Here is a 144,179-nt window from a genome sequence, read left to right as displayed (position 1 = left end):
GCGAGGCAGAATGGAGGGAGGAAGGAAGAACTGGTGAAGTGGGGTAACGTGAGACGGGACCTGCCTCCTGACCAACACGGGGTGCCCCAGCATAGTTGCTATCTGACAGGGCGTCAGGGATGGTGTGGGGAGGGGGACCTCAAGGCTGCCTTCCTTGGTAAGACCAACAAGAGGGAAGGGTAGAGAGGCCATGATACAGGTGCAAGAATGGATCCCCCTAAATGCTTGAACTTCCTGACACTCACCCACTTCAAAGCTCACCAAGACTTGTGCTTCCCTCTCCCTCAAGCTCCCAGAACCTGGCTATGACCTCAAACATTCTGTGAGGACCTCAGTGAGGTGCTGCGACCTTTATGCTATGATTTCACCCATGGTTCTGGTGTAGTAACTAGCAACAGAGGGCTCCAGGCTTCCAAAATTAGCCTTCATTGGTGGGGACAAATCCCAGGCAATGAGGGCAGCTATTCTCATCTCCCTTGAAACTGGCGGTGGCGCCCCATGTCCCCAGCTAGTGTCAGAGCCTTGGTGAGAATCTGCATTCCCAGAGTCCCACTGTAAGTCATTTTGCAGATGAGCTGACAGATGAAGTGGGAAACTGACACTCAGGCACAGCCTCCGAGGAAAACCCGTTGTAGATTGGAGCTTGCTACTCCTCACCTCAGAGGCACTGATCCCATCTCAGGACACGGCCTCCCTTCTCCCCCTCCTCAGACAGGGCTCAGAACACCCTGCAGAGGGAAGCTCAGATTAGAATCTTCAAATATGTGGGAGCTGGCCAGCTCTTGGCACATACAGGGTTGTGAGTTTACTAATGAGTCCCGAGGTTGAGTAGGGCTTGGGCGGGTGGGCAAAGTGCTAGGAGGCATATAGCAGGTGGGAGGTTATATGCTGGAACTCTCTGGTTGCAAAGAATAGAAATGATACTCAAACATAACTTAAGCACCCAAAAAGTAAACATATTGCTTCACATGCCAAAGAAGTCCATGAGTTTCAATGCTTCAGATATGAATACAGAGAGATGACATTGATATAGATATACATATAGAGACATAGATGATATAGATATACATATAAATATTGATATAGATATATAGACACAGATGCTCAATTTTTATCATCAGCTTTTTCCTCCCTTCCTCCATCCCTCACCTCTGATCTTACTTTATTTTCAGGTATACTATTTCTACATGGTAGGAAAATGGCACTCAGAAATTTCTGTTTCAATGGTCCTTTTAGAACTAGAGTCTCTCCTTCTCAGGGTCCATGTTGATTCCTCTAACCCAACATGGCTTAGAATAAGCTGCAGAGTCAAAGGGCCCCCCTGCACCCCTCCTCTCTGCTGTGGGAGTGGTGGACACAGAACTCACATGCCCAACCTTGAATGTGGGTAAAACCCTGGGCCTTGCTACTGCGGGTTCAAGACCCCTTAATTGATCACATCGCTAGACTTAGATGGAGAGAGGAAGGGGAAGGTCCCAGAAGTAGAGGACATAACAGTCTTTTATCAGATGGGGAGGTGGCACCGAGGAGAGGACATGAGCCCAAGGCTCTGACGTGCACAAGGAGTTTGATTGCCCGATGTGCGGACTTGGACAAGTGCCTTTGTTTCCTCCCTATGCCCTCTCTTCATCCATTTCTCTCACTGACATCAAACAAAAAAAAAAAAACTTTTTATTTTAAGAAATTGTAGATTCATGTGCAGTTTTAAGAACAAAATAGAAAAAGATCATAGAGAGGAGCTTCAAGATGGCAGAGGAGTAAGATGCAGAGCTCACCTTCCGCCCCACAGATACATCAGAAATACATCTACACGTGGAACAGCTCCTACAGAACACCCACTGAACACTGGCAGAAAACCTCAGACCTCCCAAAAGGCAAGAAACTCCCCACGTACCTGGGTAGGGCAAAAGAAAAAAGAAAAAACAGAGACAAAGAATAGGGTCAGGATCTGCACCAGTGGGAGGGAGCCGTGAAGGAGGAAAGGTTTTCACACACTAGGAGCCCCTTCGCGGGCGGAGACTGCGGGTGGCAGAGGGGGGAAGCTTCGGAGCCACGGAGGAGAGCGCAGCCACAGGGGTGCGGAGGGCAAAGCGGAGAGGTTCCCGCACGGAGGATCAGTGCCGAGCAGCACTCACCAGCCCGAGAGGCTTGTCTGCTCACCCGCCGGGGCGGGCGGGGCTGGGAGCTGAGGCTCGGCTTCGGTCGGATCGCAGGGAGAGGACTGGGGTTGGCGGCGTGAACACAGCCTGAAGGGGTTGGCGCACCACAGCTAGCCGGGAGGGAGTCCGGGGAAAAGGTCTGCAGCTGCCGAAGAGGCAAGAGACTTTTTCTTACCTCTTTGTTTCCTGCTGCGCGAGGAGAGGGGATTCAGAGCGCCGCCTAAACGAGCTCCAGAGACAGGCACGAGCCGCGGTTATCAGCGCGGACCCCAGAGGCGGGCATGAGACGCTAAGGCTGCTGCTGCCGCCACCAAGAAGCCTGTGTGTGAGCATAGGTCACTCTCCACACCGCCCCTCCCGGGAGCCTGTGCAGCCCGCCACTGCCAGGGTCCCGGGATCCGGGGACAACATCCCCGGGAGAACGCACTGCGCGCCTCGAGCTGCTGCAACGTCACGACGCCTCTGCGCCGCAGGCTCGCCCCGCCTCCTCTGTACCCCTCCCTCCCCGCGGCCTGGGTGAGCCAGAGCCCCCGAAGCAGCTGCTCCTTTAACCCCGTCCTGTGTGAGCGAAGAACAGACGCCCTCAGGTGACCTACACGCAGAGGCGGGTCCAAATCCAAAGCTGAACCCTGGGAGCTGTGCGAACAAAGAAGAGAAAAGGAAATCTCTCCCAGCAGCCTCAGGAGCAGCGGATTAAATCTCCACAGTCAACTTGATGTACCCTGCATCTGTGGAAGACCTGAATAGACAACGAATCATCCCAAATCGAGAAGGTAGACTTTGGGAGCAATGATATATATATATTTTCCCTTTTTTCTCTTTTTGTGAGTGTGTATATGTATGCTTCTGTGTGTGATTTTGTCTGTATAGCTTTTTTTTTTTAACATCTTTATTGGAGTATAATTGCTTTACAATGTTGTGTTAGTTTCTGCTTTATAACAAAGTGAATCAGTTATACATATACATATGTTCCCATATCTCTTCCCTCTTGAGTCTCCCTCCGTCCCACCCTCCCTATCCCACCCCTCTAGGTGGTCACAAACCACCAAGCTTATCTCCCTGTGCTATGTGACTGCTTCCCACTAGCTTTCTATTTTACATTTGGTAGTGTATATATGTCCATGCCACTCTCTCACTTTGTTTTTATCATTTGTCCTAGGGTTCTGTCTGTCCGTTTTTTTTGTTTGTTTTTTTATTACTTAAAAAAATTTTTTTCTTAATAATTATTTTTTATTTTAATAACTTTATTTTATTTTACTTTATTTTATTTTATCTTCTTCTTTCTTTCTTTCTTTTTTTCCTCCCTTTTATTCTGAGCCGTGTGGAGGACAGGCTCTTGGTGCTCCAGCCAGGCGTCAGGGCTGAGCCTCTGAAGTGGCAGAGCCGAGTTCAGGACACTGGTCCACAAGACACCTCCCAGCTCCATGTAATATCAAACGGCGAAAATTTCCCAGAGATCTCCATCTCAACGCCAAGACCCAGCTCCACTTAACAACCAGCAAGCTACACTGCTGGACACACTATGCCAAACAACTAGCAAGACAGGAACACAACCCAACCCATTAGCACAGAGGCTGCCTAAAATCATAATAAGGCCACAGACACCCCAAAACCCACCACCAGACGTGGACCTGCCCACCAGAAAGACAAGATCCAGCCTCATCCACCAGAACACAGGCACTAGTCCCCTCCACCAGGAAGCCTACACAACCCACTGAACCAACCTTAGCCACTGGGGACAGACACCAAAAACAACAGGAACTATGAACCTGCAGCCTGTGAAAAAGAGACCCCAAACACAGAAAGTTAAGCAAAATGAGAGGACAGAGAAACACACAGCAGATGAAGGAGCAAGGCAAAAAACCCACCAGACCTAACAAATGAAGAGGAAATAGGCAGTCTACCTGAAAAAGAATTCAGAATAATGATAGTAAAGATGACCCAAAATCTTGGAAATAGAGTGGAGAAAATACAAGAAACGTTTAACAAGGACTGAGAAGAACTAAAGAGCAAACAAACAGTGATGAACAACACAATAAATGAAATTTAAAATTCTCTAGAAGGGATCAATAGCAGAATAACTGAGGCAGAAGAACGGATAAGTGACCTGGAAGACAAAATAGTGGAAATAACTACTGCAGAGCAGAATAAAGAAAAAAGAATGAAAACAATTGAGGACAGTCTCAGAGACCTCTGGGACAACATTAAGCACACCAACATTCGAATTATGGGGGTCCCAGAAGAAGAAGAGAAAAAGAAAGGGACTGAGAAAGTATTTGAAGAGATTATAGTTGAAAACTTCCCTAATACGGGAAAGGAAATAGTTAATCAAGTCCAGGAAGCATGGAGAGTCCCATACACGATAAATCCAAGGGGAAACACGCCAAGACACATATTAATCAAACTATCAAATATTAAATACAAAGAAAAAATATTAAAAGCAGCAAGGGAAAAACAACAAGTAACACATAAGGGAATCCCCATAAGGTTAACAGCTGATCTTTCAGCAGAAACTCTGCAGCCAGAAGGGAGTGGCAGGACATATTTAAAGTGATGAAAGAGAAAAACCTACAACCAAGATTACTCTACTCAGCAAGGATCTCATTCAGATTTGACGGAGAAATTAAAAGCTTTACAGACAAGCAAAAGCTAAGAGAATTCAGCACCACCAAACCAGTTTTACAACAAATGCTAAAGGAACTTCTCTAGGCAGGAAACCCAAGAGAAGGAAAAGACCTACAATAATAAACCCAAAACAATTAAGAAAATGGTAATAGGAACACACATATCGATAACTACCTTAAATGTAAATGGACTAAATGCTCCAATCAAAAGACATAGACTGGCTGAATGGATACAAAAACAAGACCCATATATATGCTGTCTACAAGAGACCCACTTCAGACCTAGGGACACATACAGACTGAAAGTGAGGGGATGGAAAAAGATAGTCCATGCAAATGGAAATCAAAAGAAAGCTGGAGTAGCAATTCTCATATCAGACAAAATAGACTTGAAAACAAAGACTATTACAAGAGACAAAGAAGGACCCTACATAATGATCAGGGATCAATCCAAGAAGAAGATATACCAATTGCAAATATTTATGCATCCAACATAGGAGCACCTCAATACATAAGGCAAATACTAACAGCCATAAATGGGGAAATCGACAGTGACACAGTCATAGTAGGGGACTTTAACACCCCACTTTCACCAATGGACAGATCATCCAAAATGAAAATAAATAAGGAAACACAAGCTTTAAATGATACATTAAACAAGATGGACTTAATTGATATTTATAGGACATTCCATCCAAAAGCAACAGAATACACATTCTTCTCAAGTGCTCATGGAACATTCTCCAGCATAGATCATATCTTGGGTCACAAATCAAGCCTTGGTAAATTTAAGAAAATTGAAATCATATCAAGTATCTTTTCCAACCACAATGCTATGAGACTAGATATCAATTACAGGAAAAAATCTGTAAGAACTACAAACACATGGAGGCTAAACAACACACTACTTAATAACCAAGAGATCACTGAAGAAATCAGAGGAAATCAAAAAATACCTAGAAACAAATGACAATGAAAACACAACGACTCAAAGCCTATGGGATGCAGTAAAAGCAGTTCTAAGAGGAAAGTTTATAGCTATGCAAACCTACCTTAAGAGACAAGAAACATCTCAAATAAACAAACTAACCTTACACCTAAAGCAATTAGAGAAAGAACAAAAAACCCCCAAAGTTAGCAGAAGGAAAGAAATCATAAAAATCAGATCAGAAATAAATGAAAAAGAAATGAAGGAAACAATAGCAAAGATCAATAAAACTAAAAGCTAGTTCTTTGAGAAGATAAACAAAATCGATAAACCATTAGCCAGACTTATCAAGAAAAAAAGGGAGAAGACTCAAATCAATAGAATTAGAAATGAAAAAGGAGAAGTAACAACTGACACTGCAGAAATACAAAGGATCATGAGAGACTACTACAAGCAACTATATGCCAACAAAATGGACAACCTGGAAGAAATGGACAAATTCTTAGAAATGCACAACCTTCCGAGACGGAACCAGGAAGAAATAGAAAATATGAACAGACCCATCACTAGCACTGAAAATGAAACTGTCATTAAAAATCTTCCAACAAACAAAAGCCCAGGACCAGATGGCTTCACAGGCAAATTCTATCAAACATTTAGAGAAGAGCTAACACCTATCCTTCTCAAACTCTTCCAAAATATAGCAGAGGGAGGAACACTCCCAAACTCATTCTACAAGGCCACCATCACTCTGATACCAAAACCAGACAAAGATGTCACAAAGAAAGAAAACTACAGGCCAATATCACTGATGAACATAGATGCAAAAATCCTCAACAAGGAGCTTCCCTGGTGGCGCAGTGGTTGAGAATCTGCCTGCCAATGCAGGGGACACGGGTTCGAGCCCTGGTCTGGGAAGATCCCACATGCCGCAGAGCAACTGGGCCCGTGAGCCACAACTACTGAGCCTGCGCGTCTGGAGCCTGTGCTCCACAACAAGAGAGGCCACGATAGTGAGAGGCCAGCGCACCACAATGAAGAGTGGCCCCCGCTTGCCGCAACTAGAGAAAGCCCTCGCACAGAAACGAAGACCTAACACAGCCAAAAAAAAACAAAAAACAAAAAATCCTCGACAAAATACTAGCAAACAGAATCCAACAGCACATTAAAAGGATCATACATTATGATCAAGTGGGGTTTATCCCAGGAATGCAAGGATTCTTCAGTATATACAAATCAATCAATGTGATACACCATATTAACAAACTGAAGGAGAAAAACCATATGATCATCTCAATAGATGCAGAGAAAGCTTTCGACAAAATTCAACACCCATTTATGATAAAAAACCCTCCAGAAAGTGGGCATAGAGGGAACTTTCCTCAACATAATAAAGACCATATATGACAAACCCACAGCCAACGTCATCCTCAATGGTGAAAAACTGAAACCATTTCCACTAAGATCAGGAACAAGACAAGGTTGCCCACTCTCACCACTATTATTCAACATAGTTTTGGAAGTTTTAGCCACAGCCATCAGAGAAGAAAAAGAAATAAAAGGAATCCAAATCGGAAAAGAAGAAGTAAAGCTGTCACTGTCTGCAGATGACATGATACTATACATAGAGAATCCTAAAGATGCTACCAGAAAACTACTAGAGCTAATCAATGAATTTGGTAAAGTAGCAGGATGCAAAATTAATGCACAGAAATCTCTTGCATTCCTATACACTAATGATGAAAAATCTGAAAGTGAAATTAAGAAAACACTCCCATTTACTATTGCAACAAAAAGAATAAAATATCTAGGAATAAACCTACCTAAGAAGACAAAAGACCTGTATGCAGAAAATTATAAGACACTGATGAAAGAAATTAAAGATGATACAAATAGATGGAGAGATATACCATGTTCTTGGATTGGAAGAATCAACATTGTGAAAATGACTCTACTACCCAAAGCAATCTAGAGATTCAATGCAATCCCTGTCAAACTACCACTGGCACTTTTCACAGAACTAGAACAAAAAATTTCACAATTTGTATGGAAACACAAAAGACTCCGAATAGCCAAAGCAATCTTGAGAAAGAAAAACGGAGCTGGAGGAATCAGGCTCCCTGACTTCAGACTATACTACAAAGCTACAGTAATCAAGACAGTATGGTACTGGCACAAAAACAGAAATATAGATCACTGGAACAGGATAGAAAGCCCAGAGATAAACCCACAAACATATGGTCAACTTATCTTTAATAAAGGAGGCAAGCATATACAGTGGAGAAAAGACAGCCTCTTCAATAAGTGGTGCTGGGAAAACTGGACAGCTACGTGTAAAAGAATGAAATTAGAACACTCCCTAACACCATACACAAAAATAAACTCAAAATGGATTAAAGACCTAAATGTAAGGCCAGACACTATCAAACTCTTAGAGGAAAACATAGGCAGAACACTCTATGACATAAATCACAGCAAGATCCTTTTTGACCCACCTCCTAAAGAAATGGAAATAAAAACAAAAATAAACTAATGGGACCTAATGAAACTTAAAAGCTTTTGCACAGCAAAGGAAACCATAAACAAGACCAAAAGACAACCCTCAGAATGGGAGAAAATATTTGCAAATGAAGCAACTGACAAAGGATCAATCTCCAAAATTTACAAGCAACTCATGCAGCTCAATTTCAGAAAAACAAACAATCCAATCCAAAAATAGGCAGAAGACCTAAATAGACATTTCTCCAAAGAAGATATACAGATTGCCAACAAACACATGAAAGAATGCTCAACATCATTAATCATTAGAGAAATGCAAATCAAAACTACAATGAGATATCATCTCACACTGGTCAGAATGGCCATCATCAAAACATCTACAAAAAATAAATGCTGGAGAGGGTGTGGAGAAAAGGGAACCCTCTTGCACTGTTGGTGGGAATGTAAATTGATACAGCCACTATGGAGAACAGTATGGAGGTTCCTTAAAAAACTAAAATTAGAACTACCATACGACCCAGCAATCCCACTACTGGGCATATACCCTGAGAAAACCATAATTCAAAAAGAGTCATGTACCAAAATGTTCATTGCAGCTCTATGTACAATAGCCAGGACATGGAAGCAACCTAAGTGTCCATCGACACATGAATGGATAAAGAAGGCGTGGCACATATATACAATGGAATATTACTCAGCCATAAAAATGAATGAAACTGAGTTATTTGTAGTTAGGTGGATGGACATAGAGACTGTCATACAGAGTGAAATAAGTCAGAAAGAGAAAAACGAATACCGTATGCTAACACATATATATGGAATCTAAAAAAAAAAAAAAAAGAAAATGGTCAGAAGAACCTAGGGGCAAGACGGCAATATAGATGCAGACCTACTAGAGAATGGACTTGAGGATACAGGGAGGGGGAAGGGTAAGCTGGGACAAAGTGAGAGAGTGGCATGGACATATATACACTACCAAATGTAAAATAGATCACTAGTGGGAAGCAACCGCATAGCACAGGGAGATCAGCTCGGTGCTCTGTGACCACCTAGAGGGGTGGGATAGGGAGGGTGGGAGGGAGGGAGATGCAAGAGGGAAGAGATATGGGGACATATGTATATGTATAACTGATTCACTTTGTTATAAAGCAGAAACTGACACACCATCGTAAAGCAATTATACTCTAATAAAGATGTTTAAAAAAAAAAGAAAAAGATCATAGATCTTTTTACCCAGTTTTCCCCAGTGGTAACATCTTGCATAAGTAGAATATAATATCAAAGCCAGGAAACTGACACTCATACAATCCACCAACCTAATTTAGATTTCACTCGTTTTACATGCACTCGTGTGTGTGTTTAGCTCTAAGCAAGTTTATCATGTGTGTAGATCTGTGTGACCACCACCACAGTCAAGATCCATTACCACAAGAATTCCTTGTGCTGTTCTTTCATAGCCAGAGCCACCGACCTCCCTCCCCTATTCTCTAATCCATGGCAACCTGGATTCTCCATTTCTATAATTTTGTCATTTCAAAAATGTTATTTAAATGGAATTTTACAGTTTGTAAACTGTGGGGACTGGCTTTTTTTTCCACTCTGCCTAATTCCCTTGAGATCCATCCAAGTTGTTACATGTATCAATAGCTTGTTCCTTTTTATTACTGACCAGTAATTCATAGTATGGGTGTTCCACAGTTTGTTTAACCAGTCACCCATTGAAGGACATTTGGATTACTTCCAATTATTGGTTATTATGAATAAAGCTGCTATGAACATTCATGTACAGGCTTCTGTGTGAATGTTAAGTCTTCATTTCTCTGGGACAAATGCCCAAGAGTGCAATTGCTGGATTGTATGGTAAGCACATGTTTAATGTCATAAGAAACTGCCATATTCTTTTTCGAGAGAGACTGTATCATTTTACATCCCCACCAGCAGTGAATGAGTGATCCAGGTCCTCTACATTCTCACCAGCATTTGGTGTTATCGCTATTTAAAAAGAAAAAAAAATTTAACCATCCTGATAGATACATAGCGGTATCTTGTCGTGGTGTTAATTTACATTTCCCTAACAGCTAATGATGTGAACGTGTTTTCACATGACCCTCACTGACTTTTACAGGATCAATCTTCAGAAAGTTTTCTCACTTGGTAAATGAAGATAATAATGACAATAATGATAGCACTTATCACACAGAGATGCTGTGAAACTTCTCAGGAAGCACCTGAAGAGTGATTGGCACATAAATATTCAAGAAATGTCAGCTGTTACTTTCCTGTAAGAGAGGGGTTAATAGTACAAGCTGCAGAGTCAAACAGAACCTTACTTTACTGTAGCTGAGAATCCTCTCCCTAAGTCTTACTTTATTGCTCTATAAAATGGGAAGAATAACGTTACTTACCTTACAGGGTTGCTGTGAAACTCAGATAAGACATGTAAGGCGCTTACTACAGTGCCTAACAAGTACTAAACTCTGCTTTCCCCTCAAGTATTCAGTTTATCAGAGGCCCCTATTAAGCCTTGTCTCCTTAACTGACTCTTCATGCCTCTCCCTTCATTGCTTTCCAGTCTACCAGGGTCTCTCTGCTGGGGCTGGGGTGGGGGAATACTGGATACAAACTCTCCCTCTGAGGATTATTATTCCACTGGGGCCCTCCACTGCTCCTGAAGAAACAACAGATTTGGCTGGGGAGCTGGGTGAGATCACATTTATCTAAGAAGCTTCCAAATGAAAACTAGCATTTGTACTTATTGCATTTCACCTCCAAATTTGATTACATTTCTCTTCTGCTGTAAATCTGCCTTTCCCTCTGCCAACTTATTATTAAAGCCAGGATGGAATTGGTGGAGCGATACGCAAAATTTCCATCTTGGCTTTGACATTCCAGGAAGTTACAAACCAATTACAGCTGCTGAGCCTCAGGCCCTGATGAATCACAGAGCACAGCAAGGGATGGAAGGGGCCAGAATGGGGACGTTGGGGAGACAGTGAGCTGGGAATCAAAGGTCAATTAAAATAAAATGGTCAATTTTAATTTGAATGTGTTGCTTATATTCACATCATTTTCCCATAAATGAGAAAGTAAATGAAGCTTTTTCATTTGTGTGGGTGTAGTGTGTATTTTTTGAGGGCAATGACGGGTTTTGAAATGGTTTCAGGGTCTCAAAGACTTGAAATTTTAAATGTCCCAGGGAGAAAAAAATCTGGTGACCTGCCCAAATGTCAGCAGCTACCTAACAAAGAGCCATCAGCCCAGGCCTTAGGGGTGTGTGGGTCTAACGTCATCAGTTCCAGCTTTGGGAATAAGCACCTCTGTGTTTGGGGCCTGGCTCCACTACTTAATAGCTGTAGGAGCTTAGCCAAAGCATGAGCAACTTCTCTGTGCCCCTATTTCCTCATCAGTAAAATGAAGATAACAGTGCCTACCCCTGCTGGTTATTTTAAATATTAAGATAAATAATGCACCCAAAGTGTCAAGCACATTGCCTGTCCAGGTGTTCAACGTTATTTCCTTTCTCCTTGATCGGTGGACCTGAAGCCAAACCAGATGACCTCAGACAACAACAGTTTTACTAGATCTTAATTTAGTGGTATTCGCCTTCCTGATGGGGACCTAAGTTTCAGGGCAGTTTTAATTTCCTTCACGTGGGCTTCCCAGAGGCAAATGGTTGGAGAGGTTCAGCACCGTGGACAGCGGAAGTGCTGCTTGCTAGATTATCACGGAGTTCGTTCACTGGCTGGCACTTTGGCTCAGGGTTCAAAGACTTGCTGTGAGCTGTACAGTTGACTCGGTGTTAGGCTGAAGTCTTGTGGCTTTGACTCTCATGAGTGGGGAACATTTGCTTCCAAGTTCGTATTTCTCTTCTCCAGTTCAGGTCAGGGATTCCTCCAGAAGGAATTCCCTGTCTTTTCTTTGGGGGCTGCTCTGTCTGCAGGCGTGGGTTGCTGGAAAGGGAAGGGTGAGACAAAGGTTACTTGGGAGGACTAGGAATGGGAACTACCCATGATAACCCAGGACAGTGTAGCTCGGGTGGAGAACTAAGAATTTTTTGAGAAGAGCCAAATTCATATGAATCTGAAGGATGAGGAAGAGAGACAAATGGGAGAATGCCTAGCAAATTCAATAGCCAGAAGAGTCAAGTCCACAGTAAAGCAAGGTGCAATGCATGGATCAAAGTGGTTCAAGAATAAGACCATGAATAGCTAGTGGGCACCAGAATGCCCTTACGAAGTGATGCATAGAATATGCAGGAGAAGGTATTCGTTTTTTTGTTTGTTTTTTGTTTGTTTGTTTTTTTAAAGATTGATTGATTGATTGATTGCTACGTTGGGTCTTCGTTTCTGTGCTAGGGCTTTCTCTAGTTGCGGCAAGCGGGGGCCACTCTTCATCGCGGTGCGCGGGCCTCTCACTGTCGTGGCCTCTCTTGTTGCGGAGCACAGGCTTCAGACGCACAGGCTTAGTAGTTGTGGCTCACAGGCCTAGTTGCTCCACGGCATGTGGGATCTTCCCAGACCAGGGCTCGAACCCGTGTCCCCTGCATTGGCAGGCAGATTCTCAACCACTGCACCACCAGGGAAGCCCAAGGTATTCGTTTTAAAGGAGCTAGGTCAGCCTGTTGGAACACCCACCAGGGAAACAGAGACCAGAAATGGAGCCAAGTCCAGACTGGTGGATGAGGAGCATGCAGTAGCAGTGATTTATTGTCTTTTTCCATCCCTCCATTGACCTTTCCCAGGACACTGAGAAAAATTCTAGCAAATGTGGTGGTGATGGGAATTGCGGGGGGTTTCCAAGAGGGAGGCAAGAAGCGTTTTTTTCCCCACTCCTTTCTCATATTCCTCATCATGCCACAAACCATTGCTTTGGATGAAGAAGACAGAGCAAAAATGTGTACCTAGGGAAAAGTCCCAAATTAAGTCACAGTATGTACATGGGGAGAGTTCAAGAGCAGCTCTAGCTGAGGAGGATGAGGTCATGGTGTTAGCCTGAGACTGAAGGGAGAAGAAGGCAGAAAACAATATCCACACATAACACACCTCTGCCTGGCAGCAATCAACACCTGTTAATTCATTTGCAAGGTTTGGTTCCTGAAAACACCTGCTCCTCTATTCCCCAAGCATCTGATGTTGTCCTTGAAACCAGAATGCCATGTTCCCAGGGAGAAGCAGAGACACCAACAAACACAGCTGGCAGAAGTCACCCAGCTGACCCTCGCTCCTCCTCCCAGCCCTGTACCTTTGCTGGTGAGACCAACCGACAAGATTCTCCCTCCCTCTGCCCACAGCTAAGACCCGCTCTGCAGGAACCCCTGGCATTCATGTTTGCCAAGGAATCCAGCCACCTTTTACCTGACCCATGCTCTGAGTGATCAGGTGAGGGCTCCAGGCCAACAGAAGGGAAATCAGAGGGGACCCCTCACCCCCCTCCTGGACCCCTGCCCAGGCCTCTCTGTCTTTGACTGTGCTGCTACCAGATCTGGTTTAGGTCATACTTGAAGAAGGTTTTCTCATTTCTCTCCGTATCAGTAGTTCTCAATGTGTGACCACACTTTGGGACCTGCAGCATCACCTGGGAGCTTATTTGAAATGCAAATTCTGCAGCTCCACCCCAGACCACAAAAACAAAAACTCTGGGAATGAGGTCCAGCAATCTGCTTGAGCAAGCCCTCCAGAGGATTCTGACGCACACTGAGAACCCTTGTCTACAGGAGTCACGAGAAGATGCCTCAAATTCCATGATGTGCAATTGTTTCACTGTTCACCCCAGTTGGTGAACTCCTGGATTAATTCCAATTTTTTCTTACAACAACAAAAAGTCTCTATCGGACATTCTCTCATATGCATCTTCATGGACCCATGCAAGTATTTCTGTAGGGTATATTCTTAAAATGGATTTACCAGGGCGAAGGATATACACACACTCAAACACTGATAGATATGCCAAATGGGCCTCTCAATGCACCAACTTGCATTCCCACCACAGAAAATGAAAGGGCATGTGTCCTCCACAGTCTTTCCAGCTTCAACTAAGTGTTCTCACTGTTTTCATTTTCTTTTCCAATCTGAGAGGTGAAAATGATACCTTGTTTTGATTTGCATTTCTTCAGGAGTGAAATTGAGCATCTTATGTTCATTAGCGATTTTAGCATAGTTCTTTTTTGGTTATCTCTATTTTCAGCAATCAACATGCATGACTTATATAATTAAAAAAAAAAAAAGAAAGAAAGAAAGAAAAAAATGCTGGCCCCCTCTTTTTCGCAAAGTGCTTTACAGTCCATGAAGGAGCCAGAGGGAAGTTTTATGGCTGAGTGTAGGGTGACCAACTGTGCAACGGTTTGCAGGGGTGAGAATGGGGGTTCCCAGGATACAGGACCCTTCGTGCTAAAACTGGGAAAGTCCCAAGCAAACCAGAGTGAGTTGGTCACCTAGTTGGGTGATTTGCTCAGGGCATTACAAAGCAAATCAGCAGCCAGCCTTAGGGGAGGCTCCCAGACCCCTGATCCCCAGTCTAGGGCTCCTCCTTCACCCCAGGCACCTCTCGTGGAGAAACAGAAATAGACATGGGTGTGCTGGGTGACAGGACTTGTCAATCTCACCCAACTAGACAGGAGACCCCTTTTGCTCATTTACCTCTTAAGCCCAGTGTGTATCACAGAGCCTGATGAAGAGTTGGTAGCTAGAGTTAGACTAAAGTCATCATCACAGGGTTGAGGAGGGAGAGACCCGACACCGCAGGACAGTCCCACCCTCGAATTTCGATCGCAGTTGATTTGGGGTTTGGAAGGCCTATTGTCTTCATTGTACTACACCGTTTTATATAAGGGACTTGAGTGTCTGCAGATTTTGTTATCCGTGGGGGCCCCTGGAACAAATCTCCCATGGATACCGAAGAATGACTGTGTCCTGATCACAGAAAATTCGAATCCATCCAATGACTTTACAAGGAAATGTAGTTGAAAGACCATGGGTGTTAGACAGATTTGAGTTCTAATCAGACAAGTCCAATCACTTACAAGCTACATAGCCTTGGAAAACTGCTCTGATCCTCAGTTTTCCCATCTCTAAAATGGAACAAATAATACCTACATCACAGCAGAATGGTTAAAACATGAGGAGGACATGAGGAAGAAAAGGCAAAGAGGGTAAATTATTCTTTCCCTCAAGGTGGGAAGAACCAGCACCGGGGCAGGCTGGCCCAGTTGCCACAAGAGAAGGAGTGGTATCTGCTTCAGGTCTAGGACTGAAATACAGTCCACACTTTCATCACTACTACACACTCCCTGGCACAGAGCTGAGTGTGCCCGGAGGAAGTCACGTTTCTTCCTAGAAGGAGCCCTCCCCTTCTAACTGTGCGGCCGTGGGGCTGTGTCTACCCAGAGGAGACAAATTTTGCAATTGCACACAAAGGCACCGTATAGGCTGGCAGAAGCCCTGGTCTGCAGCACCTCTGCTCTTCATGGTCCCTCCATTTCTCCCACCCAGAACATGGAGAATAGTTTCCTCTCCTACGGACCCCAGGGCTGGGTCAGGCTAACCCTGCCAGGTCATCTGAGGAGCAGTCTTTTGCTCATTATGAATCATAAATCATTTGCAAAAGAGGACGCTGCCTATTCGCTGGCATGAGGTCTCTGTGTGAACTACTATGTAGGCAGATGGCTGCCAATTAAGGAGGGACTGGCCATCGTAAATTAAGTAGGGCCTCCAATGGGGCTTTGTTCAGCGAGATTCCGGCTCTAAGTCCTGACACACCTTTATCCCAGCCTGGCCTCATGTATTTACAGACCCGACAGGAACCCAGCTATGGGTGCTGGGGGATGTCTTTGGGCAGGATACCAATCTTCCTGGCAGCCAGCCCCCGTTCAATTAAGAGAAGAAGAAAAGATGACTGCTAAATGTTCAGTTTACTTCCATCCCTACAAAGATCCAACCCAAGGGAGAGGGTAATCTAATATATTCTGAGTGATTTAAACTCATTTAAATAAAACAAAGAATTCTGCAGCAATGAGCTGCAGAGAAAACGGGGGTCTGATGACTCCACAGAACAAGCCAAAAATGTGGCTCAGAAAAGAGAGGAAACCCACAGAGGTAATCTAAAGTACGACTGCTCAACCACCTAGCTAACCAGCTAAATGGACAGGCAAACCAAGACCAGGAGATAAGCCTGCAACACCTTGAGAAACCAGGATGGATGGGCCCTAGTTCTGCTTTCAATGATAAACCCGAATGAATTATCCTGGACGAGGGAGCGCCGCTATCAATTAAACTGAAATTATATGCTGATAAAAGAGCTGTGTGATAATAAAAATTAAGCACATTCATTCGGATGCTACACACACGTCTCACACCCTCTGTTCAAGGCACAGGCTCCGCATCCGTCACATCCGCGTAGACACGGCACCTGCACTCCCTCTGATGCCATCAGATGCAAAACCCCTCTCCCTCAGCCTGCACAACACTCACCTGGAGACCACCTGGAGACTCACCTGGAGTCACCAGTGACTCCACACATAGATCCCCCCCACCCCAATATTCATGACCCACCCACCCCAGAGCCTCACATGTACCAGTGGCCAACTATCCATGCCTAACAAGATGACGGAGATTCTGCAGCTCTAGTGGTATCACTCCACTCCTCAGGAAGGTGCCACCCCCCTGTGGCCTTGTGCGGTCCCCAGCTCAGGTCATAGTGCTGCAAGCACAGCTCTGCCCTCCCGAAGGGGATAAGGTCCCTGTCAACCAGGGGCTCCACGCAGGGAGTCAGGGAAATGTAGTCTCTGGCTGGGAGCCATGTGCCTTCAGACTCACTGCAGGGGGGGTTGAAATCTTGTGGTTGTCACCCTCACATGTCACCCACGTGGCATTACAGACATTTGTGAACGATGAGTCCTTCCACATCTTGCAAGTTGGGTGGTTGTCATCCACCCAAACGACCTTCTCAAATACTTGCAATGTAGACAATCCAAAGAAGAGCTGGACAAGGCAGGGGAGTGTCGAGGGAGGGCAGCCTTCCTGAGTTCCAAAAAGCCTTACAGGGAGGCACTGGCTTTGGTGCGTTTCAAAGGTTCACTGAGTCCAGTTCTCAGTTTCTTAGGCTGAGTCCAGACTCTAACAGTGAACCCATTTCTCTGAGGTTGACTCGCCTAAAACTGAGGCTGGAACATGAGCTATAATTCCGAAGTATTCACTTACAATGAGAGATACAGTCGTTCACTCAAGCCTAGTGGCCTGTGCATTCTTTGCTATAGAGAAGGCTGCATGGGAAGCCAAATTATACTCAAAAGTTTGCCAATTAAAAATAAAGCTGAACAAGGACTTCCCTGGTGGTCCAGTGGTTAAGAATACGCCTTCCAACGCAGGGGACGCGGGTTCGATCCCTGGTTGGGGAACTAAGATTCCCACATGCCGCGGGGCAACTAAGGCCACGCACTCTGGAGCACACGCGCTGCAACTACTGAGCTCGCACGCTCTGGAACCCGCAAGCCACCGCTAGAGAAAAGCCTGCGCAAAGCAACTAGAGAGCCCCCACGCTCTGGAGCCTGTGCACCACAACTAAAGAAGCCCGCGTGCCACAACGAAAGATCCACATGCCACAACTAAGACCCAACGCAGCCAAATAATAATAAAATTAAATTTAAAAAAATTAAAGCTGAACAAAATCAGTATGGTTAACCTCACATGTGATGGCCATGATGAGTTCGGCCAGGACCCAGGGCCTCTGACTTCTCATTCAGCTGCTGGATGCCACCACAGGCTCTCAAGAGAAGGTATGCTCCAGGCAAAAGCACACTTTGCAGGAAGGGTTTTGTCCCAAATCTAAAGCTTTTGGCCCATTCCAGAGGCAGGCCAAAGTCCTCCTCCAATGCAAGCCAGTCTTCCTCCCAGGCCGTCCCCCTGTGTTTACTGCTTGATCTTGGGTCTTGCGGAAGATCCAGAGATGAGCCACTCAAGTCCCCCTTCAAGAGATGCACGCTGCCCAGCGGCAAGGAGTGTGACTGACTGACAGTCTCCATCAGGCGGCTCCTTCAGGGGCCTCAGGTCACGTTCCTCTTGGGCTGGCCCCTGGCCAGTGACTGAGCAAGGCAGTGGCACTATGGCCTGGCCATTTCTGTTCAATTCAGGACCCCTCTAATGGGCAACCTGTGCTCCAGAGCACTCCCTGGGCTGGCAGAGTAGTCTCACGGCTCCTCTGGCCCATCCTGCCTTCTCCCGTTTTCTTTACACAGATGTTACTCCTGACAAAAGGTTTTGCTTCTAAGTCCACTGCAGCATCTTGAGGAGCCCAACTTACAGCCATGCTCTAGATCAGAAGCCAGCAAATTATGGCCCGTGGCCCAATCCTGGCCTGTGGCCTGTTTTGTAGATAAAGTTTCATTGGCACACAGCCAAGCTTGTTTGTTTACTTGTTGTCTGTGGCTGATTTTGCACTGCAATGGCCAGGTTGAGCAGTTGCAACAGAGACCTACAAAGCCTAAAATATTTCATATCTGGTCCAGAAAAAATTTTGCCAAACTCTGCTCTAGATATTAGAGTTCTGAGGGCAACCAAAGACTAATGCAATGAAAAATTATGGTCTCTTCCCATGAGCCTGAGACACCCACTCTGTGCCTCATTTTATGTGTGTTTCTCCCTGGCTCACAACTGGTCTCAAACAAGACCCTAAAGTAGATAAGGAACTACAAGTCCAGAGTTCAGAGCCTGAAAGATATTGGAAGGTCAAGGGTAGGATCTGTGTCATCTCACCATGTTCAGAATGGCTCCTCCCACTGGCCACTACCTTCCTGACAAAGCTACAAAGCCATCCTGCCATGCCCAGTGTATGTCTGGCCTTAAAGGGACCTACAAGCTTTTGACCATGACTATGAAAATCAGGAGGCGAGGATGTGGGGTAATCTGTTATTGTTACCCAGCAAACCTCCACCACTTTGGGGAACTGTACTCTGATTTTCCTGGGGGAAACCACCCCTCTCCCACTCATAATCATGTGCTTTCTGTAGAGGCTAATCTCACCTCTGAGTTCAAGGATGAACATGTGACCTTAACCTGGCCAGTCCGAATGTTCCCCTCCTCTGGGCACAGTAACCGGATTAGGGGTGGGCACATAGGCCAAGCTGGGCTTTGACTAGAGCTATTAGGAGAAGCGGTTTCTCTATTACCATTGCTGAAAGGCTGATGCATAACCGTGGCACTTCCGGGAGCCATCCTGCCACCACTTAGGGAGAGCTTGTCTGAGAGTGATGCCAACACCTTAGGGGGGCAGAGTCAAGGGTGAGGGGGACGGATTCCTATGGGTGTCATTTTAGCACCTGGATTTAGCCATGCCTGAAGCTAGAGCCAGGCTTGGAGTTCTCAGTTACATAAGCCAACAGGTTCTGCATTTTGCTTAAACCAATTTGAGTGGGATTTTCTGTCACTTGCAACCCAAAAGACCTAACTTGTACTAGGACTACCTCCAGACCATATCCTCATGACACACTGGGTATTCCAGAAAGAAGACTGGAACTCCTAGAGAGGGGGAGGGAGATGTTGAAAGGATACAAGGAAGAGGTGACCTGGACTTGCACCTCTACAGCCCCAGAAGCCTGGGCAGGAGTCCCGGCTGCAGAGACTCAAATCTCAGCAATGGATGGTATCTTTATCTCAAAGCCCTCTGCGGTGATGGTGGTGCCCTTTGCAGGCATTTTTCCAGTTGCTGTGAAGCAGTTCCTTCATGAAACACTCTGAAGTTATTTCCAAATCCTCAAAGCTGGGTAACCAGGGGGATTATATTAGACATATTTATTCTATAACCCAGCTTCTCACAAGACATCCAGGAGTTTCTTTTTAAGCTGTCTCTCCTCCCTCCCAGGCAGAATTCTCATGTTGCTTCTCAGACACTAAAAATAAGATGAAAAAGCCCCTGTCGTTCAGGTCCAAACCAGCTTAACTGAAAGGCTCCTGCCCCCACCCAGCCAGCTGGTGGACATGCCCACCTTCCACAGCCTTCCTGTCTGTGCTAAATCCCCTTGTGGCTGACAGCCTTCGTCCACCATGGTCAAACAGACTTTTAGATCCGCAAGCCTGAGGAAACAGCTGAAATGCAACACAAAACTACACTATTTATATTTTCATTTCTATTAGACCTTTATAATGATTTCTTATTGAACTGAAGCTTAAATGGCTCAAGACTGATCGTAATAGAACATTTAATTGTTTGCTTGTCCAATTCTCTCAGCCCTAATTAAATATTGTTTTTCATTGAGCAGCTTACACAGTGATATTTTTTTCCTGTCACTGAAGAGAACATGGGGACCAAGGCAGAATTCAGATGAGCCCAGGCTCACTCCGTGCTCTCATCCTATTCATTTTTCGTCCAACAATGGGAAGCAGAGCCCTCTGGAGGGAGAATCGCAGAGTTCTCAGGAACAGCTTTCTGAGATGATCTCATGCTGGCCCTCAGAAATGACCAGGTGGTTAAAAGATGAGTTATAAGAACTCACGTTTTCCTTGTAGCATTTCCTGTAGAAGATACGGGTTCTTGGCGTTAAAATCTGGTGATGGAGCCATTGCTGGCACCTTTCTTTCTTTAAAGCCCCCTTCTCAGCAGCACTACCTTTAGTGTCACCAAAATCCAGCCACGTTTCATCACCTCCATGCCATCATCCAGGTCCAAGCCACCTTCACTTCTCACCCAGATTATTGTAGAAGCCCCTTAACTGGCCTCCTACATTTATCCCGGCCTCGCTACCATCTGTTCCCACCACAGCATCTGGAGACCTTCCATGGCCCCCTCCCCACGTCAGGACCCTCCAAAGGCTCCCAGCTCATGCAGAAGAAAGCCCAGGTTCTGACAATGGCCTCCAACCTGCTGTTCCTGTTGACCTTGTCTCCTAATTCTCTCCCCTTTGCTCATTCAGCTCCAGCCCCCCGACCTCCTTGCTATCTCCTTGAATGCCCTTCACGTGCTTCCTCCTCAGGGCTTTTCACTTGCCATTCCCTCTTCCTGGAATATGTCTCTCCCAGAAAGCTGCATGCTCACTCCCTCACTCCTTCATGCCTTCATCCAAATGTCACCTCTCAGTTGGGCCGGGGGGGTGGGGCGGGGCTCTAACCATCCCATTTAAAATTCCAACTACCACATACTCCCTATCCTGCATCTCGGTTTTATTTTTCTCCATAGATTTTACTACTGACATACCTTTTTAGTTCACCTATTTATTTTGTTTATTGTTTATCTGCCCTACTAGAATGTTAGCTCCAGGAGGACAAGGATTTTTCTCTGTTGGTTTCACTGCTGAATCCCCAGTGTCTAGAAAAATGCCTGGCACTAAGTAGGTGTGCAAATATTTTTTGAGTGAATGGAGTAAATGAATAAATGTAAACATATATAAATGGATGAATAGTCTGTCACTTGTCTCTGGCCACGAATTCCAATGGCCAGAGTCTACTCTAGGCCAGGAGCCTGGATGCATTTGCACTTTGCATCCTAGAATGCTGGGCGTTAAAGAAATCTTCCCATGGGAGATGGAGGTGCTAAGGGCATCATCCAGTGAGCATCTACAGAGCGAGGTCCAGAGCTCAGAATGAGCCTTAACCTTCCAGCCATAAGTGTTTATTTAATCCTGAGGTAAAATGGTGAAAGAGGAGGGAGCTTGAACCTGAGTTCATAAAGGGCCCTGGTTCATAGCATGAGAAGGGACAAGTTGACTCAAGGAGCTTCCCTGGAGGCAACAGAGGTGAGGACAACTGAGAGAATATGTAAGGCATTGCTGTGAATACCCATAGAGTTTGTGGGTGCTCTGGGAGCCTGGGGAATGATTTTGTCTGTTAGAGCACCAGGAGAATCCAGGAAATTTTTCTGGAGGGGAAGAGGGAAGGGAGGTGATATAGCCAGGACCATTCCCTTTGTACAGGATTCATAGGATCATGGGGTCATTCTCCAGGTGGCCCATCTCCAGGACCAAAATGATTCAGACACATCCTTCTCCAAAGGCTGTTGTAGAGGGTGTTCCACTTTATCCCCTATTCACCAGGCCCAGGGTCACAAACTTCTTATAAAAGAGTATTTTTTCATGAGACTTCACATTTGAGAAACTCATTCAGTTCAATCTAACATTTATTTATTCATCAAATGTTCAAGGTATGAACATTTTACATTTTGACAGTTATGTCAAACCTCTCACCAGAAATGTTGTATCAATTTATACTGTCCTTTTCTCGTACCTCACATTGAGTATCTATCATGTTTTCACCGCTTTGAGGGGAGTCAAACTTCCCAGAGACTTGTCTATTTGATTTATCTTTTCAAAGTTCTGGTTGTTGATTTGATTAATCAATTCCCTGACTTTTTGTTTTGTGATTAATGTAGGCTCTTATCTTTATTAATTTCTTCCTTTCACTATTTTACTATTTGTTTTCCAGCTTCTTATTTTGAATTCTTAATCCAATTATTCTCAATTTTTCAACATTTAAGCATATTTATTTTAGTAATAACAGCTTTAGATTATGGATTTTACTAAGAATAACTTTAGTCATATTCGCATATGTACTTTTATACAGTGGTGTCATCATCTTAAATGTCTAAATAGTCTGTCTTTTCAGTATTGATTTCCACTTTGACAGAAAAGCTATTTTTATTTTGCTTAATTTCCAGATGGCTATCATTTATCTTAATCTAGGCATACCCTTGCTATTCATGTGACCAGGAAATATAGTTTGCAAAATTTTAATTTGGAGATTTGTTGTGGATTTCTTTACCTGATACATACATCACATCAGTCAGGATAAATTAGGTTAAGCTGCAGTAACAAACAACTCCCGAGAAATATCAGTGGCTTAAATAATATGGGTAAGCCCAGAGTTCTCATCGCAGTCACTCAGGGACCCAAGCTCCGTTTTGACATATGCTTCCATGATCACAGAGACAGAGAAAAGAGCCTGGCTCTTGAAGCCACTTCTGTGACCATTTCATTGGCCAAAGAAAATTCAGATTCCTGAGTTCAACAGAGCACGGATGTCTTATCCTCTAAAGGGAGGAGCACTGAGTGCTCATGAATAAACATTTTACCATATGCATTCAACAGACACTTATAAAGGACTATGGGGATACCTCCTAGTATATATCAAAGATTGTTATAGACACTGAGATCCTGACAGGTAATTTTTAGTCGGCATCCTGCCTCCTTTTCTCATCCACTCTCCAGCCAGAGGTGGCCATGTGACCCAGATATAAATGGAAGTTGGTGAGGTTCCTGGGAAAGATTTTGCTTTTCTGATATTGGTGCTGCCCTGTCTTCTTCCTCCTTCTCTCTGTCTTGACTGCTAATGTGAGAAAGGCCAAGAGAATACCAGAAATATTTGCCTTGACATTGTTGAACATCTGAACCAATACCAGCAGCAGCCTACCTTCAGATTTCTCATATGAAGAAAAAAATAGACTCATGTTTGTACAAGCCACTGTGGTTGCGTTTCATGTTACCTGCATCTGAAAGAATTCAGCATATAAACAAGATAGACAATTTCCATCTTAAGTGAATGATAATCCTTTGGAAGTATTCTGTTGTAAGATAACAGAAATATATATATTTGTCTCTGACCCCTGGTTCCTGCACAGAGCTCCTAAAACCCCTGTAATTTTCTAAGTGATAAGAGCACTAGGAGCATCTTTTGTTCTAATATTTGGTATATGACCACAGTTCCTGACACAGAGCTCCTAAATCCCTTGGAATTTTCTAGATGATAGCAGTGTCTTTTGTTCTAATGAGGGGACTCTTGGTGGACTCATGGATGGAGGCTGGTCACCAGAAAGACCAAAACATAATTAGAAGCTTGAAATTTTCAGCCCCACCCACCCCCACCCCCATTCTCCAGAGAGGGGAGAGGGGCTGAATATGAAATATTAATAATTGATCATGCCTATGTGAGAAAGCCTCCATTAAAAATATCTAATAGTATAGGGTTTGGAGAACATCCAGGTTGGTGAACACATCCACGTACTAGGAGGGTGATGCACCCCACCTCCACAGGGACAGAAGCTTCTGTGTGGGAAGTGTTGCAAGTGTGGTAGTGGTAGTAGAGTGAGAGTTAAGGGCAAAAGACACAAGAGTGGTGAGTTTTTCCAATTCATCTGTAGACATCTGAAAACAATGCTAAATACACTTTCTAAATGCAAAAAAGGGACTTCCCTGGTGGTGCAGTGGTTAAGAATCTGCCTACCAATTCAGGAGACATGGGTTTGATCCCTGGTCCGGGAAGATCCCACATGCAGCAGAGCAACTAAGCCCATGCACCACAACTACTGAGCCCACACACTCTCAACTACTGAAGCCTGCACACCTAGAGCTCTGCAACAAAAGAAGCCAGAAGCCACCACAATGAGAAGCCTGTGCACCACAACAAAGAGTAGCCCCTGTTCGCCACAGCTAGAGAAAGCCCACGCACAGCAACGAAGACCCAATGCAGCCAAAAAATATTTTAAAATAAAATAAATTTTTTTAATTAAAAAATAAAATAAATGCAAAAAAGTTTATATGGTTCCAAATGTCACAAAATCTTTATCCTTAAAAATATACTGTGATTTTACCATTTATCTTGGGGGTTTGTCTGTCTGTTTGTTTGTTGTTTTGGGGGAGTTTGGGGTTTTGTTTTATTATTTTTCTTCTTCCTTTTCTTCAGTGCTGTTTGGTTTGCAGGGTATTGTTGCTCTGGCCCGGGCTTGGGCCTGAGCCTCTGAGGTGGGAGAGCCAAGTCCAGGACACTGGACCACCAGAGGACTCCCAGCCCCATGGAATATTAATCAGTGAGAGCTCTCCCAGAGGTCTCCATCTCAACACTAACACCCAGCTCCATCCAACGGCCAGCAAGCTCCAGTGCTGGACGCCTCAGGCCAAACAACTAGCAAGACAGGAACACAACCCACCCATTAGCAGACAGGCTGCCTAAAGTCATACTGAGCTCACAGACGTCCCAAAACATACCACCAGATGCGGCCTTGCCCATCAGAGGGACAAGATCCAGCTCCACCCTCCAGAACACAGGCACCAGTCCCCTCCACCAGGAAGCCTACACAAGCTACTGGACCAACCTCACTCACTGAGGACAGACAACAGAAGTAAGAGGAACTATGACCCTGCAGCCTGCAGAAAGGAGACCCCAAACACAGTAAGTTAAACAAAATGAGAAGATAGAAAAATATGCAGCAGATGAAGGAGCAAGGTAAAAACCAAAGACCAGACAAATGAAGAGGAGATGGGCAGTCTACATGAAAAAGAATTCAGAGTAATGATAGTAAAGATGATCCAAAATCTCAGAAATAGAATGGAGAAAATACAAGAAACATTTAACAAGGACCTAGAAGAACTAAAGAACAAACAAACAATGATGAACAACAAAATAACTGAAATTAAAAATACTCTAGAAGGAATCAATAGCAGAATAACTGAGGCAGAAGAATGGATAAGTGAGCTGGAAGATACAATGGTGGAAATAACTGCCATGGAGCAGAATAAAGAAAAAAGAATGAAAAGAATTGAGGACAGTCTCAGGGACCTCTGGGACAACATTAAACACACCAACATTCAAATTATAGGGGTCCCAGAAAAAAAAGAGAAAAAGAAAGGGTCTGAGAAAATATTTGAAGAGATTATAGTCAAAAACTTCCCAAACAAGGGAAAGGAAATAGTCAATCAAGTCCAGGAAGCACAGAGTCCAATACAGGATAAACCCAAGAAGAAACACAACGAGACACATATTAATCAAACTATCAAAAATTAAATATGAAGAAAAAATATTAAAAGCAGCAAGGGAAAACAACAAATAATATACAAGGGAATCCCCATAAGGTTATCAGCTGATTTTTCAGCAGAAACTCTGCAGGCCAGAAGGGAGTGGCATGATATATTTAAAGTGATGAAAGGGAAGAACCTACAAACAAGATTACTCTACCCAGCAAGGATCTCATTCAGATTTGACGGAGAATTCAAAAGCTTTACAGACAAGCAAAAGCTAAGAGAATTCAGCACCACAAATCCAGCTCTACAACAAATGCTAAAGGAATTTCTCTAAGTGGGCAACACAAGAGAAGAAAATGGCCTACAAAAACAAACCCAAAGGACTTCCCTGGTGGCACAGTGGTTAAGAATCCACCTGCCAATGCAGGGGACAGGGGTTCGAGCCCTGGTCCGGGAAGATCCCACATGCCGCGGAGCAACTAAGCCCGTGTGCCACAACCACTGAGCCTGCACTCTAGAGCCTGCAAGCCACAACTACTGAGCCTGTGCACCACAACTACTGAAGCCAGCGTGCCTAGAGGTGGTGCTCCGCAACAAGAGAAGCCACCACAATGAGAAGCCCATGCACCACAATGAAGAGTAGCCCCCGCTCACCACAACTAGAGAAAGCCCGTGAGCAGCAACAAAGACTCAATACAGCCATAAATAAATAAATAAATAAATAATAAATAAAGTTATTTAAAAAAAAACAAACTCAAAATAATTAAGAAAATAGTAATAGGAATATACATATCAATAATTACCTTAAATGTGAATGGATTAAATGTTCCAACTAAAAGACACAGATTGGCTGAATGGATACAAAAACAAGACCCGTATACATAATGTCTCCAAGAGACCCACTTCAGACCTAGGGACACATACAGACTGAAAGTGAGGGGATGTAAAAAGATATTCCATGAAAATGGAAATCAAAAGAAAGCTGGAGTAGCAATACTGATATCAGACAAAATAGACTTTAAAATAAAGACTATTACAAGAGACAAGGAAGGACACTACATAATGATCAAAGGATCAATCCTAGAAGATATAACAATTGTAAATATTTATGCACCCAACAGAGGAGCACAACAATACACAAGGCAAATGCTAACAGCCATAAAAGAGGAAATCGACAGTAACACAATAATAGTAGGGGATTTTAACACCCCACTTTCACCAATGGACAGATCATCCAAGCAGAAAATAAATAAGAAACACAAGTTTTAAATGACATATTAGACCTGATGGACTTAATTGATATTTATAAGACATTCCATCCAAAAACAGCAGAATACACTTTCTTCTCAAGTGCACACGGAACATTCTCCAGGATAGATCACATCTTGGGTCACAGATTAAGCCTTGGTAAATTTAAGAAAGCTGAAATCATATCAAGCATCTTTTCCAACCACAACACTATGAGACTAGATATCAATTACAGGGGAAAAAACTGTAAAAAATACAAACACATGGAGACTAAACAACACACTACTAAATAACCAAGAGATCACTGAAGAAATCAAAGAGGAAATCAAAAAATACCTAGAAACAAATGACAACGAAAACACGACAACCCAAAACCTATGGGATGCAGTAAAAACAGTTCTAAGAGGGAAGTTGATAGCAATACAATCTTACCTCAAGAAACAAGAAACATCTCAAACAACCTAACCTTACACCTAAAGCAATTAGAGAAAGAAGAACATAAACCCCCAAAGTTAGCAGAAGGAAAGAAATCATAAGGATCAGATCAGAAATAAATGAAAAAGAAATGAAGGAAACAATAGCAAAGATCAATAAAACTAAAAGCTGGTTCTTCGAGAAGATAAACAAAATTGATAAGCCATTAGCCAGACTCATCAGGAAAAAAAGGGAGAAGATTCAAATCAACAGAACTAGAAACAAAAAAGGAGAAGTAACAACTGACACTGCAGAAATACAAAGGATCATGAGAGACTACTACAAGCAACTATATGCCAATAAAATGGACAACCTGGAAGAAAGGGACAAATTCCAAGACTGAACCAGGAAGAAATAGAAAATATGAACAGACAAATCACAAGCACTGAAACTGAAACTGTGATTAAAAATCTTCCAGCAGGCATGGGAAAGGGAGAGTGGGAGGGAGACACAAGAGGGAGGAGATATGGGGATATGTGTATAGGTATAGAGGATTCACTTTGTTATAAAGCAGAAACTAACACACCATTGTAAAGCAATTATACTCCAATACAGATGTTTAAAAAAAAAATCTTCCAACAAACAAAAGCCCAGGGCCAGATGGCTTCACAGGTAAATTCTACCAAACATTTAGAGAAGAGCTAACACCTATCCTTCTCAAACTCTTCCAAAATATAGCAGAGGAAGGAACACTCCCAAACTCATTCTATGAGGCCACCATCACCCTGATACCAAAACCAGACAAAGATGTCACAAAAAAAGAAAATTACAGGCCAACATCACTGATGAACATAGATGCAAAAATCCTCAACAAAATACTAGTAAACAGAATCCAACAGCACATTAAAAGGATCATACACCATGATATAGTGGGCTTTATCCCAGGAATGCAAGGATTCTTCAATATACGCAAATCAATCAATGTGACACACCATATTAACAAACTGAAGGAAAAAACCATATGGTAATCTCAATAGATGCAGAAAAAGCTTTCAACAAAATTCAACATCCATTTATGATAAAAGCTCTCCAGAAAGTGGGCATAGAGGGAACCTACCTAAACATAATAAAGGCCATATATGACACCCACAGCCAACATCATTCTCAATGGTGAAAAACTGAAAGCATTTCCTCTAAGATCAGCAACAAGACAAGGTTGCCCACTCTCACCACTATTATTCAACATAGTTTTGGAAGTTTTAGCTATGGCAATCAGAGAAGAAAAAGAAATAAAAGGAATGCAAATTGGAAAAGAAGAAGTAAAACTGTCACTGTTTGCAAATGACATGATGCTATATGTAGAAAATCCTAAAGATGCCACCAGAAAACTACTAGAGCTAATCAATGAATTTGGTAAAGTAGCAGGATACAAGATTAATGCACAGATATCTCTTGCATTCCTATATACTAACAATGAAAGATCAGAATGAGAAATTAAGGAAACACTCCCATTTACCATTGCAACAAAAAGAATAAAATACCTAGGAATAAACATACCTAAGGAGGCAAAAGACCTGTATGCAGAAAACTATAAGACACTGAAGAAGGAAATCAAAGATGATACAAACAAATGAGAGATATACCATGTTCTTGGATTGGAAGAATCAATAATGTGAAAATGACTATACTACCCAAAGCAATCTACAGATTCAATGCAATCCCTATCAAATTGCCAATGGCATTCTTCACAGAATTAGAACAAAAAAATTTTACAATTTGTATGGAAACACAAAAGACCCCGAATAGCCAAAGCAATCTTGAGGAAGAAAAATGTAGTTGGAGGAACCAGGCTCCCTGACTTCAGACTATACTACAAAGCTACAGTAATCAAGACCATATGGTACTGACACAAAAACAGAAATATAGATTAATGCAACAGGATAGAAAGCCCAGAAATAAACCCATGCGCATATGGTCACCTTATCTTTGACAAAGGAGGCAAGGATATACAATGGAGAAAAGACAGCCTCTTCAATAAGTGGTGCTGGGAAAACTGGACAGCTACTTGTAAAAGAATGAAATTAGAACACTCCCTAACACCATACACAAAAATAAACTCAAAATGGATTAAAGACCTAAATGCAAGGCCAGACACTATAAAACTCTTAGAGGAAAACATAGGCAGAACACTCTATAACATAAATCACAGCAAGATTCTTTTTGACCCACCTACTAGAGTAATGGAAATAAAAACAAAAATAAACAAATGGGACCTAATGAAACTTAAAAGCTTTTGCACAGCAAAGGAAACCATAAACAAGATGAAAAGACAACCCTCAGAATGGGAGAAAATATTTGAAAACGAAGCAACTGACAAAGGATTAATCTCCAAAATATACAAGCAGCTCATGCAGCTCAATCTCCAAAAAACAAACAACCCAATACAAAAATGGGTGGAAGACCTAAACAGACATTTCTCCAAAGAAGACATACAGATGGCCAAGAGGCACATGAAAAGATACTCAACGTCACTAATCATTAGAGAAATGCAAATCAAAACCACAATGAGGTATCACCTCACACCGGTCAGAATGACCAACATCAAAATATCTAAAAGCATTAAATGCTGGACAAGATGCGGAGAAAAGGGAAGCCTCCTGCACTGTTGGTGGGAATGTAAATTGATACAGCTACTGTGGAGAACAGTATGGAGGTTCCTTAAAAAACTAAGAATAGAACTACCATATGACCCAGCAATCCCACTACTGGGCATTATACCCTGAGAAAACCATAATTCAAAAAGATACGTGTACCACAATGTTTGTTGCAGCACTATTTACAATAGCCAGGACATAGAAATAACCTAAATGTCCATTGACAGATGAATGGATAAAGAAAATGTGGCACATATATACAATGGAATATTACTCAGCCATAAAAAGGAACGAAATTGAGTTATTTGTAGTGAGGTGGATGGACCTAGAGTCTGTCATACAGAGTGAAGTAAGTCAGAAAGAGAAAAACAAATACCGTATGCTAACGCATATATATGGAATCTAGAAAAATGGTACTGATGAACCTAGTGGTAGGGCAGGAATAAAGATGCAGACGTTGAGAACGGACTTGAGGACACAGGGGATGAAGGGGAGGCTGGGATGTAGTGAGAGAGTAGCATTGACATATATACACTACCAAATGTAAAATAGCAGGAAGCTGCTGTATGGCACAGGGAGATCAGCTTGGTGCTTTGTGACCACCTAGAGGGGTGAGATAGGGAGGGTGGGAGGGAGGCTCAAGAGGGAGGGGATATGGGGATATCATATAGCTGATTCATTTTGAAGAGCAGAAACTAACACAACAATGTAAAGCAATTATACTCCAATAAAGATGTATGAAAAAAAAAAAAAGAGAACCAAAAAAAAAAAAAAGCCGTGAAATAAGATTTGCAAAACGTTGATGGTTGTTGTACAAAGAAACTATTTTTTCACAATAAAACATTTTTAATCAATTATAATAGGCTTAACAACCATACTAACAATTACTTACACAACTTCAGCTTTCACTGTTCTTTTTTTATTTTTATTTTATTATTTATTTATTTATTTATTTATTTTTGGCTGTGTTGGGTCTTCATTGCTGTGCACGGGCTTTCTCTAGTTGCGGCGAGCGGGGGCTACTCTTCATTGCAGTGTGTGGGCTTCTCATTGCGGTGGCTTCTCTTGTTGTGGAGCACGGGATCTAGGAGCGTGGTCTTCAGTAGTTGTGGCATCTGGTCTCAGTAGTTGTGGCATGCAGGCTTAGTATTTGTGGCACATGGGCTTAGTTGCTCCGTGGCATGTGGGATCTTCCAGACCAGGGATCAAACCTGTGTCCCCTGCATTGGCAGGCAGATTCTCAACCACTGTGCCACCAGGGAAGTCCCAGCTTTCACTGTTCTTATTTGCAATAACAGCTTTATTGAGATATAATTTACATATCATATAATTCACCTATTTAAAGTGTACAATTCAATAGATTTTGTCAATAGTATGTTCACAGAATCTGGCAACTATCACCACAGTCTATTTTAGAATATTTTCAGCACCCTAACAAGAAACACTGTACCCATTGGAAGTGCTCCCTATTTCACCCCAAAATGCCCCACTCCTCTCACCCCTCCTTCACTCCACTCCCATCCCCAGCCGTAGGCAATTACTAATCTATTTTCTGTCTCTATGGATTTGACTGTTCTGGACATTTCATATAAATGGAATGATACATTATGTGGTCTTTTATGACTAGCTTCTTCCACTTACCATGTTTTCACAGTTCATTCATGTTGTAGCATGTATCCTGAATCTTATTTCATTGTATGAATATACCATGTTTTTATTCATTCATTGGTAGATGGACATTTGAATTGTTTCCATTTTTTTTTGCTATTATGAATAATGTTGTGATGAATATTCCTATACAAGTTTTTGCTTGAAGACCTGTTTTTGATTATTCTGGATGTATACCTGGGAGTGGAATTGCCGGGTTGTATGTTAATTCAATGTTTAACTTTCTGAGAAACTTCCAAGCTGTTCCCCAAAGTGGCTGCTCTGTTTTGCATTCCTACCAACAGTGTATGAGGGTTCCAATTTCTCCACATCCTCTCCAACCCTGTTATTACCTGTCTTTTTTATTTTAGCCCTTGTAGGGAGTATAAAGTAAAATCTCATTGTGGGCTTGATTTGCATTTATTTGGCAGCTAATGATATTGACATCTTTTCATATATTTATTGGTCACATGTGTATCTTCTTTGGGGAACTATTTAAATTCTTTGCCCAGGACTTCCCTGGTGGTCCAGTGGTTAAGACTCCGTGCTTCCACTGCAGGGAGCATGGGTTCGATCCCTGGTCGAGGAACTAAGATCCCACATGCCACGTGGTGTGGCCAATAAATAAATAAATTCTCTGCCCACTTTTAAATTGGGTAGTCTTTGTATTGTTGAGTTTTAAGAGTTCTTTATATATATTAGTACAAATTTCTTATCGGAAATATGATTTGCAAAAATTATCTCCCATTCTATAGGTTGTCTTTTTGATAGTGTCCTTCAAAGCACAAAAGTTCTTAATTCTGGTGATGTCGATTATCTCTTTTTTTCCCTTCTGTTTGTGCTTTTGGTGTCAAGGTCACAAAGATTTACATCAACATTTTCTTCAAGAATTTAATAGTTTTATCATTTAATTTTAGTCTTTGATCCATTTTGAATCAATTTTTATACATGGTGTGAGATAGAAGTTCAACTTCATTCTTTTGCATGTAATATCCAGGTGTCCCATCACTATTTGTTGAGAAGACTATTCTTTCTCCCATTGGGTTTTCTTGACACCCTTGTTAAGAATCAATTGACTGTAAATATGAGGGTCTATTTCTGGATTTTCAATTCTATTCTGTTGACCTATATGTCTATCCCTATTGCAGTACCACACTCTCTTGACTACTACAGCTTTCTAATAGTAAGTTTTGAAATCAGGAAGTAAGAATCTTCCAACTTTTTCAAGATTTATTTTTGGCTATTCTGGGTCCCTTAAATTTCCATATGAATTTTAGCATCAGCTTGTCAATTTCTGCAACAAAGCCAGCTGTGGTTTTGATAGGGATTTCATTGTATCTGTAGGTCAATTTGGGAAGTATTGTCATCTTGACAATATTGTCTTCCAATCCATGAGTATGGGATGTCTTTCTATTTATTTAAATCTTCTTTAATTTCTTTCAATAATGTTTTGTAGTTTTAGTGTACAAGCCTTGTATCTCCTTTGTTAAGTTTATTCCTGAGTATTTTATTTTTTGATGCTATTGTAAATGGAATTGTTTTTTTAATTGCACTTCCAGATTGTTCATTACTAGTGTATAGAACAAGAATTAATTTTTGTGGATTGATCTCTCATCCTGTACACTTACTCAACTTATTAGTTCTAATTGTTTTTTAGTGGATTCCTTTAGAATTTTCTACATACAAGACCGTGTCATCTGCAAATAGAGATAATCTGAGTTCTTCCTTTCCAATCTGGATGCCTTTATTTCATTTTCTAGTCTAATTGCCCTGACTAGAACCTCCAGTATGATGTTGAATAGGAGTGATGAGAACAGACATCCTTCTTATTCCTGATCTTAGGGAGAAATACCCAGTCTTTTACCACTAAGTATGATGTTAGCTGTGGGTTTTTCATAGATGTTCTTTATCAGGTTGAGGAAGTTTGCTTCCATTCCTAGGTTGTTGAGTATTTTTTTTATAATGAAGGGGTGTTGAATAGTGTCAAATTCCTTTCTTTAGCTATTGAGATGATCATGTGGCTTTTGTCCTTTATTCTATTCATATTGTCTATTAAATTAATTGACTTTGGGATGTTAAACCAACCTTGCATTGCTGGGATAAATCCCATTTGGTCATGGTGTGTAATCCTTTTTATATATTGCTAGACTTGGTCTAGTTTTTGTTGAGGCTTTTTGCATTCATATTCATGAGATACTGGTCTGTACTTTCCTTTTCTTGTGAAGTCCTTATCTTGTTTGGGTATCAGGGTAATACTAGTCTCATAGAATGAGTTGCAAAGTGTTCCCTTTTCTTCAGTTTTTTGGAAGAGTTTAGTATCAATTCTTCTTTAAATATTTGGTAGAATTCACCAATGAAAACTTCTGGGCCTAGGCTTTTCTTGGTGGGTAATTTTGTTTTGTTTTACTAACTCAATGTCTTTACTTGTTAAAAGTCTATTCAGATGTTCTACTACTTCCTGAGTCAGTTTTGGTAGTTTACATCTTCCTAAGAATTTGTCCATTTTGTCTAAGTCATCTAATTTGTTGGCTACAGTGTTCATAGTATTCTCTTATAATCCTTTTTATTTCTGTGAGGTCAATAGTTATGTTGTAAGGAGAAAAAAAAAACTGCTTCTTCTCTCAGATCTCTACTACTATTCTCAGTATTTCATGGCTGACACCAAATGTGAGAGGGTTTTCCCCACACCAAGCAATTCTCCAATTTTCTGCAGACACCAACTAGATGCCCTACAATTCAATAGCTCTGACACTGTCTACTGGGGTTAGCACAGACCTCACAGGCAAAGGACTCAGTCCCACAAGACTGCACACACGCCCCCACTTCAAACACCAACTTCAAGTCCAGGTTGTTACCTGTGCTTCTGGCCGACTGGCTATAAATCATAGGTTCCCATGATCTCCTCTTCTGGTCTGATAATTTGCTAGAATGGCTCATAGAACTCAGGAAACAGTTTATTTACTAGATTACCAGTTTATTATTAAAGGATACAACTCAGGACAGCCATATGGAAGAGATGCATATGGCAAGCTATGTGGGAAGGGGCAAGGAGCTTCCATGCCCTCTCCAAGCAAGCCACCCTCCCAGAACCTCTGTGTTCACCAACTGGAAAGCTCTCCAAACTCTGTACTTTAAGGATTTTTATGCAGGCATGATTGATTAAATCATTGGCCATTGGTGATTAACTCAACCTCCAGCCTGTCCCCCTTCCTCCCTGGAAGTTGGGGGTGGAACTGAAAGTTTCAACCCTCTAATCAGGTGGTTGGTTCCCCTGGCAACCAATTCCCCTCTCCCCCAACCCTTAAGAGCTTTCCCAAAGTCACCTCATCAACATAAACTCAGGTGTGATTGAAAGGGGAGTGTTAGGACTAAGAAAAGACACTCCTTTCATCTTTATCACTCTTATCACTTAGGAAACTCCAAAGGTTTTAGGAACTCTGTGCCAAGAACCTGATGATGACCAAATACATATTTCTTATTATAAATCACAAATGTCCTCTTTTTCATTCTTGATTTTAGTAATTTGAGTCTCCTTTTTTCTTGATCTTTTCTTAACTAAAGATTTGTCAATTTTATTGACCTATTCAAAGCACCAACTTTTTGTTTTGTTGATTTTTCCCTATTTTTCTATGCTCTATTTTATTAATTTCTACTCTAAACTTTATTGTTTCCTTCTGCTTGCTTTGGGTTTAGTTTGTTCTTTTTCCCATTTCGTTTTTTTTGTTGTTGTTGTTTTTGGGCTGCACAGCATGTGGGATTTTAGCTCCCTGACCAGGGATCAAACTCACGCCCCCTCCATTGGAAGGGCAAAGACTTAACCACAGGACCGCCAGGGAAGTTCCATCTTTTTCCCATTTCTTAGCGTGGAAGGTCATGTTATTGATTTGAGATATTTCTCTCTCTCTTTTTTTTTTAATGTATGTGTTTACAGCTATATATTTTTCACTGTTTTAGCTGCTTCCCATAAGTTTTCGTATGTTGTATCTCCCTTTTAATTCATTTCAAAGTATTTTCTAACTCCCTGTGATTTTTTCTTTTACCCATTGGCTGTTTAGGAGTGTGTTGTTTAATTTCCACAGATTTGTGAATTCTCCAAATTTCTTTCTGTTGTTTTTACTCCATTGTAGTCAGAGAACATTCTTTGTATGATTTCAAGCCTATTAAATTTATTGTGGCTTGTTCTGTGGCATATCATATGACCTATCTTGGAGAATGTCCCATGTGTGAACTTGAGAAGAATGAGTATTCTGCTGGTGCTGGGTAGAGTGTTCTATAGGTGTTTGTTAAGTCTATTTCATTTATAGTGTTGAAGTCTCCTTGCTGATCTTCTGCTTAGTTCTATCCATCATTGAAAATGGGTTATTAAAGTCTCCAACTATTACTGTTGAGTTATCTATTTTTCCCTCAATTTTGTCTATTTCTCTTTTATGTATTTTGGGGGCACTGTTGTTAGGTGAATATATATAATTGTCATATCTTCTTGATGTATCAATCCTTTTATCATTAAAAAATGCCCCTCTCTTATCTGTTTTTTGTTTGAAAGTCTATTTTGTCTGGTATTAGTATAACCATTCAGCTTTCTTATGGTTGTTAGTTGCAGGCTATTTCTTTTACATCTTTTTACTTCCAAACTACTTGTATCTTTGAGTCTAAAGTGTATCTTCTGTAAATAGCAAATAGTTAGATCTTATTTTTAAATCCAGTCTGACAATCTCTGCCTTTCGATTAGATTGTTTAATTCATTCACATTTAATGTTATTATGTATATAGTTGGAACCACTGTTTGTTGAATACCAAGTCTTCCTTTTGTTCAGTACCTTATTTTGAATTTTTCCATTTTGCTGGAGAGCTGTTTCCAGTAAATTTCTTATGGCTATATGTTGATGGTATCTTTTCTGAGTTTTTGAACACCTAAAAATATTTGTCTTTTATTCTTATGCAAAAACAATAGTTTGAAAAGGTATAGAATTATGGGGTCACAATCATTTTTTCTCAGAACTCTGTAAACATTTTTGCCACTGCCTTCTAATACGCACTTTTGCAGGGGAACAATCTGATGCATCATTTTTTTTCCTGCCCTTTTTTTTTTTTTAATTTATTGTATTTTGGGCTGTGTGGGGTCCTCATTGCTGTGTGCAGGCTTTCTTTTTTAGTTGCAGTGAGCAGAGGCCACTCCTCTCTGTGGCGTGCGGGCCCCTCACTGCAGTGGCTTCTCTTTGTTGTGGAGCATGGGCTCTAGAGTGCAGGTTTCAGCAGTTGTGGCCCACGGGCTTAGTTGCTCTGCGGCATGTGGGATCCTCCCGGACCAGGGCTCTAACCCGTGTCCCCTGCACTGGCAGGCGGATTCTTAACCACTGCGCCACCAGGGAAGCCCTCCTGTCCTTTTTAATCATCACATTTTAACCTACCTAACTGACCTTAATATTTTTTTATACCTAGAATTTATAAAAATCCACAAAATATATCCATGTGCAGGCTCTTTTTTCCAGTTAATCCTGAGGATAAATCAGGAAACGCTTTTGACATAAAGATTTAAATATTCAGGTCAAGTAAATTTTCTTTTTTTCTTCAATTATTTCTTCTCCTCCATCTACTTCACTTTGTATTTCTGGAATTTCTTTTACATAAATATCAAATCATTTGATCTAGTTTGACATCATATTTTGTGGTTCAGGATTTTTGTTTCTTTGTCTTTTTAAACCAAGTTCTAGAGGGGTTTCTTAATAAAGCCTTTTAATTAATTTATTTGATTGTGCTATTCTATTTTTTTCAATCATGCTTTGTAGCTCCAAAAATTCCTTTTGCTTCTCTAATACCTTTTCATAGTATCCTGCTTTTACTTGTATCATTGCCATATCCTCCCAAGTCTCACTGCAGTAATATGGCTTCGCAACATGTCACTTGTTTTGAGTCCTCAGAGACTCGCTCTGATGAATTTCTTCATGTGTTTAGAGAGTTTTCTCGGAAATGAGGTGAAGATAGTTCAATGTCAGTAGCTGAGGGAGCTTCATTAATAATTCCTCACGTTGATGAATTGTGAGGCCAAAGGAGAAGGAAATTCTACATTAGAATGTCTGTTTATCTAATTGGCCTCATTTGCAGAAAGTTGAGATAAACATACCCCTCTGTTTATGGCATATGACCATCTTCAGGCTGTGAAAATCCTTCTTCCCTTATTTTATTTATGCATTTATATAGTTATTCCCCTCATCCTAGAATTCTGAGTGTGCCAAAGTTAGTGCCAAAGGAAGCATATATTATTTAGGGTACAGGCTATGCTGTTGAAACAAAGACCTAACAATGCGATACCTTAAATAAAAGGCTTTTATTTTCTCTCACACAATAGTCCAGAGCTGCTGGATTGCACTGCCCTCCTGACACGTGGCTTCCATTTCTGCTCCAGGTGTTATCATTTTCTGGCCAGCAAGAATGGGGAAAGACAGGAAGTGGAGGGAAACCTGCTTCCTTTTAAAAGATGTGATCTGGACACTGTACATACCACTTCCTCTTATACTCTCCCAGCCAGAAATTAGTCACATGGCCATACCTACCCTTAGGAGGCTGGGAAATGCAGCCTCTGGCAGCATAGAGAAGATGCAATAATGCAGGACAGTTATCAGTGTCTACTGCAGAGAACAAGGTCATCAACCCAGAGAAATAAATTCACTTCTCAACGCCTCTTAGCACTTGCTTAAGTGTCAACAGAATTTCATGGGCCAGAGCAGGAAACTGGATGGCCCCCCAGCCCCAAACCATAGTGAATGATCTACCCCAGAGTTTTTCTGAACGCCAGCCATTTTAGAGCCAACTTCACAATTTTTGCCACATTTATCATCTGCGTCCCATGCAAAATCATGTTGTAGCCTTTATACCTGAGGTGCACGCAGCTTCCCGATCTGTCATCATCACTCCTGCAGATGCTCCCGATTCCTTCAACATGTCCTCCCCTGGTTAACAAGGAATGTACTGCATCTGGGAACCACAAAAATACCCTGTCATCCAGGCCTCACCTTAGACCCATCAGATCAGAATATTAGGTGAGGGTCCTAGACTTCAGACAAATTTTAAAACTCCTCGGGGGATTCTTACGTGCAATGAGGGAAGAGATCCACTGCCTTAACATTTAGGAATAATCCTAAATTTCCACAAAGAGCAGGAAAGCTTTCTTCCTTTTTATTTCTTAAGAAGAGAGAGGGCTTCCCTGGTGGCGCAGTGGTTGAGAATCTGCCTGCCAATGCAGGGGACATGGGTTTGAGCCCTGGTCTGGGAAGATACCACATGCCGTGGAGCAACTAGGCCCGTGAGCCACAATTACTGAGCCTGCGCGTCTGGAGCCTGTGCTCCGCAACAAGAGAGGCCGCGATAGTGAGAAGCCCGCACACCGCGATGAAGAGTGGCCCCCACTTGCAGCAACTAGAGAAAGCCCTCGCACAGAAACGAAGACCCAACATAGCCATAAATAAATAAATAAAATTTTTTAAAAAAAGAGTAGATTTAAAAAAAAAAAAAGAAGAGAGAGCCTTCCTATATACAATGGACTATTACTCAGCCATAAAAAGAAACGAAATTGAGTTATTTGTAGTGAGGTGGATGGACCTAGAATCTGTCATACAGAGTGAAGTAAGTCAGAAAGAGAAAAACAAATACCATATGCTAACACATATTTATGGAATCTAAAAAAAAAATTTTTTTAAAGGTTCTGATGAACCTAGGGGCTAGGACAGGAATAAAGACGCAGACATAGAGAATGGACTTGAGGACACGGGGAGGGGGAAGGGTAAGCTGGGATGAAGTGAGAGAGTGGCATTGACATATATACACTACCAAATGTAAAATAGATAGCTAGTGGGAAGCAGCTGCATAGCACAGGGAGATCAGCTCAGTGCTTCGTGACCACCTAGAGGGGTGGGATAGGGAGGGTGGGAGGGAGACACAAGAGGGAGGGGATATGGGGATATATGTATACATATAGCTGATTCACTTTGTTATACAGCAGAAACTAACACAACATTGTAAAGCAATTATACTCCAATAAAGATGTTTTAAAAAAATAAAAATTATGGTATACCGCCCCCCCCAAAAAAAGAGAGTGCCTTGCTCAGCCCTGGCTTGGATGAGGGTGGTTCATCTTACAAACCTAACATCACATTTAGGCTCATCCTAGGGGGATAAGGGAGCCAAGGGGGATTTTTTTTTTTCAGTGGCTCAGGCAGACAGAAGAGGATGTATATTTTCCCATGGCCATTCAGCAGGTCAACAAGCTCCTAACTCCCTCCCCAAAGCTCCAGCCACACGACCTTTCAACATGGCCCAAGCCTAGGTCACTGAGCTCCAAGGCCTTTCCTCATCCACCCCCCTGGATGAAGATCAGGGAAATCCAATTAACACCAAGCACCAGACATTTTTCTAAGTACTTTACATATGTGACATTGAGGCATAAAAATGTTAAACAATTTGCCTAAGACCAGAAAGTTAGGAAGTGGAGAGGCTGAGATTTGAACCCAGGTGGTCTGGCTCCAGAATCCATGATATTAAACTGCTACATTAGACCAGCCCTGCTGCAGGAAGGAGGTGGCAACTCCCACCCTTATGACCACAGGTCAGAAAGAAGCCAGCTTGAGATTCAGAGTGAACAAACCTTTGTTGAGTATTTAAATGTGCGGGGAAACTTCCACTCCACCGCTTGTGGAGGTTCTGCAGCAACAGAACCTTAAGCCTTCCCCTCTTCCTCTCCTTGCCCCCTCGCCCGCCTGTTCCCCAGGTTCTCCCACCCTGGAGCATCTCTGGAACATCTCTGCCCCAGCCTGCTCTCTGACAACCCTCTGGGGGGCTGCCTTCCTCCTCATTCTCTAAGCCCAGGATGGTTCAGCCAAGACTGGTCATCTGGTCACCCAGGTCTGACCACAGCCCCTTCTCCCGCTCCCACTGGGGTGGGGAGGAGGGTCAGCGCGCTCCAGACACACGGTCTGAGCTACTACGCAGAGGCAGGCTCTCTGCCCTCAGCCTGAAGGGAGGGTCTGGCTGCTGAAGCCCCATTAGCCCAGACACGCAGGCTTGGGAGACGGCAGTCAGGGAACACAAGAGTGGTTGTTAAGTAGAAAGCACCACGCGTGTCGCCCCTGTTATTCCCATTCTGCACTGTCACTCTGACAAGCTCTGACACAGGGGCATTAATTTTTCATGCCACCCTGCCACAGACACACAGATTTGTTTGGAGCGACGACATAACGAAATCCAAATGTGGCTGGAAGCCCAGGGCTGAGATGCTGAGACCACAGGTCACACATCCTGCCCCCGCCTCACCCACCTGTCCTGTGACACCTGCAGCCGCCGCTTTACATCTGCCACACCCCGTGGCGCCGAGGAGCCAAAGGTGACTGGCGAGGAGAGGGAATACGATATTCTCAGTGGGTAGCAGGAAAGTTGATTAAGAAAAATTCACTCCCTCAGTGCGATTTCTGATCTCATGTTTATCTTCATTTGAACCATCCTGGGTAGATGTGTTTTAATTGCAAGCCACTTCCATTCTTTTTCCAGAAGCAGGCAGGGCATAAATTATAAAATAAATAAATGATTAAGGAACATCTAATTATTGTTATTAGTTTCTTACTGGAAGGTACTTCTAAGCTGCTTCTTATTAAAGTCATTCATCAAGGAGCCACTGTGCCCTTTCTGGAGGCGCTGCTCCCAGGACTGACACGAGGCTCGCTGTCTCACAAAACCCGCGCTGCTTGATAAACAAGAGAATATTGATGGCTGTGAATTCTTCCCTCAGCCTAAACTCCAGCTTGATGGATTGATGCTTCCTAAACATGGAGAATACTTCTCTGGCCATTCATCAGCCCCACCACAAATACAGGTGTCAGCACGAACAGACGTCAGCCTCTAAGTGTCTCCCGCAGAGCAGACGTGGAGAGAAAGCCTGCATTTCCCACATAGGGATCTCATCAATTTTTCATGTGCTGCAGTCCCTTGACTTATTAAATATTTATAACAATGTCACTATTTACCAAACAAGCTACCAGGCTGTGTCCGAGGCCCCCAGAGCCAGACTCCTTTGTGTACAGAGCAGGGACCTTCCTCTGGCTCCCTTCTTCCTCTGGAGAACCTTCTTAGTAGAGGCCGTTGGGTCTGGCAGACAGATTTCTCTGCCTTCCTGCACAAACGCCTCTGTAGGTTCTCCCCAGGCTTTGGTAGAGGGAACTGCGGGGCCGGAGGTGCATCACCCTGCTGGAGACCAAAGCATGAGGACGCTAAGGTGTCGTGAGTGGGGACTCCCACCGGGGGCCCCCTTGCCATTCCGCCATCCTTGCCACGCTGACCTCACCTTTCCCTGATCTGCTCCCCATGTCACTCTCTCTGTCTGAGGCCACAGTTCAGAGCTCTAATGCTTCCAGGTAATGGCAGATTATGTCTCCAGGCAAGAGACCAAGAACTCATTGGCTCCACAGAGATTAACTGAGCACCTGCAGGTGTAGGGCGCTGCCTTGGGTGCTGGGGATGATGCAATGTGGCAGACGTGGGGCTATCTCCCCAGTACTCATCCCCCCCAAGTTTCTTCTCTGCCAGAGCCCATCCTTCCAACCCCCAACACTGGCTGGAAATGCCAGTTACTCACTTCCTTTGCTTTCCTTGCAACTTGGTCACAGGCAGGTAACCAAGATCCTGGTCAATGGGACCTGAGGGGAGGTTTTCAGAGAGCAGGGGGTAGATCTGAGAAACATTCCCCACCTGGGCAGAGAAAGGCCCCGTCTTTTTCAACTGGATATCGTCACTGAAGGCCAAATCTGAGGACACAGGCTAACCTGCTGAGAACGGCAGAGGGAAGAGCCTCGGTCCTGGCTGACTCTGTTGAGGCACTGAGAACCCTGCACCTGCCCTGTTTCTGGACTTCCTGTTAAGTGAGGTTTTTAAGATGTCTTTCTTTTACCACTGGAATACCCCAGTAATAAAAAAAATTGTTGCAGGCCAGATCCACTACTGGATGCTAAAATTAGTTGGCCAAAGGAGGAGAGACAGAATATTTGCATCATTTAACATCACCTCCCCAAAACATTTATTAAGTTCATAGGGAAAAATAGTAACTTTACAGTGGAGAAACCCAGAAGACGCCACCTTAACCAAATGGCCAAGGTTTTAACATCACCAGTAATAAGACATATCAATGTCACATTCTGCCTCTGATGCACTGCTTTGGGGATATTCTTGCCAAAAAATGCAAAACCTCAATCTAACCATGACAAAGTATGAACTAAATCCAAACTGAGACACATTCTATATAATAACTGGCTCATACTCTTCAAAATTGTCAAGTTCATAAAAGAGTGAGGGCTGTCAATTTGGAGGACCTAAGGAGACATGTCACTTAAATGCAACATGGGATCTGGGGTTGGTTTCTGGAACAGAAAAAAAGACATTAGTGGACAAACTGGTAAAATCCAGATAAAGTCTGTAGTTTAGTTAATAGTATTATACCAATGTTAATTTTGAGTTTTAATAAGTATTATGGTCCTGCAGTATGCTGACATTAGGGGAAGCTGAGCAGAGGACATGGTAATCCTCTGAACTATTTTTGTAACTTTTCTATAAGTATAAAATTATTTTTTTAAGTTTCAAAAAATTAAGCCAAGGACACTCCTAAATTGTTTCCAAAAAGTAGCAATTTCCTTACTTCCTGAATTTGCTGTAGTAAAAAATTACTCAGAGATTACAGACAAAAGAGGACTTTATACAGTGTAGAAGGATTCCCCTTCTAGTAACTGCATTATTAAATGCAGTTGAATATGTTAATTATTAAATTCCCTTATTTAATATAGTGTAGGGTATTGGAGTAATAATGTAAAAAAACACAAGTTTTGAAGTAGCAGACCTAGGTTCATATCCAAGATGTACCACTAATGACTGGTGTGATTTTTAGGTAAGTCATTTTCTCTCTCTGCACCTCAGTATACATATGTATAACACTGAAATAGTGGAGTCTACTTTGTTTGGACATTTTGTTCCTTAGAGCTGAGAACACCCAAAATGACATAAGTAACAGAGCAAAGACAGACAAAGACTCTGATCTCATGGTAACTATGTTTTGGTGGGGCAGACTCATGATAAACTGGTGCTAGTGAATAAATAAATAAGAGTTTCATAGGTTTGTTTTCTATATCTGTGACTATTTCTGTTTTGTGAATAAGTTCATTTGTACCATTTTTTTAGATTCCACATATAAGCAATATCCTATGATATTTATCTTTCTCTGACTTACTTCACTCAGTATGACAATATCTAGGTCCATCCCTGTTGCTGCAAGTGACATTATTTCATTCTTTTGGGGGGGTAAGGAGGGGGAGGGATAAATTGGGAGATGGGGATTGACACATACACACTACTATATATAAAATAGATAACTAATAAGGACCTACTATATAGCACAGGGAATTCCACTCAACACTCTGTAATGGCCTATATGGGAAAAGAATCTAAAAAAGAGTGGATATATGTACATGTATAACTGAATCACTTTGCTGTACACCTGAAACTAACACAACATTGTAAGTCAACTATACTCCAATAAAAATTAAAAAAAAAAAGAATTTCAGAGACCGAGGAATGTTATGAAAATACAACAGGGAAATGAAATAAAGAATGACTGCAGAGCTCTATTTACAATAGCCAGGACATGGAAGCAACCTAAGTGTCCATCAACAGATGAATGGATAAAGAAGATGTGGCACATATATACAATGGAATATTACTCAGCCATAAAAAGAAACGAAATTGAGTTATTTGTAGTGAGGTGGATGGACCTAAAGACTGTCATACAGAGTGAAGTAAGTCAGAAAGAGTAAAACAAATACCGTGTGTTAACACATATATATGGAATATAAAAAAAAAATGGTTCTGAAGAACCTAGGGGCAGGACAGGAATAAAGATGCAGACGCAGAGAGCTTCCCTGGTGGCGCAGTGGTTTAAGAGTCCGCCTGCCAGTGCAGGGGACACGGGTTCGAGCCCGGGTCCAGGAAGATCCCACATGTCGCACAGCACCTAAGCCCGTGTGCCACAACTACTGGGCCTGCACTCTAGAGCCCGCAAACCACAACTACTGAAGCCTGCGTGCCACAACTACTGAAGCCCGTGTGCCTAGAGCCCGTGCTCTGCAACGGGGGAGGCCACTGCAATGAGAAGCCCACGCACCGCAACTAGGAGTAGCCCCTGATCACTGCAACTGGAGAAAGCCCACCCACAGCAACGAGGACCCAACGCAGCCAAAAAAAAAAAATCTTTGAAAAAAAAAAAGATGCAGGCGTAGAGAGTGGACTTGAGGACACGGGGAGGGGGAAGGGTAAGCCGGGACAAAGTGAGAGAGTGGCATGGACATATATACATTACCAAATGTAAAATAGATAGCTAGTGGGAAGCAGCTGCATAGCACAGGGAGATCAGCTCAGTGCTTCGTGACCACCTAGAGGGGTGGGATAGGGAGGGTGGGAGGGAGACGCAAGAGGGAGGGGATATGGGGATATATGTATACGTAGAGCTGATTCACTTTGTTATAAAGCAGAAACTAACACACCATTGTAAAGCAATTATACTCCAATAAAGATGTTAAAAAAAAAAAAAAAAAAGAATGACTGCAGAGCCGGGCAACAATGACTCTGGATACGGGGGTCCAGAGAGGACGTCCTGGGGTTCCATTTGAGATGAGAAAGGACTTGCCACATGAACATGCAGGGGAAGAGCATTCCGGGCAGAGGAAACAGCAAGCGCAAGGCCCTGTGGTCAAGACACTCAGGTGGCTTCTGTGCCTGCAGTGAAGGAGAGTGACATAAGATGGGGTTGGAGAAGTGGGCAGATTTATTTAAGAGGCTGATGCAGAAGCCCAGTCAAGATACTACAGTGCCTTGGACTCGACTCGGGTGTCATCAGTGGAAAGAAAGAAAAGTGGGCAGGACATTAATTGTGGAAGTAGGCTTGGACAGGGCTTGCAAATGGATTAGATGTAAGGATGGGGGCTGAGAGGAAAAGCAGAGTCAAGGATGGATCCCTGGCTTCTGGACTGAGCGACTAGAGTGGATGGTGATGCCATTTACTGAGCCCTAGAAGGGGATGGGAAAATGGATCAGAAGCAATATTTAAAGAGTTAATGGCTGAAAACTTTCCCAAGTCTGATTCATGAAGTGCAGGATAGAAACAAACAAAACAATAACCCCACACTAGGCCCATCATAATGAAACTGATGAAAACCAAAGAGAGGCATCTTCAAAGCATTTAGAAAAAAATAATAAAATACCTTCAAAGGAACTAACTTATCAACAGATATAATAAAAAGCAAAAGACCATGGAATGAAAATGAAAGAAAATAACTTGCAACCTAGAATTCTATTCCCAGTGAAAATACCCTTCAAAGGCAAAATAAAGACATTTCCAATCACATAAAAACAAAGAGAATGCATCATTAGCACAGGCTTGAAAAAGAAACACTAAAGGGAATTCTTCAGGAAGAAGGAAAATGATCACAGAAGAAATACTGAAATGCAGGAAGGAATGCAGAGCAATGGAAAGTAAATATCTTGGTAAATCCATGTGAATATTGACTTCTAACGTGAATAATAATAATGTTAGTTATGACATCTAACATTAATAATAATAATCTTAGTTACATGAGTTATATATACAGTCATCCCTCAGTATCATGGGAGATTGGTTCCAGGACTCCCCGCACCCCGTCAATACCAAAATCCAAGGATGCTCAAGTCCAAGGATGGCATAGTACAGTCGGCCCTCCATATCCATGGGTTCTGCATACGTGGATTCAACCAACTGTGATACGGAACCTGCAGGTAGGGAGGGCCGACTGTATATGTATGTTAAATACACATAGAATTCGAATACACAACAAATAGAAAATGGCAGAAAGGGTAAAATGGAATTGAAGTGTTCTAAGACTCTGAAGGGGTAAAAATCACTAGTTTTTCCTAGACTCCTATAAATCAAGAAGGCATGTTGAAATCACAAGGATAACCACTGAAAGAAGAGCAAAAGGATGAATAACAAACAGAGGTGTAAAACTGGAATTTAAAAAATGATTGATCTAAAAGAAAGAGAAAAAGAAATACAAAACAGGTGGGATAAATATTAAAGAAACAGTGAGATAGTATTATAGATGAAACTAAATACATTAGTGATTATATAAAATGTAAATAAACCAAGCACCCCAATTAAGCCTCCCAATGATCGTATAGATACAATTAGACACACGGAACAGGTGAAGAATTTGAGGCACAGGGAAGTTAAGTAACCTGTCCAAGGTTGTCCAGCTAGGAAGTCATGGTACCAGGATTCGAACCTAGCAGCCTGCCCTCGGGGCCTCTGTCCACCTAACACTGCTTTAGGTCAGCCCTTCCACCGGGCTCTACCCAGATTCCTGCAACAAGTTCCTAACCAGGGCTCGCTGGTGCCACATCGTTGCCATGGTGACCATGCTACGTCACAAACTGGATCTCATCTCTCTCCCAAATTAAAATCTCTTCCTGGATTCTCATTTACTTCAGGACAAATGTGTAAGGTCAAAAAAGGTCCTGCTAGATGAAGCCTCTGCCAACCTCCCTCTCCCTTCATCCACTACGTCCTGCCTTCCTGCCCTACATTCCAGGAAGATTGGACTCCTGGGGTTTCCAGAAAGTACAAGCAGTTTCCCCAGCCTGGAATGTATGAGTCATGCTCCAATGTCCCCTCCTCTGTAGAGCTCCCAGGAAGGTCAGGGTCAGTCCCCCCTCCCCATCCCCTAAGCCCTTTCTCTGCACCACACACTGTGCTGAATGCTTTACAGGCATCGTTCCCATTTAACCCTCCTCACAACTCCATGATGCAAGTACCATCATTCTTCATCTTCTAGATAGGAAGGCAGAAAGGCTAAGTGGATTACCCAAGCAAATCCATTAATCCAGTTAGTAAATATTTACTTAGTAACTATCGTGGGCCTGGCACTCTCCTAGGTGGTGGGAAAAGAGCAGCAAGCTGAACAAACAGCCCTGCCCTCCTGTGAGCATATATACCACAGGTATGTAGTATACATTGCATATATATTGTATAGATACTGTGGTTGTTGGTACTAAGTGATATGAAGAAAATAAAGTAAGGAGGAGGGAGAGAATGTGAAGCTGGCTGCAGTGTTTTAAAAGGTGGCCAGGGGAGGCCTGAGACGCTGACATCTGAGCAAAGACATAGGAGATAAGGGAATGAGCCCCGGGGCATCTCAGAGACAAGGTTTCTGAGCAGAACAGCTGGAAGTGGCTGCCGGTGGGGTGGGAGATGCCTAGAGGGAGGAACAGTGAGTGAAAGGCATGGCAGCACACACTGAAATCTTCGTTATCTACCAACCAACCTGACCCCTGACTAGACAGCAAGCCCCGCAGAGTATGGTCCTATCTCCAGACAGGAGGCGTTGCTAAACGAAGAAACTTGGACTTTAATCCTGAATAAGACAGTTAAAGGGGCACCTTCCCCAACACAACCTTTTATGGATTTGGAACCCTGAGGCCGGCGCTGACCATCCTTGGGCCACACTGCGCCATCCTCCACCCTGTGCCTTCCCTTCCCCGCTGTCCGAAGGAATCTGACCCTGCGTCCCTATGTCTTCGGAACTGGATCTGTACACTGTGGGCCTCTATGAAATCTTCCTAAACAAAGGAAAGGTACAGAAGGAGAGCCTGCCAACGCCAGGGAGGCTTATCAAAACTGAAACCCTTGCTCACTTTTAATGCTCCTCAACTCGTATTGAATAAGCATTTCCACAGAGGCTAAGAACTTGGAGGCTGGACTTCTAAAATACCTTTGATAATGGTGACCTCTAGTGCCCCCAAGTGGTCATAAGTGATGTGACATCCTCAAAAGGGAGTCCCGTCCTGAGAGATGGTAAATTTTTGCCACCTGGAAATTTTTATCAGAACAGGATGGTTGAAAACGAAGATATCAGGGGCAACACAGGGCCCAGAAAAGAATGGTTCCTTTTATACTGTTATTTCCTCCCATGCTAAAAGTTTGGTAGAAGAGGGAAATAATACAAAGCCCATTGGAATTGAGTTAGAATGTGAGTTCTTGTCCAGTTCCATGGCCCAGGACAAACTGCATCTTGGAGGAAATGGCTATATTAATCCTTGGTTGTGAAAATTAAATAAGCACGGATGTGATTTTTTGCTTTAAAATTTTACTTATAGAGTATCTGTATGTATCCTTCTGTAACTTTTCACTTAACACTACAATTTTAAAGCATTTTGTATCCATCAGTGTAGTACAAGTATCTGCTTAATTTCCAAGGTTAATTAACACCAAAAATACAGAGGTTGGCAAGGGGGAGAAAGAGGAATATGGCTTGAAGAGGGCATCATGTAATAAATTTATTATATTTTGTTACATTTTCCACTTTTCTCTTAATTCCAACTGTATACTATATAATCAACTGCTGTTCCAGAAATAAAACGTTTTAAACATAAAAATATAAATTCTGCTTCTTAAAAGTGCGTACACTTTGAATAATAAAACATACAAATAAATAACAGAAGTCAGTGACACATCTCATGCACTTGTTCTAAAATAATTTAAAATGTATGATACACTTTGTTTCCAGCCTCAAGGAAAGACATCCTGCCTTCCATATTACTGTACAACTAAAGAAGAAAATTATACACAAATCACTATGAATGGTGCATGAACACCACCAAAGCATTTTGTACACAGTGATATGACATGCAGCTTTTAAGACAACTATAGAAATTCCAGTGTAAAAACTTAAGAGCTCAATCAAGAAACTATTTTTGTAATGGGGCTTGAATTCAATTTTAACCAGTGGTGAGAGGCACAGTTGGTGAGCAAAACTATAGGGAACATAAATGCACATTTAAAAGGCCTACAAAGAGAACTTCAGCTGCAGAAACACTGCCTTCCCCATTTGGTATAATGACACCTCACCGTTGAGAATAGCACCTAGGAAATTTCATATTGCGTTTTCACCATTACAACAGGTATCACTGCTCCGGGCGGCCCTTCTAAAAGAGCATTTCCAACTTGGATTTTTACTTACATATTATTCCTTGAAATGTTGAAAACATCGGGTAAATTCTGTTTTTTGTAGGCAGCATCATGCTCAACAGGAAGAAACCACCTGAGAAGCACAGCAGCTTATTTTGAAGATGTTGTAGTGCATTCAGCTCACCACAGATTAAAACTAAATTTCATTTGCCTCCACAGGTAACATGTACTGCCAAATTTTTGGATGAATATTATTTGATTTTTTAATTACATGAAAAAATACCAAGGGTTACCCGAAAAAAAGACCCCAAATAAAATGCTTCACATCCATTTTTAAACTAAAAAAAAAAAAAAAAAAAAAATCCTGAAACTACATTCTGGATAGTAGAGAGTGAGCTAAATAGGAAATTGGGCGGCAGCCTAGGGTTTGCTACTATAATTACTACAAGGTGACAATCGGTCTATCAAAATCAGGGACAGGATTTTCAAAGCCATTGAAGGCTTTACTTCAGCATTTTCTAACTCAGAGTGACCGCCCTACTCCCGCAAGGGTCTAGCCCTGCTGTGGAAGGAGCTCTGGGAAGGAGGCAAACCCATGGGGCACTCTGCCTGCTCCAGCAAACTAAGGACCACCGGTTCCCACCAGACGGACAGTGCTGAGGCACACACAAAGCTCCAAGCTCCTCGAATCAGAAAGGCCCCCCTTATTGCAAACAGGAGGTTGATCAGTAGCTCTCAATCTCTTTTTTCTTTTCTCTCCAAAGCAACAGAGAAATCTGAGTCACTCCTGAGTACTTCACACGGCAGTGATTCTCGCCACAGTTCTCAGCAAAGGGAGGGTGTATCACAGTGGTTCTCAATTCTGACTGCAAATTAGAAACATCTCGGAGCTTTCAATATAAATATGGTAATTCCTGGGACCTGCCCCTATACTAAGTATATCAAAAGCTTGGGAGTGGGACCCAGGCATTTTTAAAAGTTCCTTAGAAGGGTCTAGTGAACACTGGCTATCAGAATCTCAGACGAGTCATTCAGAAGAGGCTTGACAGAATCCTGGGGAGAGTACACGTGGGAGATTTGAAAAAGCCTCCCCAGTCTGCTATGGCTCTCCCTTCTCCCCCAAACTGGGAAACACCGGTCTTAGACGAATGTGAGAGGGCTCTAGAACCTACCCCACTGTCAACACTACTGTAAACTCCACAGCTTAGTCTCATTGTGACCAGCGGTTGGGAAGCTCCAAAGCTTTCCAGAACAGCTCAAGTCTCTACAAAAGTGTTTTAAAATTGTTAGCAGTTTTAGAAGCCACATTCTTCCCTTGTGACCACAATGGAACCCTAGAAGATATAAAAAATTAAGATCTATAGAAAATGGCAGGTTATTTTTAGAACAAAATACTTTAGGAAAATCTTCAGGCTAAATACAGTATATAAACCAGTGTGTGTTCAACATACCCATTTCTACTCCTGCTTGCAAAATACTTATTTTACATACAATTTTGCCAATGATCCAAAAAAAAAAAAAAATCTGCAAGTGCAAAGCAAGAAATCATTCATGTTCTTTGATACTGATTAAGCCACATTTTAAAAATTACAAATTTAAAAATAGAGCTCCATAATCTAAGAGTTGTGTTGTTGTTTTTTTTTTTAAACTTATGTTGAGTGTAAGTAGTCTGTATTTTTTTATTAGTTGCTTGCATAGGTAGTAAGAGCATGCTTTCTGGGTTAGATGGAGGCCATGCAAAATTATTTTCATTACTTGGGGGAAAAATGATTGGTCATGCTCAAAATGCAGCTGCAAAAACACTTTGGGGGTTGATCAAAAGGCAGTATGAGACTGAGTGTTCATTTAAATAAAAGCATGGGATTTCCCCCCAAAATATGTAGTCAGGTTTAGCAACAACATACCCTTTGTGAAATTGCAGACAGACAGCCTGTACAGTAACAGCTATTTTTTGTGTTTATGTTTATGATATAGGCACTGGTTTGTCAGCAAGTTTTGCTCCTCTCAATTCCAAATAATACAAAGTTCAACGCGCCTCACAGAAGACGTTTTATTGAAACTGTGCTTATGGTTTGCATACTATCTCAAAAATCCAACCCGGAAACACTAATTATCTTTGCATCCAATAATTATTATAACCTACACAGGAAACAGTATCTTCAGCTGTTCGGTAATTTGTCAGAATGAAATTTAACGTCAGATGTCAATCTACTTTTTAAAGCATGTTTATTTGAAAAAAAATGAGCTTTGTTCACAGCTCTTCTCTGTTCCTTTTTTCCTAAAGGCTGCCACCTGTTTCCTTCACATTCTGCTCCTGTTTTTTCATGACAGGTACTTTAGAGGGATGACAATTTCTCTCCCCACCCACCCTCCAAAATCCCCACATCCATCTCATACAAATGCGGATGATCAAATTCTAATGAAAAGTGACTTTGTAATGGATTTCCAATCCCTAAGTAGTAGAGACAGCACAGTCTGAAAAAGAGGATGTGACAATAAAATGTCTCCAAAGATGAAGAAGGCCACTTTTGGTTTCCAGAACAGAACAGACTTGTTCAAGAGGCCCACAAGGCTCAGCCGATCACCAGGATCCACTTGATCTTTCTGCTCGGGAGGACTGTCGCTCCATCTAGGACATCGTTGGCATCCCCTGGTTCATCAGCTGTGCTCCCAGGGCTCCTCAGCTACAGCAAACTCTCGAAGCTCTCAGCTTGCCTTTACAAGCAAAGGAGGCCCTCAACGAATGTTTGCAGAATGAATAAATGAATGAATGAATGATGAAAGAATGATTACAGAAGAGGTCAGGGCAGCCTCACAGACAATAACAACATTTTACCATGCCACAAATACTCCCACATTTCTATTGGTCCAGAGGAGCATTACTTACTTTCAGTTAGGCTGCTTTTACGATAAGAAAATACAAAAAAGGTGGGAGTCGGTCTTGAGATGATATGAGCTTAACAGTTTCTTTGTGCTTCCACATTATATAAGGGATTACAAAGGCAAGGTGTAGGGCTGTCCTACGGAATGATACAGACTCAGTGCACTCGATGTTTACAAGAAAAGAAATCAAGAATAAAGTTTTTAAAAAGCAAACAAACATTACAGATGCAACGCTACTGTTGGTGATTATTTTGTGCCTACCAGGAAATGACTACTCTCATCAGGCCCGCCTGGTTGTCAACCAGGAACCCAGGTCTACCATCCTCAGCAGGTGATTTTTAACCCCAAAACACATACAAGCTCACTGTACCAAACATCACTGGGAAAAGAAAAAACAAAACACCAAGTCACTAACTCTACCAAAGAACTGAACTGAACCAAGTAATAATATTCCCATAGGGTACTTCACACCACAAAGAGCACCTCCAAACTTTTGGGCAAAATATCCTTTTCTGTGGCTTAAAGGTTGTAACCTAATAATTAAGAATGAAGTTTTCATTGTTTACCAAGCACAGAAATATAATAGCCTAAAGATGCCTAAACAATGCCATAATACTTCCTGATTTTTTTTCCATTTAAATCTGAAACAAGAACTAAACTCCATAGACATACAGTTTATAGATACGGAAAATTTATTTCTAGATCCCATGGAAATTTAATGGAGTTCGTAGAGTTGTTGTGTTTTTAAAGACACTAGACATAACAGAAAATCTATTCCTGGAGGACTCAAAGAGTAAAAATACTTACCACTGTGAAAATTAAACTAGATTCTAATTAATGCTTAACTGTTTACAGCCCCCCAAAAAGTGTTATTAAAACACTCTGTGTAGTCAAACTATGATTCTAAGACTGTTTCAGAGCTTCAGATAGGAGATTTCAAACGAGATTTACCTATTAAAGAAAGATAAGAGAGTCAGACAAACACTCAATTCCGGCTATTGACAACCCCACATTTGGTGCATCTTTTTAGGAAATAAAAGTGATACAGGAAAACTCGAAGTGGCTATACACGGATCAGGCTGTCAATGTGCCGTTGGACGCAACAACAAGATCGAAGGCAGTCACAGCCCAGCAGGGGAGAGTAAGGCTGCTTTGGGAAACCAGACGTCTGTACGGTGAAACAGGGACACCAAGCAAAGCGGTGAGTCAGGGTCGAGTGCCATGGGCAACAGGCTCACAGTAAGTGAATTGCATGGAGCACGAGCGTAACTCTCACAGGCTGAACGTGTAAGTCTTAAGCATTGCAAGGGTCTAAAGTTCCAGCTACCCTCAACATAAATGGCCTCCAGACCTGCAAGTTACCTGCTAATGCTCGAATTAGCAGCAAAATAAAGTTAAGTAACCTACTGGAAACATTTCCCAAGAGGCATTCATAGAAAAGAAAGAAAAAAAAAAAAAAACCAGGGCAGTGCAGAATTCATAGCTATGCATGTAATATGTGTTCTAGTTACTTCACACAGAGCAATACTGAAAAGGGAGATTATAAATGGCTCTGTGCACAAAGAGTTCAGGAAGAACCTGAAGAGTCCATGATTTAAAAAAAAAAAAAAGTTACTATGTAAAAGCATATAAACTTAGCATGCTATATTTCACGGCAAAGTGACAAATGCTATTCAAAGAGAATCAGAACTATGACTCTCTTGACATTTAAAAAAAAAGTGAAAAAGAAGAAAAAAAAAGCAAAAAATTCCAGAATACCTCCTAAAAGCCTGAAATTATATATATATATATAAAATCTTGCTTATCTTTGGATTTCTGTGAGGTTCCCTTTTTTCCTAAACAAGAAATGCAACTTGCACTGACAATGCCAGATGGAACATGCTCCATCCTGCTTGTGAGTTTCTGGGTAAGAGATTAAATCTTCAGCACAAAGAAGAAATTAATGAGTTCCTGAAAAACAGTCACAACTAAGACTGACAGGCAGGACCGGAAGTGTGCATATAACACTTTGTCACACATCGTTCTAACATACCATCACTAACTGCTGGCATTAGGCAACTTCTTTCCTCTCCATATTACAAGATGAGGAAACAAAGGCAAGCACACATGGTGCAGCATGGAGCTTTCAACTTCTAACGTGGAAAAAACCAACACCAGAGAAGGAAAATGGCAGATTTATGCATCCAGTTTAGAATCCATTTTTTTCCCCAGGAATCTTTCAAAGGTATTAACTGCTCTACTACATTTCAAAATCCCAATGACCTTAGCTAGCAAATTTACAAGGAAAAAAAAAAAATTAACTACTAGTGACTGGCTTTCCAGCTATCCAATTTGCCACCTCTTAGGACATATCCCAAGGGTCAAGACAGCTTATGGTACAGACATCTTTGCAGACATGAAGGTGGTGAAAGACTTCATTTCTACCTCTAAAAACTTCTATCTGTGGCAGTAGGAGAAATGACAGCCACCCACAGGCCACCTTCTTCTTCGATCCTCTCACTGATGTGCACCCATCCTAGACTAGCCAAGTATATACCTGAGAAACATTAGTGTTAAAATATTGCCCTTTACAAAGACTGGTAGATGGGGCCAAAGTGCAGAAAGCGACAGTCTTCCCTCCGTTTGTTTCACTGTTAGTGTCACAGTTTTTAGAGCTTCTGGTGCCACATGACAATCCACACGCAGTGAGGACAAATTCCGCTCAGATGAAACCCAAGTCAAATAATTCATCCTTCTACAGAGCACACTAATGACAGCTTAACTGGTTCACAGGTTTCAAATCCCTAGTGTCCAACGAAAGTCATTAGAGTTCTCTAGAAAGAAATATGTACAATTGCTAAAGGGACCGTCCAGGGTATCGTCTGCAATTATTCCAGTTAACTTGGTATCAATGCTTTGCCTATGGCTGTTATTTGGTTCAATGGCAGAATAAGGCGATGCTTTTAACAATTTGCAATTGAATTCTACACACACACACACACACACACACACACACGTACGTCAGGCACGTGACCCAAAAAATACAAAACAAAAGCATAGAGGGCTTTGGTGGGAGGGAAGGGGTTCTAAATAAATTAACATCTTTACAGATAAAACACTTGGATTGCAGAAATATCACTGAGGTTTTTGAGAAGGCCGTGCATTGGTTTGCATGCTAGAAGGTAACTTTTTTGAGGATTTCTCAGCAGACTGCCTGCAACCAGGAGACGAGGGCACTCCAGAATCTAGCTGGGAAGACTTGGATTTGCGGGCGGACAGCAGGGAATGTTTAGCAGAAGCAGGGTCCTTGGAGGCAAGCTGCTCTTTTCCAACTGCATTCACATTTGGCTGCTGGGAGCCTAGCGCCTGGGAGCCTTTCTCCGCCTTGTCATCCGCTGCACTCTTAGAGACGGACTTGACTGAGCTCCCGCCCACCTTCTTGGACAGCAAGCTTGTCTTGCCAAGATCCGTCGACCGTCGGGTTTCCTTCTGTCTCAAGGCTGACTTGAAGAAGGACAGCCCCTTGTCCTCCGACTTGCTGTCCCTCTTCAGACCAGCCTTCATGTTCATGCTGGGGGAGCGCAGGCTGGCCATGGAGGAGCTGCGGACGTGCTTTCCATCTCCCCTGCCGTCGCCGGCTCTGGCCTGGCTCACACGAGGGGAACTGGGTTTGGGGCTGCAGGTGACGCTGGCTCTGTCGGAAGCCAGGCTTTGTCTGGAGCCCTCTCTGCTTAAGCTCCTGTCTGAAGTCCTGCTCTTCCCAGGAGGGAAGGGGCCCCTCAGGGCAGGGCCTGAGGCTTTTTTGGTGGATGTGGAGGAAGCACTGTCGGTGAGGGAAGAAGCTGACTTCTGCTTCTGGAGCGAAGGAGATGACACGGAGTCCTGGGATTTGGGGGAGGACTCCTTTTGGGGGGCAGGGGAGGAATGCCGTCCACTGGCCCTGGAAGAAGAATCGGCTTTGCTTCGGGAGCGGGAGGGCTTTACAGAAACTTTTACAGGAACAGGAGAAGAAGGGGATGTACTGGAAAGAGATGATTCCTGGCTGGCCAAGACTGGTCTCCCCTTCCGCAAGCTTCTGTCTGGCTCAGGAGCGCCCCTGGAGCTGGGGGATCTCCTGGCTGCGCTCTCCGATTTCTTTGCGAGGGAGCCTGGGTGGCTTGGAGGTTTCACCTCTTTGACTGGAGAGCTGTCTACAGAATCGCTCTGATCCACATAAGCAATCTGGTTATTGTTATCAAATGGACCAGATATGGGGGGCAACTGATCCCCTTGTGCTGAGCTTTTGCTCTGTGTGTCTACAACACTGGAGTTCAACTTGCGGGTGTCTGACTCGTCTTTGAACACACCTTCCATGACAGCCAGAGGGGCCCGGCCCACAGCCTTGTGCTCCCGTCGACTGTGACCATCGCTTGAGTCCTGGTAACTGCTGGACAGGTTCCTCAAGCTACCAAAGCAAGAGATGGAAACCTTGTCGTCCACTGCTTCCCCTATCTTCTCCAAGGTGGAGGCGGAGGTGTGAATCGGAGAGTCCCCTGAGAAGCGGGAGGGGGAACTGGAGCGCATCTGCAGCTTAGCAGACAGGGACCAGGAAGGTCTAATGCAATTTTCATTGACGGCCAAGGGGCTGGTGACAGAAGATCTGGATGACAAGCTCTGGCGCTGGACGCTTCTCACGAACGGTCGAGTTGAGAAACCTCCTGAATGCAGCAAAGAGAGTGTCGTTAAGCTAAACCTACAAAATGTCCTTACTAGGATATCCATCTAAGATGGTAGGAAATCAAGGACGGGGTCTGGGGTCAAGGAGTAGTCGTGTGATTTTAACTCTTCTGAGCCCAGTTCCTTTACCTATAAAACATGGGCATTCTAACTTGGAGATCAGCAAACCACCTTCTTGCTCGACATCAGGGGTCAGCAGACTTTTCCTCTAGAGGCCCAGACAGTAAATATTTTAGGCTTTGTGGGCCAGCTGCTCCACTCTGCCACCCCAGTGCGAAAGCAGCCACAGGCAACACAAACAAATGGGCGTGGCTGTGTTCCAATAAAACATTTTTTTTTTACACAAATAAAGGCAGGGGCCGTATTTGGCCTGTGGGCTATAGTTTGCTGACCCTTACAGAGCTACTATGAGAATTATATAAAATCTTAAAAGTCCTGTGCCCAGCAAGGCACCTGGCACTGCACAGCTGCTCAATAAATGTGAGCTACTTCATTTACAGCTTCTTCATCTTATTAAGAACACTGGGGCCCACAGCAGTGCAGTCCTTGCCCAAGATCACACAAACAGAGGCAGAGCTAACACCAGAACCGCAACGCCTTCCCCCCAACTCAATGCCACAGGTAGGCGGGCCTGTAATCGCTGACTGTGAAAGCAATCAGTGGAAAGCCTCCAAGGAAAATACTCATAATTAGAACACTATACTCCTATTTTAAGTGACGTAAAACTTCCACAGAAAATATTCTAAATTATATTCTCCACACACTTGATACTGTAGCTGTGGTATTAATAAAACTCTGTCTGGATGAGATCCTAAGAGATAGGCCCTGTTCTGTGGGCACCACCCAGCACCACTGCATGATGATGGTGCTGGTATCGATTTCACCAACTACACTGTTTAAAAATAGACTGGGGCCAAACCATATCTAGGCTTACTGTTAAAACAACAGTGAATTCTAGGTTTAAAGGCTGTGTTGAAAATAACCTCTAAATAATAAACAAGCCAAGGTTCACTGGTCAGTTTTTCATAAAATGTCAGGAGCTACAGATAGGAGCTTCACAGTTATAACCCAAGACTCTTTTGCTACAAAAAAAGAAGCAACAGCCAGAAGCAGGGGTAGAGCTGGAGCTGCGACGGAGTTCTCGTCTGGCCTTCTTCTTCCAGCCTCCTGATCGCCCCTAGGAGCGGTTTACTAGACGCGATGGAACTGCTGACCACAGAATGAGACTTGCTGGGAGATGAGTCACCGTCCTCATTATAGAAGCTGAGCTCACTCTCTCCTGCCCCTCCCAGCTCTCAGGGTCCCTGCTGCCTGACCCTCCCCACACCACCTGGGGTCCCAGGGAGAACCGAGGGCTGTTCCGCCACTACTCAAACGGCAGCTGAAGACAAAAAACCGGAGCTCAATTTTTATAAGATTTTCAAAGCTTTTATACCGTGACTATCTTCAAAATTCCTAAAAACTACCTTTATGCAAAGGCAACAGCTTTTGTTCTAGATGCTTGTGCACTCACAAGGGCACACACAGATCCCTCCAGGGGAGAGAGAGCGTGGTGGGAAGGCGAGAAGCTGAGCGAGTCGGGAGCCTCCACGCCGGGCCCCACACACCAGGCGGCCCTCGGCAAACCACAACCTCGCTGAGTCCCCTTCACAGCTACTCTGAAGATTTCAAAAAGCACTTTGAAAAAAAGCATACATCACTGTACAGAGTAAAAAAAAAAAAGTGGAAAACAACGAAGTGGAAGGAAGAAGTGCTAGGTCACAGAGGAAGAGCGAATGACCCTGTTACATAAAATGCTACTTACGATGGTGACCCACAGCCATACGGCCCACTCGCTAAAACCCCCTGCGTGTTCTCCCACCATTTTCCTGGGACTTGGCTCCTCGACATGAGGGAGCCCGTGCTGTGTCCGTGAGTTGCCATTTTGGAAATCTGTCACCGAAACCCAGACCCACCATCATCTTCACTCCTTTCCCCAGTCATCTCCACAGACTCAGACAGCGAGGCCAGGGAGGTGCGTCTGGAGGAAGCTGCAGAGGTCACGCTGGCTTGCTTGCTCCCCGGGAGCCGGCTCACCCAGTGTTCACACAAGGAGGAACTTGTGGAGCCTGCAGGAAAGGAAGGGGGCGCCGAGGTCAGGCCAGAATCCTGCCTGCGCCACACACGCCCTCACCAAGGGCTGCTGCCCGGGCGGCGGGTGACCTCACCGCCAGGTCAGCACTAACTCCCAGCCCCACGCTGTGCCCGCTCGAACGTCGCCTGTTGGGATGAAAAGGACAGACGCTCACACACGTTTGCAGTAATAAAATCCAAGTACAGGGATGGCCAAGTCCGAGTCTTAGTGCTGGCAACAGAATGGAACAGATACAATCGTTCATATATTCATCTATTCTACAAACATTTATTAAGCACTACACGCCAGGCACTGTTCTAAGCACTTGCAGGAATACTGACACAGAGGAAAAAAAGCAAGCAGCAGTGTTCTGTTATCTTCTTGGACTGTGTGGTGGAATTTTTAAATCATTTTCACAATATTAATATAAACACACACACATAACATGCACACACAAGGCCACATGCCATTCTGTCCTGTGTGTTCCAGGGAGGCCCTTAAATATATATTGGAGCAACAGAAACTGCTCTTGATATGGAGAACATGAAGCCACATGACTATCTAGAGTAGACCTCAAGAGGGTGTCATTTCTGAGCATATCTCAGACTCTGGAAAGCACTGAGGGACGGCACTAGAGCCCTGGAGTTCCCACTTTCTGGGAACTAAGAGCAGCTACGGACAGACGGCTGTACTGGCTGGGGTTTGACTCCAGCAGGGCTCACTCTGCTTCAGTGACGCTTCCTTTTAGCGGCTTCCAACTTACCCCTCGCACGCTTCAAGGGGAGCAGGGATTAATAACTGACCACACACTGCCATGTCCCAATCCTCTGTCCTATTCTCTAAACTCCAACTGTGCATTAGGAAGCATTCGTCCCTCTGCTTGGATTGTATGTGGCTGAATCAACATCACACGTGGATACTGGTTCCTGCATTTATTAAACACAACAGGCTAGATCCCGTCGAACTAAATCCAAGCCATCTAATATTTTTATAGCCTTCAATCCCTCCCCTAACAGAATAGGCCAATCTTAGTGGAAAAAAGAACGATTTCCAATGGTGCTTTACCGTTTACAAAAGGCTTTAATGCACATTTACCTAATCTGTTTCACACAACTACCCCATGAGGCAGGTAGGATCGGTACACCCATATTACAGATGACAAATATGTGGCTTGGGTGGGACATGCTCGAAGATAAAACCCGACCAAAAGGTGGCAAAGCCAAGTCTCAGTTCTATTTCCAGTCCCCCGACTCTGAGAGCAGTGTGCCGTGCTGCTTCTTAGCTCCCTCGCTCATTTATTTACTCCCTAAGTAAACACCACGAGCGTGCTTTGAGCCAGGCTCCACGCCTCCTCCAGGTGAACTCCTGGTTCACAGCTGCTGGCACATTCCACCCCCATTTCCTTTAACTGCAACCATTCTGGCTTCCAGATTAAATGCAAACATGAGAATTAATCTGATCCAACCAACAGAATCATGAGACCTCCTGAAGAAGTTCTCTGGACCATCAACTACAATCTTCTGCTCTCAAAAACAACCACCCAAGAGTAGAGGGGCCTTACCTGCCACCGAGCTGTTGGCCGACCATGACGGTATAGCTGTCCGCCTCTGGTAGAAGAGGATGTATGCCGTCTGCGTGCAGACCTCGTCTTCCGACAGCTGCTGCACGTCACTGTCGTCGAAGCAGTACCAGAGGCCGTCCACCGAGTTCTTGCAGTATGCTGTCAAAAAGAGCCCACCAGCGATCAGCACCGGGGTGGCCGCACTGGCCACTCCACTTGACCCACAGACACCATGTCTTTGGCTCATATAATTAATTCAAGAACTTTTTAAGGCTGCAGATAGTAATACAGAAAGAGGTAAGAAATCCAAATTCCAAATCACACTCAGGCAAAACATTTCAAGAAATTCCAAACTATTCCAAATGGATGAAATTCTATTTAATTTTAATTTTAGAAAACACAATATACTTCTTTAAACCAGTGGATTTCAACCAGAGATGATTTTGCCCCAGGGGACACATTTTTGACTGTCACAACTGGGGGTGGGGGTGGGGGCGTGGGGAGGGCAGGATGCTAGTGCAATCTAGTGGGTAGAGACCAGGGGCACCACTACACATCCTACCATGTGTGGGACAGTCCCCACAATAGAGAATTACCCAGCAAAAATGTTACTGTACCAGTATGGAGAAACCCTGTTTTAAGGATGCTGTAACATTGTAGTGTTTCTTAGAGACAGAAAACAATAGAACTAGAAATAATATTAATGAGAGCAGTAGCTAACATTTGTTTAGCACTTACGTGCATCTCATTTGATCCTATGAAATTTGGTTCTATTATCACTGCCATTTTACAGAGGCTCAGAAAGATTAACCAGCTTGCCCAAGGTCATGCAGCTGGTGAAGGGCAGGGGCCAGCTCATTACAGGATTATCTAGTCCCTGAGCTTAAAGCCTTATCCTACCCTGCCTCCCTCAGAGGTAGCACGAACGATGGCTGACGCCTGACGGAAGGCCCCTGGCAAACCGAGAACACTGGAGCTCATGAATGCGTGCGGCCTTCCCTCCAGCCCAAACTCTAAGCTGAGATAAAAATAAAGAGCCCTGAAGTCCCAGCAAGGACCCAGCTCAGTGTTCACGGAGCCATACCATCCTGTGACTCTATCAAGGAGCGTGATAAGCTTGGTCCAGAAAGGTACATGCTTACAACGCTTTCTAAAAAGACCCATTTATTGGGGTGAAAATAAATGAGTGCTAGAATATTCCGCTGAACGCCGGAACAGGCTCAGTAGGGCCCCGGGGGCAGGACACGTAAGGTCCCGAGTGGCACCAGGAGTGACTCCCTCGATAGGCCACCACCACTTCGCTAAGTATGGACTCCTAGGAGACGAAAGGGACCCGGAAGAGGAAGGGCTGTACCACACAGGTCCCGAAAAAGAAGAGCAGAAGAAGAACCTATGAGTGTAGGGAGGGAAGTCGTCTGCAGCTGCAGACTCACTGGAACCAGACGGCAGAGAAAGGGAGACACAAGCAGCAGATGGAGCTGGTAAAACAGCAGCTGTTTGGTCAATGGTGTCATCAGGCTTGATGGATGAACGAGCCAGCTGGTGAGGGGCTGCTGCTCGGGAGTGGCAGTGGCAGTGGCAGTGGCAGTGGCAGTGGGAGTGGGAGTGGGAGTGGCAGTGGCAGTGGCAGTGGGAGTGGGAGTGGCAGTGGGAGTGGCAGTGGGAGTGGGAGTGGCAGTGGCAGTGGGAGTGGCAGTGGGAGTGGCAGTGGCAGTGGGAGTGGGAGTGGCAGTGGGAGTGGGAGTGGGAGTGGCAGTGGGAGTGGCAGTGGCAGTGGGAGTGGGAGTGGGAGTGGCAGTGGGAGTGGCAGTGGCAGTGGCAGTGGCAGTGGCAGTGGCAGTGGCAGTGGCAGTGGGAGTGGGAGGAGGTCTGTAAGGGGGGGACGCGCCCAAGAGAAGGCGATGGAGCAGCCTGTACTAGCTTCAGTCTGTTTCTCCTCAGGATGGTCTGTCCTCCATCACGGTGTGGAAACTAAGGCAGCACAGGCACTCATGAATGGGTCAATGATGTATTTATAAAATAATTCTATGTGCTTTTCTTCCCAGCGCTATTTTCTGGAGTATTTCCTAGACCAGTGCTACTCAAATTGTGGCTCACAGACCAGTGCCAGTCCATGAGATAAGCACCAAAATGAGGTAAGCATTTAAAAACATTCATAGCAATCTGATAATGTATGACATTTTTATTGTGTTTTTGCAAAAGTACTGGTTCATGGTTCATGAAGGATTGGACATTTTAAAAAAAGGTTTAAGAAATTTTTTAAAAGGTTCCTCATCACAGATGGTTTGAGAAGCACTGTTCTAGACTCCTTACACAAGTCAGCCATACATGTACCATGTAATTATAGTTAGAACCAGTGCAAAATAAAAGAACACATTAAAATAAACACTCCAAATGAAAGCTTAAAAACAAGGTATCTTTAACTCAACAATGCTGAGGTACTTAAAATGTTCTTATCAGAAAAGCAGTGGTATGGCCTAGGCACGGGAAAGGGATAACAACGCAGAAAATATCCGAGCCCCTTGTTGGTAACAGGCCCCAGGAGGCAGGCACGAGCACTTCTGGCGCCCTCACATGGTCGCCAGGTTTGAATAAGGTTACTCACCTAAGGTCACAGAGCTAGGAATACGTGTCTAGCTTCTACCCCATACTCCTCTCACTAATTTGTACTGCCTCCAACGTAGTTCTGGGTTTCCGGGCACTTTCCAGAGTCGTCTATGCTATACAAAGAGCAACATGACAGGCGAAAATCTGGCACTGTCCGATTTCCCGCAACAATTTCTTGCTAGAAACCACACAACACACTCACGCATATTTTCCTGAGAAACACTGTTGTACACAGGAGGTTCTTTACCAAAGCTGAAGCTACATGAACACCAACCAGTGATGCTGGCAAAGGTATTACTTCACCAGCTAATTAGTGAAATTAAATTCCCTCTAAGTCCCTTTCAATTCTCAGAGTCCCTGAGTATATAACTCTGTGACTCAGTATCAAAGAACGCACATATGACCGGGAATGCCACAAAAGCAAAAATCCAACTAGACACACACACTTACTATACAAGTGGCCCCCCAAAATATAAATATAACATATGTAAGACACAAAATACAGTATTAAAATTTGGCTTAAACCAAAACACGAGGTAAAACATACTTAGGCATTTAATTAACATTAACTTTGTCTTCTACGGACTTTTCAATAGATCCTCTGTCTCCTTTTTCTCCTTGCAAGTACTTCCAAGGGCAAGTAGAGGCCGTCCGAACGGCTCCACCACGAGACGCACTCCAGGTCGGGACCGTTCCTCTCACAAGTGGCTGCTGCCGGCAGCGTGCTGAGAGAACTAGACTCAGCGGGTTTCGAGAACACGAGACTGCTGTGTCCTGTCACGCTCCACGGCCCCTGTCTCCCGAGGAAGAGCAGGTTCAGAGAGTGACTGCGCTGGGCCAAGGAGGGGGTCTGGGCCCGAAAGGCTCCTTCACCGTGTTGCAGGGCTCTCAGGGCTAACTGCCGGGGAAGAGCCTCAGAGAGACTGAAACACCAACTGGCAGAGCCTACCCTCCTCTACCTCCCCCTACCTTTATGAATCACTAGCACCCTGGGGTCTTGCTGCAGAAACCACTGAACTGCAGAAACAAAAAGTCCCAGAGAAGTGTTCATGCCAAACAGGCTGAGTGAGAAGGACACAGAAATCCGAGTCCTGGCCACCTATACAGCAGGAGGACCCTCACATCAAGTCCCCCGACACACAGATGTCCAAGCAAGAAGCCCCCAAATCTACCTGCCTCCCCAGCACGCATGCCCTTAACCCAATAATTCCATTCCTGAGACTCAATCTCAAGGAAATACAGAATTAAAATACAGAAAAGGTGACTACACACAAAGATGTCCATCAGTTATCTTCAAAGTTAAAAACCAGAAACAATATATGTGTTCAACAATGGGGAATGGTTATATCACATTAGAGTTCCATCAACTGAATATTCTGTGGTCATTAAAAATAATATTTACAAAAATTAAGCATCTGTTGGGACTTCCCTGGTGGCAGAGTAGTTAAGAATCCGCCTGCCAATGCAGGGGACACAGGTTCAAGCCCTGGGCCAGGAAGATCCCACATGCCGCGGAACAGCTAAGCCCGTGCGCCACAACTACTGAGCCCACATGCCACACTACTGAAGCCCGCGTGCCTAGAGCCCGTGCTCCGCAACAAGACAAGCCACTGCAATGAGAAGCTCATGCACTGCAACGAAGAGTAGCCCCCGCTCGCCGCAACTAGAGAAAGCCTGCGTGCAGCAACGAAGACCCAATGCAGCCAAAAATAAAATAAATAAATTTATTTAAAAAAAAAATTAAGCGTCTGCCCCATTAGCCCATAAGGGCCTCACGTGTAGGCCGCAGGTTACTAATCCCAATAGCTTCTCCTGACCCTCCAGGAGGAGGGTGCTCTAACCACTCTCCTCCAGCCCCTGCTCTGTTCACACTTCAACCACAGAACCTAACACACATCCTGCTCTTTCGTTTTAAGTGTACCTACACCGCCCCAACCACTTGATTACACTCTTGGAAGACAGAGGTCGAGATCTTGTCATTTCCAGTGTGTCTCTGATGTGACACAGCCCAGTGCAAGCAAGACAGAGGAGGTGCTCTATAAAGGTTCACCTGAACAGAGCACACCAGGCCAATCACAACAGTATAAAATAATGGCCAAGACTTACAGAAAAACACTGGAGGGAAACACCACATACCAAAATGTTACCTACATACAATGGGATATTATTCAGCCTTAATAAGAAAGGAAATTCTGACAGACGATACAAAGTGGGTGAATCTTGAATGCATTATGCTAAGTGAAATAAGCCAGACACAAAAGGACAAATACTGTATGATTCCACTTACATGTGGTACCTAGAGTAGGCAGATTCATAGAAAGAATGGTGGCTGCCAGGGGATGGGGGAGGAGTAAACAGGGAGTCACTGTTTAATGGATGCAGAGTTTCAATTTGGGAAGATGAAAGAAACTCTGGAGATGGACAGTGGTGATGGTTGCAAAAAGATATGAACGTACTTAATGACACTGAACCGTATGCTTAAAAATGGTTAAAATGGTAAATTTTGGTGTGTATATTTTATCACAGTTTCTAAAAATGTTACCATTTTTTGAGCACTAATCTCATGGGTTATTTCTGAGTGATAATCTCGTGGGTTGATGGCCCTGTTCCATCTGCCTCTCTCTAGTCTCTAAATTTCATACGATGAGCACTATTGCTTTAACAAATGAAAAAGTAAATTTAACCATACAGCAAAAAGAAAAACCCTTCCAAGTCACGTTAAAGACACTATAAAAGTGGTTCACAACCACTCCAAATAAGGGAGATGCTAGGCCCTCAAGGAAGCAGAGCGAAACCTTAAACGGGGCATGCAGGTGAGGTCAAGAAAGCAAGTCCTGGGTGAGCCAGACGATGCCACCCATCTGCACACACCATTCCCTGCTTGGGTCAGAGCCCGACCAGACGATCCAACTCAGGGCAGAGAACCAGAGGACGAAAACTGCCCTCACGGTTGGCACTCTGCCTGCTGGAAGAGAAAGCGGGGTTCTCAAGCAAAGCGACCCTGTCACAAGCAAAACACGTCGGGAGGAATCGTCAGCACAGGCGCCCGGCCTCTCGCACTGCAGACCTGTGTAGTGCCCCCCTTGCATGGTGCCGTGATGATTGCACACAGCATACAGGTCATAGATGTAGTCCTCCGGGTCCCGCCCGAGCCCGTAGGGCCGTCTCCATGGAGACCAATGGGATGGCAAACTCCAGCTGCTCTGGCTTCTCTTAACCACGTGAGGTGTCATGTCCAGGCCAGTCAGAGGGAACTTGACCATGTTCTGAAGTTTCATACGCTTGTCTCCTTCCTGTGGCAAGAAGAAAAACAAGTTCTAATGATATTTTCATGCAAGCAGATGGTAGATCAGTTTAGCATAAAAGGCAGACCCTATCAACTGAAGTAGGGTTGAGTTACCTATCTGATGTTTCCAAAGACACATACAACACAGGGAAACAGATTAACAGTTTTATCTACCTGGAGGAACAGGTTTTAATATCACCAAAAATGGAACCAGCGATGATAATGAGCCTTCATTGCCTTACCTGATAAAGGGTTCATCCTGAAACCTCTGTCACGAGAGGCATGGAAAGTAATGGAATAACAACATATGTGAAGGGAAAGCACAGTGCTGGCACAGAACAGCCATTCACGGAACAGGGCCTCTTTCCTTCCCAACTCCTCCAACAAATACGTTAACAGTTAACAGTGACTTAACTTAATATAGTCATTTAGTTGACAATCTTGGGCAATCTGTATTTCCCATTAAGCCCACTGGGAAATCCAACCATCAGTTTTACCAAATGTTTCCTGTGTCTATGGGAGCTTTAAAAAATTAATCAGGCACAGATAATGCCCATCCCAAGGAACTATGGATCTACTAAGGGAAGAAAAATGTTCCTAAGAGAAAGGTAGGATGGGTCTTGCATGGTCAGGAAGGTCAGGCTAAAGAACCTGGACCTTGTTCTGCAGTCAAGGGGGAAGCACTGAGGCTTTGAGGGAGGAGGGGATGCCATCAGAGCTGTCATTAAGTAGTGCCCAAAACATGGTAGAAAGAGAAGAGCAGTGTAGGTTATGAAACCAATGAAAAGACACTGCAACTGCAACGAGCTCGGAAGTATCAGAAGTTGGAACTGGCAGGATGACAGCAAGAATGGGGAGAATGGGACACGTACAGGAGGCAGTGGAGAGGCACAACCAGGCCGAAGAGGTGACTGCCTAGGTGACAGGGACAAGAAAGAAGAGTCAAAGATGACACTGCAGTTTTGAGTTGGGGCACTGGAAGGGTGATGATATGTCTTCAAAAGAAACAGAAAGCAAAGGAAGCCAGTCTGTGTGTATGGAAGGAGACAGAGAAGCTGGGTCCAAACCCTCAACCGGCCGTCCCACTGCAGATCCCAATGGAAGCGTACAGCTGGGACACTCAGGGCAAGTGCCCGCTCCTCACTACTACAGGAGCTGGACCCCAAACCTGTGTGTGAAAGGCCACCCTGGGGACCAAGTGCGCGCCCCCGACACATTCACTTCATCGGCCAGCCCCAGACATCTCTCAAGTCTATCCAGGTCTCTCCATCTCCACTGCCCAACTCCACTGCGAGCCATCGGCCGGCCCCCCGCCCCGGTGACTGCAAAGGCCTCCTTCAGGTCTCCCTGTCTTCATCCTTTGTAGCCTCTAATTCTCCACACAGCAGCCTGAATGGTCTCTTCCAAGCACAAATTTGGTCATGTTGCTTCTCTGCTTCAGAATCCCACTCTGCCTACAAGGACTGCTTGGACGACCAGCCCCTGCCTGCTCTTCTACCTCAACACACACCTTTCTCCCCCCGACCCCCCAGAGCCGCAGCCACACTGGCCTCAGCTTTCAGCCTCTTGCACATGCTCTGCACCCGCTGCTCCCTCAGCCACTATACGTGTGCAGCCCTGCTCCCACCTCACCTGGTACAGGCCTCCTCCTAATCTTCCCGATCCAAACTTTCTTACGCCAGGCTCAGACTCCTCCAGCGTTTACCTCTCATTTACCTCTCTTAAAAGGGGGCTGCCCAGGACAACTCTAACCTTAGGAATAGAGAGCCTCTGTGGGAAAACTGACTCACAAAGCAACACAACGCAAAGCAGATTTTCTTTGTATGTATTTATGACTCATCTCCCCAACTGTACTCCTTGGAAGCAGGACAACAACCGTTATTACTTTAGGCAGAAATAGAATTCTACCCACCCCCAAGAAAGGCGCTCAATTTTTTTTTTTTAATCCCGAAGTACACTTACTTGAGCACATTTACAAATCTAAAGCAAATCCTCAGGAACAAAGTAAAATATCTGCAGTATGAACTAAAATGGTTAGGATTTAAAGGGTCACAGGAGGCACAAACTTTGCTCTGGGAAAGAACAAAACATGGCTCCAAACATAGGGGCAGATGTGTGTCTGCAACAGCACAGGATCACGGGATCAAACAGGGACACCAAAGCACTCCCCGCCCAACAGCCCACCAGTCAGGGGCATAGAACCTTGGTCACAGCTCTTTTCCCTGTGACAGAGGGTATCCTTACCTGTCGGAATCGCTTTAGGTGTATGATAAGCACGTCAGGCAGAGTCCAGAGGCTTAACGTAATGCTCCCCTGCTGCAGCTGCTTGCAGTGCGGGCACCGCCAGGCGTCATCTGGGGCAAGCTGAAAACAAGGAGCACGACTTCTGTTAAGGGCCACTTAAGGCAAGACTTTGTTAACAGGAGACAGCCAGGCTCACTTCCTGGCCAGGGCACGGCACAACTCTGAACCTCCCCAAACTATGTATGATGGGAGTCAACAGAAAAACACAATTAAAAGTGGCGCCTGGCTAGAGTGGGCACCCAGACATTTGCTGAACAGATTCTCTCTCAAAGAGGAATGGCCACCTAGGTGACCACTGCACAGAGATGTCAGATGTCACAGACCTCACGCTCAGCACACTCCCAAACTCAACTCTACGCCTTTCTACCAACATAGTTCCCTTTCCTCCTCCTCCTGTGTGTCCTACCCCAGCAAATCCCACAACCGCCCGGCAAGAGCAGAACACGGGGGTTAACCCAGAGCCTCAAACCCCTCCCTCTTCCTCTGCTCCACGCCCATCCGAGGTAACACTCTCTGCCACTCCTCACACCTGTCTCCTCCTCTCCGTCCACCTGAATTCAAAGTCCTCACTCACTCTTACCCGGACTTCCTCAAGTCTCTTAATTGTTCTCTCTCCCCCAAGCATCAAACTGCTCCAAACAATCCTCCCCATCCTGCTACCAACAAGATCCTTCTCAACATCAATCTGAGACCTCGAATCCACGTATGTCACCTCTGCAGGCAAGGGTTTCAGGATGACAACACAGAGGTACTAACAGGGCATCGCGGTGCGCGGGCCTCTCACTATCGCGGCCTCTCTTGTTGCGGAGCACAGGCTCCAGACGCGCAGGCTCAGTAATTGTGGCTCACAGGCCCAGCTGCTCCGCAGCATGTGGGATCTTCCCAGACCAGGGCTCGAATCCGTGTCCCCTGCATTGGCAGGCAGATTCTCAACCACTGCGCCACCAGGGAAGCCCCAAGAGAGATTTTTTAAATCTCCTCTGGATTTCAGAAGATGCATCAGATCTGGGACCATCAACACAATGAGGTAAGGGAAGCCATGGGAACAGATGGCAATGCCCACTCAGATGGAAGAGAAAGAAGCCAAGGACAGAATCTTGCAGAAGGCCGATTTTTAAGGGAAACACAAAGGTCGAGAAACCGCCAGAACCTGAGGCTGCATAGTCAGAAAAAATAGGCAAATCAGAAGCATTCCTTTTATGCACACCAAGAAAAGAGAGTGGCAAGAACAGGGTGCTTATCAGTACCATATCCCACGGAGAGGTCAAATGCAGACTGAGCAGAGGCCACTGAACTGAGCAAACTATGGGCCCCGAGAACTTCGGAGAGCAGTGTCAGAAACACAAGTCAGACAGACGACAAGAGGTTTGGAAGGCAGGAAAGGGAAAGACCTGAAATCACTAAATGGTAAAGTTACACAGAAAAGAAGAGAAAGACCGGCACAGCAGTTTGAAAGGGAAGCAGAAGTGAGGGAGTTATTTTTCCTGAGAGGGAGATCCTGTCATGCGTGTAGGAAAGATGGGGAGAGACAGAAGTCTGGGTGGATAGAAGTGAATCAGAAAGTCAGGCAGGCATAGCACAGGGAGATCAGCTCGCAAGAGGGAAGAGAGATGGGGATATATGTATATGTATAACTGATTCACTTCGTTATAAAGCAGAAACTAACACACCATTGTAAAGCAATTATACTCCAATAAAGATGTTTAAAAAAAAAAAAGAAAATTAGGCAGGAGGAACCTAAGTGTCATCTGCCAAGTCCACATCTGTGCTAACATGCTAACTGTCTACAGACGTGGCCATCAGCCCAGTGCTCGTGGTAAAGGAACAGGTTGTTGTTTATTTGTTTTTTAATTTCCAATACATCATAAACAGATACTCTTTTATAAGATACAATAAGAATGTCAAGGCAATGTCTAGCAGCTGCGACAGTTTCTACAACACTGCTCGACTTCTGTACTTGTCTCGTTGTAAACTGCCACAAAGAGCTGCTGGGCCTGCAGAGCGCCCTTGGAGCATGGCCAGCCTCGTTAACGGCCCAACAAGGAAGGCGACTAGCCCCAGAGGCAGCTGTTCACTCTCAGGCAGTCTGTTACAAAGTTCTTCCTCATATTAAGACAAAATCACGCTCCCTGTAATTTCCAATCTCTAACTCTGCTTTTTAGATAAAATTAAGTCCAATCCCTTATCCACAGGATGGCCCTCGAAGTATGTGAAAATAACTATCAGATCCTCACTTAAGGTCTCCTTCATCAAGATATACTCAGCCGCGCCATCCCCTATCCACACTCTCTGCGTGTGCCCCGGGATGTCAGTCTCTTAACAGTGAACATTTAAGGTAATGAGAAGAGCAGTGCTATCACCATCTGAGTTCTGGACACTGTTTCTAAAGCATCCTTAGGTAGCCAACAGCGGCTGACACCCACGTGACACTGCTGATCACACTGAGCTTGCAGACAACGCGACCCCAAAATTATTGTCACGCAGCCTACTGCTAAGTCTGACCTCCTCCTCTTCCATATCTGGACTGTTATTTTTGGACCCAGTGACTGAGCTCCCCAAGGAACACTCACTCATTCATTCACTGTGGCATAGATTTGCTGAATGCCTTCCATGGGCCGGATACTGCTAGACATGCTGGGGTTATTTTACAACCAGGATGGATTCTCTCACCTGCTGTGCCCCAGCCACAGTGGCCTCATTTCTTTTCTCAACCTTCCTCCGACCCAAGACCTTTGCTTCCTTTACTTACTTGTTTATCCCCACTACACTGTAAACAAGCTGAGGGCAAGACTGTTGTCTGCCTTGGTCCCTGCTGTATTCCCAGTTCCTAGCACAGTACCTGGCACACAGTATGTACTCAACAGACGTGTACTGAATGAACAAAGCCCTATTAAAATGTATCTGGCTAGCTTCAAAGATCAGTGAGATGTTTTGTAGAATACCAATGCTGTCATCTAGTAGATCTGCTCACCTTTAAGCTTTGTGACATTCTCAGACATCTCCCAAATCAATTAAAAAAAAAAAAAAAGCTAAATAGGATAAGGTGCTACATACAGCATGTGATCAACCAGTTTCAAAGCCAATTATTTATACAAGCCCAAGATTGGAAAAATATGTCTAATGAAAAACTATTAAAGGAATTAGCTGTTAACTGCTTGGGGGAGAAAAGACTTCGTGAGAAGATGAAAACTATTTTCAAATATTTGAAGGACAAACAAGTAGAAGAAAATGAAGCCCTGTCCTCTGTTCTTAATGACCTGAGAGTTCGCCCGCTGGTTGTAGCAACCAGGGACATATTTCAGGTTAACGTCAGTCACCATCAGAGATACCCAAAGAGAAAATGGTGTCTCTGTAAAACAGCGGCTGGATAATCACCTATCTGAAATTAGGCAGAACTCAACCATTAGAAAAAAGAAATTTTAAAGCCCCCTCTGACCCTGAAATTGCATGATTCCCTATATGCAAGAGTGAGCAGTAAGAATCAGTAGCCAGAATTATGATCCTAAACATCAACTCAAAATTAGATGAACTCAAAGTGCTCTCGTCAAGGTTTCTCAAGGCACCTGAACCTGGAGAGGTTTAAAAACCACAAAGGCCTGTTGCACAGTGAACACCAAGAGTGCCTTAGTTCCTTGGTTTCAACTCTGTGCTAGAGCAATGTCTGTTCTTTTCCTCTATACTGAAAGTTTATTTATCCTTTTTAAAGTATTCAGACAGTCAGCACATCATATTAGTTGTATTAAAGGGTATGAATGATCCAGAATATCCTTCCATAAATCTGCTTTATCACGAACTACAGTTGCATCTAACTGAAGATCTCTAGTATTAGTGGTGGTTTTGTAACTATGTGTTTATTATAGGATCTTCATCTCAAAATAATAACAGAAGGATTTGAAGCTGCAAAGAAAAAGGCACTTCAGTTTTGGCAACTAGTCAAAATATGCAAAGAGATGAACAGTGAAACACTTACAGACATGGCCAGAACATCTCTACATGCTAAAATTCATGCTAAACTTGCTGGTGTTTTAACAGATGCTGTCGTGGACTCCATTTTGGCCACTAAAAAACAAGATGAACGTAGTGACCCCTTCATGGTTGAGATCACAGGGATGAAACATAAATCTGAAACCTATACAAGCTTAATCAGAGGCCTTGTTTTGGATCATGGGACATGGCATCCTGACATGAAAAAAAAAAGTAGAAGATGCATACATCTTCATATGCAATGTGCCATTAGAATATGAAAAAACAGAAGTGAATTCTGGCTTTTTTTTAATAAGCGTGCAGAAGAGAGAGAGAAATTAGGAAAGACTGAAAGAAAATTCGCTGAAGATGGAGTTAAAAAAATAATAGAACTTTGAAAGAAAGTGTGGTGATGATTCAGATAAAGGATTTGTTGTTATTAATCAAAAGGAAATTGACCCCTTTGCCTTAGATGCTCTCGCAAAAGAAGGCATAGTAGCTCTGCACAGACCTAAGAGAAATGTGGAAAGGCTGACGCTTGCTCGTGGTGGGGTAGCTCTAAATTCTATTGATGACCTAAATCCTGATTGTTTGGGAAATGCAGGACTTGTCTATGACTACACACTGGGAGAAGAGAAGTTTGACTTTACTGAGAAACGTAACATCCGTCACATTACCTGGTCAAAGGACCAAATAAGTACACACTCATGCAAATCAAAGGTGCAATCAAAGGTGGCTTGAGAGCTGTTAAAAATGTTATTGATGATGGCTGTGTCATTCCAGGTACTGGTGCAGTGCAAGTGGCAATGGCAGAAGCCCTGATTAAATAAAAGCCCAGTCAGTGTAAAGGGCAGGGTCCAACTTGGGAGTTCAAGTAGTTGCTAATGCAGGGCTCATTATTCATGAGGCTCTTGCTCAGAACTCTGGTTTGGACCTTCAGGAAACACTAGTTTGAGTTCAAGCAGAACATTCAGAATCAGGTCAGCTTGTGGGTGTGGACCTGAACCCAAGTAAGCCAATGGGAGGAATATGGGAACACTACTATGTAAAGAAACAGCTTCTTCACTCCTGCACTGTAATTGTCACCAACATTCTCCTGGTTGATGAGATCATGAAAACTGAAATGTCTTCTCTAAAAGGAAGACTGAATTGAAGCTTCCCTTGTATCATCTGAATCATCAAGACTCTACAGAGTGATCCTAAGAATACAGCTATGGAATTTTGCTCCAAGCTTCAAATGATTTTCAAAGGAATTTTCTTTTCCCATATGAAAAAAGGACAGAATACTGGCACCTATTCAAATCCTGAAGTTCTGAAATTATAATTACAGTATTTTTTTAATTGCACTGCAGTGTACACATATACAGCAGGCCATATTTATCCAATAACAGGATGTTTTGCTTTAGCTTCAGTTATATAAAAATATATGTTAGATAAACATGTTATCTACCTTGTTATTAAATATTCCTGTTGGAAAAAAAAAAAAAACACGTAGGCAAGGGTCCTATCCACTATTTGTCCATCCATTCATTCAAATATTTACTGAGCACCTACGATCTGCAAACACTATGCTAAGTGGTCTAAAGCATGTTGTCCAACAGAATTTTATGTCTATATCTACACTGTCCAATACGAGTCACTAGCCACGTGTGTCTCCTGATCCCTTGAAATGTGGCTAATGCAACTAAGGAACTGAATTTTCAATTTTAATTAATTTTAATTAAAATGGTACCTATGTTCTTAGTTCCAAAAAGTTGAGAACCATTGCTCTAGTTACTAAGGAAAATAATTTAAAATCTCTAAATTGAAACAAAAATATAACTTTATCATTAACCATTAAAAAGTTAAAAAAAAAAAAGGAACTATACAAAGGTTCATGTCTAGAGCATTTCATTTAATCAAGGTTTTCCAGAAATTTAAACTACTTTTTGTTAAAATCCAAAGAGGAATAACACTAAGATGCACATCACATGTGCAGAACCTATGTAAATGCAAAAATCCTTGGGGAGTTTTCTGGGGCATAATTTGTTTCTCCACTGTCATCTTGCCCTGGGCCCTCCCTACTACCCTCACCACCCAACAAATGCTGCCCAACCCTTACCCGCTCCTCTTTGGTGTAGAGTTGGAAACACTGGGATAAAGTGCAAGTTTGAGGCTGATGGTGACGCTCCCTTTGCAGCCGGACACTTTCTGCATCAGGGATATACTCATCTTCGGTATTTACAAACAAGCTGCGATCAGAGGAGAAAAAGCATGTATTAGAGAATGTCTTGGAAAAGTGACACAAAATACAATTATCAGCTTCACAACGTGGCTGTAAATTCATAACCAAAAAGGTCAATACGTAGGAAAGCAAAAGTGGCAAGGCAACTTTTCTATGTTCCAAAATGTTGTGAGACGTTCTCTATCTATAACGTTATTTTCAAGAAATAACTTGAAATTGTTTTTTCTGGGATTGGGCACAAACTGTACTGATTAATTCATATATTCTTGTCCTTTGTATCAAAGGGCATGCATTTGGCAGAACTTGCTAGAGTTAATGGGTCTGTAATAAAAATCAAAGTAATTTGACCTACACAGTAGTTAATGAATATATAGCTTCTGTCTCATTAGCAGCAAACAAATGTTCTAAGGTTTTGGGATCCAGACGACAGAATGTATAGGAGAGAAATAATAAATTACTTAAATAAAGGATCAGCAACACACTTGGATACTTAGCTGAAGAAAACAGAGGTTTGTGTTTCAGCTAATTTGAAAGATCAAAGGTATGCTATCATAGTGATAATTAAGACAATGACTCTACAAACACTAAGTAAAAAAAAATACTTACAAATCTTTTGTCTCCTTGTCCCATTCTACCACTAATTTCACGTGAGCAGTGCCACCTGGTCCACAAGATTTTAGTGCCCTATAGGATGGGGAAGGAAGTCACGTATTACTTTCTAAATAAATGATTTTAATTAAATATACATCCTATCTGAAATGTGAAATCATAGTGTGATTGCTGAAAATCTTCATCATCGTTCCCCATCAGAAAAGGTTTCTGACCATTATAAACTCTTATTTAATAACTTGATTACAACTGGACTGAAAAATCCTTAAATTAAAATATTCAATATGGAAATAACGATATTGGAAGAAATTTAGAACCACACTATAAGGTTATCCACAATAACTCTTAGATGTTACGATCTTTCCAATTTTTGTCCAATATCTCACCAAATCAATAGAGATTGGACAGGATGATAGTCTCTCTGGGAACAAAGGCTGCTCCTGCATCTCTCCACCTCCCCCCATATGCCATGCTTGGTCCCTGGACTGTGCCCACACCAATGTAAACTGTGCCTTCCTACAAGGCACCCCTCAAGTCTCACCTCACTTATTTCCCCTGAGCTCCTTGGCTCCTTTGCCATCTCCTGAGATACTCAGCATTAACAGTCAGTATTACTCATCAAATAGTTTTTAAGTTTTGCAATGTTTTGGATCATTATCTAATCTATTAACTCTAATCTCTAAAACCAAACAGTGAGTTGCTTTCAAACAGAACCATGTTGTATACTTTTTTGGAATCCTGAAATGCAGGCACTACGATATTTGTTGAAAAAGTCATTATAATGAAAACAATAATGTGTTTTTATATTTATATGTATCCATATATGTATCGTGTGTCTATATACACTTATCTCTATTACTTTATTAATAACAGAAGTATGTTAAAGCACAGAGATAGCAGAGGGGAGAAGATAATTCTGAGGGGGAGAGGAGGGACAGTGTGAAGAGAGGCTCAAAGGGAATGAATTATCAACAGAGGAAACTACACGTGCAAAGGCACACATAAAACCATATTGTGCGTTCAAACAACCCTCAGTACTTTGATGCTGCTGAATGTTTAAGATAGTGGGGAGAAGAAAGAGGCCTGACAGAAGGGAAGTAGTCAGGGTTCAAACCGTGGAGAACTTCACATACTGTGGAAATTGGGCTTTATCTTTGAGGCCACGGGTTACCATTTAAGGATTTCAAGGAGGAAAGTGTTATGATTAGAATTCTACTTCGGAAAACTTTGATCTTGGTGAATATGAAAGTGCAATTCATCTGTGGTCCTGAGACCGATCAATTTACTTTCCTAACATCAGTACTCTAGGCTTTCCTGATTCCAAAAAAGATCATAAAACATATCCTACTCAAATATGAATCAAAAGTAAAATAAGTGTTTACTTTCTAAGTGAGCCTGAAGGACCTACCACACTTCGTAGGAAATTACATCAGACATCACTAGAAATTACACACAAACATATATGAAAGTCTAGAAGGTGATTTCTTTTTTTTTTTTACCTTTCTACTGTTGGGTGGCACAGGGGCTGCTCCTCCTGGGGCAGCAAGTATGTTATTCCCACAACACTGACCACTCGCAAACTGAATGGACACACCTGCAACACATGGCAAAGGCAAATCAGGCTGAGTTTCTCTTCGAGGGCATGTGGTTCACCGGGGCATTTCCAAAACAGATTAGAGGGAGAGCAAACTGTTTTGCAAAATGCTTCTCTACAACATTCTGTGAGGCTGTTGAGCCACTCTAATACACTTTAAATATGATTGCCCCAAATGCAATTTACATATCAAATATGTTATGCAAGACAAGTAATATGTTACTTTAGCTGAATATTAATATAAGTTTTCCACAGATACCTTAACAAAGAAATCATAATTTTGAAAATACACAGATAGTCTACAAAATCTCTCCAAGCTGATCACGTGCTAAACTTTATTAGACAAACATTATAAAGGAACACCTGGCAGTGCATGGAACACCGTGCCGTGGCCAGCTCCCTTCGTAAAATGAGGGACAGTCCTCATTCTGGAAAACCTGAACACAGCAGATTTTACTACGCGGCTTTTCTCCAGGGCTCCCCAGCATTCCAGCTCAGTGTCTGGTCTTCCCTAAGGGCAAAGGTCTGAACTTCCAATCTCACTGTAATGACTGTTTCTTCATGACTGTACACACATGCTATGCTGGAGTACCAAAAGGCTTACACGGGCTTCCCTGGTGGCGCAGTGGTTGAGAATCTGCCTGCCGATGCAGAGGACACGGGTTCGAGCCCTGGTCTGGGAGGATCCCACGTGCCGCGGAGCAGCTGGGCCCGTGAGCCACAATTGCTGAGCCTGCGCGTCTGGAGCCTGTGCTCCGCAACAAGAGAGGCCCGCGCACCGCGGTGAAGAGTGGCCCCCGCTTGCCGCAACTGGAGAAAGCCCTCGCACAGAAGCGAAGATCTAACACAGCCATAAATCAATCAATCAATAAATAAATAAATTAATTAAAAAAAAAAAAAAAAGAAGGTGTTCTTCTAAAAAAAAAAAAAAAAAAAAAAGGCTTACACACCTGAATGCCAACTGTGGGCCTCAAGAAATACTTCATCTTCTCCAAGATTTCCCTCTGCAGAAGGTCCCATGCTATTGTCTTCTCTAAGTGCAGCACAAAAGGTAGTCCAAATCTAACACACATAAATATTATAATCACCTTAAAAAGTATGACAATTCCTTTAATACTGTAACTCCTTATTCATGATCTTTTTAAATGGAATCACAATACAATTAGTTTTCGGACAGTTCTCAAAATAAAACAAACAGGAAATTTAATACTCTCATAAGTGGATGAAACAGTCAGAAGGGAAACTGAGATTTCTCAATGAAATTTAACAACTCATACACCAAAATGGCTTCTAATAGAGTATGGTGCCAGGTAATAAGACGACAGGATTAGAGGAGACGGGGAGGAAAGCAGGTGGGAGTGGACACGAGTCCAGCAAGCAGCACGGGTCAAACATGTAAGGGGTTCGGCGCCAGAGGAAAAGCTAGGGCTGGAAGGTCCAGCAGGGAGGCAGCCACGTGCTGGTGGCCTGGCAACAAGGAAGGCACTGGCAAGCAAGTGACACTAGAAGTCAGCTCCTAGCCTAGGGCAGAAGTCACGTGGCCCCTGCCAGGTTTCCTATCCAGTGCTGCGCTCACAGGTGTTAGAGAATCAGAGGCGGAGCCATGGTTCTCAGCAGTGGCTGCAGGCTGAAATCAGCGAGGGAACTTTAAAACACAATGATTCCCCCGAGATTCTGCTGCAATCCCTCTGGTCTGTGGCTCGAGCACTGAGGCTGTTTGAGGAGCTCCCCAGGTGATTCTAATATGCAGCCAACGTGGAGGAGCACTGGCCTGGCCTTAACTCTCACCCAAGCCCCAGCCATTCAGACCTACTTGCTGTGCTCTGAATGCATCCGACTCACACCCCCAATGTACAGCCAATTCCCTCAGTCTGGACTACCCTTCTCACTCTTCTTTTAAGCTATTTCCTACTCATCCGCAGAAGGAGCCACTGGCCCCCTGTTGATCTGTTCCCTGAGCTCTGCTGCACTACAAATACTGCCTGCTTATTCTGCTGCCTCCACCAACAGACTGTGTTACCTGACAGCAGGAACTGTGACCGACTTATCTTCCTAGCCCAAACCGCCAATACCTAGACAATAGTAGATGCTGAATGAATGAATGCACAAGTGAATAAACAAACAGATAAACCCTGACTCAGGCCAAAGGAGGGGTGCTAAGGTCACCAAGAAACCCGCTCCTAACAAGTACCAGTTTACTCACAGCAGTACTCAAGAGTGAGCCTACCTTCCTAAAGACAACTGTGATGTGAAATAAGTTACAAGCACGATGTGTAAATCAGTAGCCATATTTTTCACATGACAATGACCTCACTTTTAAGAGACTAGCATCATGAAAGGGATTCCATAAGTTCTTTATTTTATACAAATACGATGAGCTGCCTTTTCTTCTGTCCCTTAAACATGCCAAGCTCCTTCTAACCTCAGCAACTTTTTTTTCTTTTTAATTTTCATTGGAGTATAGTTGATTTACAATGTTGTGTTAGCTTCAGGTGTACAGCGAAGTGAATCAGTTATACATATACATATATCCACTCTTTTTTAGATTCTTTTCCCACATAGGGGATTACAGAGTACTGAGTAGAATTCCCTGTGCTATACAAGTAGGTCCTCATTAGTTATCTATTTTATATAAAGTAGTATGTATATGTCAATCCCAATCTCCCAATTTATCCCTTGCCCCCTTTCCCCCGCTAATATCCAGAGAAAACCATAATCCGAAAAGTTACCTGCACCCCAATGTTCACAGCAGCACTATTTACAGGAATCAAGACGTGGAAGCACCCTAAACGTCCATCAGCAGAGGACTGGATAAAGATGTGGTACATATATACAATGGAATATTACTCAGCCATAATCTCAGCATCTTTGTACTCGACGTCCCCTCTTCACGGGATCCCTTCCCAAGAGGCTCACACAGTTTGCACCTTCCCACTCGGCTCAGCCCAGCTGCCGCGTCCTCAGGGAGGCCCCCCTCGCCTCCCTCTCTAATACAGTTTTGCTAGAGCCCCCACCAGCATGTTCTATCACACCCGCATGTTTTAACATCTTCAAAGTGACAACGACTGTCTGAAGTTAAATGTGTTTACTTGTCTTTAGTGGCTCTGTCCTAACGAGGATGCAAGCTCCATGAGAACACACAGATCCTGCTGTATCCCTAGTGTTCAGAATAGTGGCCAACACACTGTAAACACTAAAGTACTTGCTAATGAACGTCATAAATATACAAATCAACACATTTTGCTTTTATGTTATTTACCATTCTTAAATAAGAAACTTATTTCAAAGCAACATTTTAAAAAGTTAATATAAATGCTACTCTGACAAATATTAGAAACACAGTATCCTTCCTCCCTGAAACACATCCATATCTTGTTATTACTCTAGTTACATTACTATTGTGATAAAGTTACTTTAAAAGTAACTCCCATACAGAAACTAACATAACATTGTAAAGCAAGTATACTCCAATAAAGATGTTTAAAAAAAAAAAGAAAAGTAACTCCCATAAATTCTTACAGAGGGAAACAGATTTGAGAGAGATTTCTAACTCCCAAAATGTCTGACGACATGCAGCTGAATGAGTACTGGTGCCAGTTGCCAAGCCAGGAAATTCTGGAGGGTCAGGTTTATAGGGAAACACAACGAGTTCAGCTTAGAACACAAGACTGAGGTGCACGTGCCATCCAAGTAGATTTGTTAAGAATTAATAGAAGAAAAAATGCTGTAAAGAAAGTAGCTGGATATAGGTCTATAGGTCTAGAGACCCAGGAGGATCTTGAGCTGAAAATATACAAGAGAAATGTGCCTTTAAAAACTACATGAGCTTGGGAGCCATTCTAACTCAGATCTTATCATCCTAATTTTATATTCTCCCCCTCCCAACCCCTCAAATCAGGGCAATTTACACACATGCTCTTTCTAAATATCAGAATCAACAATTAACTACTAAAAGTAAGGATTTTTTTATCCCTACTTTTTAAAACATTTGAAAATATTAGACTTTTAAAGTCTCAATATTTATTGGAAAATAAGTTGGTCTTCACCTTTTCCCTTGCTGCCCAGTGCAGGCTCGGTTACACACTAACAGAACAATCTTGTCGCTTCCTGCTCTCGCGGGGGTTAAGTCCGCTCTCCCCTGCTTTGCTGCTGCTTGTGTAGAAGAAGACAGTCTATAATGATCCAAGCCAAATTTCAAGTGGTTTAGGTTGTTGTTTAAGTGGATTCCTAAAACAAAATGAAAACTTACTTTATCTCTTCAAAATTTTTATTCTTTCATTACAAAAAATTTACCCGTTAGAGAAATTAAGAAGTTGTCATTATGTTATTTACGCTGCAATTGAAAAAAGGAACAAATGACCTACTTTGAGATAACTCGTCTAGTCGTAAGAAAATTTTTTGCATCCATTATTTCATTTAAACTTGCCTTACCTACTACCTTAAAACTGAAAATTAAAACTCTTCACTTCAATGAATATTAGTTTTAGAATGGCAAGTTTGCAGAGATGACCCACCAAGACAAACTTAAAGTGAGACCATACAACCAGCAACCAAATAAAAAAATTTTAATAAAAAATAAAGACTAGTACATGTAGAATGATCTTCAATATTCCAACAGCAGCTGCTTTTCCCCGCTTTAGACCCAGACTTATAAGAAACTCACAGCCATTACGGAACTTTAATACAATCAACTAGCCTGGATCGACCTACAATAAAGTGAACAAAAATATATGTTTGACAGGCACAGTGCTGGTTGCTAAAAACCAGGTCTTCAGACATGCTCCAAAGCAGAGCTATCTGTCAATCAGAGGTACTTAGCAATTCAGCACCTAGCACAAGGTCCTGCACTTAGTAGGAACTCAATAAATGCTTGACTAAATAATTGCTCATTTCCTTAATCCTTTGGAAGTATAGCCTAAGGAAATGACACCCCAAACTGGAGAACAGAAGAAGTCCTCCACCACTACCACACCGAAGAAGTAATAACAATTTCACCAGAAGGAGAATAAAATAAAAGGTGGTTTACACAAAAGCATCCATAGCAAAACTCCAGCAATAACCTAAATATACAGCAATAGGAGATTTGTTGAACCTATTAACATACAGAGTTAATACTAAAATAAATTCCCGATTAATTAGAGTTTAGAAACGAGAACACAGAAACTAGAAATAAGGAAGAACTGAATCTTCACCAAGCTATTAGAGGGAAGAAAACGTTTTAAGCTTAAATACCACAGAGAAATCACAAAAGAGCAGCAGATTTCACTTCACAACCATTTTAAACTTTGGTATGAGAAAAATAAATAGAAGTCTGAATTTGAGACAATTAACAGGCTCATTTCCCAGGTTCTTGGCAGAAGTAAGGCTGGGAAGACCAGTTCTGCTAAAAGTGATCAGGATTCCCAAGGAGATGAGAGGATACCATTCAACTGCTCAGAAATCAAGCTCCGCATTCATAGTCCAGGCCCATCACTACCAACTGTGCGAACTGGGCCCGTGACCTAACCTCTCTAAGTCTCAGCTCCCTCACCAGTGAACTGGGGAAGACAGTAGCCTCACGTGCACGAACAAATTATTGATGAGGCCTTTGTAAAGAACAGAGGCTTACGCATATTCACTAAGTGGTATATTCTTCCAACAAAGGCACTCTCTGGCTAGACTATATAACCTTGGACCTCACCAAATTCATTTATAAATAGAAACTTAGTGCTAACCATAAGCAATTGGGGCATGAAGGGTTAATTCAGTGTTAACCGTAAGCAATTGGGGTACGGTTAAACTTAGCGTTAACCGTAAGCAATTGGGGTATATGAAAGGTATACTCTCGCTGTGTATTACGAAGTACACTAAACTGCTAGGCACAGAAAGATAAAGCAAAGTGTAGTCCCAACTGCAGAGAATTTCACAGTTTGGTAGGAAGGATAGAGAAGAATACAGAGCATTTCCATACAGCATGCTAGTGTCAGAGATTAGCAGAAGCTACACTGGAACACAGGAGAGCAGAAGTCAGTCAGCCGGTCTGGGGTGGGGGAAGTGAGGAAAGGTTTTCTGGACAAGGTGATGATTGGCTATTTTTTACTATAATGCAACTAAAATAAGAAAACAATTTAAACAAACAAAAGCACATGCCTGAAAACACAACAACTAGAAAATAAACAAAAAAATCTCCCAAGTCAAAGAATGACAACTGAAATAAGACTCAAAAAAATAATAATGTAAATATGAGTAGACCAGAGAAATCTGAATCCTAAGCTGGCAGTGCAGAAAGCCGACCAACCCAAAATACAGAATTACCGAAGGTTCAGAGACTAGAGGCACCAGAGACCTCTAGAAGTAGAGGTGAAGGAAAAGAGGAACTAAAACAAGAACTTTCAACAGGGGTACCAAGGCCATTCAATGAAGAAAGAATAATCTCTTCAACAATGGTGCTGGGACTACTGAATATTCACATGCAAAGGAATGGAGTTGAACTCCTACTTCACACCACATACAAAGATTAACTCAAAATGAATCAAAGACCCAAATGTAAGAGCTAAAACTATAAAACTCTTAGAAGAAAACACAGGTAAACCTCATGGCCTTGGATTTGGTGATGGATTCTTGGATATGACTTCATCAAAATTAAGAACTTTTGTGCATCAAAAAACACTACTAAGGAAGTAAAAAGATAGCCCACAGAATGAGAGGAAATATTTGCAAGTCATATATCTGATACAGGTCTAGTATCCAGCAGATATAAGGAACTCTTACAACTCAAAAACAAAAAGACAAGCAACACAATTTTAAAGTAGGGAAAGGACTTGAATAGACATTTCTCTAAAGAAGATATACAAATGGCCAAAAACCACATGAAAAGATGATCAACATCATCTGTCATGAGGAAAATGCAAATAAAAATCACAATGACATACCACTTCGCACCCACTAGGATGGCTATAATCAAAAAGACAGAAAATAGCAAACACTGGCAAGAATGTGGAGAAATTGTAACCCCCATATATTGTTGGTAGGAATGAAAAATGATGCAGTTGCTATAGAAAACAGTCTGGCAACTCCTCAGAAAGTTAAACATAGAATTACCATATGACCCAGCACTTCCACTCCTAGGTACATACCCACAAAGGAATTGAAAATAGGTATTCAAACAAATACTTGTACGTGAATGGTCATAGCAGCAGTATTTCATAATAGCCAAAAGGTGGAAATAACTCAAATGTCCATCAACAGATGAATGGATAAACAAAATGTGGTATATACATATAATGGAATAATACTCAGCCATAAAAAGGAATGAAGGACTGATACATGCTACAGTGTGGATGAACCTTGAAACACTATGCTAAGTCAAAGAAACAAGTCACAAAAGGCCACATATTATATGATTCCATTCATATGAAAGTCTAGACTAGGGAAATCTGTAAAGACAGAAAGTAGAATAATGACTGCTTAGGACTGGGTGGGATGGGGAGATTGGGAGGTGTCCTTAGGGGAGACAAAGTAGGAGCTAATGAGACAGGAGCTGGAGAAATGAATTTTTAGCAAAGCAAACAGTAGGGAAAGTATAAAAGCATGTGGCATGTTCCAGAAATAAAGAGTAACTTAGATAGGGTACATGGGGAAGGAAATGGAATATAGTAGAGAGGCTGGAAAAAAGGCAAGGACCAAATCATGAGGGGCCATGCATTCTTCCCAGGTATTCAGATTTAATTGCAGACAAAAGGGAAGCACTGGTAAATCAATAAGCACATAACGTGGTCAGAACTGTATGTCAGAATAAGTCTGGTGGTGCTGTGAAGAAATAACTGAACGAGAGAAAGCCCAGGGGTAAAGAAGTTACTAGAAAAACCCAGTTGAGACTGGTCTGCACTGTGTCAGTCGCAGTACAATGCAGAGGAAAACTTCAATGTTTGATCAGTTGTGAATTAAGTCAAAATCTGAGGGAGAAGTGTTTGGGTCCAGCTTGGGCGAAGAGAAGGATGGTAATGCCGTATTTCACAGAAGAAATGCAAGAGGAACTAAGAAAGAAACGCTCAGTGTAAGATACCTGTAGGACTATAAACAGAGATTCCAGTGGAGAGCTGGAAGTCAGGGAATGGAACCAGAAGAAAAGTGGGGGCTAGTGGAGAGTTTAGCTCTAAAAATCACGAGTAGAAAATACTGGTAAGACTGGGTATAGCAGCGGTTCTCAAACTTTCATGTGCATCAGAATCACCTGTTAAAAACAGATTGCTGGGCTCTGCCCCCAGCGTTTCTGTTCAGTAGGTCTAGAGTGGCACCTAAGAATTTGCATTTCTAATCAGTTCCCAGGAGACATTGATGTTTTGACAACCACTGGAGTAGAGCAAAAAGAACAGAAGCCCTAGGATCTTGAAGAACAAGGCCAGGAATAAAGTTTTTCCCAAGAACTGCCTTCTGCCAGGGAAATATGTTACCTAAAATTTATACCATCATAAAAAGATGTGTTATGTGTATTTTACCACAATTTAAAAAAATTATACCATCATATAATAATCTAAAAGGGTAGACATTTGTTAGACCTGCAAACCCAGGTGGTATTATGGAAACAGATACTCATTTACCTCTTTGACTGAGAATTCCTTCAGGCCTAAATATTTCTGGAGTCTCAAAGGCAAAAATGCAGTCGCTTTCATGGACTGTTTCCAGGTCGTCTGTGTCACAAAAGGAACGATGGAACCCATCATAGTACATTTCTGTTAACACAATCTAAAAATGGGAAAAATGTAAATAGTTGGATAACTGGAAAGTCAATATGAATTGATCTCCCAATCCAGCTGTGAACGTCTCCAGACCAGCAGGACCGCAGTGATCCGAGGGCTTGGAGACACCTCATCAAGCCGATGTGATCTGCCTTTAATAAGAGAGTCTTGGAAGCACAGTATCTTCTATGATTGTATAACAACATATTGATTTCAGAGTGCTGTGGCTCTAAATCCAGAGTTTCCTCTAAGTTTCGGTGAAGAGACTCAGCAGATACAAAGTCTAAGGCCCTTCTTTCACAGGGGGAAGAAACTAAAAAGAGATGGAGTGACTTGCCTAAGGTTATACAACTACTCGGCCTCGTAGCGAGGAGAGAGTCCACATCTGACTCCGAGACTTTCTCTTACCATTAAATTTTCTTCTTTTCAGATTAAAAAATGTCAAATAATCATGGACATTTGTATTGGAAAAAAAATGAAATCAACTCAAATGTCCAACAATAGGAACTAGTTAACTATACTATAGTTCTACTGGAATTATAAAGCGCTTCCAAAGAATGAGCTGCATATATTTGCACTAACGTGGAAAGATTTCCTAAGTAAATATTAAAAGTAGGGAAAGAAAAATGTGAGTACACGGTTCCATTTTCATAAAATATTAATATAGTACATGCACAGGAAAAAATATGAATGAATATACAACACAGTATTAAAGTTAGTAACCCTTAGTTCTTAAGATACTTAGTACAAGATACTTTCACTTCTAAGTTAAGTTTCTGAAATGGTTGAGTATTTTATAATGAAAGAAAAACAAAAGATGGGGAAAAAGACAATGGAGACATTTAGAGACCTCATTACGTGCTCAGCAGCACCCTCTAGTGAAAAAGCTCTGGACTGAGCTTGAAGAAGTTCCAATTCTGGCCTGCCACCAACAGCCCTGTGATCTTGAACAAGTCACATGGCTTCTCTGGACCTCCTTCAAATGAGGGGGTTGGACTGGACTCCTAAGGTCCCCTCTACTATCACAAACATACTATGAGTTGATGAGGTGAAAGGAGCTTGGTGGCATATTCCACAAACAGTCCAAGAAAAATATTCCTGGCCCTTTTTTCTTCTAATGATTTTAATGACCGTACTGTTTTCCTGAAGGTGAACATGCAAGTATAATTCACTTTCTCCAGCAAGCTGAAGTCAAAAACAAACTTGTAATTACATCACTCATTTAAGCAATGCAAAAAGAGCCAGACAGCACTGGAAGATTTAAAGATACAGACAGATCTGCCTCGGACACACATCTAAGCCTCCCTCTTCCTGTCTTTTCCCTCATCTTGAATTTAAAATAAATAAATAAATAAATAAATCAACGAGCACCTCAAAGTAAGGAAAAATGTGAACATTTTATCAATCTGCCAGTACTTGGCCTATGAAAATATGAGATATTTGCTATATCAGGGCAACACTGCTGGTTGTGTTTGTTTTACTGTGGTAACTTTTCAAATGAGGTCCCAGGAGGCTGAAGTACAAAACACCTTTATTAGTCACATGATTACATAGCAGCTTCCAAAAGTTATCTAGGGAAAGCTATTGCCACTGAATCATCTTTCCTTGGTAAATTTTAAATAGGGAATTTTTTTCCAAATAAAACCCCAACAGTGAATTGAGTAAAAGAGTATGCAAAAGTATGTCAAGTCACAAGCAGGCCAAAATTATTTTCGGTCAATGTAAGTACTTACCAAAAATTTACCCAAAAAAGAAAGGGAGGAGGTACAACTTTCTTTTCTCTTATCTAAACAAGGTAAGAGACTCTAGCCTAGCTTTAATCAGAAAGTAAACCAAACTGAGCACCTATATGTACTGTACTAGAAATAGGCCCATTCTTATCACCATAATGGGAAGGGATTTTCAAGAGCCACTGGTTGAGTTTTCTAAGCCTCTCTGACCTTCAAATACCACAGGATGCTCTTCCTATTGCCCACATGAGCATCCACAGAATGATTTAAGAGGGGTTAACTAATTATACTTTATAAACAAAGCTGAAAGAAGGTCTTGGTGTAAAGTCATAGCTTTTCCTTTTAAATATATATATATACAATTAAATGAAACATGAGAAGTTTTGTGTATATTTTTCTCCTTTGGATCCTGATTTTTTATTTTTCCCTCAACACTAGAAACAACCGGTTTTAAATTTCTCTCCAACCATGTTTGGCTGAGAACTGTTAAAAAAACTCCAGAAGAAAAAGCAACACTTTTGTGGCTCATGTGTAATCGGTCTTAGCAAGCTTATTACCTGATCAGTGGGGATCTTTGTTTCCATAGACACTGCTTCCCGAAGTCTGGCGACAGTCCCAGACAGAGGCACGGCCACACCAATCCGCATGCAGTGAGAACATTTCCCTTGATACACTACAGTGACATACAGAGGCCTGTACAGATCAAAGTCAGATATTCCTATTAGTCACTTACTTCAACTAAAATATAGAAGCAGAACAACCCTGATCTGGAATCAACAAAACTAAATAAAGCTAACCCACACCTTTAGTTGGACCTAAGTAGAACTATCAAACAACAATCAAGAACTCTTTGGAAAAGGCAATACAGCATAATAATAAAGGCAACACAACAAAAATACAGCATATCAATACTTGGCTCTGTGCTTTGTATTTTCTTTATAACAGCGTTAACTCCTAGAAATTTCGAGGAACAGTTCAAATAAAGCAGCTAATTAAAAGTGGAACATAAGGTCTCTAGAGGCTCTAGAAGGCATTCAACAACCTTCTCCGGCCCCCATACTATAGGTGGATGACCTATAGGTGGAACAGACTACAACCAGACCAACCAAAAAGACTTGCTTGCCCCGTGCACCTGCTCACCCTGCAAACTCAGACAGGCATTTATAAATTTCTATAAGGCCTTAACAATGCCTGTATTCAATTTATCACTAATCCTATTACTTGTTTAAATATGCAAGAAGCCCCAACAGGAGCCTACAGAGGAAAAGGAACATATAGGAATATAGTCTTAATTTTATTAACTCTGTTCTTACCTTGTGTGGGGTAGTGGAATTGGCAAAGAAATGCAGAGGAAAGGATCAAAAGTGTTGCTCTGCTTCTGGCAATGAGGACACGTCAAAGAAGATCTGCAGAAATAAAAATGTAAGACACTCACATTAAGATCACCTAGAACTACATAAGCACACAACATAAGGGAAATTTTAATTTGCTCGTACCTGTACTGGGCTTGAAAAAGTTCTTGTACGAAAGTGCTACAGACAGGAAAAGATGGTCCCTCGGGCATCATATCAGTCTCTGACGGTGGCTAAAAAAAAATAAAGTACAATTTCACAGATTAAAAGTGCCAGTTCTTGATTAAAGATGAGCCTAAAAATGTCACAGATGTCCTTGACCTCCTTTACAAGATCTGCATCAGATCCAGATGTTTCAGGGAAAGACATCTGCTAAAGGAACCAGAACACAGATGCCAGGGTGTGGGTCACATGGACTCATCGCCTCACAGGCTCTCCCAGACACAGTGCTTATCCGTCTCTCCACCCCATCCAGGCAGTCGGGAAGTCCTTCCCAGAGTGCTCCAATCCCCCTCCAACTCTCAAAGGGCCCCCTCCAACCTCTTCCAGGAAATAATCCCAACTATTCAAAAGTACCAATTCCTCCCCTGCCTAAAGAGAATTTTTTGTCTGGCACCTATTACCTCTGCTGCTTATATGGACCTAATCATTCTACTTCACATTTTACTTAACCTTTTCATGTCCCTCCCCCTCACAGTTATTGGGCATCAGCTACCACGTGCAGAGAGCAATGCAAAGGGCATTAAGATACAAAGATAATAAGACACAGTGCCTGACCTTGAGTACGTCTCAATCTGGTGGGAAAGTCAGCCGCAAGCATATAGTCATACGATAGTACAGAATGTTCAGGCACAAAGGACCTTGAATCAGAATACTTTAACAACTTACCAAAACTAGAAATTTAAAACCTGAGGTATACACAATGTTCATTGCAGCACTATTTACAATCGCCAGGACATGGAAGCAACCTAAATGTCCATCGACAGATGAATGGATACAGAAGATGTGGCACATATATACAATGGAATATTACTCAGCCACAAAAAGGAACAAAATTGAGTTATTTGTAAGGAGGTGGATGGACCTAGAGTCTGTCATACAGAGTGAAGTAAGTCAGAAAGAGAAAAACAAATACCGTATGCTAACGCACATATATGGAATCTAAAAAAGCGGTACTGATGAACCTAGTGGCAGGGCAGGAATAAAGACGCAGACATGGACTTGAGGACACGGGGGGGAAGGGGAAGCTGGGACGAAGTGGGAGAGTAGCACTGACATATATACACTACCAAATGTAAAATGGATGGCTAGTGGGAAGCTGCTGCATAGCACAGGGAGATCAACTCGATGTTTTGTGACGTCCTAGAGGGGTGGGATGGGGAGGGTGGGAAGGAGGCTCAAGAAGGAGGGGATATGCGGATATATGTATACATATAGCTGATTCACTTTGTTGTACAGCAGAAACTAACACAACACTGTAAAGCAATTATACTCCAATAAAGATATTAAAAAAATAATTAAAAAAGTAAAATAAAATAAAATTTGAGGTACAGAAAAGAATTATCAAAAATTTTTAAAGCTGTGAGAGGAGAACACTGTATTTCCATTATATAAATCACTTTACCCATCATACTAAGATTCCATAAATAAAAACTGAGAATGAATCACTGTTTCTCAGTAAGTATATTCTAAGGGTTCAGTTCCTACACTCAAATCTAATCCTAACAGCAGAGACATCAATACATTTCCTTTTTGATTGTGTATTCACATTCCAATGATCTATAGACTATGTCTCATTGGAATAGAAAGCAAATTTCTGCTTTAAAAACAGTTCAGTGAGATGGAATCCCTTAATGTCAGCCTAAAGCTAGTCATACATGCAAATGTGTCCCCTCTCATGAGAGTGTAAGCTCCTATCTGACACTGCCAGCACAGTGGTAAACAGGGGAAATAGTCTCTAAGTATCCATGAATTTTATACTCACCCAGAGCTTAGTCAATTTCACTATATTAACTAACTGCAAACTGCAACAACTCCTCAGAGGAGGTTTGGAGGAAGAATCTACACTCACTCCTCACTAGGTTCACTGGTTCACCGGTGGCCTGTGCCGCAGCCACTCACTGCTCCCTGACTGCCCTGAGGGCGCGCCCTTACCTTCAGAGGAGGCTGGCCACTCTGCTTCACAGCATGATTGAGGTCTTCGTGAACTCGGTCCAAAAGCCACAGCAGAAACTCCTGGGCGTCATGCTGGGAATTTCCCCGATATTGCAGTGCATTCTTTGACACAATACTCTACACAGGTAAATAAATCAGCATGAATAGTTGTGAGTTCCTGGCTTTAAAGATAAACTATTCATAATCCCAAAGAGGAATGCAAGATCTCAAGGGTGTTAGAGAGTACTTCCTGGAAAGACAGCAAATATGAGAACAGATGCTCAATGTAAAAACCTCACTCATGTACCAAAAACTTTTAAATGCACCTACCCAACAATCCTACTTTTAGGAATATATGTAAAGGAAACCATCAAAACAGCATTCCAAGACTTCTAAGATATTCATTCACTAACAGCAAAAAACTGGTAATAACTTGAACATCTTAAAAATGAGAATTGTTATAAATATCAAATCATTATGTTGTTAACCTGAAACTAATGTTATATGTCAATTATACCTCAACTTTTTAAAAAGTAAAAGAAAAAAAATGAGAATTGGTTAAATAAGTATCATAGTATTAGATTATAAACCAAAGTATAAAATAACCAAGTCTACGTAAGGTAAATGACTGAGTGAATAAATAAGTGGGAAGAGACAAATCTTCCTTAAAGAAGAATTCTGAATAATTTATGTCAATAATCCCCCCTCCAGGAGTTGGACCTTAACCCCCCCACCCTGCCCCACAACCTTGAATATGGACTGTGGCAGTGACTTGCTTCCAAACTAGAGTATGCAAAGAGGGGTGGCCACGAAAGGACTGTAGGTGAACTGGTTAATTAACATTAAGATTATGGGCTCTGGAGCATATAGCCTGAATTCACATCTCTCTGTCCTACTACTATTTGTGAGGCCTGGCCTACTCTGCTCCAAAGTAAAAAGGATATAATGATTTAGTGTGATGGTTAAGTGAGAATGCATATAAAACATTTCACATGTAAATGATATATAATAAGCACTCAAATTTTAGCTATGAGTATTGGATTTGGAAGTAGGGAGAAAGGAGGGGAGACAACTGCACAAAGAGAGAGCAGTTAGGAGACAAATGAAACGATCAGGCAAGAAACAATAAGGGTCTAAACTAAGTCTGTGAGGGCAAATTTGAGAGAGATTTCAAAATTGGGCAGTAGAATCAATAGGATTTGTGACCTAATGAATGTGGAAAGTGAGGACGGAGGCATTAATGTCATTCAGGTGTCTTATCTGGATGATGGGTCACTGGTGGTTCCCTTCATCAAGACAAAATAAAAAAGGAAGAAGTCTGGAAAAGAGGATGATGAGTTCCCACTAGAATCCACTATATCTGAAGTTCTGTGGAACCTCCAAATGGAAGTACCTGGCAAACAACTAAAAAAAAACAGATCTGGCACTCAGTGGAAGAGTCTGCGCTCAGGACAAAGATTTGGGAGTCAACAGATGGGTGGTACTTGAAATCATGAGTACGGCTAAGACTGCCCAGACAAGATCATGAGAGATCAAGCCAGAGGACAGAATCCAGAGGACTTCTATATTTAGGGGGCCCTAAAAGAAGCCTAAGAAAAGGCCATCAAAGATGTGGCAAGAAAATCAAGAGAATGGAGTCCCAAGAGTCAAGAGAAGAGAGCTACGAAGGAGAGAGTGATCAATAGTATTAAAAGTTGAAGAATGACAAAGTAAGCCAAAGAACCAGTAACTGTCCATTGTATTTTCCAATTAATGATAACAGAGATGAAAAGAAGGGATACATTTTTAATTATGAAGAAGAACCATCACAACATGATGATCAATTAGATGTGAATAACAAAAAGATGATCTACAAAATTTGACTTTAAGGAGGAAAAAAATCAAAGCAACGTAAATGAGAATACACAAGTGTCGTTGGCAAAACTCACTAACTGAACGAAGTGAACAAGGGAGAGAAAGGACCCTGGTAACAAACAAGATTTCAAGTGACTTGAAGGATACCACTTGGGTGCCACCTCAGAAACAGGTACACAAAAGGCAGAGTGGGTGTGGGCAAAAGTCTTCACTACACTACAAAACTTACCCCAGAGGTCAGACGCCACCCACATCACCAAATCTAATTTCTTCTTTCTCAGTCTTCACCTTTCTCATTCTCCCTGTAGCACTTTATATACTTGACATCTTACTCCATCTTGAAATGGTTTGGCTTGCGGCCATGATTATGTTCTCATTTAGGAGAATCAAAACTAAAGCCACTGGCATGAAGAGCGGAAGAAAGTGAGCTACAGAAGAAAGAGACCTCCTAGCAAAGAAAAATGGATCAGTAAAAAAAAACATCATCAGCACTAGCAGGTAAACCTCTGGCTGATTCAGGATGGAAGAGAAAGAGATGACTGGTGACACTATATTGAGTGATATGAAGAAGAAATCGGGGATGACACCAAGGTTTTTAGTTTCGGACTTTGGTGCATAATGAAATCAGGAACTGAGGAAGAGACTGGGGACTGCAGAGCTTTGAACATGTTGAGTTTGAGGTACCTACAGGATCTCAAGTGAGGTTAGGTCTGGTGCTCAGGAAAGAGATCTGAGCTGGAAAGTTAAATCAGAACACATACACCTATCATATGAGCATAGAGGAAATAGGGAACATTTAATGAGAAAAGGAGGCAGCTGGGGCAGAATCTTATAGAAGGGACAAGTCACAGAAAAGAAGCCCAAGAAGAAGATAAGAGGTAGCAGCCAGAAGAGAGTGGCATCACAAGCTGACGGAGAAGAAACCTCCAAGGAGATGGAAACAAGGATGTAAACCACCACAGAAAAGTCAAGTAAGACAAGCACAGAGATGGGTCCTTTGGAATTGCAAATTAAGAGATTGATTGCCTGTGCAATTTCAGTGACACTGATCAAAGAGGCTAAAGGAGAAGAAAAGGTAAGGAAATTGAATGGTTACAATTAGACCACTCTTCATATACAGGAAGCTTGGTTATAAAAGGCAGGAAGAAAAGATGCTGTAACTCTCTGGAGGGGGCACCTACAGGACAGAGGGATTTAAGTGCTGAGGGCAGAAGCTAACAGAAAGGAGATATTTGAAGAAAGAGGATTCTTCAGTAAGGGGAGAAGGAAGGATTCAGAAAAGAGGTAGAGGAACTATTTTAAACAGGAGGTAAGAGAGACAGAAGAGAAGGAGGTAAGGATAATTATGGATTCAGAGAAGTTATAGACAGGAAGGCAGGGAACCTTTGTTTGTTTTGCGGAGGAAGCAGAGGCCAATTGCCAAGAGGAAGTTTTAGGTACAGCAAGGGTAAAGACAAATCTCATGGCATATAGTTGGGGCACACAAAATGCTAGAAGCATAACAAGCTTCTGTTCAGGACCCTCTCCCTTATTTACTCCCAAAGGGGAGGGAGAGGTAGTTCTCAGTATATGTATCCGAAGAAACAAATTAGCTGAAATCAAATGCTTCTTTTCGTGTCAAAGCAGATATTTTATGCACGGTGGCCACCAAATTCAGGGTGGAGACAACATTCAGTTCTTTATCAGGATTGCATTAAATCTGATTTATGCTTCCTGCCACTATCACTTCAACTCATCCAGCATTTATCCTCCAATCACTCTGTAAAAGGTGCTGTGCTGAAGCTGCTCAACAAGATTCTTGCTGGGCACGACTAAACAAGCAACAGGACTTCCACAACCCTCTGTAACTAGGGCCAAAACTGCTCTGGGTCAACCCCGCCCTAAATCACTATATCTCAAACTAAATGAAATTTTAAAGGAAACCTCACTGAACATACACAACACAAAGGCTCCTTTTTCCCTTCACAATGGTGACTTCTTCCCACTGCAGAGACCCAAGGGACTATTTATTTTACTTCTTCCCCAGACAAACCATAACACAGAATAACCTAGTAACCATCCTTTAGCGTGTGTTACAGAAGGAAGAAACACAGTAGGAGTCAAGAAACCTGGGCTCAAGCATGGCTCTGCCACACACGGATGGTTATCTTAGGTAACTCACCAAACCTGACTCCTGGTCATACAATGAAGCAGTTGAGCTGGACCACCACAGAGACCCTGGCATCCCATATCTTCACCCAAGCTCTGCCCCTAGAGTGCCAGCAAGTGATTTGGTTTTTCTTTTGGGCCGCATCTGACACTGCTTTGGTTTGTTTTTTATGATTTTTTCTTCCTAATAAATCTTGGCTTATTTGATGTCCTAAAATTAATACTTCCATATTTTTGCAGTTTTTAAAAAAGTTGATTATCACTAGAATATGTCATCTGTAAATATAAGCATTGCTACAATCTGAGAAATCATTTAAAATTAAATTTGTCACTTCTATGAAAAATAGAGAAGAACCTTCTTAAAATTAACCTTACACATCTGTGTCTATTTTATAGAATTTGGGTATGATTCTGGTTTGTAAAAACATTAAACTGAATCTGTTGCTTTAAATCCTTTACATCCTATTACAAATAAATGTAACCATCATTCTAATTTTCCATTCAGGATGATCCCTAACATCTAGTTACTATAAAGAAAAAATCAAACACATTTGTAGGGCCTTCAAGCCTCATAAAATTTCTTTTTACCCTTCAAATAAAACCTTAAGGACTAGAACAACAGAGAACTTTTTTTTTCCCCTTAAAGGGGAAAAAAAATGAGTTGGAAGCATGGTCCAGAAAAGGAAAAGAATGAAGTCTATCCAACTGGAGCTATAAAACTAGACATGAGGTTCTTTCTTTCCACAGAGTCCCAGTACAGAAGCAGCAGAATCCTGGGCTCCAGCAAAAAGACAGTAACTGGTTCAAGACATCCTTTACCTGACTCCAAGAAGATGACAAAGTAATGGCTATTGGTGATTTCCTTCCATGGGGAATGGACATGGCAGTATCGGTCTGACGTCACTGATCAGGAGTTGGCTTACTCTTTTGGGGAAAGGGTGGCTTGCCAAAACGCATCAAACCAAATCATCACTCACTTTCCTTGATTCTATGCCAGAAGGAATGTAGAATTTATTTTCAGTGATTCTGGGAAAGAACAGAAGGACTTGGGAGGACAATATATTTACATCTTAAGAGAAAGATGAAGTGTAAAAAAAAAAAAAACAGCTCGGTTCATAGATGGTATCTAAAAGTGAAACTTGGTTCCTGGACTGTGCTGGAAAGAACAGAATGATAAGCACTTGTCTTGAGAAAAGCTTCATCTCTTGTATTTGACTTTCTGGACACCTAAGTTGATGAAGAATAATTAAGTAAAAACATAGTGGATGAAATTGGTACAAATGGATGAATACTGTAAAACCAGATATGACCCATAAAAAACAGTGATAAAGTGTCCATACAACAGAATTCCATGCCAGGGTACAGAACACAGCCACACTCAACGGGGCTCTCTGTGACTTTCATTCAGCCTTTCCTCCTTTTATTGTCACCTCTGGTGGGGAGGTCTGTTCACATAACAGTACACATGAGGCAGAGAGGCCCTCAGTACTAGCCAGCCGTGGCAACTATGGGCCCTTGAAAGAGACAGTAAGGCCTCCAGACTTTCACACACTTTCCCTATGCCTAGAATGCCCTCCACTCCCATCTCCCAAATGCACTGCCCCCGCCTCCTTCCTCAGCAAGATGGAGCTGGGACCCTGGTGGGAGAGGAGAAAGACAGAAAAGGAAGGAAGCAATGGGAAAGAAGTTTCCTTCCAGGATGGAAACACAACTCGGGAAGAAGAGTAGAGAACACCACACACAACCTGTTCGTGTGTTCATGTCTGGCCACAGGGAAAAGTGAGTTATTCTGATACAGAGCTCCTAGATCCTTCCAGACAGAGAACTGAACAAAGGTTACCTCAAGTACAGGTGTCCCTTATATCCAAGTTCTCAAGATCCAAACTCAGGAACTAAAACAGATTTGGACAACAACAGATATTTGCAGTTATAAGATTAGTTTTCAGTATTAAACAAATTCATATATACCACAAAGACTTGGTGGCAGGGACTCACCGCTGAAATAAAAAATAGGAAAGGGTATATATTCTTTTATAAAAGAAAAAACTGTAAAAAAAGGATTGAAAAATGGCTACTGCATTTCAAGAAATTATAGCTAAGGGTGGAAGTATGGTCAAGAGCGTTAGAGCCAGAATAAAAGGAAGAAATATAAAAAGAAATACACAAGTGGTTCAGCCAGATGAACAATGAGCAAAGATTTCTCAACAGATCATAAAGTTGTATCAGTGGAAAACATAGCAGCAAGAGAAGACCTTTAAGTATTTAAACAGTGGTTGGAAGTTTCTGCTAGAAATGCAATAGAAACAGAAAGACTGGATTCTGAATACCTTGGCTTAAGTCTACCCTTTACTTAAGGTGTAGTTTTTCTGAGCCTCCGCTATCTTTTCTGCAAAATGGGGATGATAATACTTTTCTAAATTTATCATAGTGAGGCTTTAATGAGATCACAAAAGCATTTTAAACTCTCAACACCTGCCATTATGTAAGTTTCAAAAGTCAAGTAAAAAGCAAGGAATTATCCTATGGTATAGTATAATCCTGGAAAACACCAAAGAAAAAGAGAAGAAAGTATCTAAAGCATTGGCTCTTGACCCTTGGCTGCACATTAGAATCACCTGGGGAAATTTTTTTTTTTTTAATAAAAACCATGCACGGCAGCAGCCCAGAGATGCTGATTTAATTAGGTCTATGGTGGGACCTGATCATCACTAGTTTTTTGTCAAATGTGATTTTCTTTTTTCACAATTCTATTTCTAATGTGAAGCTGCGACTGAGAAAGAGCATGCTACATCGGAAAAACTCTGAAGTTTCAGTTCCAAAAGCATTAAAACTTATGGGAGGCTCTTCTGTCATAACTGTATTATATCAGTTATTACATTTTATTCAAATCACCAGAATATATAATCTTATATCTGTCTCCACCACTAGACAGTGATCAGGAATGTCTTATTCAATGTTATTTCCCCCAAGCCTAGTGAATAAAATACTTGACACAAAGAATAACAATAAGTTAATATTTGAGTGCCTGTAATGTATCAGGCTTTATACTAATTGTTTATAGGTGTCATTTCCTATAAAATGAATCCCCAGAAATTCCCTAGGCTGTTAAGTATTAACATCACTATTTACAGATAAAAAACCTTGGGCTCAGTAAAGTGAAGTAACTTGTCCATAGTTACCTCTATTCTTCAACCTCATCTGATTAAACCGGCCTTAAAATATTTTTGCCCATAATCATTTTGTTCAATAGATGATTTTTTCCCTTCTACAACTCAGGATCACGTAGGGCTTGAGGTTCTTCATTCTGAACGCCATTCTCAATGCAGACACAAAACATGTGTTGGAGACTGAACTACAGCTGCACCAAGCCTGAGGCTTCTGGGAGTTCATTTGCTTTTAAATAAATCCTTGTTAATCAGTGTTTGTTTTGTTATAATTTGCATTTTTTCCTATGACTGAAACATGGCCCAGAAACAAAAATGCAGTTTATCTAAGTGAAATGTTATTATTCAAGAAATAAGGAGGAATTCGGACTATGTCAGAAAATCAAGGTGCAGCATGTGAAGAACTATACCCTGCCTGAGTGTCCCAGGATGCTAGAGAAAGGAAACCAGAGAGAGTCGACCACCATCCCTCGGAGAGCTGCATCTGTCTCTCATCAACAAATGTAAAGGGGAGTGTTCACCTTATAATGCTCAAGCTGTTCTGCTGGTGGAGATGATTCTGATGCCGTCCATCCCTCCCAGAACACTCTAACTGGCCAAGCCTAGCCAACTACAAAGTCAGCTTGGGTCACCAAAATATGTTTATGTATACAATCAAGTAACTCAAGAGTGTCTTCTTTTTAGTCTCCTTGACATCTTCCTACACAATCTAAGATTCTTCCCAACTACAGTAAAATAGTGCTTTTTAAAAGCTTTTTTTTTTAAGACGGGGAATTTTGGCTAACTACCAACACAATCAAAAAAGCAAACACCCAGCCCTGATGTGACTAAAAGGTCATCATACGGGAAGTGTAATAATCTTCAGCAGTTAAAACTCAAAACAGAAAAACCGGAAAAGCCATCTAAATATCTAAGAAATTATTATATATTCCTACCATGGAACATTACAAATGTTTGAGAGTTTTAGAAAATTCAAAGAAATAAATACGTAATAAAATAAAGTGGAAAGAAGATACAAAACTACGTATGAACTTGATTTCAAACTTTTAAAAAACATTTTTAAAGACCTTTTTGTTTTTTATCCTTGTAAATATACACCAAAACATTAACAGTCATTATCTTAAAGTGGCATATTTTGGGTGAGTTTTCTTTTTCTTGTTTACACATTTCAGTATTTTCCATGTTTTCTAAAATGAATTTGTTGATAATGATAACCAAGTGGTACGTAAGGGTGATCTTATGATAGCATACCCTAGTATTTCTGACCAAGGAACCCAAATCTTATGCAAAGAAAACAGGGCTGACAAAAAAACAAACAAAAACAGACCTTATTTCTAGCTGAAGTTTTGGCCTCAAATCCCTGAGAGTCAGGATGCACTATGCTAAGAATTTTTTTCTCTGCTAGACAGACCTAGGGAGCCTTAAATCAAAGTTTTCTGCCTATATTAATCCCAAACCTGAAGCCCAAATCAACCTTTGGATCTTACCACTGGGGGAAAAAGCAGCCAGCATCAAAGAAAAATTAGGGAAAGAGAAAGAAAAAAAGAATTTATGCCTATAGCCACCCATCAGGGGCCTTTTTAGGCCTCCCTGTCTTGCCAGGTGGGAGGTGAAAGCTTAAACCTAGTAAGAGAAAAAAAGAATAGCAGGATCAGCTTCTTGATCAAGTGGAGGGAAGAAGAGGGGGAACGTGGGCTTGGCTTATGAACTCAGCACATGGCCCTGCTCACCAGCACAGGGGCCAATGATGTTCTTGGCTGAGTGTCACTCCTCTTTGGGGTGGAAGTAAAGGGACCTACACGTCATCGGAGGTGAAATAGGGTGGGAAAGACAAGGAGTGGGGTAGGCGTGAAGCCTTGAACTACTCCAAGGCCAAACGTGCATTTACTTCTTCTATAATCAGTGTGTGTAGGTTCACTGGCAAAGTATACATCCTCTTGATTTTGAATATATTGGAATTTGATGATAAACAGATCTAAAATGTTTTTGACCAAATTGACAATTTTATAAAGGGATTCAAAGTATTCTGGAAATTATCTTGCTTTGAATCAATATTCTGTTATTGCATTTTGATAACTAAAGCATCAATTAGTAGTAATCAAGAGATGTTATTCATAAGCAGATAGAGATCCAGCAGGTTTCTCTATAAATTATGCATTCATATTGCCATAAACCCAGAGCACTCCAAATAAATTTTAACTGGCTAAAGAAGCATTCAAGTCATGGGCCTGCTATATCACTCTTCTCCATACCTAGCACTGTGCATGCTTGATAGTTAAGCCAAGCTGACTAGTCAACTGCACACAGGTGTAGTCTCCAAATCAGTCCTGGCCTCCATCAGTTCTTCCAACCCTCACCACAAGAATCAGGCAGCAGGGACTTCCCCGGTAGCGCAGTGGTTAGAAATCCACCTATCAACGCAGGGGACGAGCCCTGGCCTGAGAAAATCCCACATGCCACAGAGCAACTAAGCCCATGTGCCACAACTACTGAGCCTGCACTCTAGAGCCCGCAAGCCACAACTACTGAAGCCTGCGCGCCTAGAGCCTGTGCTCCACAAGAAAAGCCACCGCTATGAGAAGCCTGCACACCACAACGAAGAGAGTAGCCCCCATTCACCACAACTAGAGAAAGCCTGTGCCCAGCAACGAAGACCCAATGCAGCCAAAAAAAATTAATTAATTTTTTTTAATTGAAAAAAAAAAGAATCCGGTAGCAGACAACTAGCACAGGTGCAAGCCTCCAGCTTATCCTGGCTCCAGGCTTTTCCTAGCAAAGTGCAACTTAGAACCTTCCCAGTCTAGACCTGGTCTGACTGCCCCAATCTCGGCCAATGTTGGTTGGTACAGGTCTTGTTCATCTGCCTGTAGAATGTGAAAGCTAACTGGAAGGGTGTGTGTGAAAACACAGAGAGCAAACAAGAGAAATCTGTGAAATCAAAACAGGGTAATTCCCTAAATTATCGAAATGTTACTCTCATATAGATATCCTCCCACTTTAAAGAACAAATGGAGCTGTCCTACCTCACTATCAACAAAAAAAGGCAAATTAAAACAATAAAATGCTCTTTTCCATTTATCAACTTAAGGGTTTCTTTCTTACAACAGTGGGGTATGATAGACATTCTTACACTGCTAATGGCACAACCCTTCTGTAAAATAAAGTAACAATATGATTTAAGAACCTTCAAAATAGATGAACAATGACCAAGGAATTTCACTTCTAAATATCCAAAAGAAATAGTCAAAATGAAAGATTTATGTAAAAAATATGTTCACTGCAACCAGAAACCATCCAAAAAAAGGTTACAGTACCTTCATACAGTGATCTAAAGAGTTTTTGTGAAAAAAAATGACTAATACAATATGAAAAGACAATCACATAATGCAAAACTATATACACAGTTTGATCCCAATTATGTTAAAGCATACACAAAAGGAAAAAAAAATAGTATGCCAAACAACTTCTCTACATTTTCAATTTCCTCTTTCAACTTTTACATATTTTCCAAGTTTTCTACAATATTTTAGATATTACTCTTATCAAAATAGATGTTACTCATAATGAATTTTGACAAAAGAAACCAGACACAAAAGATTCCTTACTGCAAATAAAAAACACAATGAGATGCCACTCCACACCCACTAAGATAGCTATAACAGAAGACAGACAATAACAACTGTTGACAAGGATGTAGAGAAACTGGAACCCTCACACATGGCTGGTGGAAAAGTAAAATGGTGCAGCCGCTGTGGAAAACTGTTGGGCAGTTGCTCAAAAAGTTAAACATGGAGTCACCATATGACCCTGCAATTTTACTCCTAGGTATACACCCAAGAGAAATAAAAACATATTTCCACACAAAAATTTGTAGATGAATGTTTATAGCAGCATTACTCATAATAGCCAAAAAGCAGAGACAATCCAAATGTCAATCAACAAATGAATGGATAAACAAAATATGGTATATTCACATAATGGAATATTTTTCAGCCGTAAAAGGGAATGATACATGGTATGACATGACGAACCTTGAAAAACATCATGCTAAGTGAAAGAAGCCAAACGCAAAAGGCCATGTGTTGTATGATTCCATTTATATGAAATGTTCAGAATAGGAAAATCTACAGAAACAGGAAGTAAATTAATGGACATCTAGCACTGGGAGGTTGGGGGCAATGAACACTGACTGCTAATGGATATGGGGCTTCTTTGGGGATAATAAAAATGCCTAAAAGTGTGATGATGGAGGCACAACTCTGTGAATAGACTAAAAACCACTGAATTATACACTTTAAATGGGTGAAGTATATGGTATGTAAATTGTATCTCAATAAAGCTCTCTTTAAAAAGAACATATACTTTTACTTCGCTCATAATAAAATTCAAAACCAAGCAAAACAAATCAATGGTGTTAGAAGCCAGGAAAGTGGTTACCTTTGGGGAGGAGGGAGAGGGTAGGGTTTGGGAGGGGGCAAAAGAGGAAGCTTCTGAAGTGCTAGTGACAACCCATTTCTTGATCTGGGTGATATAATATCACATTAGGATTTACTATTCATTGAGCTGTACACTAATGATGTTATGCATTTTTCTGTATGTAGGCCATACTTTATTTTGAAGTTCTTAAAAATTGAGTTCAAAAAGGAAAACCCTAAAGTTTCTTAATTTAGCCAGATTCTCAGGCCCTAACTCAGCATATTTAGTCTAATTTGAGCCAATTCTATTTATCTGGTTACTTAACTAGAAGCAGATTAGAAACTGCAAAATGCAGGAATGAGGAAGTAGGAGGTATAGGCTCCCAGGATAAAGTAAAACAGGATAAAGCAAGAGAAAACTAAGGAAGGACCTTGAGGGACGATGGTAGGGAGCAAGAAGGAGTATTACAAAAAGCAGAAATAAGAATTCAAACAATATAGCAAGCCAGGACCATTCATTAAGTCCTACATAGTCCCACTAGCCCCAAAGAAACCTCCATATTACAGAAGAGTGCAATAGATCATGCTCATAATAAAGACTCTAAACCATCAAAGAGCGTAAAGTATGCCCAGGATTCCCTCCCTGAGAAAGTGAGTGTGTAAAATATGCTGTATCAAGCCATCTATCAAAAAAAAAAAAAGTTAAACTTTTAAAGACTTGATATTTAAATAAATAATTATCGAGGATATAAGTTATATGAAAGACTTATTCCCTCGAAAAGCCAGATGAATGGGTTATTGCTGTGTTACTCAAGAAAGATCATACAGGGGCTTCCAAAAGCAGCCATAAATAAATAAACAAACAAATAAATATTAACAAAAAGAAAGATCATACAATGACAACTAAATGGCACAGAATATATCATAGTGAGAGATACCCTCTTGGGGGACAGATGCCTCAGTGAGTCCTCTAGCACTGTGACACTGGAGATTTAAATACCACCCTTTCAAAAACAGTCTGCAATTCAAGAGGTCAGCACACATGCATCAAAGGTGAGCTCAAAACAATTACAGTCACAAGGCCAGACCCAGAGAAAATTTGGGGTGGAACACATTTATCTCTCTTCAGCACTTAGCTGTGGTGTAGGATCCTCCACATCTTCTTCCTACCAGGGTCCCTTTCCTATGTTCTAGGCTTGCTTTCACAGGCTGGGTTGGTGGGTTTTTCCTGCTAAAGTGTTTCCATTACTTAGGTGTAAAGGAACCAGTGGTTATTCAACACCACAGTCTGTGAGGCTGACATTACCACATGGCAATGAAAAGGAAAATAAGGAAACTGAGGCTCAGTGACCACCCCAAGATCTCAGCCATACCAGGATTCTAACTAAATTCAGAATTCATGGGTTCACAGATTTTCAAAAGGAAAGGAGCAGACCGGCACCCTGGCTGCCCGCATCCTCCTCCCAGCACTGTCCTCTGATGCTGACAGCCTGAAGTCTGAGAGAGAACTGGGTACCACCAGGAAGTGGGTGGGCAGTCACTACAGCCTAACCAGCTGCCTGATGTCACAAGAGAGCCTCAAAGGGTAACGACCAACAGGTCTCCAACCTAGCTAACCCTTCCTCCTGCTGGATATAAGATAAAAAGCTGCCAATGCTCCTCTTTCTCTCCTGCCTGCAGGGAAATGAGGCTACCCTCCTTCCTTCCTGTCACTATTAAAATCCTGAAATCATTAACTAGTATCTATTTCCCATGAGCTACTGCTTTTAAAGGAGTTTGTCTTTTCTTTAGCTATCCTACTTTATTATAACTTCAGTGGAATAAAGACTCTAAAATGAGGGAGATTTACCAAGCTGTCACTGCACTGTCAAAAAGGGACTCTTATTTTAGGGTAACATTAAAGAATGTTCCAAGTTAATGTATCTTTGTAATTGCTGGGACCACCTCTGGTCAGGAAAAAGGTTCTTTCTACTATGCGTTCTTCTCCAGCTATAGAGAGCTATGGACCTCAAAGAAAAGGTTGAATTTCCTTTCCTACAGTTTAAAAACAGCCTTTCTCTGCTCCCATCGTTGCTCAAAGTAAAGCAGTTACAAAAGTGAGGTCCTGCTCATTCATTCACTCATGAACAAGCACACAAAGGACAGGACCAGATACTATGGGGAATAATGAGAATCAGAGAATTAAAGGTCTGTAGAAATGCCTTTGTTTCTTCATCTGTAAAACAGAAATAATAATATGTATATCTACCTTACAATGTTATAAGGAATACATAAAGTAATCCACTGTGCAGGGCATATGGTAAGCACTCATATATTATCTATAAGAAAAAAGCAAGAAGAAGAAAATCATGTACGTATGGTGTGCTACTATTTATCTGAATAAGAGGAAGATTATGAATACACGTATTTGCTTATATTAAAACAATGAAAGAATAAATCATAAAATTTAACGAGAAAGGGAATAGCATATAGGAATCAGAGACAGTAACTAGACTTCTTTGAACAGATCTTGTTTTGTAGATTTGACTTCAGGCAAATGAATTTTATTTTTTACATAATTATGCAACAAAACTAAATTTTAAAAAACGACTCTTCAAAACCAAAAGCAAAAAGAAACAAATCAATTTAACTGTATACCACATTGGTTTGACATCACAGACTACTAGCAGTATTGTGTCAAAAGGACTTGGTAGCTGACTTGTCCCAATGGCCAAAAGAGGAACAAGTTGGGCATAATAAGGTTAATAACTGTAATTGACTGAAACACATCAAATATGCATTTAAATCCATGAATTCATACAGTTACAACAAAAAAAATTCACTAACTACATTTGGAAATCAAGTAATTATTTTGAAATCCAGAAAATAAAGGGAAAAAAACACCACGTATTTATTTTGCCTTTCTTCTCCAAATTTACTTTGGGATAACCAAACAACTGACAAGGGCGAGAGTCTCTATAGAAGTTCTCCAGCTAATAAGTGAAAAGGAATGTTAAAATTAAAACATCACCATTTTTCAACCCTTATTGAACTAATGGATCAAGGACTAACCATTGATGGCTGCTAACGCTGCAAGAGACACGACCAGACATGACAGGCTTCCTGATGGAAGTTTATAACACTTCCTACAAACTAGTTTTACCAAAAAAAAAAAGAAGAGGGCTTAAAAGAAAAAAACCCTCAAACCTGAATCTCATTAAGCCTCTAGATCTAACTACCATTTTACGGGAAAAGCAAAGACAGAAAAACATGTTAATTGAAACTATGGGAATAAACAGACAAAATCAGACCATGGGAAGCTGCACAGCAGTGCTCTTCAAAGTATGAGGCACAGATGGGTGCCTGTCTGTGAACTTTTTTCACCAGTCCATGATGAGGTAAGTACAGAAATCAGAGTAAGCATCAGAAACATTTAGAGCAAATTAACAGTAATTGTGTGTCTACTGAATCTAACCATTTTTTTTAATGGGGCTGGTTTTATGCATGCCATTTTTATTTTATTTTTCCGGATAAGTTTAAATGCCAAGCTAAGAAATTTATACCACATTTTGTATATAAAAGAAAAAGTAAAGGCAATTTTTGAGAAGAGAAATAATGTAGTTACAGATAAGCTTTAAGATTACTCTGGCAGCAAGAAAAACTGCCAATAGGACAGAGTTTAGAAATGGGGAAGGGTACTCGGGTGGCCACAGACCTGGAACGAGCACCTTCCTCATCACCATCTTCCATTTCTGGAATACTTACCATGTGCAAGTTTCTGTACTAAACCCTTAATTATATCTTCTCCTTTAACCTCATAAAAACCATACAAGGTTGGAGTTCTGGCTCTACTACTTATCAAGTACTAGCACTGAAGCCCTATATCCTAATTGTTTAAATGGAATAGCAATGCTTCTTTCACCGGCTGTTGTGAAGACTAAATGAAAAAGTTGTATACGAATGTACAGTGTCAATGATCTGGCTCCAGGGACTTCCCTGGTGGTCCAATGGTTAGGAATCCACCTTTCAATGCAGGGGACGCAGGTTCAATCCCTGGTCAGGGAACTAAGATCCCACATGCCACGGGGCAACTAAGCCTGCACACTCTAGAGCCTGCATGCCCTAACTAGACAGAATCCCGCTCACCGCAACAAAAGATCCCACATGCCGCAACTAAGACCCGACGCAGCCAAATAAATAAATTTTTTAAAAAGAAGGTTAAAAATAAATAAATGATCTGGCTCCACACAAATAAATGGTATTTTCATTATGATTATTATTATTTCTTAAATCTCGTTGAGAATCAGACAGCTCTGCCTTGCTCTTAAAGATGAGAAGACCAAGAGTTAAAGTCAAAGAATTAAAAAAAAAAAAAAGAATTAAAAAAAAAGAAAGAAAGAAAAAGAATTTACTAAGCTGGTGATGAGCTTACAAAGGTTCCTGACAGTAGAAGCAACAAAGGCATTTCCTGACCAGTCCTATGCAATCTTCTAAAGCGTGAACTGTTTGTTTGTGGACACACTGTTTGCTACCATCCACGCTCAACAACTGGAGGGAAGAAGCAACAGATGTTGGGTGACTGGCCAATTCCTCTAGGAACTGCCACACTCCGTGGCAGAAAACAATGATTTCTAAATAGAGAAAGATCACAATCAAATGAAAGACAAGATATCCCGATGTGCTCCACTGCAAAAATGTTGTTTGTTAAACACAAAAGGTCATTTGAGGAACAGCCAATTAACAGAGCAAACAAGAGTATTTTTGAAGGAAAAAGCTGCAGAGGACAGAATTTTAAATTACTCAGTTTTGAATGATTTCTTTTCCATGACTATATATAAAAGGCTTTTTTTGTGGAAACCATGAGGTCATTGTTTTCCTGAGTCTTCACTATAGGAAACAGCTGTGGGGAACTACACAAACAGAGAACACTGCCCTATTTAGCAGCCCCTCATTGTGACAAGTGTATAGATGGGGACAGGAAAAATCCACCAAACCACACACTAATAACAAAACAAAAGTGGCAGAGTCAAACTAAAAACTTCAAGCCACACAAAGGAAGATGTAAAACAACTAACTCAGGATAAGCATCTGTAACTCAGCACAAGCATCTTTATTACTACATCTGTATCAATTTAAGAGAGATTTCCACATTTTGACCAGATCGGCACATTTCTACATGGCTCACCAAAAACTTAAAACGATTCACTTTACACAGCGCCTGCCTGACATATGAGAGACATTCAACAAATATAATAACAACAAACAAGTTTTCCTAGGGCTCTTATGTTCAAATACTATGTGACCTCTCTAAAACTGAACTTATCCACTCACCTCCAGAATCGTTTTCCATTCTGTGCTTCCAGTCTTGAAGAACACCATCCCAAGACACCCTGTTTCAAAACCTCGAAGTTATTTTCACCTCCTCATCTTATCCACCCTTCACGTAAAGCTGCCAAACACTGTCAACTCTGCTTCGAATATACATTTTTTACATGTTCAAAAGTCAGAGGAAAGGAGCAGGAGACAAGGACAGGGAAAGAAAGAAACTGAATCCAGTCCAATCTATTATGGGGTGTGTAACTCTCCTTTACAATACTACCCAGGGCTCTGCGTAAACTTGTCCAATGATAAAAATACTCAGGTGAGGCATCTCATTCCATTTTCAGACAACTTGCTCAAACACTTCTGTTACTGAGGCACACCACCCCCGTGTCCAGTTTCCCTCCTCCTCCTGCGAGGCTTAAAGCCTAAGCGTGATCACAGTCCTCAGGTGAGGTCTGACCCATGTGTACAAGAGAAGCGGCCCATCATCAGCACAGCTACATTTACAACTGAGGCTGGTCTGCAAGCTGTCCTTCCTTGCTTGTGGCATCTTCAGTTCAGATGGACCAATACATTGTGCACCTCCAACAAAACAATGCTGAATAAGAGACTCACTGCCCTCGAGGGCCTCACAGTGGAGTGGAGGAGACAGACATGAACAGGTTTAGGAAACAGAATCCTTTTGCCTCAGAGAGGAAATTTTTCTACACTTTTGACAGTCATACAACGTGGGGATTATCTGATCCTTGAAAGAATGTACGAATAAATCCATCCAATTCTGTAATCTTTTGGGGAAACAGGCAGTTCTTTTAATAACTCTTTCAATTTTCTTCCTCACTTATCAGTCAACCAGGTTTTCTTACTGTAACATTATGATTAGTTTATGGTTTGTTTAAAGTTATGAATTTTATCAGTGACAGGCAGACATTCAGCAAAGATGGTTATCTGTCCCAAACTAATGTAGATATTTAACACTAAAATTCACATAGGATTGGTTTTTGAAACCTGACAAAATGATTTTAAAATCTGTCTGGAGAACTTTAAAAGAACAACAAGATAGCTCATCTCTTACCCAATGTACTGAGTACTTTTCTGCACTGGTTTTAATCATGCCTAATATTGCAGAAGAAAAATAAATGTTTCACAGTGGGGGGGAAAAAAGAATAGCATGAAAAGAACAGGAAACAACAATGCCATGTGGTACCAGTAAAAGTACTGATGAAACAGAACACAAAATTCAGAAATAGAACATAAAATTCTAAATATGGAGAAGACTTTTACAAATAAGCAGGGTGATAACAAGGCTGGGGTAACAATACCAGTTAACACTCACTTAGCACTGATGGTATGCCAGGCCCTTAGCCAAGTTTTTCTCTTCTTTTTAAAACAGCCAAATGAGGTAGATATAGTCTTATCCCCATTTTACAAATGAGGAAACTAAGCCCAGAGAATTAAGTGCCCAAGGACCCATAGCTAATAAGTGCTGCAGCTAGGATTGGAACACAGGCTGTCTGGCTCCCCAGTCCAGGTTCTCAACCACTCAATGTACTAAACAAGATGGGAAATCTCAAACCTTAAAATAAATCCCCACTTTACACTTGCACTATACTAAACCAAACTCCAAACTATTGGAAAGAGAAATATTTTAGAACATAAAAGAAAAAAACTAACAAAAAATAAAAGAGAAAAATTATCCTATATGAAAGCCTAACTTTTCAGCTATACGTAACAAAAAAATATGGGAAAGGTACAGGTTCAAAAACGTTAAAACCTTCTGTAATACATAAAAGTTAACAAAACTAAAAGAGCAAGAGACTGAGAGAAGTATCTATATCAAATGCATCAAGGCTTAATGAAGGCGTTACCTTACATCTACACTCTATAAAGAGCTATTATAAAGTTTTTTTTAAAAAGAAAAGAACCCTCAAAATCCCAAGAGACACCATGACCAAGTAGGATTTACTTCTGGAATGAAAAGGGGTTCAACATATGAAAATCAATCAATGTAATATGCCACATTAATAGAATGAAAGAAAACTACCACACGATCATCTCAATTAATTCAGAAAAAGCACGTGACAAAATTCATCATTCTTTCATGATAAAGACACTCAACAAACTAGGAAAAGAAGAAAACTTCCTCAATATGATAAAGGCCATATCTGAAAAGCCCACAGCTAACGTCATACTCAATGGTGAAACACTGAAAGCTTGTCCCCTAAGATGAAGAAACAAGACAAGGATGCCCATTTTCACCACTTCTATTCAACAGAGTATTGGAATTTCTAGCCAGAACTAGGCAAGAAAGGGGAAGGGTGGGGGGAATAAATTAAGAGTTTGGGATTAGCAAATACAAACTACTATATATAAAATAGATAAACGACAAGGTCCTTCTGTATAGCACAGAGAATTATATTCAGTATCTTTTAATAAACTACAATGGAAAAGAATATATATATGAATATATATAACTGAATCACTTTGCTGTACACCAGAAACTAACACAACATTGTTACTGACTATGCTTTATCTAAAAAAAAAAAAAAAGGTATCCTAACTGGAAAGGAAGATGTAAAATTATCTCTGTTTGCAGATAATATGATCTTATATGTAGAAAACTCTGAGGACTCACCAAAAAAAAAAAACTGTTAGAGCTAATAGATGAATTCAGCAAAGTGCAGGATACAATATCAACACACAAAAACCAGTTCCATTTCTATACACTAGCAATGAACAATCCAAAAAGGAAATTAAAAAAACAGTTCCATGTATAACAACACCAAAAAGAATAAAATACTTAGGAATAATCATTTAACAAAGGAGGTGAAAAACCTGTACATTGAAAACTACAAAACTTAAGTGAAGGAAATTAAAGACAACATAAATATTATAAAAGATATTCCATGTTCATGGACTGGAAGACAATATTGTTACAATGACAATTCTACCCAAAACAATCTACAGATTTCAGTGCAATCCCTATAAAAATCCCATTTTCTGCAGAAAGAAAAGCCTATTCTGAAATTCATATAGAATCTCCAGGGACTCCAAAGACAAAACAATCTTGAAAAAGAAGAACAAATTTGAAGGACTCAAACTTCTGATTTCAAAACTTACTACACAGCTATGGTAATCAAAACAGTGTGGTGCTGAAACAAAGACAGGCATATAGATCAATGGAATAGAATAAAGAGCCCAGAAATAAACCCTCACATATACAGTCAATTGATTTTTGACAGGGGCACCAAAACCATTCAACAAAGAAAGAACAGCAGTCTTTTCAACAACAGTGCTGAGAAAACTAAATATCCACATGCAAAAGAATGAAGTTGTAACCTTACCTTACACCATATATCAATACAAAAGTTAACTCAAAATGGATTAAAGACCTATATATAAGAGCTAAAACTATAAAATTTTTAGTAAAAAACAAAGACGGAAAACTTCATGACATTAAATTTGGCAATGATTTCTTGGATATGTTACCAAAAGCACAGACATCAGAAGAAGAAAAATAGACAAATCGGACTTCATCACAGTTATCAAGAGAGTGAAACAACAACCCACGGAATGGGAGAAAATACTTGCTAATCATATATCTGATAAAGGATTAATATCCAGAATATATAAAGAACTTCTACAACTCAGCATCAACAACAACAAAAAATCCAATTCAAAAATGAGGAAAGTATTTGGATAGACATTTCTCCAAAGAAGATATACAAATAGGCAATAAGCACTTGAAAAGATAGTCCAAGTCATCAGTTAAGTCATTAATGACTAATGATCATTAGTCATTAGAGAAATGCAAATCAAAACCACAATGAGCTAACACTTCACACACAGCTAGGATGGCTATTATTTGAAAACAAAAATGGAAAATAACAAGTGCTGGCAAGGATGTGGAGAAATTGGAACCCTCATGCATTGCTGGTGGGAATGTACAATGGTGCAGCCACTGTGGAAAAGTTTGACAGTTTCTCAAAAAGTTAAACACAGAATTACTACATGACCCAAAAGAATTAAAAACAGGGACACACATAGATACTTGAATGCCTATGTTCATAGCATCATTATTCACAATAGCCAAAAAGCAGAAACAACCCAGTTGTCCATCAACAGATGAATGGATAAACAAAATGTAGTACATAAGTATAAAGGAATATTATTCCGCCATAAAAAGAAATGAAATTCTGCAACATACTACAACACAGATGAATACTGAAAACATTATTCTAAATGACATAAACCAGACACAAAAGGATTTTGTGTATTGTACTGTGTAATTCTACTTATATGGGATACCTAGAATAGGCAAATTCATAGAGACAGAAAATAGAACACAGGTTACCAGGGACTAGATGGGAGTGATTGCTTAATGCATACAGAGTTCCTGTTTGGGACGATGAAAAAGTTCTGGAAATGGACAGTGGTTGATGGTTGCACAACAGTGAATGTACTTAATGCCACTGAGCTGTACTTAAAAGTAACTAAAAGGGTAAATTTTATGTTATGTGTATTTTACCACAACAAAAAATTGGAAAAAATGACAATAGACAAATGAGAAAAGAATGTATAAACTGACAATAACAAATTTAAATTATAAAAATCCAACTCATTCCAAAAATGGTTTGTGAGTATCCAACATGCACCGTTCACTGGGCTGGGTGAAGTTTATGATCAAACTAGCAGCATTGTAATTTCTGTAATAAGAAGTCAAAAAGATGTCCATAAGCTTCTGATGCTCTGAGAACATGTTTGGAAATTTATCCTAAATAAATAACATGACAAAACAAAAAGCTATACACATGATTCATGTTCATTATAATAAAAAAGAGTATGGGGGAAATTGCCCAATAAAAGAGGACTGGATGATTAAATTATCACTTAGCAATATGATACCATATGTACCATTAAACATTAAACAGTATTATGAGTACTATTTAGAAACATGGAAAAATGTTTTATAAGTTGCATGAAAAAAAATTATAATACAAAATGGCCTGGCCAGGATAATAGCAACTATGTTAAATATATATGTCTGTGGAAAGGAAAAAATGTAAACTGATGGCACGTCAAGGCAATGTGTTGAGTACAGTGAGAGCATAAATGTTATCGTCACACTGCCCTGAGTTCAAGTTGAAGCTCTGCCCCTGCAAATGTGTAAAGAACCAAACTAGATCAAATCAAAATAACAGATTTAGTGCTAGTTTATGTTGCTGGTTTGAAAGATATTTTTAAAAACTCAGAAGGGGAGTTTAATGACAAATAAAAATCTCTAGCCGAAACTCTAGCCTACACTACTGAATATTTTCCTCCATGAGTTATCATGGGACCTCAAATACAACATGCCTAAAGTGGAATTTAGCACCTCTGAAAAGTTTTATGCTGCCTCAGTTTCCCAAATGTAACCAGGCTCAAAGAGGCTAAGATATATTCTGTTCTCCCTGAACCCCCCAGTTCTGCCCCTGCCCTCTCTCATCATCACCTCCCCATCCTCAATGTCCCTGGCCTCTGAGTGATCATTCTTTGAAAAGTAATAAAAGAAAAAGACAATGATACCACAAGCCTGTCTGAAATTCCTTGGTGGCTGCCCTCACAAGATGCTATTCTCTGACATGGCACAAAGAACAAAGGCAGAGATCTAACCTTGCCCAAAGCATCACCACTGACCTCCTCCCCAATCCATCCACCACCCTACCCTTCTGCTCCAACCCCACCAGACCTTGAAATTTTCTGAATAAGCCAAGTTGTTTGAGGTTCTAAGCCTTTGCACTTGATGGGTTTTCTGCCCTGGAAGGGCCTTTCCCACCTCTCCCCTTATCCACCTAGAGGATTCCGACCAAATCCTTCCAGACACAGCCAAGGTATCATCTCTCCAGTCCCCCCCAACCCTCCCTTCCCTCCCTTGGGTCTACACGGCACTTCTATACATACCTCTGTCACAGCACTCATCCTACCCTTCTGCAATTGTTTCTTAACCCCTGACTTCCCTTCTAGACCCTGCATTCCTTAAGGGCACGGACCATCTCACTCATCCTGGCACAGCTCAGTGCCTCCCAACACAGGACCAGCACAAAAACGTGCTCAATAAATCTGTAGACTTAACGAATCATGACTACAATATATCAACCTGAATTTGATTCTTAATGGGTATATAGCATTCTTTTTAAATTTATTTATCTATTTATTTATTTTATTTTTGACTGCGTTGGGTCTTCGTTGCTGTGAGCGGGCCTTCTCTAGTTGCAGCGAGGGGGCCACTCTTCATTGCGGTGCACGGGCTTCTCATTGCAGTGGCTTCTCTTGTCGCGGAGCACGGGCTCTAGGCGCAAGGGCTTCAGTAGTTGTGGCTCGCGGGCTCTAGAGCGCAGGCTCAGTAGTTGTGGCGCACGGGCTTAGTTGCTCCACAGCATGTGGGATCTTCCCAGACCAGGGCTCAAACCCGTGTCCCGTGCATTGGCAAGCAGATTCTTAACCACTGCACCACCACAGAAGCCCCTCTTACTGGGTATAAACTGACGTTTCTGCAGCTCTACACTGTACTCAGGGCTAAGAGCAGGAAGTCAACCTAAAAGAGCCAGGTTTCCTGACTCTGCTTTCCTGGTTTTCTGCCTATCTCTCTGCCCCTTTAACAAGTCCAACAAGTCCCTCCCTCCTCCTATCCTCTTATTTTTAGTTTCCCCCAAGGGCTTGGCCTTGGGCTTCTGACTACACACTCAATGCTCCTGGCTTCAATTATCACCTCTATGCAGCTGAATCCAAGTCTACACAGCTAGTTCTAAATCGCACCAGATTTCCAACTATTAAGACTCTCCTTAGATATCCTATGACCCCCAAACCCCACAAGTTCAAATTATATTCATGATCTTCTCTGCCCTTAGTGCCCTTTTTGGACTGCTCCACCTCTGTCAGATATCCCCTTATTTTCTCCATCACCCAGGTCTGAAACCTCGGTGTTTCCTTTACCTCTCCATTTCTTGGAGTCTCTTTAATGATGTCACGATGTCCTCCAAAATGTCTCTTGGATTCACCCTTTCCTCCCCATTTTCCTCATGTCACACCTGTGATTGCCCTTTCCACGCACTTACTTTCCCTCCATCTGATTCATTTTTGCTCACCATCAGAACCATTTTTCTAAAACATCTTTTTTCATCAAATCAGAGTCTGCACAGCTCAAGAAGCCTCAATTGAATCACTACTGATTGCAGCCTCAAGGCTAAATTGTTGTGACAGACTTTCAAGGGCACCCATAATCTGTCCCCTCTCATCTCCTCAGCCATCTACATTTATTTGCCCTTCTCTCCAAATCAGTGGTTCTCAACCAGGCGCAATTTTGCCCCCCAGGGGACATGTGGCAACGTCTGGAGACAGTTTTGATTATCATGACTGGGGTGGGTGCAGGGGAGTACCACCAGCACCCAGTGGGCAGAGGACAGGGACCCTGCTCAATATCCTAATACACCAGGACAGCCCCCCACAGCAAAGACGCATCTAGCCAATAATGCCAGGTATGTCAACAGTGCCAAGGCTGAAAAAAACTTCTGCAAATCAATTCCACACAGCAGACAGCCCAGCGGCCTCTCTAACCCTAGACAATGCGCCATGGCTGTGCCTTTGCTCAGAATATTTCCCCAACGATATGGAATGGCATCTCTCTTTCCCGTAACTATCCAAGCCTTAGTTATCTTCAAATCCCATTCCAAGCAATACGTCACAGTTTTAAATACCACCTATAGACCAAGGAGTCCCATATCTTTATCTCTAGCCAGTCCCAATCTTCTGAACTCCAGATTCCCTTATCCAGCTGCCAACCAGATATCTCCTGAGTGTCCTATTTAATACATGTGAAACTGAACTCCCCATCCCCCAGAACTGCTGCTCCTCAAGTAAGTGCACAGCACCAGTAATCGCTCTCTTGCTCAAAACAAACACCAGGGCGTTATTCTGGCTGCTCCCCTCTGCCTCAGTGCCTTCCCCAGAATCAATCCTTTAGCCAGTCCTGTCGAGTCTACCTCCAGATATATATCAAATCTATCCGCTTCTCCATACCATCCACCACCTTCGCAAAACCTCCGAACTGGCCTCCCTGCTTCCAGTCTATAGTCACTATTCAGACTCAGAATGGTCACTTCACATTTCAAGGAGATCATGCCAGAACTCTGCTTAAAACCTGCAACAGCTCCCCACTGCTCTCAGAATCAAATCTAAACCCCTAATCTTGGTCTACAAGGGGGTCCTACAGGACCCGCCTCTGCCTACCTGACCTCCTTTTCCAGCCTCATCTATCCCACGCCCCTCCTAGCTCTCTAAGCCATGAAAAAGGCCTGTCAGACTTTCAAATGGACCCCCAGCCCTGCCCCCTGCAGAGCCTTTTGAATACATTTTATCACTCCTGCCTGGCCACACCCATCATTCTCTCTCATACACCTTATCTTTCCCTTCTTAGCTCTAATAATTTTAAATTTCACATTTACCAGTGTGTGTTTGTTAACATCTGCCTCCCCTGTAACAATAAAAGTTCCAAGAAGGAATGGATCATGGGACCTGGCACCATTTTTTTACATTACCATACCGTTTGGTTTACCCCCATATACCCAATGACTAGCACAGCACGTGGCATGGAGCTAGGAGCTCCATAAATTCATAAATTTGTAGAAGCTTAACTGCCAACAATGAATGAATGAATCTTCTACTTACACTTCAGCTCACAACGATTTCACCCTTCTCTGAACTCCCACTGAACTTTCCCAGTCAATACAATTTTTTTTAAATTTCCCTATAAAACTGGTAAGTTCTCTGAGGGCAAGAACTTTGTCCTATAATCGTCATACTTAATCCTCTATTCCCAACTCCCTCCCCTAAACTAGTCCCTTTATACACAATAATTGCTCAGTAAATGTGGTTTAAGTCAGCAAACATGAGAGTCCATAATTGTCCTGTGTATTTTTATTCCCCAACTAGTCCTCTTCAATGCTTTTCTTGCACTTTCTCATGAGTCCCCTTTACCACCTGATAAGAAGCTGCACACATCAGGCGGACATGTCTGGAAAGAGAGACATACACATTTAAGAAGAGTGGAGAATAGGCATACCTACAGGAACAAAACTGACCTACGTGAAAGAAAATAAGTTTGAAAACTGAAGAATAGGGCAGTCACTTGAAAGAGGAAGCACATGTCAGCGGCGAGGCCCTAGCATGCAGCATGGAAGGGTCAGAGTATTGTCCTACACAGGCTTTTGCTGGGCAGTCTGGTGAGGTGCATCAACAGTGTAAATGCACGTTCCCTCTGACTCAGCAACGCCACAGCTAAGACCCACTCCTTAGAAAAGGAGACTTGATATATGTTGAAGGATTGGCTATAATGGTTAAAAATTTTATACAACCAAAACACCCATCAGTGGGCTTCTATACAACTGTTAAAAAGAATGAGGTGGACTTGGATGTATTAACAAAAAACAATGAAAGCTATGGCTACCCGTGATATATTCTCAAGTCCAGTATAGGGGCATAAGGGAAAGCAAATTACAGAACTCTATGGAGAGTATAAGCCCATCAATGTAAAAGATGTGTTTACGTATGCATTTAAATGGTCTGAAAGAATAATTTTTTAAGGAAGTCTTCCAAAAGTGCCTAAGTCTCAGGAGCAACAGCACATATATAAAGCTAGCTGCAGCTGACCTTATTTTCACTACGATTTAGCACCGCAAACTTAGAGGAAAAAAATGCTACATGTTTCAGCACATCCACCGTCACTGTTTATGTTTTATGTTGAGACCTGTCGCTTCAGTGGTTGTGCTGATAAGACGACCTCAGAACCAGGGCTCAGTGTGTGCATCGGCATCTCGGGGGATGGTCAGAACGCTGGTTCTGCTCCCTCAGCCTCTAGCCAGCAGGTGAACCTCAGTTTCCTCATCCAGAAAGGCTGAGGACCACTCACATCTCACCCAAGTCTCCTTCCAAGTCTAAAATTTGATGATTCTCTCACCGCCCTTCTCCTTCAAAGATGTGGAACTTCACTAAAACAGAAGTGACAGCATTTGACAGACAACAGAACAGACCAGGAGGAGACATACTTTCTATCTAATACCATCACAAATCTGAATGTGACCGACATAATTTCATTTTTTTTCCTATTTTTCAAATTAATTTGAGGGACACCCTAAAATCAGATCACTTCTTGGGAACCACTGTGAAATGTCAACGTACTAAACAGCTTCATACAAACGAGGAAAACTTTTATCATAGGTCTGCAGCATACAATCAGAGCTCCCCAGCATGAGTCCATGACAAAGTCAGGTGTGAAACTGAGCCAGTGAAAGCCCCTGACTGCTAGCTTGTCTGCCACTACTCATTTACACACATATACTCCCTTTGTAACCCAAGAACTCTCACTAATAAATAAGCACCACCAGGCACCAAAGTTCAAGGAAAAAAATGTGGGAGAGAAAATTTGATTCATCAATTACTTTTTGTTTTCCTGCAAATTTGAAAGGAGTCCCCACATTTCTTTTATCAGTAGATCACTCTGTTCTAGTTGTTCTTTGGAAGCACAGTTTGAAAACTGCTGCTATAAAACCTATCTTTGTTACTTGAAAGATGACCTTCCGTCTTTCACTTACTGCAAAAGGGCACTGAGTACCAGAAATCCGAAAGCATCTGTACGAACCTGGAGCACCCAAGCTAGCATCCTATTAAAGTTAGGACAATAAGCTTATTTCCTCTTAAAACAGCATACTGAGCATTCAGGTTTCAAAATGATTTACTTACTGTCATAGTTTTACTAAGACAGTGATCCAAGGATCCTGCCAGTAAAGTCCAACCTTTACTCTAGTGCTGCAGCAAACCCAGAGAAGAAAAAGTAACAAGATAACCATTAAAGGCTGGGAAAGTAAGGAAAACTTGCACTAAGGAAGTTCAAAACATTCCTCCAACAGTTTCTTAACCTCAGCACTACTGACATTTGGGGCTGGATAATCCTTTTTGAGGGATACTGTCCTGCATGTTGTATGACACTTAGCCCCAAACCTGGAGTCTCCCCACTAGTCGCCAGTAGCACCCCACCCCAGGTGTGACACCCAAGTATGTGTCTCCAGACATCACCAAATGTCCCCAGAAGTGAGGGAGTAGGCGAGGCAAAAGTGCCCTGGTTGACAACTACTCTAACAGCAGGAGAAAAATGACTGCACAAAAAGAGAAAAAGATATAAGCGGCAGCTAGAGACGTTTCTTAAAGCTTACCAAGATTGGACCAGTCAACTTCTTTCATTCTGGAAAATGAAAATCCAACCATAACAACCATTTAGCTCATCCAAAACCAAAAATCCATTTACCTGGCAAGCTCCTAAAGCTGAAACCAATGTGGTTAGAATCCTAATTGAAAATCTTACAAACAAAATTGTTAGTAACTTAAAGAAGTTTTAGGACGCTAAAAGTACATGCAAAGACATACTAAGTGCTTTTCGAGACCTCAAGGCAAATCATCTCAAGATGGCAAATTGGTTTTATCTCCTCTGCCAACTGGTAGTGGCTGCCCGGAGCCCAGAATTCAACAGGGTTCTGAGGCTGAATGTGAGCTCAAGAGAAGAGTATCTGCCTCAAATATCAATGTGTGCCACCAACAGGTGAGGGGGGCGAGGTGACTGGCGTGCCAGCATCCTCTTGCTTGGTGCTTCAACTTCCTTTGTGCTTCACAGGCAGGTGCAGTGTCTTCCCCACGTGAGAGTGCCTGGCACATGGCAGGCGAAGCACTTTGGCGGGCTGCCTACAAGGCAATCCCCTCCTTTACTCATCTTTTCTATGAAGGCAGGAAAACCCAAATACCACACCTTTCTGCCTCCATGGCAGCCGGGGTGGTCAAGCGACATGATTATAGTTAATGAGATGTCAGCAGAAGCCTGTTGAGGGGGCTTCTGGAAGAATTTTTATTTCCCTAATGACTTCCTGCCTTGACTGGGTAGAAAACCCTGAGGTGACAAACATGAAGGACAAAAGGCCACTGATAGCTAAGGACAACAGAATGGAAACACAGAAATGGTCTGGGTCCTAGTTGGGCCCATAAAGCCACTGCACCACCCTAGAACCACCTACCTCCATACTTCTTACAGGTGAGCTAATTCAACATCTTTATTGCTTAAGGCACCATCATTAGGGCTTCTTCTTTCTGGTGCTGAATGCATTCCTAACTGACTGAATAAACCTTCAACAGAGGGAGGTGAATGAATGAATGCAAAGTGAAATCTACTAACGGTTCAGAAGATTACATTTTTTAAAAACAAGGCCTCAGGGTAGGGGTGGTGGTGTGATGAACTGGGAGATTGGGATTGACATATATACACTAATATGTATAAAATGGATAACTAATAAGAACCTGCTGTATAAAAAAATAAATAAAATAAAATTCAGAAAAAAAAACAAGGCCTCTAAGAATCTGTTCAACTTTGCCAAAGCATGCTTTTCTAGAATTATTGACCCAATTCTGTTACAGCTTTTTAATGGATAAAAATCTCTTTAAAAGCAATGGAAATGTTCACATACAAAAATGCTGTAGAAATTGATTTTCACATTTTGGAAAAGAATGGAAAACCAAACTTAAAACACTAGGCTGTGACCTTGAAAAGTCTGCAACGGCTGTGGCTACCTGCAGGCACGTATAGGCAAAAAGAAAAAGACCGACAGTAGCTGGTTGGCTGCCATTCCCTCCTACTTTCTTATTTTGAGATCTCTGACATGAATCTCTTTTTTTTCCAGTCCCTATCCCAGTCAAGTATTTCCATTCAAATTTCCAAGATCAAACAACAACCATTTTTTTCTTTTTGAGAAAAACAGGGTAGAACATAAATAAATATAAATAACATGTAAGTAAAATGTATTAAAAGGGGAGGAGTAGACCTTGGCAGTGTCGTTCCTCAGCAAGACAGTAGGTCCTCAACCAAGCTGATTCCCGCAGATAGCTGACCAATTTATATTTTAATCAAATCATTTACTCATACTTAAATAAGTGTATGTTAGAAAGAAACTTCATAGTACCAATGGAATGCCAGTACCATTTGCCATAAATAGAAGACAGGGCTTCCCTGGTGGCACAGTGGTTAAGAATCTGCCTGCCAATGCAAAGGGTTCGAGCCCTGGTCCGGGAAGATCCCACATGCTGCGGGGCAACTAAGCCCATGCGCCACAACTACTGAGCCTGCGCTCTAGAACCTGCGAGCCATAACTACTGAGCCTGCGTGCCACAACTACTGAAGCCCGTGCAACTAGAGCCTGTGCTCCACAACAAGAGAAGCCCACACACCGCAACGAAGAGGAGCCCCCGCTCGCCGCAACTAGAGAAAGCCCGCACGCAGCAACGAAGACCCAACGCAGCCAAAAATAAATAAATAAATTTATTTAAAAAAAGAAGACAAATGTAAAGACAAATGCAATGAAGACATAACCTTATTAAATTCTAGCTACTGTTGCCTATTCAGATCTCTAAACTTGAAGCTTATTCTCTATTAAAAAAAAAAAAAAGGTGGGGGAGTGAGCAAGAGGTGTTAAAGACAAGCTAACCACCAAGCTGAGACTTTCTCTTGGGCATGATCAGGACAGAGAGAGAACAGAAAAGGAATTAACTTTCTTATTGTGTGACTTCATTCTATTTAGTTCTATTTATATCCATTTCCCACCCAGAAGTATCCCTTATACAATCCCAAATCATCTTCCCCTTTTGCTTAGAGTAAGAGCTCATTTCCTTAGTACTACAGCCTAAATGATCCTACACCACCTGGCCCCAGCCCACCACTCACACTCCGCTCTCAGCTCTCACGTACTCACAACAAGGACCCAAGGCCACAGCTAGCCCACTGACTGTTTCTGTACGGCCTGTGAGCTAAGAACGATTTGGAGAGATGAATACTTGTAATCAGTTTGACAACAGGGAACATTAATTTTGAACTCCAATTAAGTTAAACGTTGTACTCTCCAAAAAAAGAGTCCCATGCTTCTCATTAGTAGACCTGTATTACAAAATATTGTACTCAATTATTATAACATTTTTATTTTAGGCAATAAAAAATGTGTAGAAATGTGTCTTCTCTTGTTATATAAGTATCTACATAATATCCTCGAGTTTGCCTCTTGACCAGCAGAGCCTAAAACATTTGCTATGCAGCCCTTTACAGAAAGAGTTTGCCCATCCCGGAGCTACGTTGCGGGTCAAGTACACCAGGCTCTTTCCCGTCTCCAGGTGTCCACACTTTGCTTACACCTGGGAACCGCTTTCCCCTGAGCTCCTCAAGGCTGGCCCTCCCCGTGGTTACTCAAGTCTCAGAATATCACCTCCTCCGAGAAGTCATCCTAACCCATGTAACGTACCCTGCCAGCACATCGGTCACATCACCAGGTTTTACTTCCTTCAAACCACTGTCTGGTACTACCTCTTTGACTTGTTAAAGTTTTTAATACTAAAAATAATAATGGCAGCAAATATTCATAGCACTGCACACAATGGAAGCATTTTTCATACCAGGTTGAACCCTATAAAAGTGCCAATCTGTAAGTCAGAACGGTCAACAGTGAGTAACTTCATTGGGCTCAACCCAACATATCAACTTGTTAGCAGCTCACAACCACCTATGAGGTAGGTACCAGATGAGGAAATTGTGGCACAGAGAGGTAGAGTAACCTGCCCGAAGTCACACCGCTAGTAAGTGGCAGAACAAGGATTTGAACCCAAGCTCAACACTACCACCCGAAGAATATAAGTTCCAGGATGGCAGACGGTCTTGCCCATTGTCCCATCCCTCCCCTGTACCCATCAAAGAGCCCGCCACGTAGCAAGCCCTTACAAATGCGCGATGCATGAATGAGTGAATGACTGTCCCTCGCCATCAGCGCCATCTGCCCGGACTCGCGGCCCGCTCCTCTTTCCTGAGGCAACCAGAGCATCAGTCCTCCGGCCGCGACGGAAGCGGGGAAGGAAGCTCTGGGCAGGCGGGTGCCCCAGGGGCTCACCTTGAAGTCGCGGCTGTGCTGCGGGGTGTACTCCAGGGTCCAGAGGGCCCGCACCAGGTGCGCCAGCTGCTCGGTGACCTCACCCTGGCCCTGCGCGCCGCGCCCCGCGGGCTGCTCGGGGTCAGGCGAGGGCTCGGGCCGCCCCGCCCGGTACTGGCCGAGCGCCAGGTACTCGGCGAAGAGCTCGGTGTTGCTGAGGCACTGAAGCGTGGCGTTCATGAAGCACGTGTTGCCGTGGTTCCGGAGCCCCGCCACCCCGGGCACCGGCTCCGCGGCGCAGGCGGGCGGCGCGGGCGAGGCGGGCGGCGGCGGGCACGGCGGCGGCGTGGGCGCGGCCGTGGGCCCGGGCGGGAAGCAGCTGCGGAGGCCGCCGCGGTCCGGGGCGGCGCCCTCGGAGCTAAGGTGCGAGAGCGTGGACAGCGTCTTGAGGACGCGGCTCATGAAGCTACCCACCGAGCGCGCCGACGAGGGCGAAGAGGGCGCGGCCGGCCCGGGGCCCCCAGCGCCGCCGCCGCCACCGCCCCCGCGGCCGCTCCGGAACAGCCGCTTGCTGAAAGAGCGCTTCTCCTTCCCGCCCGCTGCCGCCGCCGGCGGCCCGGGCCCGGGCGCCGTTACCTTGGACATGGCGGTGGCCGCCGACGCTCATCACCGCGTCCGCCCGCCCGGCCCGCGTCCCCGCCACGGCCGCCGCCGCATCCCGCCGCGCCGCGCCTCACCGGGACTGGGGGCTCGACGCCCCACACACCTCAGAGCGCCGCGGAGCTAGCAAGCGAGCCGCGGCCGGCGGGGCGGGCGGGAGCGCGCGAGATCCGCCCAGCTGGGCCGCTCACGTGACTCGCCTCCCAGCGCCCCCGCCCCGCGCTGAAGCCGTTGCGGCCGCCATTTTGACTCCGGGAACGGAGCCGCCTCCCCAGCCAGACGCGATGACTGGCGGCTCCGGGCGCGGTACTGCTCTGTGAAGCCCGAGGGAGGCCATGTCTAGTGTGGGCAAGGTCCAGGCGCCGCGGGGTAGCGCTGGCTAGCGCTGGGCTAGTACTGGGCTAGCGCTGGGCTAGCGCTGGGTGGTGGACGCCCCGGGGTGGGACTCCGTCTTGACTGATCTGATGGTGGAGGGCTTGGGAAAGTGCAAGAATCAGGACGCCCCCTTACCATACTCTGGAAGAGGTGATGGACATGGCCCTGACCGATCCTGGGCAAGCCAGCCCCGCCAGGCTCCCGAGGGACCCCGACGGTCGGCTTGCCCACTCGAACGCCATCGCAGAGCCTGGCACGTTTCGGCCAGGCTTGTCTTCCAGGCGGCACTTTGGGGTCGCGGTGAAACTATATTATCAGAATACCTTCCTTTTCAGACCCCCCTGAGCTCTACGATCATTCACTCATTCATTCAACAGTTACTGTTAGTGCCAAGCACGGTCCTAGACGCTGGGAGTATGACGAAGTGTGAAACTAACAGGGTTACTGCGTGCTCTCTTGTTAGTGGATGCTGATAATAGCTGCCGTTACAAGCATTGTGCTAAGCATGCAATCTCTCCTTCAATCTTCCATTCAATTCCTTTGAGATTGGTAGACTCTTACCCATTTCAAACCCAAGTATGTTTCAAAGCCCCTAGACTTGCCTTCTAAACAAAAGGTCACAGACCCACAAATATCAGGTGGTCCTATCAGCGAATGAAGAATTCTGGTGTTTCAATCATACTATTATTACTTTAAGTGACTTGACTTAGTGTTGCGGAGGATATAAGGAATGGCAGGGACTCCGGCAAATTGCAAATCAACATCCTTCTAAAGGGGGTGGCTGCCACTCAGCTCCAGCCAATTGTTCCCATGCAGAAATGAGGGCTCAGGGCTTCCCTGGTGGCGCAGTGGTTGAGAATCTGCCTGCCAATGCGGGGGACACGGGCTCGAGCCCTGGTCTGGGAAGATCCCACATGCCGCGGAGCAACCGGGCCCGTGAGCCACAACTACTGAGCCTGCGCGTCTGGAGCCTGTGCTACGCAACAAGAGAGGCCGCGATAATGAGAGGCCCGCGCACCGCAATGAAGAGTGGCCCCCACTTGCCGCAACTAGAGAAAGCCCTCGCACAGAAACGAAGACCCAACGCAGCCATAAATAAATAAATACATAAACCCAAAGTTAAAAAAAAAAAAGTTGTGAAGAAATACCAGTGGCTTTAAAAAAAAAGAAGAAGAAGAAATGAGGGCTCAGATCATCTGATTCTTTAAGAGAAGGTAGAAATCCTATTTTTAAATGTTGGTTCAATTAAAAAAGAAAAAAATAGTGCAAAAAAACCCCGAAAAAGTACATCTTTGTGCTGCCAAATCCACTGGTTTATGACCTCCTCTCTGTAGAGTCTCTTCTTTGCTAACCCTTCGCCTGAGTCCTGGTTACTGCAGAACGGAGAAATCAGGGAAAGGAGAGCCTTTCCTCTTTTCAAAACATAAATCCCACCTTACACCGTATTTCAAAGTAAATGGCTTTTGCCTCTGACCTCCCACCCCGTAGTAAGCAGGACCCTTATGCTGACACCCAGTGGATTCTTTGCACTAGTCCCCAAATCACCTTGCAGACGTGTTTAAATTTTTTCAAATATGAAATTGTGGCGGAGGAAGGGACAAAAAAAGGAAGAGCTTTTGGTGAAATTTCAAGCAGTGTGACAACATTTTATCACAATATTCAGCCATTATGATGAAAGTTTGTTTGTTTGCTTGCTTGCTTGTTTCTAGTATATGGGAAGGGCCTTGGGGCTGTGGTCTCTCTCTGTAGATTTCAGTCTAACTAGGGAGTTAGCCCCCAAGCTTTGCTTCCCTATGCTGCCTTTATTTATTTATTTATTTATTTTAGCACTTCTCCATTTTGGACTCATGTCCATAGCACCAATCACACTTGCTCAAAATCCGCAAAAGACTGTCAGCTCTTAAGGCAGAGACTAGCTCTCTTTTGCTGACCATAGATGCCCAGCACTGACCATGGTTCTAATAAATGGTCAGTTGAATGAATAAACTGTTTTAGAAGGAAACTGAGCATAGCAACAACTTTTCATCCCTCACGACTTATGCCCTGAGCTTATCTCCAATTTCAGCCTCAGCTATAAACTGTGTAAGTCATTGCCGTGTGACGGCCACCCACCACACCCCCCACACCCCCGCCACTTCAAAAGCCTGCTGTTTCTTTGCTTTTCTGCTTGAGGGTTCTCCCTAACGCCAGGGAACTCACTAGGTGGAGTGGAATTAATAAGCCCTCTCCCAAAAGCAGAGGCAACCTTCAACCAGTGGGAAATATCAGCCGGTGGAAAAACATCCCAGCCTCCCATCCTTTGGATGGACAGCTGTGGGGTGCATCCAACAGAGTTCTTCACAGAGTCTCCAGCAAGATTGAGCCCCAGTTGCCCTCCATAGTAACCAGTTCAATAATGCACACTTTTCTGGATTTCTTTACTTCCCTGTCTCACTCTTCCTACTCCCTCAGTCCTGCTTCCGGGATCACCTCCCAAACAGACTATCTGCACCCAGGTCTTTGTCTCAGGCTCTGATCTAAGGGGAACCCAAACTGAGATATTGAGTCACTTTAATTAGAACTGGGGAATTCAAACCCAAGACCAATCTGGAATTGGTTGAGATGGGGTTTTCTTTTAGCTGCTGCAAACAATCCTTGGCCTTCTCCACCAATGCACCTTGTCCACGTGACTGTCCTGACAGCTGCTTTCCAGAACCTCATTCCTTCTTTACATGCATGCCTGGCAGGCAGTAGGTACTAACAAGAGTTCTTTTTTTTTTAATTTATAAAACTGAGAGTGGTCAAAGACCAGTGGAAATTTACCACCCTGCTCCTCTTCTTTATACTGGAGCCTTAGGCAAAATATGACCACATTGCCTGGGCCCTCCTTTCCATTTTCCTTGCTTGTCTGAGCCAGCCACTCAGAATCCTGTGGCTACCATGTGCTTTGAAGAAATTAGGGCACCTTAGCACTTCCTTAGCACCACCACACAGGGGGGGCAAGCTATGGTTCACCACACCCCTTGGAACATTGCCTCCTCCCCTAGCCCAGTACCACCTAGTTGTCACTCCCACCTTTTCCCACCAGCATGTAGCTGAAATCCAAAATGTAGTTGCTATAGTTCAGCAGTAATTGGAGGCTGGTTTCCTTGGTCACGAGAGTCCAGTAAAATACGGTTCTCTCTGATGTTACTCACGTGGGAGTGTCCTCCAATCACTGCTTCTAGGCCAGCATTATGGAATGTCTTGTTCTTCCCCCACACCCTCAGGCAATTTGATCCAGACCCATGGGCCTTTGCTCAAGATGTATTCTCTATCCCAAACACCTTTCCCTGGGCCTCTTCATTTACCCAAGCGCTCCCCATCCTTAGAGTCTTACCTGAGGTGTCACCTGCTCCAGGAGGTGTCCCTTCTGCAGGCTCTCTTGCCACCTCTCAGTCATGACACTAATTTTACCATATTGGAAGTCAGCTTACAATCTGTCACTTGCCCTAAGGTATAGACTTCAACCCAACAGAGGCTCCTCTTACCCATTATTGGATAATTAGTAAGGTAGCCATTGTATAGCATATTGATTATTTGGCAGCAGTATATCTAAACAACATCTGAACTCCTTAATGAGACATATGAACCCCCTTCCAAATCTGGCCCCTTTTACCATTCCACTCCAGGCTTATTGGTCCCCATAGGGGCCCAAAGCCATCCTATCCCAACTTGACCAGAACAGGCTTGGAAAAGAATTCCTAGTTGGAGCACTCAGATGGTCATTCTTTAAGACCCACCCAGACAACATTCTATAGTAAATCTTCCACTCTCTATACCCACCCCTTACCCCCAAACTAGGGAAATACAAATTAGAAACAACAGTGCAGTGAGCAGTATCGTGATCTAAATTTGGTCCATCCCTGCAACTATCTCCTTAAGCTGACACCTTGGGCCAAAGGGTATGCAGATTTCATATTTTGACACCTATTGTGTCAAGCTCACCTCCAGAAAAGTTTTATCCTGTCAACAATGAATGGGGTGTGCACATTACCCAAACCCTAGACAGTACTGAGTTTTTCAGTCTTTTTCACATTGGCAAATTCAATAAAAAAAAAATGGCGTATTAATGTACTTTTATCTGTAGGAGTGAAGTTGAACAACATGTTCTGGTCTTCTACCATCCAACATCTAAACAGACTTCCTTTTTGAAGAGGATACCAAATTAGGCAGGACAACTCAAACTCCATTATGAAAACTGAGCAGGGGCTTGGGAGAAAGTATTTGCCTTCCCACCCCTGGAAGCTAGAGCCCAGGAAGATCACCTAAGAAAGACCAGTCAGATGCTCCCACCTGGACCTTGGCTCTGGATGTATAGATACAAGCTTAGTTGGAGATAATTAGTGAATCTAGTGGCTCTATATTCAGCAGAAGGTCCAGTGGTGGCGGTGCCAGTGCTGGTGGCAGTGAATGTCCAGCTGGCTGCTCTAGTGCCAAGTTCTTACTGGTGTCTGCCTACCTGCGTTTCTGTCCAAGCCTGTTTCTCCAGCTCTGTTTATTCTGCGAGCTAAAGTAATAGGCTTCCTATACATTTCTTTATTGCTGAAACTAACCAGTGTCAGTTTCCGTTGTTTGCAATCAAGAAAATGACTAGTAATGCCTTTTAGTTAGCAATTTGTATTTTTGCTGCTGTGGTTTACCTGTACACATCATTTGCCTATTTTTTCTTTGGTGTGTTCCTTTTATAAATATTGATCAATAAAAGTACTTTGTATATGAGTTATTCCTTGGTCTATGCAATTTCATTTGGTTATTTACCTTTCACCATATTTGCAGTATTTTTATATCAAATAGAGAATTTAAATTATTTTATATAGTCAGATTGATCAATTTTTTCTATAAAAATTTCTTTTTTTTTCTTTAACATGCTTAGGAACTCCAAGATCATAAGAATACTCATCTGGGCTTCCCTGGTGGCGCAGTGGTTAAGAATCTGCCTGCCAATTCAGGGGACACGGGTTCGAGCCCTGGTCCAGGAAGATCCCACATACCGCAGAGCAACTAAGGCTGTGAGCCACAACTACTGAGCCCACGTGCCACAACTACTGAAGCCTGCGCACCTAGAGCCTGTGCTCTGCAACAAGAGAAGCCACCACAATGAGAAGCCCGTGCACCGCAGCAAAGAGTAGCCCCCGCTCGCCACAACTAGAGAAAGCCCACGCGCAGCAACGAAGACCCAACTCAGCCAAAAATTAAATAAGTATATTTATATATATTAAAAAAAAGAGGGCTTCCCTGGTGGCGCGGTGGTTGAGAGTCTGCCTGCCAATGCGGGGGACACGGGTTCGAGCCCTGGTCTGGGAAGATCCCACGTGCCGCGGAGCGACTGGGCCCGTGAGCCACAACTGCTGAGCCTGCGCGTCTGGAGCCTGTGCTCCGCAACAAGAGAGGCCGCGATAGTGAGAGGCCCGCGCACCGCGATGAAGAGTGGCCCCCACTTGCCACAACTAGAGAAAGCCCTCGCACAGAAACGAACACCCAACACAGCCATAAAAATAAATAAATAAATAAAAAAAAAAAAGAATACTCATCTGTGTTTTCATTTAGTGCTGTTATGGTTTCTATTTTTTTTCTTTTTCTTACTGTTAATGTTGGTTCCATCTGGAATTTATTTTTGTGAAGGAAACGAGGTAAGGATCTTGCCTTTTTCCCCACTCACATGGCTAGCCAATTGTCCCAACACCTTTTTTTTTCTAATCTAACCTTTTTCCACTGCTTCAAAATACCACTTTTTATCACATATTAAAGTCCACATACATTTAGGGTTTTTAAAAATTCTCTTCTTATTGATGTGTCTTTATGTTCCATGATAATATAGATATAGAATATATTGAAATGTTTGGTAGGGCAATACCTCCTAGTATTTTATTGGCTGTTCACTTATTCTCTCAGATGAATTTAATTATTGGGGAGATTATTTATATAGATTACTTTAAGAAAAATTGACATGATCATAATATTTATCTTCTTACCTGAGAATAAAGTATATCTTTTAAAAATTAGACAACGGCTCTCCATGTCCCTCAGAGTACTACAGTTTCCTTCCATAGGTTTGTGTAACATTAATAAGTTTGTTACTGTTTTTGCTATTATGAATGGGATATTTTTGTGCCATTATATTTTCTGTTGTTTATCTCTAGGACAAAATTATTTTTGTAACTAACCACCTTGATGTACTTTAGTTGTTTCTCATAATTTTCTGTTAATTCTCTTGGGTTTTTCAGGAATTAGTATCAATGCATGAAATAGTAGTAACCTGGCCTCTTCCTTTAAAATATTTGTACCTCATTTTTTCCTTTCTCTTGTCTAATTACCCTTCTAGAACTCTGTTAAGTAATAGCAATGAGAGTGGGAAAGCCTGAATTGATCCTGACATTATGCTTCACCATTAAGCATGGTGCTTACTTTTGGTTTGAGATATATATTATTTATTGCATTAAAGTAGTATCCATTTATTTCTACTTCAGAAAGTGTTATTATCAGAAATGGATCTTGAATCTTATCAAATGCCTCTGGGCACCAACAGAAATGAGCATATGCTTTTATATCCTTTGACCTGTATACCCATCACAAGTTCTTGGTAGCAAACAATATAAACTAGTTTCAGCTAACTTAAACAGAAAGGGAGTTTTTTAGAAGGATGGATATCAAACAGCTCACAGAACTGTCAGAAGAGCTTCCGAATCAGACTTGGGAAACCAAGGAAGACAGTACATAGTCAGGACCCTGCACCAGAAAATGCTGCCTTAAACATCTTACATGTCATTGTTGGCATCACTGGTGAAGCTAGACACACTGCTGCCACCAAAGCTGGCACCACCATTGAACACTGGCAGCCGTACTTCTGGACCCTTGGTTCTGCTGTACCAGATGTGAATAATCTTGAATAATTTCTGGTTGTCTTGAACTTTTGCTATCATACCTTCAAAATTCTAAGCCCAAAGTGAAAGCATCCGTTTGGTTGGGCTAAATCCTAGATCTGATTACTAGCTGCTGGGAATTAGGAAGAGGACCACATAGTGGGAGAAAGAGCTGCCTCCCATTCATCTTGAGATTCCCTCCAAAAGGAAGACTACTCAAAGCTGGGCAGACAAAAATGACAAATGTCCACTGCAACCTATTCATGTGATGTGTCTTCTTGATAGCGTTAAATGTATTGCTTTATCTACTTGCTACCATTTCACATAGAATTTTAAATCTATTTTTATAAGAAAGCCAGCTTGGGCTTCCCTGGTGGCGCAGTGGTTGAGAATCTGCCTGCTAATGCAGGGGACACGGGTTCGAGCCCTGGTCTGGGAAGATCCCACATGCCGCGGAGCAGCTGGGCCCGTGAGCCACAATTGCTGAGCCTGCGCGTCTGGAGCCTGTGCCCCGCGACGGGAGGGGCCGCGATAGAGAAAGGCCCGCGCACCGCGATGAAGAGCGGTCCCCGCACCGCGATGAAGAGTGGCCCCCGCTTGCCGCAACTGGAGAAAGCCCTCGCACGAACCGAAGACCCAACACAGCCAAAAATAAATAAATAAATAAATAAATAAAAAAGAAAGCCAGCTTGCAGTCTTTGTGTGTGTGCACGCTATCCTCGTCAGATTTCAGCTTTACCAGATTTTTTAAAAGCAAGGGCCACCCCAGGAGACATAAGGGACATTATGCTTTTTAAAAGCGTCCCTATTTTCCTCAGGCTCTGGAACAATTTAAATAATGTGTTTTCAAAGGTTGTAAGAATTCTCCCATTTACTCTCTGGATCTGGTAGGGCAGGGAGTTCTTTGAAATAGTTTGTAATTTCCATCCATTAATATTGGTCTGTCTAGATGAATGGATAAAGAAAATATGGTACATATATATAGTGGGGTACTATTCAGCCATTAAAAAGAACGAAATAATGCCATTTGCAGCAACGTGGGTACAACTAGAGATTATCATACTAAGTGAAGTAAGTCAGAAAGAGAAAGACAAGTACCATATGATATCACTTACATGTGGAGTCTAAAATATGACGCAAATGAACCTATCTATGAAACAGAAACAGAATCACGGACATAGAGAACAGACTTGTGGTTGCCAAGGGGGAGGGGGTTGGGAGAGGGATGGAGTGGGATGTTGGGATTAGCAGATGTAAGCTTTATATACAGAATGGATAAACAACAAGGTCCTGCTGTATAGCACAGGGAACTATATTCAATATCCTATGATAAACCATAACAGAAAAGAATATTTTAAAAAAGAATATATATATATGCATATATATATATATATATGACTGAATGACTTTGCTGTACAGCGGTAATTAACACAACATAGTGAATCAAATATACTTCAATAAAAAATTTTTTAATATTGGTCTGTCTAAACTTTCTTCTCTTGAATTAATTTCAGTCATGTTATTTTGCTAGAAAATCACACATGTTTTCCAATTTGCTAGCACAGTCTTACAAGGATTACCTTAAGATTCTATTTCCTTTTTTTGGCTGAGAACCATGGAAGTGAGTTAAATATATTCTTCCATTTGTGACTCTCTTATCATTAGGAAGATATAATGATATCTTCGGCAAGATATGGCAACGGCCTCTCCTCTCCCCCAGTCCTTTCTTCTTTGCAAGGACATTCACTAAGCTCCAGGATTGTGGCCGACATTGTTGGTGCCCTACCCAGACGCATGGGATCCTTTACCCTTTCTGTGTGCCCGTCCTCCAGCTGTGTGCTTTGCTTTGAATGGCTGCACCTGTGACTCTCTTCTGACAGCTGTCTTTGGGCTACTGGCACTGCCTCATCTGCACACGCAGAGAGTGGAAGTGCTGGGGGTTTTTGTCTCCTGGGGTGGCCCTTGGTCAGCGACGGTTGCGTGCGAGACTGTGGAAGCCAGCTTCTCCGCCTTCATCATCACAAATTTTGAGGCATAACTTACAGTCAAGAGCTCCCTGCAGGATTAGGATGAAAGTTCCCTTTCCAAGACCCTGCTCCAAATTCCATCTTTGCTTGACAGCTTCCTTTTCCATTATCTGCTCCCCTCACCCTTTATGAGTTTCTTGTAAGAGCTCTTCCTTAAAAACCACTTACACATGAGTTCTCATCTTGGGGTCTGGTTCTGGGGAATTGGTCTAAAGCAAAGATGATTTAACCTAGTCCCTGCCCTCAAAGACTGACATACCATCCAATGAATTACACTGTAACACCTGGACATTGCCATAGAAATACAAATGAAATCCTGTGACAGTACAGAGAGGAAGTTAATAACTCAATTGGGAGGAGATAGTGAACACTGCATTTAGAAAGTGTTAGTCAATCTGGGTTTTTAAGGATGAATAGGAGTTGACCGGATAGGAAATATAGTATGGAGACAAGGTGTTATAGGCAGAGATAAAATGGCCAAAAACTTACAATTACAAATAACATGTGGTTCCTATGTTTTAGGAATTCAAAATGTAGTGAGTGAAGTTGGGAAGCCGAATGGCTCTCAGAGAAATTATAATGCAAGGGTTAAATAAGAGCTAGAATAAACAAGATGCTGTTCTTGCCTCAGAGAGTGAAGCTGGGTTTGGAAGAAAGAAAATAAGTTTTCTAGGCAAAGAAAGGAGTAAAGGAAATTTAAGAAGAGAAAATCACATATGTAATGACACAGGACATGAAAAGCCTTCATATGTCAAGGAAGTGCAAGTTCAGGGTAGCTATATAGACTCATACATACATTATAAGCAAAGTATGTTCCTGTCATTCATTTCCTTTTGAAAGGAAAAGTCTCAGTGTGGTGCTAGTAAGTTTTGTAAACCTCTCCACCACTTGCTAATCTCTTTCTTTCTCTCCTTTTAAAAACAAGTTCAGAGCCTTCAGCAGGCAGCAGTAATGGCGTAGTTTGTAGTTCTTATTCCACATGCTCTTTGAGGACCTTGCTACTCCCCATCAAGCCCATCAAGAGTAGAATCTATATCCCCTCCCTTTTGAAACCTGGTGAGCTTCTGTGACTGCCTTGACTAATAGAATTCAGCAAAAGTGAAACTATGTGACTTCTGAGGCCATATCATAAAAGGTATATACCTTCCATTTGTCTCTCTCTCAGAATGTTCACCCTGGGAACCCAGCCACCATGCTGTGAGGAAGCCCAAGCCACACTGAGAGGGTCACATGGAAAGGGATCAAGCCTGAAGCTCTGGGCCCTGGGCCCTGACTGAGCTCCAGTTGACAACCAGCACCAACTTGCCAGCCATGCAAGTGAGTAGTCTTGGAAGAGGGTCCCCCAGCCTTCAGTCAATCCACCCCAATGATGCCCATGGAGCAAGGACAAGCCTTCCCTGACAAGCCCTGCCCAGACTGCAGATTCACAGGCAAAATAAATTGTTGTGTAGTTTTAACCCATTAAGTTGTGGGGTAATTTGTTATGATTGGATAACTGAACAAGTATCTAGATAGATTTTAATTACATTGTTTTGTTTTCCTCTATTCATTTTTACATTCACCCTCTATTTATAGCAACACTGATTTTCTACTTGCTGCAATGATAAGAGGTTTTATTTTTAAATACATTTACCCCTTGAGTGTGGGCTAGACTTCATGACTTGCTTCCAAAGAACAAAGTGTGGGAAGGGGGAAGTAGTAAATTTGTGATGGAGCAGACACTAACTAAACCAAGTGATGATGAAGGCTGACATCACTCAGAGATAAGTCATGTTGATATCAAGTGATATCACTAACACTAACGCTTTGTGTTAGTCAGGGTTCTACAGAGAAACAGATCCAGTAGGTAGGATGCGTGTGTGTGTGTGTGTGTGTGTGTGTGTGTGTGAGAGAGAGAGAGAGAGAGAGAGAATAAAAGAATAAAAAAGATATAAATCTACAAAAGAGAGATTAAGAAAGGAGAATACAGTCAATGAAAGATTGTGTAAATCAAAGTTCTATCAGAACAGAAGCCACTCTGAGTGTTTTGATTAGGAAGGGGAAATGTAGGGCTTAACCCACCAATGTAAAGCTGGGGAATGCAGGGCAGGCAAGCCACTGTCACCAGTCTCACCCTGCAGCACCAAAGCGAGCGAATATCAGGAGCAACCTGGCAGCTCTGTGCATACCAAGGGCAGGGCCAGGTATAGGGTGAGACTAGTGAGGCAGTCACCTTCGATACAGACTTTAAGAGGATACCAAAACACTCATGTGCTAGGGGGTCTCCAGAGAAACAGAACTAACAGAGTAGATATGTATATATGTATTATAGGACTTGCCTCACATGGTTGTGAAGGCTGAGAAGTCCTGCAATCTGCTGTCTGTGAGCCAGAGAACCAGGAAGGCTGGTGGTATAATTCATTCTGATTCCGAAGACCTGAGAATGGGGCCAATGGTGTAACTCCCAGTCTGAGTCTGAAGGCCCAAGAACCAGGGTGATGATGTCCAAGGGCAGGAGAAGATGAATGGCCCAGCTCAAGCAAAAAAATCAAATTTACCCTTCCTCCGCCTTTTTGTTCTATTCAGGTCCTCAATGGAGTGGGTGATGCCCAGCTGCACTTGTGAGGGTGGATCATCTGTACTCAGTCTACTCACTCAAATGCTAATCTCCTCCAGAAACACCCTCACAGACACACCTAGAAGTCATGTTTTACCAGCTATCTGGGCATCTCTTAGCCCAGTCAAGTTGACACTTAAAATGAACCATCACAACTCACTTATCAAAATAAAGAATATTTTAATACAATATTTTTTAAAAAGCAAACAATGCAAAAAAAATCCATGGTGAAAAAAATGTCAGAATTTTAAAACAGAATGTTTTAATTAAAAAAAATTTTAATTAAAAAATTTTAAACAGAAAACAGTCTGATCGTGCATTTGCACGACCCTACTCTGCTCACCTCACCCTAATCCCAGCCCAGCTCAGTAGCTCTGGGAGAACCTATGGTCTTCCCAGCTAACGGTAGAATTAAAAGGAGTGATTTATAGTCCTTGACTGGAAGATACTGAGAACTTCAAGTTTACTGTCTGCTCACCCATCTGCCCACAATAGCTGCCAGAGAATAACAATTTATCTTTTATCTTCTGAATTCTTTGTGGGTACCTCTCATTAGCAAACACTAAGAAAGAGATTCTTGGAAATGTACTTCTAGGCTTCTTCCCTGTGACACAGAGGGAACTATAAAAGAGAGGTAATGCTGTCAAGTTAATAACAGGTAATCCAACAGAGAGATGTCAAGACTGTTTCAAAAGCTGGAAATCAGGTAAAGATATTACCAGAACTGAGAAATATGAATATCAAATAGTCGCAGAGAGGAAGAAAACAACAAGTAAACTAAGTTGTTGAATCTCTAAAAGCTCAGTATTATGGGTTGAGTTGTATCCTGCCCCTCCCCTCAAATTCCTATGGTGAAGTCCTAACCCCAGTACTTCAGAATATGACTGTATTTGGAGATAGGATCTTTAAAAAGGTAATTAAGTTAAAACGAGGTCATTAGGGTGGGCCCTAGTCCAATACAGCTGATATCCTTGTAAGAAGAGGAGATTAGGGCAGAGACACGCACAAAGGGAAGACCATGTGAAGACACAGAGAGAAAACAGCCCTCTACAAGCCAAGGAGAGAGGCCTCAGAAGAAAACAACACTGCCAACACCTTGATCTCAGACTTCCAGCCTCCAGAAATGTGAGAAAATAAAAGTCTGTTGTTCAAGCCCTCCAATCTGTGGTAGTTTTTTATCCCAGCCCTAGCAAACTAATACAGTCAGGAATTAGAAGCATCAGATACAGTAAAAGATGGGGTAAAGCATGGGGCTTCAAATAGGGAGCCTGGTTGAAAGTCTATATATTTAGACGCTTAGGTACCCTCACTTATCACACACATCCAAGGCAAAGATGCTTCTAGCTCCAACATCCAACATGAAGTATATTCGACAAAGACATTGAACTAGAGAGTTTCCAACTTCGGAGAGTTTCCAAATTTAAAGGCCTAGTAAAGGACAGGCAAGAGGAACTATTCTGAAAAGTAGGGAACCAAGTAAGAGACTACCACCTAAAGATCACGAAACCATCCCTGACCCAAACCACTTTTGCCATTTGGTCCCAGACTGGTACAGAGGACCATCAGCAGGAAATTGGCATTCTTTTCTAGAGAAAAGGGGCTCTGAAAAAGGTCTGCACACAGTGACATTTGGGAGTCTGACACAAATGGCTGGATTCCTTCTGAACATTGAAGCCCTCTGAGTTGAAAAGTCACACCTAGTGAAGTAAGTCAGAAAGAGAAAAACAAATATCGTATATTAATGCATATATGTGGAATCTAGAAAAATGGTACAGATGAACCTATTTGCAAAGCAGAAATAGAGACACAGGTGTAGAGAACAAACGTATGGACACCAAGGGGGGAAAGGGGGGGTGGGATGAACTGGGAGATTGGGATTGACATATATACAATACTACGTATAAAATTGATAACTAATGAGAACCTGCTGTATAGCACAGGGAACTCTACTCAGTGCTCTGTGGTGACCTAAATGGGAAGGAAATCCAAAAACAAGGGGATATATGTATACATATAGCTGATTCACTTCGCTGTACAGCAGAAACTAACACAACATTGTAAAGCAACTCTACCCTAATTTAAAAAAAAAAGAAAAGTCACACCTCATATCCACAGCTTTTTTTTTTTTTTTAATTTTATAGCTACTTTATTTATTTATTTATTTATTTTTGGCTGTGTTGGGTCTTCGGTTCGTGCGAGGGCTTTCTCTAGTTGCGGCAAGTGGGGGCCACTCTTCATCGCGGTGTGGGGACCGCTCTTCATCGCGGTGCGCGGGCCTTTCACTATTGCGGCCCCTCCCGTTGCGGGGCACAGGCTCCAGACGCGCAGGCTCAGTAGTTGTGGCTCACGGGCCCAGCTGCTCCGTGGCATGTGGGATCTTCCCAGACCAGGGCTCGAACCCGTGTCCCCTGCATTAGCAGGCAGATTCTCAACCACTGCGCCACCAGGGAAGCCCTCCACAGCTTTTTAATACTCACTGTTAAAGATAAATAGCTCAGGATCATCAGACATTTAAGTAAGACATTTTCCTTCCTTTGGAGGAAATTGAGACAAAGCAGAGAGCTAAAGAAAAATTTTTAAAAATTGTACTTAACATGTTCAAAGAGATAAGAAAAGATATTGCATCTGTAAAACAATAATATGATTTTTAAAAAATAAAAATATAAATGACTTTTGGGAATTAAAGTTTTGATAGAAGAAATTTAAAATTGAACAAACGAGTTGGAAGATAAAGTTGCAGAAATCTCCTAGGAAGTAGAATTGTAACCAAGCAAGACCCTATGGGGCCTTCCTGGGACAGACCCCTCCTCATATCCTCTACTTTAGCTCCTCTCTGAAGTACCTAGATAATAGTATCTGATGCACATTTCCAGAGTCGTTTTACAGATCCTAAAACCCCCACTAAATGGAAGATGTTAACTGCTTGATGACCATAAACACATAGCCTCCTGGAGTCTAAGGACTGATAATGTTAACCCCTGTGACACCACCCTGTTATCTCACCATCAGAGAATTGTGCATGAGCTGATCACAGACCCTGGGATGCACCTCCTTCACCTGTCCTTTAAAATGCTTGCTGAAACTCTCTGGGGAGTTGGGTGTTTTGGGGGGCACGAGCCACCCATTCTCCTTGCATGGCCCTGCAATAAACCTTTCTCTGCTCCAAACTCTGACGTTTCGGTATTGTTTGGCCTCACTGTGAGTCAGGCACACAAACTTGCATTCGGTAACAGAATTAAAAAGAAAACAGATGGGAAAGAGTAAAGAAAAGATAATGAGAATTAATTCATTGACGTTCAATACTCAACTGACAGTAATTCTACAAAGAGAGCAGTAATTTCCAGCAGGCAATAATAGAAGAAAATGTCCAGGACTGAAGAACATGAGCGTCTAGATTAAAAGTATACAGCACATTGTATTTGAAAAAGATCCCCACCAAGGCATGTAATTGGGAAATTTAGAATCCCAAGAGCAAAAATACCATAAAACCTTTCATAGTGAAAAAATAGGACACAGTCACAAAAAGAAAAAAAAAGAAAAAGGGAAAAAAAGTGGAAATCAGAATCTCATCAGACTTTCAAAAGCAAAATGAGAAGCTAAACACAATGAAGTAATGCCTTCAAAATAATGAAGGATTATTTCTAATCTATAATTCTATTCCCAGACAAACTATACTTGAATCAAGTGTGAGGATGGAACAAAGGTAATGCCTCAGAAAATATACTTCCCATGACTTTTTTGTCAGGGCTATTGGAAAATATAGTCAACAAAAATGAGGGGTTAAACCATTAAGACCAACAGAAAACCCAACACAAGGAGAGGCTAAAGAAAATTCCAGAATGCTAGTGAACAACCAGTTCAGAAGGAGTAAGATTACAGAAGACTCCAGGAAAGATGTGGGAAAAAGGGAAACTTGATGTGTCTGACTACATAAAAAATTTTTTTCAAGTGAAATTTTGCAATTCTGTTGGAGAGTTTAGAAAGAATTAGAGACAGTGACATAGAAAACTAAGCAAACAAAAACAAGAAGCCATAACTCCAAGGAAAACACAACAGATGGCCAAGGGAGGAAATTAGTCAGAGTACATGACACAGATCGGTATGGAGTAATATTTACATAAGTCAAATAACACGAAACACTGAATTAAATAAAAACTGTCCCTTAGCCATATTGAGAGGTTGGTAAGGGTACATGGTGCTATGAAGGTGCTAAATCCTTTTCTGCACTGTGGCTGTCAGTGCTAGTTGCCCACCTAATATCTATTCTCCCCTTATGATTTAACAATAGAACTCTGATTTTTGTTTGGGGCAGCAATGAACCCGGTTTAAAAATTCCATTTTTACCTCCCCTGCATCTAGGAGTAGCCAGACAGAGTTCTAGTGCCTGACATCTCTGTAGAGGTTTCTTGGAAAGTTTTTCTTTCCCAGTCAAGGTGCTAACCCTTCCACCTTGTCACTTGCTTCTTCCTCCCTGGAAAGATATTCCAGACCAAGGGATGAAGAGGTCAGCTTGTGACCCTGAGATGCTAAGGACAGTGGAGCAAAAGAAAACAGGAGACTGGACCTTGACATCCTTGAGCAGCTGCATTAACTTCTAGCAGCTGGTAACACAAGCAGAAAATGAAATTAAAAATGAAATCATTTATGACAATGCCAAAGCCCATTAAATATCTGGGAATAAATCTGACAAGAAACATAAGACCTCTACACTAAAAACTATGAAATATTGCTGAAAGAAATTAAGCAAACCCAAATAAGTGAAAGGATATACCATATTCATGGTTAGAAGACTCAGTATTGTCAAGACAATATTGTAATGCCAATTCTCATAAAATTGGCCTATAGATTCAATACATTCCCTATCAAAATCACAGCAAGCTTTTTTGGTAGAATCTGACAAGCTAATTCTAAACTTTATAAGAATATGCAAAAGACCTAGAATAACCAACATAATCTTGAAGAATGAGGACTTACACTACCAGAGATCAAGACTATATAATTAACTTATCTGTATTACTTTGTTGTTATCTGCTCTTATCATTTCCTTCCTTCTACTTTCTTTGGGTTTTATTTTGCTGTTCTTGTTCTAGCTTCTTGAGATGGCAGCTTAGAGGGTCGATTTTCAAATATTCTTTAAAATTTGTTTAACTTTTTATTTTGAAATAATAATACAAGACTCACAAGGAGTTACAAAACTAGTACAGAGTTCCTTGAACTCTTCAGCCAGCTTCTACCTATGATGATGTCTTATATAACTGATGTGCAATATCAAAGCCAGGAAACTGACATTAGTACAACATTGTTGAATGACTACAATTATTTAGTTTTCACCAGTTTCAAATGTACTCATTTGTATATGTGAGAGGAGGGAATTCTGTGCAGTTTAGTCCCATGGATAGATTTATGTGACCACACTACAGTCAAGACACAGAATTGGTCTATCACCACAAAGCAACTCCCTCCTGCTGCCCCTCTATATTCCCACTCACCCTCTCTTATCCTCATCCCTGTCCCTTAGCAACCATCAATCTGTTCTCCATCTCCCTAGTTTTGTCAATTTGAGAAGTTATATAAATGGAATCCTCTAGAGTATGACTTTTTGAAATTAGCTATTAGCACTTTACATAATGCCCTTGAGATCCATCCATGTTGTTACATTTATCCACATTCATTCTTTTTATTGCTGAGTGGTATTCCACTGCATGAACGTATCAGTTTGTTTAACCATTCAGTTACTGAAGAACTCCTGAGTTATTCCCAGTTTTTGACTATTACAAATAAAGCTGTTATGAACATTCACATAAAGATATTATCTGAACAGAAGTTTTCATGTCTCTGGGGAAAATGCCCAAGGATGTGATATGATTGCTACGTTTTATAGTAAGTGCGTCTTTCGTTTTTTGTTTTGTTTTGTTTTGGTTCGGTTTGGGTTTTTTTTCTGGTTTGGTCTTATAAGGAACGGCCAAACTGTTTTCCAGAGTACCAGTTTACATTCCCACCAGCAATGTATGAGAGATCCAGTTTCTCTGCATCCTTGCCAAGAAATATTCTTTTAAAATATGTGCATTCGAGTTATAAATTTCCATCTGAGCACTGCTTTAGTTGCGTTCTCTAGACTCATTGTTTAAGCCACTGTTAATCAGGGCTTCTAATACTTGGAGCAGAATGAAATCTTAATCAGTTGTGTCCTTTACAACTCCAGGGGGCCACCATTAACATCATGGTCTAGAGTTTTGTAAAACAAAATTTGAAAGCTTCTATTAGGTATCTTGAATTCAGTTAGGGGGAACAAACCTAATTTAAATAGAGTGGTCATGAAAGACTTGTTGGAAAGGTGACTTTTGAGAAAGAATCTGGAGGAGATCTTGAGCTAGGCAAAAATTAGGAAGAAGGGAGTTCCAGGCAGAGGGTAGCCCAAAAGCCTGGGTTGGGACTTCCCTGGTGGTCCAGTGGTTAAGACTCCATGCTCCCAATGCAGGGAGACTGGTTTTGATCCCTGGTCAGGGGACTAGATCCCGCATGCCAAAACGAAGATCAGCACAGCCAAATAAATAAATAAATATTTTTTAAAAAACCAAAAAACATTCCTGGGTTGTTTGAGAAACAGCGATGAGGCCAGTGTGGAGGTGAGTAAATGATGGGCAAGTAGTAGGATATGAGGTTAGTGTGGTAACTGGTTTAATGGCACTAAATCATGTAGGGCTCCAGGACCAACTGTATGGTAGGCCATAAAGCAGGCCTCAATAAATTTAAAAGGATTGAAATCATACATCATATGTTCTCCGACCACAATTGAGTGAAATTAGAAATCAGTAACAGAAAGAAATGTGGGAAATTCACAAATATGTGGAAATGAAACAAGATACTTCTAAATAACCAATGGTCAAACAAGAATCCACAAGGGAAATTAGAAAATACTTTGACATGAGTGAAAATGAAGACACAACATCGCAAAATTTATGGGATGTAGCTCAAGCAGTTCTTAGAAGGAAATTTATAGCCTTAAATACCTATATTAAAAAAGAAGAAAGATATCAAATCAATAACCTAAGCTTCCACCCTAACACACAGAAAACGAAGAGCAAATTAAGTCATGGAGGGCCATATGGGATTTGGGTTCTATAACTTCTGAGTACCTTTTGTATCCTGTTAATTTTACATGTCAAGTTGACTGGGCTAAGGGATGCCCACATAGCTGGTAAAACGTTATTTCTGAGTGCTTCTGTGAAGGTTTCTGAGAGATTAGCATTTGAAACACTACCGAGTAAAGAAGATCATCCTCACTAGTGTAGGCAGGCATCATCTAATCTTTTCAAATAGAAGGAAAAGGAAGAGGAGGAGCAAATTTTCTCTCTCTCTTCTTGAGCTGGGATGTCCGTCTTCTCTGCCTTTTTGTTTGAGCTCTCATGCTATATTTTTACAGCCTATTTAGTGCCATTCTCTCACATTTTTGTGCCTTTTGTTGGTGATTTTGCTGTTTAAAATGGCCCTCAATTGTAGTGCTTATGTGCTGTCCAGTGTTCCCATGCACAAGAAGGCTGTGATATGCCTTTCAGAGAAAATATGTGCATTAGATAAGCTTCGTTAGTGCATGAGTCATAATGCCATTGGTCATTCAATGCTGATGAACCAACAGTAAGGTATTTTTAAACCAAAACACACATTCTAAAAGTTATGTATTTATCAGTTGATGAATACGTTGTGACCAGAGGCTCGCAGGAAACTACCTCTCTATTTCTCCTAAGAGAAATGGTTCAGTATTTGCTAATTCGGTATTTGTGTGACTTCATAGAACATAACTACTGCAAGAGTAAATATCAGGAATCGACTGTACATTTTTAGTTCTAAAGGCAATCTGAGTGTGACATCTCTTATCTGTCATCTGTGCTGATTGAACAACCTGGCTGGAGGAGGTCACTTTCACTACTTCATCCTTCTTGCAGTATCCATCTCAAATCTGCAAGTGGCATTTTGTGGGAGAGGAACATACCATTAGAGACCTCCCGCGAAATGGGAGAGCCCACAACCGCGTCCATGACTGCTGTCCACGGTGCTGATCATCTAAAGCGACCTTCCTGCAAGAGAAGAAGCA

At 42.2% G+C, this 144,179-nt stretch overlaps 1 protein-coding gene, 1 non-coding gene and 1 pseudogene across 2 annotated transcripts; 2 read left to right on the top strand and 1 right to left on the bottom strand.

The window, feature by feature from the left end:
- Nucleotides 1–49,258: 49,258 nt before the first annotated feature.
- USP31 (ubiquitin specific peptidase 31) lies at nucleotides 49,259–124,359 on the bottom strand. Its single transcript, XM_028162814.2, has 16 exons — nucleotides 123,570–124,359; nucleotides 91,695–91,832; nucleotides 89,685–89,773; nucleotides 89,502–89,594; nucleotides 88,746–88,881; nucleotides 86,321–86,465; nucleotides 81,788–81,968; nucleotides 78,692–78,803; nucleotides 77,647–77,741; nucleotides 76,145–76,222; nucleotides 75,416–75,545; nucleotides 69,292–69,411; nucleotides 66,829–67,054; nucleotides 61,155–61,313; nucleotides 59,436–59,588; nucleotides 49,259–57,461 (listed from the first exon to the last, which is right to left on the bottom strand). Exons 1-16 carry the CDS (start codon nucleotides 124,191–124,193, stop codon nucleotides 55,900–55,902), a joined length of 4,041 nt encoding a protein of 1,346 aa, XP_028018615.2. The 5' UTR covers nucleotides 124,194–124,359; the 3' UTR covers nucleotides 49,259–55,899.
- Nucleotides 72,951–73,079, top strand: LOC114235994 (small nucleolar RNA SNORA22). The gene has a single exon (XR_003622052.2). It is a non-coding gene; the product is annotated as a small nucleolar RNA SNORA22 (small nucleolar RNA).
- LOC114235965 (T-complex protein 1 subunit zeta-like) lies at nucleotides 73,221–74,467 on the top strand (annotated as a pseudogene).
- Nucleotides 124,360–144,179: the final 19,820 nt, after the last annotated feature.

This window comes from Balaenoptera acutorostrata, chromosome 15 (genome assembly GCF_949987535.1).
Source record: "Balaenoptera acutorostrata chromosome 15, mBalAcu1.1, whole genome shotgun sequence".
Classification (NCBI taxonomy): domain Eukaryota; kingdom Metazoa; phylum Chordata; class Mammalia; order Artiodactyla; family Balaenopteridae; genus Balaenoptera; species Balaenoptera acutorostrata.
This window is presented reverse-complemented; position numbering and strand designations above follow the sequence as displayed.

What these genes read in the sequence shown, in the direction of transcription:
- USP31 (XM_028162814.2), bottom strand. Translation starts at nt 124,193, where the DNA reads ATGTCCAAGGTAACGGCGCCCGGGCCCGGGCCGCCGGCGGCGGCAGCG. An exon ending in ACTGGGCAGCAAGGGAAAAG is followed by an intron (nt 78,804 to 81,787) that starts GTGAAGACCAAC and finishes TATGTGTGTTAG; the next exon opens with ATTTGGACTACCTTTTGTGC. An exon ending in GGCCAACAGCTCGGTGGCAG is followed by an intron (nt 59,589 to 61,154) that starts GTAAGGCCCCTC and finishes CCTTTCCTGCAG; the next exon opens with GCTCCACAAGTTCCTCCTTG.